Source organism: Schistocerca nitens, chromosome 2, assembly GCF_023898315.1.
Source record: "Schistocerca nitens isolate TAMUIC-IGC-003100 chromosome 2, iqSchNite1.1, whole genome shotgun sequence".
NCBI classification, from domain to species: domain Eukaryota; kingdom Metazoa; phylum Arthropoda; class Insecta; order Orthoptera; family Acrididae; genus Schistocerca; species Schistocerca nitens.
In genome coordinates, this window is record NC_064615.1 from 835,017,827 (window position 1) to 835,127,768 (window position 109,942).

At 37.0% G+C, this 109,942-nt stretch overlaps 1 protein-coding gene across 1 annotated transcript; it reads right to left on the bottom strand.

Moving 5' to 3' along the window:
• Positions 1-2,995: 2,995 nt before the first annotated feature.
• On the bottom strand, positions 2,996-96,267 carry LOC126235375 (peptidyl-prolyl cis-trans isomerase F, mitochondrial-like). The gene is made up of 6 exons (XM_049944098.1): positions 96,240-96,267; positions 90,990-91,130; positions 90,690-90,772; positions 90,299-90,446; positions 68,096-68,288; positions 2,996-3,317 (listed from the first exon to the last, which is right to left on the bottom strand). Exons 1-6 carry the CDS (start codon positions 96,265-96,267, stop codon positions 2,996-2,998), a joined length of 915 nt encoding a protein of 304 aa, XP_049800055.1.
• Between the last annotated feature and the right edge of the window lie 13,675 nt (positions 96,268-109,942).

The following is a 109,942-nucleotide window of genomic DNA, read 5'->3' on the forward strand; positions in this document are numbered from 1 at the left end:
TAGGAAAACTACAGTTTTATTAATGGCGGCTGTGACAAGATATCCTGTAAACTATATATCATTGCTAAATGCCTTCTCTGATAGCTACTTAGCCCAGATAGTACAGAACCACAGTCATGATGGAAATAAATTGGATCTACTGACAACAAACAGAGCCGAACTCTTTGAGGATGTCTACATTGAAACATGTATAAGTGAAAATGAGGCAGTTATAGCAACACCCTAGTACAAAGGGCATTTAAAACTAATAGAAACATTTATATATTCAGTAGACTAGAGAAAAAAGCAGTAGTGTCATATCTCAATGAGGGACTTGAAACTTTTAGCACAAGACAGAAACATGTAGAGAAACTACGGCTTAAGTTAAAAAGAATAGCTAACCATACAGAGGATGGCTATGAACCCAGTAGAACAGTTCCTGATGGGAGGGAACCTCCATGGTAAACAGTCACTGTAAAGAAACTTTAAAGAGACAGAGACTACTGCATAACAGATAGGGCATAACAGTGTAGGGCTATAAATGAGAGATACTGAATGAAACATGTTGGGCTGTCAAGAGAGCAATGCATGAAGCCCCTAATGAGTACCACAGCAGAATGTTGTCAAGTGATCTTTGACAAAATCCAAAGAAATTCAGGTCACTTGTAAAGGCATCAAAGTTAGTGTCATTTTCAAGACGTTCCTTTACAAGGGAAAAACCCAGGGGATTTGCCCCAATTTAATTATTGTACCACAAAAAAATAAGTGATGTAAGAATTGTGTCTAGAGCTAAAATAGTTACAACTCCAATTTCCAATGAAATCCCTATCAGATTCTGTAATGAATTTTCAGCCCTCTTTTAACTATAATCCATTGTAGATTCCTCAAACAAAAAAACCATGCCCAGTAATTGGAAGAAACCACAGGTCACACACATCTACAAGAAAGGTAGCAGGAGTGATCCCCGAAACTACCATCCAATGTTCTTGACCTCCATTTGTTGTAGAATCTTAGAACATTTACTGAGCTGAAACAGAATGACCTCCCTCATGCAAACCAGCATGGATTCCAAAAACATTGTTCATGTGAAAGTTTTGCTTCAAGGCAGTCAAGTAGATATAGTATTTCTGGATTTATGAAAAGCATTTGACTCAAGACCATATCTATGGGCCGTGCGGTTCTAGGCGCTACAGTCTGGAACCACATGACCGCTACGGTCGCAGGTTCGAATCCTGCATCAGGCATGGATGTGTGTGCTGTCTTTAGGTTAGTTAGGTTTAAGTAGTTCTAAGTTCTAGGGGACTGATGACCACAGATGTTAAGTCCCATAGTGCTCAGAGCCATTTGAACCACATCTATGCTTATTCTCAAAAGTATGGTCGTTTGGGGTATCAAGTGAAATTTTTGATTGGATTGAGGATTTTTTGACAGGGAGGTCACAACAAGTTATCTTACATGATGAATGATCAATGGATGCAGAGGTAACCACTGGTGTGCCTCATGAAGTGTGTTGAGACCCAAGCTGGCCAGGTTGCATATTAATGACCTTGAGGACATTATATTAATAGAAGCCTCAGACTTTTTTCAGATGATGCAATTATCTCTGATGAAGAACTGTTTGAAATGACCTGCATCAATATCCAGACAGATCTTTGTAAGATTTCAAAGTGATGCAAATATTGGCAAATTTCTTTAAATACTGAGAAATGTAAAATTGTGCTCTTCACAAAACGAAAAATGTAGTATCCTATGACAACAATATCAGTGAGTCACAGCAGGAATTGATCAACTCATACAAATACCAGGATGTAATGCTTTGTAGTGATATGAAATGGAATGATCACATAGGCTCAGTTTTGGGTAAAGCAGGTGACAGACAGGTTTATTGATAGAATACTGGGGAAATGCAATCAGTCTACAGAGGAGATAGCTTACAAGTCACTTGTGTTCCATCATGTGAGACCTGTACCAGATAGTGCTAACAGGGTACATTGAATGAATGCAGAGAAGGGCAGCATGGATGATCAAAGGTTTGTTTGATGCATTAGAGAGTATCTCAGAGATGCTGAAGAAACTGCATTTCTGTTTCTTAAAGATAGGTAGAATCTATCTTGAGAAAGCCTACTTACAAAGGTTCAAGAACCAGTGTTAAATAATAACTCTAGGAATATATTACAACCCCCTACATTCACTTCTGTAGGGGTTGTGAGGACAAGATTAGGTTAACTTCAGCACACATGGAAGCATTTAAAGTCTTCTTTCCAGTGCTCCATATGTGAATGGAATGGGAAAAACCCCAAGTAACTGGGATAATGGGATGTATCTTCTGCCATGCACTTCACAATGGTTTGCAGAGTATAGATTTAGTTGTATAAGAAGCAAAGGAATAATATGATGAACTATAAAACAGTCAGGGTGCAGTGTAACACTGGAGAAAGCATCTCTTACTCTACATGTTAGAGTACTCTATACTGGTGCCTTTATTAGACTCAGGTCCACTTCTTTTTCTGATTGTGAGACTGTTGTCAAATGCACACATTTAAACATCCTGAAAAACAGCATCAGAAAGGTTGTTGCATTCTTCAATAGCCAAAGAAAATGCAATAAAATATGTAATAATCCCAATTTACCCTGTATCATGATAGACTGTTTCTTAAATCCTGCACTGTGTGGTTTGAGTGGAACATAATATCTGAAAATTCACGTACCTACAAACCTGAAAACACTAAACAAGCATTCACAAATTCTCTTCCACAGAAATTAAGTTATATTTGGTTAGCCTAAAATTCAGTATGTTATTCAATGTTTCCTACTCTTCATCATCTTGTAAATGTGGATAATCCAGTTGAGATGATGTCTGTTGATAACCCACTTATGATGCCTTCATGCAGCAAACATGCACAACTTCAGACAATATAAGCTAATACAATTAAACAAAAATATGAACACCCCCTACCGTCCACTCACATACACACTCCAAAGAAGAGTCATATTTCCTTTGGTACACTGCATTTATTTAGCCTCGTCTTACAGCTATTTCTGTTGCATAAACTTTGAAACTCTTAGCTCCCCCAGCCTCTGCTGTTTCTTTCATGTCTTCCATAACTATAGAAGTTTCTTCTGTGCTTTCTTCCCTTCTAATGAGTGCTTCCTCAGGAGTCTCTGGCTTGTCTTGTACTTCTTCTATACATCTGTCAGGCTGTATTACTGTTTCTTCTTCCACTTCTGATACATCAAACACTCCACAGCCTGTGATCTCTATGTCTGCCAAAGGCCTTTCATATGCAGTGTTTACTGATTCTAGTACTTTTAGTGTGTTTTCACCTTCTACAACTTGTCTGTAAATAAATAATTAAACAACGTTTGAAAATATGCATGTTATGCTCACCTTTGTACTCAACTGAAGTAATATTAGTTTTAATAGCTATCACAGTATAACACACATTAAAAGTGTGTGAATCAGGAGAAAAATCTATGAGTTATCAATAGTCACATTATTATCCCTTATTCTGTATGGCCAAACAGAATATAATATTGAAAAAAATGACAAACTCAATGTAACATAATAGTTTCTGTAGTAACTGAGTTAGCACAACAAGATTTAGAAAAAACCCTTTCAAAGAGCACAAAGGCTTAGAAATAACAAACTAGCATTATCATTACACTTTCTTCACAAATTTTTTCATCCATTTCAACAAAGCTCTGTATTCTGCTGTGGAAATATCTCTTCTTTGCTAGCTTATTCCACCTCTTATTCTTGTATTACTAGTATGCTATTTTCATTTTCTCCCTGACTGCAATGACTGAAGCTACTGACTGTTGGAAGAGACAGAAAAATTTTTACTATGTTTCAAACAATGGAAAGTACATTGTGAATAGGATAGATTGTTATTCACCACAAAATTGACACACTGAGTTGCAGACACGCATAACAAAGGGCTCTTACACATCGACCTTTTGGCCAAACCCTTCTTCACAGAGAAAAACACACACACATTCACATAAGCAAACACACTTCACTCATATATGGCCACTATCTATGGACAGAGCAGCCAGAGGTAGTGGTCATGTGTGTGTCCGGTGTGCTTGCTTGTGTGAATTTGTGTGTCTGATTTCTTTTCTGAGGAAGGATTTGGTCAAAAGGTCAGTATATAACATCTTTTCGTTGTTCCTGCCTGCAACATGTTTTCTTCTTTATGAAAGGTAGCAATACATCCTATTCATAATATCACTGATTTTCACTACCTTTAAAATTGAAAATTTTATGTCTGAATTTGGAAACGGATATAGAATTTAGCCTTACTCATCATAATGAAAATAAAGAAAGGGAGGGCATAAATTCTTTGTACAGTCATCAATATTTATTTTCAAGAAACATAGAACTTACAAATTTGTGGTGTTTGACAAATGTATCAATAAATCATCAAGTTTGTTTGCATATCTTTGTTGCAGGTGGAAACTGAGTAGAGTGTACTACAATCACTGTATTACACGAGGAGATGAAGCAGTGTGTTCGGTGATACCATGAGAGAAAATCTCCAACTACTATGCAGCAAAATTTTCAAAGACAATATGGAAGAGAAACACCTGACAGAAGGTGTACTGTCGCATGTTACATGAAATTTAAACAGACTGGGAGCATGATGGATGTTCAATGAACAGGGGGACCTTTGGTCAGTGAATAAAATATCAGAGCTGTACAACATGCTTTCTTACTAAGTCCTTCCAAATTCTCATTGCACGTCTCATGAAACTGGGATTCCTAGAACAAAAGTGCTTTTTTCCTCAGTATTGATGATCTTGAAAGACAGCACTTCACAACACATGGTATGCATTTAAATAAATGGGGCAAATCGCTGCTCAGTCAAAAGATCAAAATGTTAGTGAATAGTGTTTCTCCTACATGTAAGAAAAGTGATCCTATTCCACTACCACTGGTAAAGGATGCCTGCAAAGTATCTTCCCTACCATGTACTCCAGTTGCAGCAGTAACACAACATTAGGTATCACTGATTACAAAAGAATGTGCTGGGAGAGAAGAAGCTGTAACTACAGTTACAACTGGTAGAACACCTCATTCAGGAACTAAGATAACAGAAACAGCAAAAGTGGCATCATATTCAGCAGCAAGTGTACCAACAGGTGATCCAGCTGTCCGTTCTGCAGCAACATTTGAACTACCTACAGTGGGAACCCAGCCACTTAGATCATGTCATGAACAAGAAGAAGAGAAGAGACCTCCAAGAGTAGAAGCAGTATCAAGTGTAGCGGGCAAATGGAAAACTGTACCTCCATTACGTCTAAATGATTTTTTAGTAGAAGGCAGCAAGGGGAAGAAGCCCATAAGATAAATAGTGCCAGAGATTTAATAGCCTCTCAGCAAAATTGTGCATCTGTAAAGAAAGACAGATTTGATTTTATAATCTGTTATCTTAACATTGAAGGAGTAAGGGATAAAGAATTTATTGTCAATGACTTTGGATTAGAAAATAAGTTTGATATCTTTTGTTTAAGTGAACACTGGGCTAGTGAGAGTGAACTTACATTTATTAAATTTGATAATTATAATCTAGCCAGTAGATGCTGCAGATAATTGCATTTAAGAGGTGGCAATATATGTTAACAAGTCACTTAGTGGTACAGTCAATAGATTAGATCTAGATTTTCTGTGTGATGAACAAAACTTTGAAGCTGCTGGTATAGTAATAGACAGTTTTAAGTTAGTTGTAATTTCCCTGTACAGGTCACCTAAGGGTATAACCAATGTATTTTTAGAAAAACTGGAACTGCTGTTACATGTACTTACAGATACTAGATGGATACATTATGATATTGTGATAGGTGGAGATGTGAATGCTGAATTTGATGTTACAACACAAAAACGTACTGGAAACAGGTCAACCAAGAGCAGAGGAAGACAGTATTACCATCAAATTGAATGAAAACTTTACGAACAAAAAGTCAGAAGTTGAAAATATTTTTAATAATCATTTTCTAAATGTTGTGGATATAGTAGGATCCAGATGCTAGGCTGTTAATGGAAGAGGCCATACCTATGCAATTTGATACAATTGAAGTCTCACCCACTTCTCCCTCTGAAATTAGGAAAATAATAAACTTGCTTAAAAGCAAAAATTCACATGGAATTTATGGCATTTCCAGCAAAATACTAAAAGCTTGTTCTCAACAGATAAGTAAGATTCTCAGCCACCTGTGTAATAGCTCTCTGGAACAGGGCATTTTCCCTGATAGACTGAAATATGCTATTGTTATACCTTTGCATAAAAAGGGGGATGGATCTGATGTCAACAATTACCGTCCAATCTCCCTTCTAACAGCTTTATCAAAAATTGTTGAGAAAGTAATGTATTCAAGAGTAGCTTCACATATCTGTAAAAATGAAGTCCTAACAAAATGTCAGTTTGGTTTCCAGAAAGGTTTTTCAACAGAAAATGCCATATATGCTTTCACCAGTCAAATTTTGAATGATCTGAATAACCGAACACCACCCATTGGGATTTTTTGTGATCTCTCAAAGGCTTTAGATTGTGTAAATCATGAAATGTTGCTAGACAAGCTCAAGTATTGTGGCATGAGTGGGACAGTGCACAAATGGTTTAATTCGTACCTAACTGGAAGAGTGCAGAAAGTTGAAATAAGTAGTTCTCATAACATTCAAAGATCAGCACATTCCTCAAACTCGGGAACTATCAAGAATGGGGTTCCACAAGGGTCAGTCTTGGGTCCTTTGTTGTTCTTATTATATATTAATGACTTGCCATTCTATATTCATGAAGAGGCAAAGTTAGTTCTCTTTGCTGATGATACAAGTATAGTAATCACACCTGACAAACAAGAATTAACTGATGAAATTGTCAATACTGTCTTTCAGAAAATTACTAAGTGGTTCCTTGTAAACGGACTCTCACTGAATTTTGATAAGACACAGTACATACAGTTCCGTACAGTGAATGGTATGATGCCATTAATAAATATAGACCTTAATCAGAAGCATATAGCTAAGGTAGAATATTCCAAATTTTTAGGTGTGTCCATTGATGAGAGATTAAATTGGAAGAAACACATTGATGATCTGCTGAAACATTTGAGTTCAGCTACTTATGCAATAAGGGTCATTGCAAATTTTGGTGATAAACATCTTAGTAAATTAGCTTACTACACCTATTTTCACTCATTGCTTTCATATGACATCATATTTTGAGGTAATTCATCACTGAGGAATAAAGTATTTATTTCACAAAAGCGTGTAATCAGAATAATAGCTGGAGTCCACCCAAGATCATCCTGCAGACATTTATTTAAGGATCTAAGGATATTCACAGTAGCTTCTCAGTATATATACTCTCTTATGAAATTTGTTATTAACAACCAAACCCAATTCAAAAGTAATAGCAGTGTGCATAACTACAATACTATGAGAAAGGATGATCTTCACTATTCAAGATTAAATCTAACTTTGGCACAGAAAGGGGTGAATTATACTGGCACTAAAGTCTTTGGTCACTTACCAAATAGTATCAAAAGTCTGACAGATAACCAACAAGTATTTAAGAAGAAATTAAAAGAATTTCTGAATGACAACTCCTTCTACTCCATAGAGGAATTAAAGTCTTTGGTCACTTACCAAATAGTATCAAAAGTCTGACAGATAACCAACAAGTATTTAAGAAGAAATTAAAAGAATTTCTGAATGACAACTCCTTCTACTCCATAGAGGAATTTTTAGATATAAATTAAGAAAAAAAAAGAAAGAAAAAAAACAAAAATATTAAAAAAAATAAAGAAAAACAAAAAAAACACACAAAAAAATAAAGTTGTTATATTAACTTAAGTATGTTGTTAAATTAACCTAATTATGTCATGTATTGGAAAATTCGACTCGTTCCACATCATTACAAAATATCGTATTCATGATCCATGGAACTAGTATTAATCTAATCTAATCTAATCTAATCTGAACTCCAAAACCTACTAAGACAGTGCAACTTACATTCAGTCAATAACAAGCCTACAAGAGAACATGCATGTCTTGACAATATTATTGTAAATTTTAAAACAAAAGAAGCATGTTTTGTGACAGTATTTCCATATTCTGATCATGATTCAGTATCTTTAAATTATACAAGTAGGTTCCCTCTTGATAAGAGTAATATAAATAAGCTTGTCCCAGAAGTTGTGGTCACTAGACCAGTCACAGATGAGAAAATTGACAGGTTTCGTACGTCTCTTTCTAACAGAGATTGGTTTGGCCTGTGTTATGATGAGACACATTATACTCTAAGCAATTATCTGTCAGCAAAGGTACTATTTGATAGGTTTCTCAAAGCATTTTTGGGACACTTTAATGACTGCATTCCAATAAAGAACCGAGCGAGGTGGCGCAATGGTTAGACACTGGACTCGCATTCGGGAGGACGACGGTTCAATCCCGCGTCCGGCCATCCTGATTTAGGTTTTCCGTGATTTCCCTAAATCGCTCCAGGCAAATGCCGGGATGGTTCCTTTCAAAGGGCACGGCCGACTTCCTTCCCCATCCTTCCCTAATCCGATGAGACCGATGACCTCGCTGTCTGGTCTCCTTTACTAAACCAACCAACCAACCAACCAATAAAGAAATGCAAAGTAACTGACAGGGTCCTAAAAGCAAAAGTTCCAAATAGACAAAATACATGGTATACAAAACAGCTGTCTACTATGAAAAATCAAGTTATGTTGTTGTACAATATTTATAAAAATCTTAAAACCAACCATGCTAAATTAGCCTATGTTAGATCTAGGAATGAGTACAAAAAAGCAATTGTGGAAGCCAAACAAGCACACAATCTCAGAAGTATGGAGAAATCCACCAATAAGTGCAAAGCAACATGGACGCTAATAAATAGTGTCGCCAAAGATAAAAGACGTGACAAAATTAGTATCTCTCCCCAGGAATTTAATGACTTTTTTATTAAATCAGTTGAGGAAGTAGGAAGTGCTATAATTAAACCTGAAATCAGCTCATCACAGTTATTGTCAAAAAATATTGCTAGGTCATCAACAAACACAAGTACCTTCAATTTTTCTGAGGTCTCACCTGGTTTTGTGTTAAGAATAGTGAAGCAGTTAAAATCATCAGACAGTGTAGACATATATGACCTGTCTTGTAACATGCTGAAGAAAGTAATAGACTGTATAGTGTACCCCCTAACATATTGTATAAACAAGTGTATACTGGAGGGTTTTTTTCCTGATGAGCTTAAACTGTCTAGGGTAGTTCCAGTACATAAAAAAGGAGATAAAAATTCTGTCTCAAGTTACAGGCCAATATCCATAGTCCCAGTTTTTTCAAAAGTTCTAGAATGCATAATTTGCCAAAAATTATCTGTTTACTTTGATATCATAGGATTAATAAGTGGATCACAGTATGACTTTAAGAAAAACCTGTCAACCCTTGATGCCATAGACAATGTTGTTAAATACATCCATCAAGTATTTGAAGATAAATACTTTGCTCAAGTGACTTTTTGTGACCTAACCAAAGCCTTTGACTGTGTAGAACATACACTACTACTAGAAAAAAATGGTCTTTTATGGTGTTAAAGGTAACAGCCTTAAGCTATTAAGATCATATTTACAAAACCGTAAGCAAGCCGTCTGTGTTGGGAAAGAAATGTCCAGTATAGAACAAGTTAAGGTAGGTGTTCCGCAGGGATCCGTGCTGGGCCCTTTCCTTTTCCTAATAATGATAAATGACCTGCCATCATTTATTAAATCCAGAACAGTACTCTATGCTGATGATACAATGTTTCTGAACAGCAGTAATGATCTTAATAGCCTTAAAACATGTGTTACAGAGACAATTGAGCAAGCTTCACTCTGGTTTAAAGCAAATGGGTTCTTGCTTAATGAAAGCAAAACCCAGCAGATAGTATTTAGTTTAAAAGACAAGTTTCCATCAGATGATCCTAGTTGTGTTAAATTTTTGGGGGTATATTTGGATGATAAACTTTCTTGGAATCCACATATTAAGTATATTAGTGGTAAATTGTCTAGGGTAAACTATTTGTTAAGGCAATTAATGCACCGTGTACCTAAAAATTATGTTACAGTATATTACTATTCATTTTTCCAAAGCATCATATCCTATGGTATTATTTTATGGGGAAACTCCACTTGTGTGCACGATATACTATTGCTGCAAAAGAAAGCTATTAGGATAATTACAGGCTCACCATACAAGGCTCATTGTAAACCTTTGTTTACTCAACAAAAAATCATGTCAGTAATAGACCTATATATTTATTATGTTTTAATCTACACAAAAAAGAACTTACCTAAAGTAAAATGCAGGGCAAATATACATTGTTACAGCACTAGGACAAATAGTTCTATCTATACACCCTACCACAGACTGTCAAAATCAGTTAACAGTTATGAACTTATGGGACACAAATTATTTAACAAACTTCCACAAGCTATACAAAATTTACCAGAGCAACAATACAAACAAACACTTTATCACCGATTTCATGACCTGTGATATTAAACTGTAACGTTCTTAACAATTCTGTTCTTTTATAGCATGTACTGTACTGTATTGTATTATGTGTATGATTTTGTCTATTGCTGTAATGGCTTAAAGACAATAAAATTATTATTATTATTATTATTATTATATTATTATTATTATTACAGTTAAAAGAATTCTGCACCACAGTTAGCACCCACTTAAATATAAGGCACAGGTAAGACATGTGTTACAACTAGATAATGGAACATGCCAAGTGGCTTCTGCAACCGAGACAATGGCACAAATTGACACTAGCAACGAGTACCTTCAAGGAATTTGTTTTCCAGATGAGGCTATTTTCCACATATCAGATAAAATTAACTAGCACAATATGAGGACATGAGATCTGGAAAGACCAGACATTGGCTTAGCTCACATTAGCGATTCCCCTAAAATGAATCTGTGGTGTGGTTTAATGAACAACAGCATCAATGGCCCTTTCTTTTTTGGTGAAAAGCAGTAACATCTAACATATACCTGGATATGCTAGATCAATTTGTGGAACTGTAACTGAGAGACTTGCAGCCTCAACAAGATGGTGCACCACCACATTGGGGATTGCATATTAGAAATTTTCATAATGAAACATATCCTGACAGGTGAACTGGGAATGAGGGTCCCATGGACTGGTCTGCAAGATTACCAAAGATAACACCTTTAGATTTCTTTTAGTGGGGCCATGTAAAGGACTAGGTTTATGCTATACAAGTACCTGATTTGGATACTTAAGAAGAAGGGTAACAGATGCTGTTGCTGGTGTTAAACAAATAATGTTGTCAAATGTAAGGCATTAATCAAATATCAAGTAGACATTCCTCATTCAACAAACAGTGTACATGTTGAAGTTTATTGATATCATAACAAAAACTTGGTGATTTATTCTTTCATTTGTCACAAACCACAAATTTGTAAGTTCTATAGTTTTGTAAAATAAATCTTGATAACTGTACTAAGATGTTGAGCCCAACATGTACATTTTCTGATGCATGCTTGTGTATTTCTCTCAGTTACTAAATTTATTCTGTCTCTTAAACTTTAAAATTCAGAGGTTGTGTTTTAAATTCTGATAACTTCATTTTATACTGCACTAACAGAAAATATTTGGCCTTGTATTTTCAAATGTTTCTTGTATACAACTTAATATGGACTTGAAAGCATATTAGTTGTCACTTCACTGTAAAGAAGGTATTTATGTGAAACTTTAATTATTAATTTTGGTAAGAGGCACAAATAGATTTTTTATGATACTACAACCCTATTTACTTAGATCTTACTTCACTTTTTGCAAAGCCTTGTAAGTACATCTGTTTCCGACCTATGAAAATGTACGTATATCCTGTGATTAAAAATGTAAAACTTCACTGCAGGCAAACTTTATTTCTTTTAGAACTTTTGCAAAATATACAATGCTTTTTATTTCTCTTAAATACCAAACTTGTAACTTCAGAAATTTCATTTTACACATAACTGTCAGAATATCGTAAACTGTTCTCCAATATTTGCATTAATATTCATTGAAACAATAATTTTCATTCTTGCATAGTTATGAAAACTAAAAATATCATGAGTAAAATTTGTAGTAATGTCACAGTTTCATTGGTCTGATACTGATATAAAATTAACTTGATATTGTCCACAAAGCCTCCAATTTTTACTACAGGATGTTGCAAAATAAAGTTTATATTTGATGTGTGAAAATAAAATAGAGATTGAAATATATTACAAAATTTTATTTATTGTTGAAATAATAAAGTTTAGGAATGTACTTCTTAAAAATAATGTCATTTAAATGCAATAATGCAGCATGCTTATGACACTCATCTGAATAATGGCTCAACATATAGACAATGGGATGGCTGCTGTTTCACTATGGATATTTTCTTCCAGTTGCTCCAGAGAAGTTGAATTTTTGACATGCACTTTAGATTTGACATATCCCCATAAGAAAAAACCCATGAGGTTCAGAGCTGGATTGCATGGGGGCCAATTTATGTCACCCTCCTGTAGATCAATTTGACAGGGAAAACTTCATGAACTCGTGGTATAGACACACTGGATGCATGTGCTGTTGCTCTGTCTTGCTGAAACCATGTTCGTTGCTTATAATCAGGAAAATTTTGCAATTCAGTCACCAAAATGACATTTTAATATCATCACACAATGTTCTGAATTTGCTGTTCAAGCACAACCACCCTTGTCCTTGAAAGAGTATGGACCAATTATTCCTCAAGCTGGCATCGCAGCTGATACAGTAACTTCTGATGAATGAAGGGGTTTCTCATGCTTCTATTTAGGATTTTTTCCACTTCAGTAGCTGCCATTTTTCTTACTTGATGTGACCATTCAGATGAAAATGGGCCTCATCAGAAAACAAGATGTTGTTATGTGAAAGGCTCTCAGTCACATCATTGAGCTGAATCCTATGTTTGGCATCCTGAGGCTTTAATTCTCACACCAATTGGATTTTGTAAGGGTTCAGTTTAACCCAGATAGTACTGAATTATTTGTTTTTCAAAACTGATTTATATCTTATCTACATTCATTCAAAAGGTTGTAAGGAAGAAAGTAAAAACAATTTTGAGTCTTTATTTGTAATTAGTATTTCCAAATATGAGTGTCCTTCCAGAAGGACATCAGGACAATAAGAGAACATGTTTTTAAAGTATATTACATTGCACAATTAACTTGTTTTGGTTTTTATACTTTCAAATAAACCTAAATAAATTTGAATTATGGGCTAAAACAGCTAATAAATACAAAAAAAAACAAAGATAATAACCTACACACCCATTTTATGCACTCATATGATAAGACAAAAAGCAACAAACATGAAGTGGTTCGTCACAGTTTACGCACATACTAGTAGTTTTTTTGTGGCAACTTCGACATTTCAGCTGCTTCTTCTTTTTTGTTATCTCGTCTGTTGGTAATTCAGCAACATAATGTTCTCTTCCATCAAATCTGGAATCTAGTTTTGCCCTCTTACTAGGATGTCCTGTGCTGGTAGTGACTCTTTTGTTACTTTCAAGAATTGCAGTGACAATTCGACAACGAAATGTCAGATGATCTATGGGTTCTTCATTGTGCTTGTAAAGATCCCAGGCATTTTGCTCTGCAATGTCTATAAAATGTGCAGTGATCAGGAAATACCCCTTTTTCCCTCTTATAGAGCATCTATATAGGCATACATTTTGGTCAACTCAATCTATGCCTCCCATATGAGTGTAATAAGTTAGGTTGAGGCACACTTATCCTTTTCTTTTGTTCCCTGGAAAATCTTGCTACAGAGTGTAGTGGTTGCACTCTGTCAAAGTTAGTGGCTACAGTAACAACATTGTTGTCAATCCAACGTACAATGGAAATCCCGGATGCTGAGTCAGAACAAACTTCATATGATCCTCTATTTTCTTTTATCATTTTATCTACAGATGTTAGAGTACAATTCTTAACTCTGTTTCCTCTTATTGTTCCTGTTGGTTCCACACTCCTCTCTCTTAGGTCATGTAGTAGTTCAATGCTGATAAAGAGGTTATCAGAGTATTTTTGATATGGAACATGTGGAAGTAACTGGTCAACATAAGTCATTACCACACCATACCCCATACCTTTCATTTCATAATCCTTACTACACGTGCCAGCTCCTTGATAGGGTTCGAGCCAAATAATATATCCACCACTTGTGCCTCCACACCAAAATTTGAATCCACATTGGATTGGTTTCCCTTTTATGAATTGTTTGCACCCGTGACTTCCAAAGTATGGGACCATCCATTCAGCGACAGAATGAAGCCGCACATGAGGTGCAAATTGTTTGAATCTATCATTCAGCATACACAGTAATGGGCGGATTTTTCCAAAATGGTCTGATTTATCTAAATTGTCATTGTTGCATGCATGCAAATTGGAAAAGATAAAGTCAAATCGATTTCTGGTCATGGCATTTGTTACGAGGTTGTTGTGACTCTCTTTATTTGATTGCCAGTACATCTTTCTGCGTGACACTGTTACATATCCACTTAGCAGAAGTATTGCAATAAACACCAACATCTCATCTTCTGAACAATCACCTAGTCTATTTCTCTTGGCTGCGTACTGATTTGTGTAAGTAATCATCATTTGAAGCACTTCATTATCAAAAAAACTGTTGGAAATATTCAAGTGGTGTTCGCCCTTCTTTCATTGAAACTGTGAACATTAGAGGCCATGCAGGTGTTCGATTAACTATTTCACCACTTTTCCGGTTATATTTCTTGAGGTTTCGAACTTTATTCTTTGATAGCCTTGCTGGTTTGTTTGGAAATGGCCAAATCATAAAGCGCAGTAGCACTGAGCTGCTGACTTACTGGTAATTTATCTACACTTGGATTTTCTTCAGCACCCGAATCTTCATCTGTTACATCATCAGTTGAATTTAGAGGAAGGTGTAATGTTACATTCACACCAGTATTAGGTATTTCCTCATCTTTTGATTCTAACATGACCAGAAGTTCCATCAGTGTACATCATTTTTTGTGAATACAAAATGACAACATATTACCCTGACATCCTTCTGGAAGGACGGTTGAAAACATTATTGAATTACAACTGATGAAAACTTTCAATCGTAATATGAACCCATAAATAATAAGGGTTAATTCTTTAAGGTATTATATGACAAGTTTCAGAATTATTGACGCAATATGAAAGAAAATATACATACCCATCGATGACAAGGTCAGTCAGTTCGTCCATGGAAAATCGGCCCTATTTTCAAGACACAGTTTCTCACTCACTATGAACGACAGCATCAAACTGACTGTCACAGCATGCAACTGACTCTGCCTACTTCATATAACAATGCATCACAGTCCGTTGCAACAATGCGTTATTCGTAAAAATAAATAATTTCAACAGTGAGTGACGTCGTCCTTCCAGAAGGACGTCAGGGTTATCTGGGTTAAGGTCACCTTGCAAAATACATTGATCTATGCATAATTAAAGAACTTGCATGCTTACGATTGGAGAGGTTAGGATCATCACAAGCACACTGTTTTACACTCTCCACAGATTTGCCCATTCTAGATGACCTTGATTGCCCGGATGTTGGTTTGTCAAGTGTTGAACCAGTCTCCACAAATGTTCTGATCCATTTCCAGATAAGGGGAATACTTGGAGCATCATTTACATTACACAGTCCACTACCAAAATTTCCTCTGTGCTACAGTTGCCAAATCACTGTTTTTGTAAAATTCCTGCAGACTGACTGTACAGTCTGCTTCCAAAAAGTGCTCCATCTTGGCTGAATTTCTACAAGCCCAGCAAGCGATACCCACCCACTCTCCTCCAATTTGTTACACATACGCAGAGAACTCTTCAAATATAAACTTTCTTTTGACAACCCTGTATGTTTATAACAGAACTTAGCCATTTCATTTGTTACAGAATAGAAATTCAAGTCTTTGAAGATGTTACACAAATCTTGCGAAACCATGTGGTGTATAAGGCCCCTATATTTTTTTACTATGTTTATTATAACTCTGTTTTATATTGTCCAAAAACATAAAGCTCAGTATAAATGATGTTTACCCAAACAGGGCTTAAGTTGGTATGATGTTCACTAATCCATAGCAAATATGCTATGTAGCAAGTAGTGCTATCCCAGCCAAGTGAATCCATCACTTGTTTACTAGGTCATCGTCTTCTTCTACTTTCTTGTCAGTAGGTTATAAGAAAATGTCGTGAATATCTACCACTATTTCTCAGTCAAGCTTTAATTGAAAATATAAAATGCTCTTGTGTTCAAATACATTTTTTAAATCTACACTCATATGGTTTTTTTTTTCCTGAACAACCCAATTGCAACAGAAAATTGCTGCATGTTAAAAACATTCAGTCTATGTACTACTGTGGCAAATATTCTTTGTCAAATGATGGGTTGTTTCAATCAATTGTTCAGTTTTAATTTCCAATCAAACTAGTGTACATGCATATATTTTGAAAAATTTCTTGTGTATGGCTTTATTATGAAAAGGAAAGTTTCTTCTCACCATATAGCAGAGGTACAACAAAAAGACTCACAAGTAAGGCTATCGGCCATTGGCCTTTATCAACAATAGACAAAACACACACACACACAAACGCAACTTGCATGCACAACTGCAGTCTCAAGCAACTGAAACCACACACACTGCGAGCAGCAGCACCAGTGCATGATGAGAGTGGCGACTGGTTTGGGGTAATGATGAAGCTGGGGCGGGAAGGAGGAGGGATAGTATGGTGGGCGATGGTGGACAACGAAGTCCTGCTGGTTCAATGGTGGGCCGGGGAGAGGTGGGGAGGAGAGGGGGAAGTATTGAAAAATGAGAGGAATAAAAAGACTGGGTGTGATGGTGGAATGATGGCTGTGTAGTGCTGGAATGGAAATAGGGGAGAGGCTGGATGGGTGAGGACAGTGAGTAATGAAGGTTGAGGCCAGGAGGGTTATGGGAACATAGGACGTATTGCAGGGAAGTTCCCACCTGTGCAATTCAGAAATGCTGGTGTTGGTGGGAAGGATCCATATGACACAGGCTGTGAAGCTGTCATTGAAATGAAACATATCATGTCTGGTAACGTGTTCAGCAACAGGGTGCTCCACTTATTTCTTGGCCACAGTTTTTTGGTGGCCATTCATGCAGACAGACAGCTGTCATGCCTACATGGAACGCAGCACAGTGGTTGCAACTTAGCTTGTAGATTACATCACTGGCTTCACAGGTAGCCCTCCCTTTGATGGGATAGGTGATGTTAGTGACAGGACTGGAGTAGGTGGTGGTGCAGGACTTGCATCTAGGTAAGGGATTGGGAGCAGGATTGTGTAAGGATGGATGGGTTTATTGTGTAGGTGTGTTTATTGGGTAGGTTTTCTGAACAGCGCAGGTGGGAACTGTCCCTGCAATACTTCCTACATTCCTGTAACCCTTCTGGCCTCAACCTTCGTTAGTCACTGTCCCCATCCATACAGCCCCTTCCCTGTTCCCATTACAGCACTGCAAAGCCGTCATTCCACCGTCATACCCAGTCTTTTTATTTCTCTTCCTTTCTGCTACTTCACCCCACCCCTCCCCACCTCTCCCCGCCCACCATCTAACCAGCAGCATTTCACTGTCTGCCACCCCAACCATACTATCCCTCCCCCTCCCCACCCCAGCCTCCTCAACTCAATACTCCCACCCAGTCGCCAAACCCATCATGCACTGGTGTTACTGCTCACAGTGTGGTTTCAGTTGCCTGAGACTGCATTCATGTGTGCAAGTTGTGTTTGCGTGTGTGTGTGTGTGTGTGTGTGTGTGTGTGTGTGTGTTGGCTATTGTTGATGAAGACCAATGGCTGAAAGATTTAATTGTGAGAGTCTTTTTGTTGTGCCTATCTGCAACTCAGTATCTCTGCTATATGGTGAGTAGCAAATTTCCTTTTCATAATATTGTTACATTCCATTCTGGATTTTCCATTGTTTGAGTTGTGTATGACTTTCTTTGATATGTGCAACTGGTACACAAAATGCATGTGAATTTAATGAGAAACTTCTTTTCATGATTCTGAAAGATGATGCAAACATACTTTCATCCTAAGAGCAGGAATACTGTTGGGATAGTCAGAAGTCTTAATGTTTTGTACTGCCATTTCTGAAGGTTTGTTGAGAACTATATCTATGCTGTTATAGTAAATAATGGTCGCTATTACAAGGATATACAAGAAAATATTTATTACAGTTTTTTTATAATTGGACATGCTTTCTAAGTTGGAGTACTAATTTCATGTAATGGTTATTGTGATTATTTCAGAAATTAGATGTCAAAAGTACTAACTGGGAAGTAACCAAGAATGGGGTGTTTGGAAAAGTAAAGCCTGTGAAAAAGCTTTTACCTATATTTTATGAAAACTTACAATTCTGATCTGTGTTACCATATCGTATGACAAAAAAGTGCTCCTCTGTGGCAATTTTACTATTGTCTCTGAAGAATGCAAAAGTTGGCTGTGTTAGTACTGATTTTGCCCAATGTGCTCAATTGTGAGATTTTATTAATATTTTAGAAAGGTATAAAAGTTAGCTGAATTGTTATCCCTAACTTTCAACATACATTCTCTGTAAAAAAACAGACAACAATAATAATAATAATTTAAAAATCCTTGATGGCCTCATATGATGAGAAAGAAACATCACTGTTAGGTTAAAAATATTATTGAAAGGTTTTGTGTAGTAGATAGACTATTTCGTCAAATTTTGATCTACATTGTTCTGATGATTTACAAGGAACTGACAACTTTTACTTTTCAGATTTAGTTCCCCGTGTTTCAGTAAGAAGAAATATTATTAGTTTGACCTTGCAGTTGTACTTTCAAATATGTATTTTGTTTCATTTAACTGTAATTCCAATTGTCATATAGCCCACAGACTATCATAATAACCTCCTGCCAGTTCACATTTTTGATCTGGAAATAGCACTTTTTCGGACACATGTAAAGATTCTGTGAACCGGATCATGAATAAAAACAGAAAAACCAAGCCAATTAAAATGTGACTTACAGAAAAGACTGTCATTTCATCAATGAGAAATGTGAAGAAAGCATTTAGTATAAAAATATGTCTGCTTGTGAGATGTCTGCTTGTGTCTGTAGATGTGTGAATGGATATGTGTGTGTGTGTGCGAGTGTATACCCATCCTTTTTTCCCCCTAAGGTAAGTCTTTTCGCTCCCGGGATTGGAATGACTCCTTACCCTCTCCCTTAAAACCCACATCCTTTCGTCTTTCCCTCTCCTTCCCTCTTTCGTGATGAGGCAACAGTTTGTTGCGAAAGCTTGAATTTTGTGTGTATGTTTGTGTTCATTCGTGTGTCTGTCGACCTGCCAGCACTTTCATTTGGTAAGTCACATCATCTTTGTTTTTAGATATATTTTTCCTACGTGGAATGTTTCCCTCTCTCTCTCTCTCTCTCTCTCTCTCTCTCTCTCTCTCTCTCTCTCTCTATATATATATATATATATATATATATATATATATATATATATATATATAAAAGAGGGAAACATTCCACATGGAAAAAATATATCTAAAAAGAAAGAAAGTGATGAGACTTACCAAACAAAAGCGCTGGCAGGTCGATAGACACACAAACAAACACAAACATACACACAAAATTCTAGCTTTCGCAACAAACGGTTGCTTCGTCAGGAAAGAGGGAAGGAGAGGGAAAGATGAAAGGAAGTGGGTTTTAAGGGAGAGGGTAAGGAGTCATTCCAATCCCGGGAGCGGAAAGACTTACCTTAGGGGGAAAAATGGACGGGTATACACTCGCACACACACACATATCCATCCGCATATATAAGGTTATAATAGAGGGAAACATTCCACGTAGGAAAAATATATCTAAAAACAAAGATGATGTGACTTACCAAATGAAAGTGCTGGCAGGTCGACAGACACACAAACAAACACAAACATACACACAAAATTCAGGCTTTCGCAACAAACTGTTGCCTCATCAGGAAAGAGGGAAGGAGTATACCTATTTACTAATGCTGCCACTACTTTCACTATTTCATGTTTTATTTACAAGAAAATTCATTTTTTCAAGTGTGGAATATACATTCTAGTCTGTTATTTAAAATAAGCCATATTCACAAAAACTACTGTAACAGTTTTAGAGTACCCACAGAGACTACTTTTGTATGAATAGCCTATGGTATTAGTGAGTTATTAATTTTTAAAGATAATTTTATATCCAAAACAAGACATTACATGACTTGAAAACTAAATCTCAAAGTGAGGGTGCAGTGCTTCGAGAATTTTGGGGTAAATTCTAGAAACACTTGGCTCTCCACCATCTCGAACACCCAATATTTTAATGATGAAGGTGAGAGAGCCTTTTTACTGTGCCACACATATCTGTATGTGCAGCACCTTGGAAATTTATCAAAAAGTCAAAGAGTGTTTGGATAATGTTCCGTGGTTTGTGGTGTCATGAGGATTGTTGCAGAAACAGACAAAGTGTGTATTGTATAGAGACCTTTATTTCATGTCTTGGCTCTGCATAAGGCAGAACATATGTAACTGTATGAGTGTTTAGTAGATTCTGACATTTATCATGGAACCAGTTGGCTTGCTGGTGTTTATACAGAATAATTGTTACTTTGGGTCGAGACTTGAAAATATATTGTTGTTGAACTGACAAGATCCTATGAGTACATAATTTATTTCAAAAACATAGAGCTGGTTAATAATATTCCCTTTAACCTGATACAGTCTTTGGAGATGAATTAAATGGTGAGAGCAACATAGCTGATAACCCAAATTAGAGGATCGGCTGCAAGCACAATGTGTAAGTCAATTGGCAGAGACGTGTGAGTCATGCAACCCACACCACACTCTCTTGTCATCCAAGAAAGTGTTAGAACATGGCGATCCAAGTGACAGGACCCAAAGAAAGTGGGAATTTTATAACAGAAATCAAAATAAGAAGATATTGAGTTGACATAGCAACTGAGAGTAACAAGACAAAGAAACTGTTATGCAGAAGTAGCTTCTGCCAAATATAAAAAAAAGGGTGAAAAAGTTAATAAGCACCGAACAAAGGAAGACACAGAGAATAGTTTGACTAAGAAGATTTGTTGTGTGGAAGTAAGCAGTCCTCACACATATGTCGACTCAGCCGATGCAGACACAGTAACCAGTCACTGATGTCGACGCAGTAACCAGCTGACACCGACACAGTAACCAGCCGACACCGACGCAGTAACCAGCCCCCGACGTCAACGCAGTGACCCGCCATTGTTGCTGACTGCAACGGCTGTCATTCACTGCTACTGACGTCGCATCTGACGCCAATGCCTTAACCAATATTAGATGCTGCTGGCACCTGTGTTACTCGCTGGTGCTGATTCTACACCTGCTCACTGACGCAACCTGAAACTTTACACTGGGTGAGCGAAAAACAATAATTTTTTGGTAAAGTTGAGGGGACTATTGCATGATAAACTGTTATTATAGTTATTGTATTCAGTGGTGAATTGTCTTTAGATGATCACTAGGTCCAGGATCCATAAAATTATGGATCAAGAACAGCAACAAACTTCAGAGCCAGCCATGGTAATGACTGTAGTAAAGGAAATGCCAGACTGGACTGAGGTAGCAAATTTAATTAAAGCACTAACCCTTAAATTAGATAATCAGAGACAAGAACAGAAGGCTAATACAGCCACTTTAAGTGAAAAGTTAGAAGCACAGGGTGAAGCTCTAAATTCTAAGTTTGATGTATTAAATGGTAAAGTGGAAAATTTACGATTAGATTTAAAGAATGAATTAAGTAATTCTTTAACTGTCCAATTGAATCAAATGTTTATGGATTTTAGCCAAAAGCAGGATGATCAGTTTCAGAAGTTGACCCAGAAATTGGAATTTGATATTGCAGACAAGTGTAACAATATAGAGTCCGAATTTAATGAAAAATTAGGATGAGTTCAGAATTTGTGCAATGTTACATGCAATGCAGTGAAACAGAGACTACATACCTTAAACAATAGCGCAGAAAGACAGAATAAGCTGATCCATATTGTCCAATCACAAACTGCAGGTGTCAACACTCAAGTTGATGATGTGGAGAGGAATTTTAAAGTAAAACTAGCAACCTCAGACACCATAAATATAAGCAGTCTGGAGGAACAGATAGAGGAAATAATCAATCGAAAGAGGGTAAACCCAGACAACATTCTGTCACGTTTAGCTTCAGAACTCAATGATACTAAGAGAGGCATGGATGATTTGTGGAAAGAGTTTAAACTTATCCAGGATAAGGTAGAGAAAAGGGTGGTTTCACCAAATGTAGTGTTGACTAGCGAGGTGGTGACAGATTTACAATGGGGAGCAAATTCTGGATTTTCCAGACAATTTCCCAAATTTAAAACCAGATGGAGACATACACCCAACTCATTTCTTGAAACAATTTAATCAAGCCTTGGAATTGGGAAGACGCAAAAAAGATAGAATTCACTGTAGGTAACCTTCTAGGGGAGACCTCTGAGTGGGGCACAGTGAATATAGAGAATTTCTCATCTTGGCCGGACTTTCAAAAAAGGTTTAAGGAGAAGTATTGGTCAACAAGTGCCCAAGAAAAGTTATTATCTGATTTGTGGGACCCAAAGTATTATAAGAATACATGGGGTACGATGAGAAAATATTTTGACTGGCATTTAACAAGGGCAAAATATTTAGATAAACCCATGGAGGAAGAGGGTTTGGTAAGAATTTTGATAAGGTAATTACCCACTTACACTAGGAAAGACATATTATGTAGTGGGTGGAAGACGGTAGAAGAACTGTTATCCTTTGTAGACGCACTTGATGCCATCAGTAAGGACAGAAATGAGAATGTGCATCAAAATGAGAATCATAACTACAAAAGGAATAATAATAATAATAGCAATAGTAATTTTAAAAGACGTGAAACTAATTTGGCTAGAGTACACAGGTATATTCAGAATAGTGGTAATGAAAATTATCAAAAAAGACATCCACCTTCAAATATAGGCCCAGTAACTACACAGGAATTTGTACTTAGTAATAATAGAGCTCAAAATGGAAATTTAATACCTCAATTTGGTAACCAGCCAGTAATTGCCAATAATGAGGAAAACGTTGTGTGATCTGGATCAAGGGCTGGGGGCCAGGTCATGGAAATACATTAGAAGGCCTACCTCATAATAAATATTCTTGCTTTACACATAAAGTACCAACAAAAGAATGGTTGCTACAGGAAGAACATACCAATAATAACATCAATCCATGACCAATTATAACTGGAAGAATAGAAGATCTCGAAGTTAACATCTTTATAGATTTGGGTAGTGAAGTGTAACTTATTTCTCGTTTTTTTTTTTTTTTTTTTTTTTTTTTTTTAACACATTTAGAACTAAGCATGACTTACCTATTTACCTATACTACCAGTAACAGGAGTATATATAGTCTGTGTAACTGGAACTAAAAGTAAGGTTGTCAAATATGAAACCCAAGTAACTTGTAACATCGGCAGTACTACGTTCCGTCAAACACTTCTCGTAGTAGAAAATATTAACAGGGACGTGTTATTTGGCCTAGATTGGCTGTCAGGATTTAAGGTCATATTGAATTTTGAAGAGAGTTGTCTTTATTTTGGATTAAATGAGGATAAATATTGTGTTAGGTTTATAACAGACAGTTATATTGATAAACAAACAAGTGAACACCAGCGTTTATGATTAACAGTGACAGCGCAATTGTCACCAGAGATGGAAAACGTAAGTCACACATCATGTCAAGCTAACATACAAAATAAAGTAAATGAATCCCCAATATTAACCAATGACCAAAAATCATATTTAACCAGAATTCTATTAGAATATGAAATGGTATTTTCTGATAGTCCAGGTAGTATTAGTGACTATGTATGTAAATTTAAGATCAAAGACGATACTCCATTTTTTTGTAAACCTTACCCAATACCGGTAAGCTTAAAGGAAGAGGTTAAGGAGGAGATATATTAAATGATAGAGAATAAAATAATAGAACAAAGTACAAGTGTTATAAATAATCCTTTGGTAGTAGTGAAAAAGGCTACGGGAGGTGTGTGGCTAGTACTGGACACGCGCACCCTAAATAAACATACAGAAAGTGAAAGAGATAGACCTATCAACATTGATGAGTTATTGTCCAAATTTGAGAAAGCACAGTATTTTAGCTCAATGGACCTAGCTACTGGATATTCCCAAATCTGGCTACATCCAGATTCAAGGAAATGTACAGCATTTCTATTTGATGGGAAATCCTATCATTTTAATGTGTTACCATTTGGACTAAATATCTCAGTATCAGGATTTATACATGTGCTGAAGAAGCGATAAGGAGAGAGTTATTAAAGAATTTAATCACATATGTAGATGATATATTGATAATATCACCCACCTGGTACGAGCATTGCCTGACATTGAGGAAAACCCTAAAAAGATTTAAAGAAGAAAGCATTACAATAAAATTGTCTAAATCACACTTTTCAAGGCAAGAGCTAAAGTTCTTGGGACATATCATAGGTGTTCAAGGAACTAAACCCAATCCAGAATGTATAAAGACCATTAAGGACTGTCCACCACCTAGAAACAGAAGACAATTGAAGGGATTTCTTGGACTGGCAGGGTATTACAGATGCTATATACAAAGTCAAGAGTTGAAAGACCCTTGACTTCTGTGTTTATTACAAAAAGGAATACCATGGAATTGAGACCAAGAGGCATATAATGGATTTGAAAGTGTATTGCACCATCCAGTGATAGGTGAACAATTTAAGGTTTTTAGAGATGCATCAGACTATGGTACAGCAGCAGAACTTTTCCAAGGTAAATGGGGTTTAGAAACTATAGACCACAGGTCCTTAGCTTTTGTTAGCCAGAGTCTCAACAAACATGAATTGAATTATACAGCAACAGAAAAAGAATTATTGGCCATAGTATGGGGTATACAAAAATTCCAAACACTGATATGGGGGTTCGAAATACATTTTTATATGGATCACCAAGCTCTGTCATTTCTAATGAATAGTCGATTACTACACAGCAGATTGATGTGGTGGATGTTGTTTCTTCAGGAATATGACATTAAAATCCAGTATATAAAAGGTTCGGAGAATATTGTACCCAATGCTTTGTCTCAGCTACCAGTAGGCATGAAACAACTAAAGCTTACAGAATGACCTGGCATAATGTTTGCAATTAATTTTTTAACATTAGAATATCCACTTAACAAGGTGCAAGAAATGGCTCAGAAAATAACAGATAACATCCAACATGATCCCTATTTTACAGATATATTTGCTATGTGTGTTAGAAAGTCATTAACGCCTAATCAAGATGGAAGGTGGAAGATTATAGAACATAATTTGTTGTGGAGAGACAGTAAGACAATGCAACATTGGCATTTATGTATACTGAATTTAGTAGAAGACGAGTTAGTGTGTTACATTCATAAGGGGTATGGGCATTTCGGTATAAATTCTTTGGACCAGTTCCAATAGGAAAGGGAGGAGTGGCTTACATTTTTGTTCTCATAGAACGTTGGTCGAAATATGTTAAGTTGTACCCTATTAAGAAAGCAAACACACTAACAGTAATACACTGTCTGCAACAATACATTCTCGAGATAGGAAAACTGAAGCGGTTCCTTTCTGACAATGGACCACAGTTCACTAGTAACGAGTTTAAAGAATTTCTAGCTTGGGAAAATATTCATCAAATATTAATCTCCATCTATAATCCATCATCTAACCCATGTGAAAGGGTTATGAAAGAAATCGGGAAGTTATGCTGCTCATACTGCTATAAAGAACACACATCATGGGCAACGAAAATTAGAGACTTTGAGATTATTTTAAATGAATTGCCACATTTATCAACTGGACTAAAACCTTTGGAAGTAATAGGTAAACCTGTTGTAGGTGAACCTCTTATTAAATGCTTTACTTGGCCAGAACAACCTACTACTGATTACCAACTGAATCAAACAATAGTTGCTAAGAACTTAGTTAAGAGGGCACAACAATGAGTAAATAAACATAATGAGAAGGCTATCAAGCCTCAGTATAAGGTCAATGACCTAGTTCTAGTAAAACAGCATCTTCAGAGCTCTGCCCTGAAGAAAGAAACACATAATTTTTTTCAAAAGTATGTGGGGCCTTACTGAGTACAATCGGTAATCCACCCAAAAACCTTATTTTTAGTGGATCCTGCAACAGGATAAGAAAAAGGGAAATATAATGTTAAGGATATAAAGTGGTATATTAACCATTAGTGTTAACAGGGGGAGTGACGACCGTTGGACCCCAAGTTGTTTTCGGTGCTACTTCCACATTAGTTTTCCTACACCAAATTCCCTTCAATTCTTCAACTATTCTATATTCTATTCTTGAATTCTTAAACTATCCTATAATATAAGTAATTAGAAAACCAGATATGATTACTAGATTGAGACCTGTTTAAGAGAATCACAAACAGTGATCTCTAAACATGGAATAAAACTAATAGAAAATAGTACTAGTATAAAGGTAATATCATGGTACTATTCAAGTAAAGTAATATCTAGACATCATAAACTGAATGGAGTACTTTATGTGCTGAAAAATAGTATAAACTGAATGACTAAACAATTATGTTATTTTAATGTATAATTTCTATTTTTATAGAACAATTTTATACCTTTTGTGAGATGTAAAGTAAATGGGTTTGTATCACTTTTGGAAAGGGTGGGTAATGTAGGCACAAACATGACTAGCACTACACACACACCACACCTTTCAAATGACCCTTGCAGACAAGTGCAACTGATTCTTCACCATTTGCCATTCCATAGGAGTTGCTAAGATCTTTCTTTGGGGATTTCAAAGGTGAAGGTGAGAATATCCATTCTGCAGGAGACGTTTAACATCATACCTCCTGCAGCTTCTCACTCAAGTACTGGCAAAGTAGGGATCCTGGGGAAGAGGGATGGGAAGGGTTTTCCTGTCTTTGGGGCTATCTTCTTTCAATTCTTCAGTCTTAGAAACCATTTCTACCTTTTCCTTTCTTAATTCTCTATTGAGTACCGGTCTATCTATCCCTCTTTCCATATGCATATACTTCTATCACTGAAGTCCTTCTCATTCTCCGTGGTTTCCTACAACCTTCACCTTATTTCAAATAAGTAGCCAAAGAATCAGACTGCATGAACACACATCGACATACACACAAAATTACCCTTAGACACAAACATGAAAATTACTGGTTAGAAACCTAATGTGATGTCAGAACCACCAAGGGATGTAGGGGAATAAAGACCTATGTACATATGGGTATATGCACATATTGATATATGACAGTTCTGCATTGCCCTTCCCTTTGTTTTCTTTTTTGCTTCTTATATATTTATACATAGGTATAAGAACAGAGACAGTTCCATATCACACAAGGAAGTGTGAGGAATGAAGAACTAATGAGCATGAGCCAGTAGGAACTAATGGTGGTAATTAGTTAGGAATATCAGTCAATATTTGTTCTGATGATTTGTAGGTTAGTGGGACAAGTTTATAACAAAGAAAGGTATGCTAGAGTGTATTATTTGTAAATATGAGGTTACTGAAAGTGTAGAAGTTGAAAAGTAGTGGAGGACTCTAGGGGATCAAGTAAGGTACCAAGAAGTAAGAGAGAAGTGTGAAGTAGAATTGAATTTTGCCAGGTAATATTTAGCGACAGTATACATAAAGATGTACATCAGGGCAATGAACCATGGTGCCTACTCACAAAGGATAAGGGGGTTGCACTCAGCTTTTATTGAATGAAGAAAAGGGCAGACAGGCAGACCGAAGAGTGGCTGACCTATACTGTGCGGGCAGGGGCACCAAGAAGTGGATTGACCTGTACCATAGAATATAGGAATAAGAAAGGGGCGTATCTACCAAAATGGAAGGAGGTAGTGCATCCATAGGAGCAACCCGGAGGTAAAGTATAGGTACTGTGCCTAAAGGGAAGGACAGCACTGTGACAGAAGTCACACAATTTATAAAGATTATTCTGGTAATTTTGTATTCTTTACATCGACAACATTATTAGGAGTTTTGAGTGTCGGAAAGAACACGTTCATTTTTTTCGGCAGAGTTTCCTCCAGACTACAAATTACTGTAGGAAATGAGACTGTTAAGTACTACAGAAAAAATATAGTTTAGAGAATTATACTAAAGAATGAGGCAATCAAAAGTCTATGCCAACTGGAGTTTGTGATTGGAAATCAAAAATGTTGTCCACACGATTCCTAGATGTAAAAGTACTAACTCCAACATCAGGTGAAATGCTCAGATAGTTATTGTCAAAATGAACAAAAACAAGAAAAGGAAAATCTAGGTATTAAGTGCACAAGGACTAAAAGAGGCATATTGTATATTGATTGAAATATTAGTGTTGTGACAGATATTAATGTACATGATGAATATGTGTAAAAAAATCTCATGTTCAAGCTAAAGGGAGGGATATGTGATACTTTGAGAATTTCGGGGTAAATTCTAGAAACACTTGGCTCTCTACCATCTTGAATACCCGATATTTTAATGACAAGGGTGAGAGAGCCTTTTTACTGTGCCACACATATCTGTGTGTGCAGGAGGGACAGCTGTCACGAGGAGCCAGGAGCTATGTCAGACGAGCAGCCCCGACAAGTGTTTACCATCAGCACTTTGGAAGTTATTTCAAAAAGTCAGAGAGTGTTTGGATAATGTTCTGTGGTTTGTGGTGTCATGAGGATTGTTACAGAGACAGATGAAACATGTATTGTATATAAACCTTTACTTTATATCTTGGCTCTGCATGAGGTAGAATATATGTAACTGTATGAGTGTTTAGTAGATTCTGACATTTATCTTGGAACCAGTTAGCTTGCTGGAGTTTGTACAAAATAATTGTTGCTTTGGGATGAGAATTGAAAATATATTGTTGTTGAACTGACAAGATCCTACAAGTACATAATTTAGTTCAAGAATATAGAGCTGGTTAATAATATTCCCTTTAACCTGATACAGTCTTTGGAGATGAATTAAACGGTGAGAGCAACATAGCGGAATACCCAAAGAAGAGGATCGGCTGCATGCACAATGTGTAAGTCAACTGGAAGAGACGTGTGAGTCATGCAACCCATTAGAAGGGAGCATCTTCACTCGTACACTAGCCTAAATTTTCTCTTTGAAAATGTGTTACTGGCTTACCTGTCACTGGTTGGGTTTAGTATTTGTTAGTGTTTCCCTTCTCTATTCAGTCAAGTTTGGCATGGCAGGTGGCCTTTGAAATTCACCTTAATGGCTGGGATTTTCCCACTGCTTTGTCAGAGCCTCCAGATAGCTGAACTGCACTCTACCTTTCTCATACTTTGAGCTGCCAGTCACTGTGTCTCAAAGGTGACACAACCTATTGATGATGGTGCAAAGCTTATCCAGCTCCAGCATGAGCCCCACAGCTGTCAAAACATCCCTCTTAGCACATCCAAGTACACACGCTGTTGTTAAAGTTTCTTGTAGCCATTTCTGAAATTTACATATCAATACCCTCTGCTTGTTACTCCACATACATAGCGAATGGTGTTACAAGTAGCACCAAACACTTCAATGTACCTACAAAATATTATACTCATCTCTTCAAACACAAGAATTCAAGGAGAACTTATGTAACAGCATCTCCTATCCTAAACATTATCTAAATATGTTCAAATATTTGTATCCCTGTGCACACCAAAAATTCAAAATAAAAATTTGTAAATGAAACAAATAACAAATGTATCCTAGTAAATTATTGATGTTTTGATGCTTGCATGAGTACAGTCTGTGTGGCAAACATAATAAATGAAATGAAAATCAAAATTAAGCTATTGTGGTCACAGCTCCTTCATCATAATTGCTTAAAGTCATCCACAGACATTCCTTCTATCTTTTTGTAATAGCTCATCAATTTGAACATTTGTATAGTCACATATACATGATGTTACTGAGTAACAAAAATCACCTAGTAAGTCACCTCCTATTTACATGCACCTGAAAACCAAGGACCAGTCAGATTTAAACCCACCTCCTCTGCTATCCAGATATTTGACACACTCAAAACTAAATGTTAGAGTGAAATCTTACATAAACAAAAGATCTTATTGCTCATGAAGAATGCATGCTAAGTGCAAATTTTTCTTGTCTGTAGCAACAACTTGTTCCTCCAAAGGCCAAAATAGCCCAAACCATTGCCATTGCCACTGTACTACACTGAGACAAAATTTCTCTAACCAAAATGAATTTAAGGTGTGGCATAAATAACACTCAGAATGTTCAACAGATGACTGGTGTCATGAGTATGTATCAGCACAAAAACTAATCCTTCCTTTAGACAAACTAAAATGATTTGTATATCTCATTATTAAATTGTCTGAATTAAAAACATATTAAACAAAACTACACACAACACTGTACTTGAAACTAATCAAAATTACAGTGAATATATAACTTAAAAAACCTTATGCAAAATTTAAGTAACACTGACATTTTTTTCTAACACTTTATACCATTTTTATTTCATTTTCTAATCATCAGCTGAGCTTCCCCAGTTACCAGCTGGACCCCCACAGACCAAAAGAAGTTTGTGTGTGGCCAAATTAAAATTTTCACTCCTGCAACAACAGTAGACAAAGTTACATTTCTCTTTCTTTAAATCATCCCCTTTGCATATTCAAACTAAACATTCTCAGTTACTATAAGCAGTGGCAGCTGTTGCATCTTATTGGACAACACTTTACTCTCCCTCTTGGTCTGTATCTTATAATTTCAGTTCTGACATTCAAACAGAAATACACATAACTAACCCATCCAAAACAATTCCATAATGAATATACTCCCAAAATATACACCCCACAGTAAAATTACCCCTCTAAAACCTTAAACTAAACATACTACATACAACAAATTGACTACTAAAACCATTAGCCTAACACACATGCAAGACTATACGACCTCCCAAAATTTTACTCAACACAAGAAAATTCTCCACTTCATCTACCTTCCATCCTAATTCATCACAACACTAGCTGCAAGTGTCTGTTGCTTGCGCAATGTAGCTCACTCTCACTGCTTCACCCATAATCTTATTTCTAAACACATATACATAATAATGTTAAAAAATAAAGTAAACTATAAACTAATCCTTAATCTGCTATATATGCTAGTGTACATTTCTGGTTTATCTTCACCTATTCTCTCTTTCATTGACTTCTCTTCACTCATCAAATCCACACATAAGCTGGTCACCAAGTCCTTTCTCATCAAAGTACCCTTAAGCTGAACTTTCTGCCATCTTCCAGCATTTATTTCAAGTACTTTTTCTTTACAGTATATATCTGCCTCATTTTTATTCAGAAAGTCTGTGCCCAGCACAACATTTATGCTCAGATTTGGTACCACAAGTAAAGCTTGATTAAACAATTCTCCAACAATGTTTACATCTAAAACTGCCTCCTTCCTTTCTGGTTTACTGTAATCCCAGTAGCATTTTTTATTCTTACTCCTGTAATTGGAAATTCAACTGTAACCTTATTCTTAATGTGTTCATAAAAAATCACTGCTATTCCACAAATAGAACTCCTAGTATCCACAAAAGCAGTCTCTCATATTTCTCCCACTTTAATATTTATTATAGGCTCCACTTTTTCAATAAAATTGTGTTTTAATTCAGTTTCAGCTAAATATCTTCCTGCACCTCACGTACACAATCTTTCATCATGGTATATATCTGATTCTCACTAAAAGGTACTATTTCATCATTTCCTACAAGTATTCAATTAAAGGCTTCTTTACATTCTAAATTTCCTGCACTTAATCCCCTAGCTTCCTGGCAAAGCTATCCTTTTCACTCCCCCATGTCACTGGTATCAACTGCTGGTGAAATTCTTCATAGCCTACCCAATGATTGGCATCATAATTATATTCACCTTTCACCATCCATTCAGTATTTAATTCACTCTCATCAACACCCATATACTGACCACAATTGTAAATCAAGGAACTTTTTATTTCTTTGTCACCTTTATCATTTTCACTAATTGGACTATTATCTGTTGAACTATAATTCCCCATGCCACTTTTCCCCATCATAAATACGTCATCACCCCCAAATAATTCAAAATCTTTGTCTCCATTATATATTTCTTTGAAAACATCTTTGTATTTATGATTCTCCTTGCTTAATTCCGTCATTTGCCTAATATAATAATGTTTACTGAGTTCCCGATCCTCAGTTGCTCACTTCTGAAACCACTTGGCCCTAGATATCAAATCACTAGAATCAAAATCTATCTCTTTTCTATTCTCCCAAAGATCAATAAATAAATGAGACTGCCACACTTCTTTATTCACACTATGTGTAATAGAATTTACATCATTAGGGTTTATAACATCACTCAGTATGAAACATCATTATCTGCAGCTACAGTATATCCTGCATATTCTCAAAATCACCATCAAAACCATATGATATAGAAACAACTGCTTGACTACAAATTCCTCCATATCGCTGGAGCCTGTACCCCCCCTCCCCCACCTCCCCCCTCCCCACCCCCCACCCTACCCCAATTCACACAAACACTAGATTCAGGCACTATTGCCTCCACATGATTAATACTGATTTCCACTAAAGTGGATTCCACTTCACTTAGTTCAGTTTTATTTCTGTTGCAAACTAGACTTTAATTTTCAACACCTCAACACACATTTACTTTCTTAGGCTGCACAGCTGATTCTGATTCATTACAGACCCCCAACTTTAATTTCTCTCCCCTGCTTTCTAGTTTCTCTGCAAAAAATTTCCCTATGAACATTTCTTCTATCATGCTGCTTAAACCAACCTCCAGATAAATTATTATTTCCCCTAACTGCCTCCATTCTACACATTCTGTCTTCCCTTACTTACTGTTCCTATTATAATAAAAGCCCCTGCTACTGTGCATATAATCATTATCCCATCTCATTTTCCTATATTTGACATTATTTCATGTGCCAAAGTGGACCCCAATTGGAACAAAATTCAGTTTCCTAAATTCTGCCCATTTTGTTCTCTATTATTCAGTTCCAGTATCCTAACTCTGTTGTCATGCATTGGCCTAGGTTCTTTCCCATTGAGCCCTCTGGTTCCTTTTCTCACCATTGAACTTTCCTCTGTTTTCTGTCCAATTCTCATCCTGAATCCTACTTCTAGCCTAATCCTGTGGATTGTTTCCCCAATTCCTGTTATTACCATTATCTTGGTAATTCCTCTGATGCTTCCCTGATTATTACACCCACAGCTTGGCTTATGGCACAATGCCTGATCCATCTTCTATACAAAATCCAAGAAATTTTCAGCAGAGTTTTTAGAGCAGTGTATTAACTACCACTGTAAATTCTCAAATAATCTCCTTCTTAATGTGGAAATTTCAGTTGGCACCCACAATAGTTTACCTAAATATACCAACTTTCTCAGTTACTCCTGACAGAACTCTCTCATAGTATATCTGTCACACTTGTACACTGGTCCATTCAGAAACTCATTTTGTAATCTACATTGCTTGGCCTGGCTCCAATACCAGTCTAAAAATAACTGCTCAAACACCTTATATGTAGTGAACTGATCAGCACACTGAGTTACCCATGTCTGAGCAGAATCTTCTAATAATCTGTCAAAAACTTAATTCTACTTATTTTATTTTCTGACCTGTCTATTTTTCCCTACCCCTCCACCTCTACACACACACACAATGCACTTAGCTTTCCACTCTTATTAACTCATGAATAATGTTGGTCAGAAATCTCTGTCTTGCACATTATCTTATCTTCCATCTTTAAGCTCTCAAGTTTTCAAATCTCATCCCGTACAGCCCCGACAATCAGTCTTTCCTTCTCATCCTATCCAATAAGTCTACCCAGACCCAAAGTTCTGAGTGACTTTTCCAAAGTCTCCCCATTTCCTAAAACTCACCAGTCCTTTTCCTTCATGCCTCTTCCTTCCCTTTCAACTGTTCTGCCAGAAAAAGGAGCCACTGGCTCCAAATTCTACCAAATTTTAATACATTTATATGAATTTTCCCCTGATATCATTTGGTGAGTACATTTTGTTGCTCTAGTTACGTTATATTAATTCTGCTTTGCACACTCATCCCTTCAATGAAACGGCCTTTGCATGCTGCATGGAAGTCCACAGCATGGTAGTTACCTTCACTTGAAAAAGTTTTGCCACTGGGTGCCTGCATTTATAGGCTACCCAGCATTTCCTGAAACACTGCACAACTCTGAAATACCTATCCTAATGTTCACTTTACTCATTTCACCATTATTCGTTACAGTATAAGCAACCAAATCTTCTATTTCCTTCCTTAAATTGCTAGCTGTGCGTGACAATTTGGCTATCAACAAAATTTCCATTCCATCACAGCTAGCCACAGTCTTCCTATCCATTTCAGTCAGGGCTTGTCTTCTCTCTTCTTCCCTTGTATTACACAACTGCTTGCCTCAATCTATATCAACCCTCATTCAGCCTCACCTATATCAATTCTGGCAAACATATTTCTTTTTGCCTGGCCAAAAGTTACTGTTAAATCTTCCAATTCATTGTTTACTACATTGATTTGACTTGCCAAATCACCTTTTAAATCTTCCATAGAACATTCAAATTCAATTTTTAATTCATATTTTTAAATCCCCATAGAATTACCTGTTTACTCCCTGCAGAACTATCTAAATTCCCCAGCTCAGTTTTTAAGGGACTTAGTTGAGTTGTAAATTCATTATCATTCAACTCATCACTGCTTTTACTTTGTCAACGTTCAATTGCTTTGAGCTCGCAGACTCAGTTCCACCTGCTATACATTTACAATCACTGTGCAGTGTTCCATTTTCTGGCTGCATCTCTGTGGCTAACAATAGAGCTGAAAATCACAAAACTAATGCACCTGCTGCAAACACTTAACTTACGTAGTACTATGACTCTGCTGGCCCTGGTGACTGTTGCTGTTATTGGCTGCTCTGACGTGGTGTGTTGCACTGTAATAGTATGGCATAGTGCGGTATGGCACAGAACAGTGTGAAGCTTGTTGGTGTCAGTGGCAGGTGCTGCAACTTCCAGATTTGCTGGTCGGCACTCAAACAGACATTGCTCATCGATACTGTTGGTCGATAGGCGACATGTTTCTTAGAGCTGGCTGATCTGGCTTCACATGCAATCCTACTCTGCCTAATGAGTCAATTCAATGTGAACTAATCCTGGACACTGGACCACATATGCAACATAGAGGTTTGAATATGAGATGAAACTAAATGAAGGTGTCTTCTTGCTAAACCATGATGAATTAACAAATTGACAAATGGTGAAGCTAACCACTCTTGCTTCCGCCAAATAATGACTCTTGAGCCCCCATATGCATCAGCATGAAAAAAGAAAGAAGAAGAAGAGGATAATCACTGTTCATAGGGTCTCCACAGTACATGGTTGGGTTTTTAAAATGTTGGCTATGTTTCTGTCCAGGTGCCAATCAGTGCATCTATCACATTAACCCTAAATAAATTCAGTCACAGGTTCAATATATGCAGGCAGGAGTTCGCATCAAAATAATGTCCACTTTTCACAGTGTTTTAATTTTTGACAAACTGAATTTAGCACAGAAGCCAATTCACAGTCATTTATTATTGAAATAATAATTGTCTGTGCAAGGATTTAAATAACATGACCAGTATTGTATGCTCACATAATCTTCCAAAAATCCATGAAAGTTAGTCAAAGCTGCCTTACCATAAGCCTAAAGTAGAAGTTCTGTAATCATGAACTAGTGAAATTCTAAGTGCTGATCACCCTCAAAGTTGACTGGCAGAGAAGTTTTTAAGGTTTAGACTAAGTCACCTAACCTGAAATATTCAGAGCCCACACCTTGAAAATAATTCAGAGTATCTTTGATCAACTCACTCAAAATATTACAAGTTTCCATTGCAATTACTTATTGTAATCTGGAGGAACTCAGGGTAGAATAGTGTTACCTTCTTCTGACACTTGTAAATCTAAAACATAAAAATGCTAGTGCTGCATATAATTCAAACTTGCCAGACGTATCCCTTTAAAAGTGTGACTTCTGTCATGATACTGCACTTTTTCCCTTTAGGAACAGTACCTATATCTTACCTGGGTTGATCCTAGGATTGCCCTTTCTCCTTCCGTTTTGCTACGTACGCCCCTTTCTTATTCCTATCCTCCTATGGTACAGGTCAATCCCATTCTTGGTGCCCCTGTCTGTGCAGTATAGGCCAGTCTTTCATAGGTCTGCCTATCCACCCTTTTTCTCATGCAATAAATGTCGAGTGCGCCCTCCGTATCCTTCCTGAGTAGGCTTCCTGGTTCATTGCCCTAGCATACATCTTTATGAATACTATTCTTAAATATTCTCTGGTAAAATTACAAATTTACTTTACACTTCTATTCCACTTTCTAATACTTCATCTAATACCTTAGAGTCCTCTTTCACTCCTCACTTTTATCATATAAACAGATATGCCCACACATAGCAGATGCTATGTCTACCTGTATTTACCAACTCCCAGTAGATACTATGCCTTTTCTCAAAGGACTAGTACGGCACATGTAAATATGGAAAGAGGGAAAGGTAGACCAGTGCTCAAATGAGAAGTAAGAAAGGAAAAAGTAGAACTGGTTGCTAAGATCGAAGAAGAGAAAGAAGATAGCCCCAAAGACAGGAAAACTCTTCCCACCCCCCTTCCCCACGACCCCTACTTCGCTGGTACTTGAGTGGGAAGCCGGAGGAGGTATGATGTTAAACATATCCTACAGAATGAACATTCTCACCTTCACCTTTGAAGGTGAGAACCTATGGAACGGCAAATGGTGAAGAATCAGTTACACTTGTCTGCAAGGTGGGGTGAGTGATTAGTGTTAGTCATGCTTGTACTTACACTACCCACCCCTTCCAAAAGTGATACAACACCCCCCCCCCCTCCCCTCCCATTTACATTTTATCTCACAAAGGGTAAAAATTATGTATCATGCTATCACTATTATGTAATGATTCATATTAACTTCCATTTTCTATTAATCTAATATTCCTTGATTACTCACAAAGAATAACTTAGGTAAAATTAAGATGTAACTATACTCTGATGCTGGGATTCAAGATGACTGCTGACTAGAGTGGAGCATGCAGATGACTTAAATACTTATCAGGCACTAAAAACCGAGTACTGAGAACACAGACGATTCTGGATGTAATTGCAGGTATATCAGATCGGAATTCAACTGCTTCTAAGGAGCATATTATGAAAACATTAATAGATGGTTCAGTCCTGACTCGATATAACAACAAAATTTATCAGATAGATTACATAGTGTGGACCAGAAGCCCACGTAACTCATTTGAGACCATGAATAGTGATAAAAATACTTATTGCTATTACTACATGAAGCAGTATGGCCTTAATATCAATGATTTTCAGCAGCCGTTGCTTGTCAGCCAAGTAAAGACAAGGATGCAGAAGCAACAGGATAGTATACGAATTCAAGATTAGATTACAGAATAGTTTAAGATTTGAAGGGAATTCGGTGCAGAAAAAATAGTACAGAAGAAACATGGAAAACAACTAGGGATCCGACGGTTGTCACTCCGCCCGTTAACACAGAACGTTAACGTCCCTGGGTGATATACAACTTTATGTCTTTTACATTGTATTTTCCTTTTACTGATCCTGTTAGAGGATCCATTAAAACTAAGGTTTTGGGGTGTACCACATTTGCACTTGGTAAGGTCCCTCATACTTTTGAAAAAATTTATGTGTTTCTATCGTCGGGGCAGAGCTGTGAAGATGCTGTTTTACTAAGACTAGGTAACTAATGCTATACTTAGGTTCAACAGCCTTCTTGTTATATTTACTCACTCTTTGTTGTGCTCTTTTCACTAAGTTTTTAGAAACTATTGTTTGATTAAGTTGGTAATCAACAGCAGGTTGTTCCGGCCAAGTAAAATATTTAATAAGGGGTCCTGCAAAAGGTTTACCTATTACTTCCAAAGGTGTTAACCCAGTTGATAAATGTGGTAATACATTTAAAATAAGCTCAAAGTCTTTAACTTTCATTGCCCATGATGTATGTTTTTCATGGCAGTATGTACGGCATAATTTCCCAACTTCTTTCATAACCCTTTCACATGGGTTTCTAGAAACATCCCCCAGGCTGTGGCTAAACCATGTCTCCATATTATCCTTTCTTTCAGGAGTGCTAGTTCTGCAAGGTTCACAGGAGACCTTCTGTAAAGTTTGGAAGGTAGGAGATGAGGTACTAGCAGAAGTAAAGCTGTGAGGATGGGGCGTGAGTCGTGCTTGGGTAGCTCAGTTGGTAGAGCACTTGCCCGTGAAAGGCAAAGGTCCCAAGTTCGAGTCTCAGTCTGGCACACAGTTTTAATCCACCAGGAAGTTTCATACCAGCACACACTCTGCTGTAGAGTGAAAATTTCATTATGATGGATATTGTCGGTTATTCTTTGAGCCATTTCTTGTACCCTATTGTGCAGAGATTCTATTGTCATAAAATTAATCACAAAAATTTTGGTGGGTCCTTCTGTACATTTGAGGTCTTTCATATCTACAGGTAATCTAGAGAAAGTGTCAGGTGCAATATTCTCAGGATCTTTTACATACTGTATTTTAATGTCATATTCCTGTAGGAACAACATCCACCACATTAATCTACTATGTAATAAGCATCTACTCATTAAAAAAGATAGAGCCTGATGATCCATATACACATGGATCTTTGACCCCCATACTAACATTTGGAATTTTTGGATACTCCACACTACCCCTAATAGTCCTTTCTCTGTAGCCATATAGTTTAATTCGTGTTTGTTAAGGCTTCAGCTAGCAAAAGCTATAGATCAGTGATTTGTACTTTCCAGACCCCATTCTCCTTGAAAATGTTCTGCTGCTATACCATAGTCGTATGCATCTGTTGAAATTTTAAATGGCTCACCCATAACTGGATGGTGTAGGATAGGTGATGGTGCTTTTTTCACATTTTCAAACACATTATTAGCCTCTTGGTTCCAACTCCAATTTTTCTTTAAAACGGAATTCTGATAATTTTTTGTAATCTTTTGTCATTGATGGGTACGAAGTGCATACATATCATTTTTCTTTCTTTTGGGTACATTTTGTTTACATTAGAAGACTTTTTTTATTCAAATAGTTCTGTTCGGATCACAATTTTGTAATTGCTCTTGTGCATATTGTCACACTTATTCGACAAATATATTTGCAACACTTTTTTTCAAATTCAAGTTGCATCTTGGCTCTTTCTTCTTCTTACTTTTCTTTTTTTACGAAATTTTGGAATGGCTTAGTGTTTGGGCACACTATGTTTCATACGATCACAAAATATTGTGCATAAGTTATGCATTATCTGTGAGACTGCTGTTGTAATTAACCAAGATTTAGGCTAATTAGACAAAATGAATTGCTTGATATCACATTCACTAGTGGAGTGCAATGCCAATCCCAGTCTTGAAATATGCAATACGTGATTCTTATGGAAGGTCATGATACCTGGCAGTATTTTCAGTTGTTATATTTACCTTATTTGTTGAGGAATGACAAGAATGGTTTTGCATGCTATATCTTGCAAACATGAAACCCCAGAAAGATAACCATCCTAACAATTTAACCTTAAAACAGAGAAAATCAACTGTAAATAATGAAATTTGCATTCATTTAAGTCAGTGAAGCAATGATATATGTCAGAATGAGCTTTTCACTCTGCAGAGGAGTGTGTGCTGATATGAAACTTCCTGGCAGATTAAAATTGTGTGCCAGACCGAGACTTGAATGCGAGTTCCAGTCTCGGTCCTACACACAGTTTTAATGTGACAGGAAGTTTCAATGATATATGTCATTTGCACTAACTCACTCTTCAAAATGTATGTAAGTTGTACCAGACTAATTTATTCTCATTAGGTAAATAACCCTGTATCTATTACAAAAAATAGTTAACTTCACTAAAACAATTTTTTTTGCTAACAAGACACAATATTTCATAGTGTAAACAGACTTTTTCACAGGTTATTCTGGAAACTTCAATTTTCAATTCATGGCCAGTTGACATATCTTTTAATTTATTTTGACCCTTAGTTTTTTGTATCCATAAAGCCATACAATTTTATCTAAATATTCTCAGTTGAGAAAACTGAATGTTAAAACAATAGTTAACCTGACAGTAGAGATTATCCAGAATATTCTGGTGCATACACTCATATTTAAATAACAGTCAAACACACACCAAGAGTTAGTTCATAATTTGTATTCCACAGTACATGTCATAATTTTCATATCTCTCTAGCATGTTGGAGGCTTTTTTCATTCTCTGCAAATACGTGTGAACTGCACTTCTTTGGACAAATACTCTCACTTTGTTTCAGATGTCTCATGGCATGACTTTCAGGTATGTCTACTGGAAAAATAAAGTGTTTCAATGTACCTGATTGTGAAATTATATCATTTTTGAAGTAAATGTGATGACAAGCAACTAACTGATAACAACCCGAAAGGCAAATAAATCAAAAAATGAATACATATCAACATGTGGTGTCCTTTCTCCAACAAAGACCCATCATACTAACTAAAAGATGAGCAACTTTTTGCCAAAGGTTTACAAACAGATGAGTATATTTTTACCTAAATAATTTGGTGATTTGATCCACTTCTTTTACCCATGAATACCAGAGGCACTAATTTAGCATGAAAATAGCTGGACAAGTGCATGGAGAATCATACACATTTTTCAACTTGCTCATTTCAAAAAAATATTATTTGGCATTCTTATGGTAATTGAGGAGAGAATGGTTACATGATACAGAATAATACTGGAAATTAGATAAGTAGATCAGATAGCTAATGAAGAGGTACTGAATCAAATCAAAGAGAGAAGAGCTTCATGGTACAAACTGACAGAAGGAAGGGATAGGTTGACAGAATAGTTCATTTGGTAATGGAGAGAAGTGTAGAGGATACATAGTGTACCAGGAGACCAAGGCTTGAATAAAATAAGCAGGTTCAAATGGATGCAAATGGCAGTAGTTACACAGAGATGAAGAGACTTACACAGGCTGGACTAGACTAAAGAGCTGTATCAAACCTGTCTTCAGAGTGAATGTTGTAACAATAACACGTGTATAATAAGCTGATGATTATTTTGCAAGTTGTTAATTTACCTTCAACTTTTCCCAGTTTCTGACAAGCCACTACAGTATGTGTAAATGGTTCTGTGTTTTACCATTGCTGCCAACTGAATCAGTTATGCATTGAGGGAACTTCATAATACCCACTCAACCCACAGTGAGACACTCCATATTATACTGAATGCGCATTTGTGATTAGTTCTGTCATCTACAATGGCCATTCAGTCTTCATTAATTTCCATTACCATCAACATTTTCCCCTCATTGCATCTGTGCAGTAATTGAATAAAGGAGTCCCACCAAAATCTTATTTCATGAAGAAACTTTGAAAAAGAGAATTTGTGATGTCTACTTTATTTTCGTTACTACTACCTGAAAAAAATAATGTAGATACATTAATACACAATTAAAATTTGTAGTTGTGTCTCAAAATTTACTGAATGTAGTTGACCTACTGAATTGGCTGGAATATTCATGCCTAGTCTTTCTTAAGACCATGTTAATTCCATCTTAAGTTAATCTAATTCAGAGCACTTGACTGTCCAAGAACATATGCCACTGAATTATAAAATCCTCTGGCAGCATTATAACTGTCTTATTATATTATTGTGTATTTTCAATGAAATTATTCATTTCCTGGTGGAGTATATGCTATGCTGATCAGTTTTGACCAGTTAATACTGTGTGTAGGGTTGGCACTCAAACTGACAAACCTTAACTTTCGGAAGCTGCATTCTTGAAATTGAGCCATGCAAGCACACCTCATGTACAGACTCAATGCTTAAATATGACAACTGTTCAACTTCATCCCTTCCAACATTCTAACATACTGCTCCAGGTGCTAAGAGACTAGTATACCCATGAGCACGGATGCAGCAAAGAATTTAACTTCACTGCCTCACAATTACTACTGAGATTTTTGAGACAGAATTTCTGTAGAATTGTTAAAATTTTTGTCTGTTTTTATACATTATAACAGATTGCTATTCACCACATAGAGGTGTTGAACAGTAAATAGGTCCATTTAAACACACACACACACACACACACACACACACACACAGAGAGAGAGAGAGAGAGAGAGAGAGAGAGATAATATATTCTCCTTTACTATTTACAACAGTCTGCCAATTCTGGGGAAACTTTCTGATTCTTCGACTGTAGAAATCACATGGCTTTGAGGTGAAGAACTTCTCGAGCCATGTTCAGAATGCATTTTCATCCAGAAAGGAAGCTCCATGAAGGTGATCAATAAAGAACAGAAAAGGTGAAAATCTGAGTGAATAAGATCAGACGAAGAAGGTGAATGCAGAATTACTCCCCACCCAATTTGTATATAATGTTTTTTGTCAGTCTAGTAGATGGGTATTATCATGGAGTAGCATCACTTCACACAGTCTTTCTGGTCACTGTTCATGAAGAAGATGAATGCAGAATTACTCCCCATCCAATTTGTATATAGTGTTTTTTGTCAGTCTAGTAGATGGGAATTATCATGGAGTAGCATCACTTCACACAGTCTTTCTGGTCATTGTTCTGGGACTGCATCTGAAAGATGTCTCAGTTGTTGACAAAAATTGTTAGCAGTAATGGCTACACCCCAGGGAAGCAATTTGTAGTACACCACACCATTGCTCTTCTACTGTGCAGATGCACACAGGTCTTTCTACGAGAAGTTACTGTTTTGTTTGGGCTCAATCATTCCTGTCTTTTCCTTGTGTTAGCTTTAAGTAAACATTTCTCATCACCAGTAATGATACAGGATAGGAATGACCAGTGTTGTTCATGAGCCAGTTGATAACAAATAAGCAGAGATGGACATATGGCCTCCCACTGACTTTTGTGATTTTAGCTTACAGCATGTGGTTCCCAACTCCTGATATTTGTACCCTCCAAATTGCATGCAAATGTCACATGATGATGTGATGTTCACCGTTCATCACTTTTGCCAGTTCTCAAGTACACTGACATGGATCATTGTGGATTAATGCGCTTATACAATCTCCATCTTAGGTCTTCTTGAACGTGGAGAGTCATTAATTTCAAAATCATCCTCATTGAAATGAGAAAACCATTTTCTTGCCATGCTCTGTCCAATGGCTTTATCCTCATACGAGGTGTAAATGTTTCTGGCTGCTTCCACTGCTATCACTCCTCTATTCAACTGAAATAGAATATGTCAGAAATGTTCTGATTTCTCCATTTAGCACTCCATTTTCTAGCATCCACAGCTTCACTCACTATCTCCAGATGATGAAATGACAATATGTAAACTCAAATAGCAACAGTGAACTACTAGTAAAAAATAACAATCAATAAATAAACCCACAGCAACTAGAATACCATCATGCAAAACAAAAATGCCGCTCAAAAGCTTTCATGTGCTATCATCGTAAGGTGGCTGTCTAGTAAGCTATTCCATATACCGGAGGTTGAAAATACTGCTGCTTCAGTTGAAAAATTCTTAGACTGAGAACTTTACAACTGAAGCAGTTACAGATGTTCCTCCAACAGGATTGTTTCTATTCCATGTAATTTCAGGTAATTTACTTTATTTCATGTTTATTTATTCATTTAGCTCACTGGCCACATGCAGTATAATGAACAAGATAATATCATAATTGACTTAAAGCTAGTATTTACAAAGAAAAATAATTACGATATTATGAAGTATAAATATTATTAAGTTCATGTATTCACTCATTGAATAGAAGCAGTGGCACTACAGATATTCCCTAGTGGAGCTTTTTTAAAAGATTTCATATCTAATATACATTTGAAAATCATCTGGGGACTTGTTGAGCAGTTTTAGTCCCATGCAGCATGTCCCCCTACCATGCTCAGAGATACCCGAACAACCTGAATTGTGTTCCATCTGATTTGCATGCAGCCCATATACCATAGTTTTCTAGCACATCCTCGATTCACTCTCTATTCCTCTATAGTTGTTTGATTATACAGAACTGTGGCCACAAGTTAAAACAGCTCTATATGACAGTAAATCCATATGTAAATTAATGGTACAACATTGCAAAAATCAGAAAAAAATGTTATTATATTATGTTATTATATTATTATGAAACAGCACTGAAAAATTGTAAACTAAATTTTATTACAATATTATTAAATAATGTTTAGTCAAAACTAAATTTTGTTGTGAATAACAGATTTTGGAAGACTGTCAGGACACCCAGGTTCTAAGATAACTACAAGTGTTCTTGATCTCTCCAGGACTCTATGTGCCTGCCACCCCTTTGCACGAATCTCCTTATCATTACTTCTACTTCTTTCTATTGTGCTCCCCAGGTGCTTGAAACTTTCCACTTTTTTTCGTAGTTGCCTTCAAATACTTATATCCATTGTTACTCTTGTCCTATTACCTGTTGTCACCAGTATTTAAAATTTCAAATCATAGTATTCCAATACTGTCTTCTGTACATTTAGATTTTCATGTATATCTCCTTCTCCATCTCTGAACACCATTAATCATCTGAAAACACCACTGCTTTCATATTTTCATCCACCAAATGCACTGCCACTCCTGCCATTATCTCATCCATAATGGTGGTGGAAATAGCAGGGATAGCACACTCCCTTACTTCAGTCCATTTTTCCATTCTAACCAGTCTGCCTTCTCTCCTCTTACACAACTCACACACCCGTAATTCATTTTCTTTAATCTTCTCATAGTCAGCCATCCAATTTGCTTTTCAGAAGTGTTTCCTAGACTTTGCTTCTTTTCACACTATCATACACTTTCTCAATGTTGAGGAACACCGTTACTAAATTCTTACCATACTCATAGTGTTCCTCTTGGAGCTGCCTTACCCAAAAACTTACTTGTTAGATCCACTGTTGACCTATATTGTTCCTATTCACTGCACCACCTATTATCTTCCACATTCTCTTTTCCAGGATCTTCTCAATACCCTGGCAGCATGACACATCAAAGAAACTCCCCTATAGTTTAGTTCAGTTTCCTGAAATCCTTCTTAAAAATTGGCATTGTGATTCCCTTTTGCCAGTATTCAGGTGGCCTTATTTGTTCCATACTGTTATAATATTCCATATAGAGTTACTACATTCCATCAGTGCCAGATGGTCTCACCATCTCCTCACTTATTTCATCCAGTGCAAGCACTTTTCCTCTTTTGATGGTATTTATCCCTTTCCCTTCTTCTGTCCAGGTGGTCCAACTTGACATCTTCTACATCTTGGGGATCCTCATTCTCCAGTTCCATATTTCCATTGGGGCATAGTAACTCTTCAAAATATTCCTTCCACTTCTCCTTGATTTCCCGTACATTCTCAACTTACTTCGCTTCTTTATTGATTATTCTGACACCTTCCACCATGTCTCTATTCATGGCCTTAAAGCATTTCATAGAGGACCTTCTTACTCCCATCACTGTCCTTTTCCATAGTTGTTGTCCCCTCTTACATCTATTTTTTCTTCTCTCTTGTTACCACTCTCCTTTCTTGCGTCCTCTGTTTTTTTTTTTCTTTGAAATTTCTTGTCTTAATCTACCAAGGAGTTTCTTTCCAACTTTTATTATCACTGGTTTTTCTGTGCACTTTTTCTGCTGCTTCCAACATAACTGTTTTTAGCTTTTGCCATTCCTCCTTGACTGACTGCATTTCATCCTGTGGTATGTTGCTCTTCACTATTTTCTGAAATTCTTCTTTGTATTTTTCTTCTTTCAACTTCCACCTTTTTTCCTGTTTTTCTGCCATCTTTTCCTCTTTAATTCCTATAATCATCACTACTAAAGGACAGTGATCTCAATCCATGATTTCAGAAGTGGCCTGTGACTGTTCTCTTTGTGTTCAGATCACATGTTAAGTAGTCTACTAAAGATTTATGCAATAAATCATGGCTGTACCATGTTATTTTATGACTTTCTTTCTTCTTAAACAGGTGGTTAGAAAACCATTCCTGTTACGTACTGCAGCCATTTTTGTCCTTCCTCATTCCACATCCTTCCATTCCCAATATTTCTCTTTAATTGCACATATGTGCATTCAGATCTCCCATTATCATGATCTTCAGTACAGTTAGCAGTCAGTTGCCTCTACATTTCCTCATCAAAGTCCTCCTCCTCTTCAGGAAAACATCCAAGTTGCGGTGCATATACCTACAGAATTTTGATATCGTTCCCTTACACTTTTACTCTGACTACTGTTCTGTCATTTATTCCCTTCACCCCTCTCTCGACCCTCTTCTCTTAATTATAGCCAACTCAATCTTCCTTCTTCATCATTCCCTCTCCAGTACAGCCTATATCCACTCCTTAGTTCTTCACTTTCTTTATCCTTCCAACTGGTTTCTGATGATCCTAGAATATCCAATCTCCTCCTTTCATTAAATCCACCATTCCCTCTACCTTTTGTGTCAGCATCTGTCTGTTTAACATATCAAATATCAGTCCTTGGAAATAGTTGGGTCATCCTCCATCATTCATTATGTCCTAGGCTTGCTCCATGTTTGAAATCATGTATTTTATCTGCTACTGGCTTACTGAGCTGTCATAGCTACATTTGCTAGCAGAACTTCTTCTCAGCCGTTTTTGATGTGCGAGGTATTTTATTTCCCTTTTAATCTCCAAGAGAGAAATTACATGACAGAGTTACTTTTATTTGTCTGAGAAGCATATCATGTAACTATTTCTGTGTTAACTAACCACAAAATATGTGAAATATGGTTTCCCACACAAGTAACAAAGTGACGAAGTGAGAGCATGTTTAAAGATGAAATGATGTAACAAAGCTTTGTGACTGATGGGAATTCAAACCCAGCATGTAATTAAATTGTTAAATAAGCACAATCAGATGATAAAAATTTAACTTCTTGACCATTAGTGAGATTTTTTTTTTAAAAAAAGGGTCTGACCAGGATTCGAATGCAGCATGTATTTTCATTTGTGTTCTAATTGCAAGTAGATGTTAAGATATAATTTTTTTCACCAATAGAGAGAGGTACCCATCTTTAACTAAAAATAACGTGACAAAAAGTTCTGTGGTGACTGGGACTTGAACCTCACACAAAGAGATATTAACTATCAAATACTTTTTTGCCAGCAGCTATGAGTGACATGATATGAAGAGCCACTAAAAATCAAAATTCTCTTTTACCAGCAGTTAGGTGTACACATGCTATAGCTTGAATTGACGAGAATAAACAAGTTTCTTGTGATGACCATTTTTGGCAGCAGCTATTTGTAAATTGTGATATTTAGCAAGATAATGCCTTTTTGCATGCTGCACATGAGTTTCTATTTATACAGGCAGATGTGTTTTGCCTTTTTAACAATGTGTCTTTAGTGAATGTCCTTGAATATTGCATGATTTTTTTTCACATATTGATTTTTAAGATTTAAAAGAGCTCACATAAATATTTTATGATAAAATGAGAAGATACTTATGGTAAAACATTTAATTCATCACTTGAAGTACATGCTCTTTTCTCTCATGTGGAAAACATGTTCAAAGTAGCACTTTTTCATATAGAGTCACACTATGTTATGAAATTACAATGATGACACTATGTTACGAAACTACAGTGATGCTATAGAAAAATGTGAGACTGTGGACCGATATTCCACATAAGGGAAAACTGATTGATCTTCAAGTAATGAATTAGACATTTTACTGCAAATACATTTTCATATTATTATAAATTATTTATCTGAAGTGATTTAAATAAAAAACAGTATGCCAAAATGAAATTGTGTAATATTCCAGGACACCCATAGAGGTTGTCTTGTTATAAAGGTGAAAGGTGTCTAAGTATATAAATAAAAATTCATGTGTCGCACACAAAAAGGTGTTGTCCTGCTAACTACTAAAAATTTACATGAAGAAAAAGTTTGTGCCAGACTAGAAATCAAATCCAGATATGCATCTATCATGGAGACCTTGAGGAGTTTGGGATAATGCAGAAATCACTGAAATGTTGTATCTTCCAGAGAGGATCAAATACTATAAAAGTTTGGATCTGAATTTGAATTTCAGTCCACCTCCAAAATGTTTGACTTTTAAAGTTTGACTAAAATAAAATAAAACAATAGAAAATGACTAAAATAAGAACCATTTGACTTTACATGACAATAGTTTAATTAAGATAATAAAATTCCTAGTGTAAGGAAGCTTACTGGTGTTTCCCTTCTGCCACACCTAACCTAAGAAGATTCTGCTCCAGTCATCATGAGAGGGATATACTGTTTCATGTGGGTTCTAAACCACAGTGCAACTCAACATTCTTTATTTTGTGTTACCAGAAGCAAAGTAATTTCATTTGTGTCTGCTAAAAGTGGTTGCCTTAACTGGGAACCAGATACAGATCATGGGCACACCAAGCTAGCCACAATCCATCAGACAAATGATGCCCACATGTGGATGGGTTGTGATTCTTTTGTATCTGGTTCCAGGTGAATCTATTACTGTGCAACACCTTTCCCCATGCAGCAAGAACTCTGGGTAAATTCAGAGAACCTAATTATTTGATGGAAAAGTCTTAAAGAGAATGTTTTGATGCATATTATGTGCATATACACTTTCAGAAAGTATGACGTATTTGGACATAAGCAGCCAGTATTTGTGACAACAAAATCACTCCTGAGAGAGAGTGCTCTTCTATGTAAATAACATAGAATATTGTGGAACACACTTTTGTTAAACTAATACGGAAGTCCAAGAACCTTTCACAAAAGCAAAGTTTGTGTATGTGTGTGTGTGTGTGTGGGGGGGGGGGGGGGGGCATACATGGTCAGGATTTGCACCTGCTTCTACATCTACATCTACATCTACATGACTACTCTGCAATTCACATTTAAGTGCTTGGCAGAGGGTTCGTCGAACCACAATCATACTATCTCTCTACCATTCCACTCACGAACAGCGCGCGGGAAAAACAAACACCTAAACCTTTCTGTTCGAGCTCTGAATTCTCTTATTTTATTTTGATGATCATTCCTACCTATGTAGGTTGGGCTCAACAAAATATTTTCGCATTCGGAAGAGAAAGTTGGTGACTGAAATTTCGTAAATAGATCTCGCCGCGACGAAAAATGTCTTTGCTGTAATGACTTCCATCCCAATTCGCGTATCATATCTGCCACACTCTCTCCCCTACTACGTGATAATACAAAACAAGCTGCCCTTTTTTGCACCCTTTCGATGTCCTCCGTCAATCCCACCTGGTAAGGATCCCACACCGCGCAGCAATATTCTAACAGAGGACGAACAAGTGTAGTGTAAGCTGTCTCTTTAGTGGACTTGTTGCATCTTCTAAGTGTCCTGCCAATGAAACGCAACCTTTGGCTCGCCTTCCCCACAATATTATCTGTGTGGTCTTTCCAACTGAAGTTGTTCGTAATTTTAACACCCAGGTACTTAGATGAATTGACAGCCTTGAGAATTGTACTATTTATCGAGTAATCGAATTCCAACGGATTTCTTTTGGGACTCATGTGGATCACCACACACTTTTCGTTATTTAGCGTCAACTGCCACCTGCCACACCATACAGCAATCTTTTCTAAATCGCTTTGCAACTGATACTGGTCTTCGGATGACCTTACTAGACGGTAAATTACAGCATCATCTGTGAACAACCTAAGAGAACCACTCAGATTGTCACCCAGGTCATTTATATAGATCAGGAACAGCAGAGGTCCCAGGATGCTTCCCTGGGGAACACCTGATATCACTTCAGTTTTACTCGATGGTTTGCCGTCTATTACTATGAACTGCGACCTTCCTGACAGGAAATCACAAATCCAGTCGCACAACTGAGACAATACCCCATAGGCCCTCAGCTTGATTAGAAGTCACTTGTGAGCAACGGTGTCAAAAGCTTCCTTCTGCTTTTGAACTGCCTTGCTCTTCTCACTATGCCATGCTGTGGTAACACAAAATTAGACTAATTTTTATCTTAACAATCATCGGAAGGCTTTGTAATGCTGGTATGTCATTAACTGACATTTAATTATAACAAATTGTAAAAATGAGTGATGTGTTTGTGATAAATCTCCAACACACCATTTCCAGGAATTAGCTTCTCCTGAGCTAAGCACCAGAAACGGGCACTGGACCTCACAGTAGCGTGACCGTAAAGACATTTATCAGCTTACTTAGTAGTTGAGTGTCCCCATTTCTGTTGGTCCTGTATGTATGATGGTGAAGTTTTAGCCAGGCTCTTTGTGAAATGAATATGTTCAGCTTGTGAGCATTATTATAGTCAATTTCTGAACTCCTGCATCTTAAATAAATGTTCAGATAAAACCACATATATTGTGTAAATTTGGACTCCTTCACCATTGCAGGTGTGTGCTGAAATCTGTAAGCTTTGATAAATATTCAACTCTCTCCTAAATTACAATCATTATATACAAAGCAACACTGCATACACAATTAGTGTCCATATATTCAGTAAGATATTACATGACTTATGTTGGACAAAATCTGCTAGATAACTAAGTGTCATTTGTCTTATATGACATCAGCACCACTGTCATGGGATGCCCTTTTAGTTGATGGTATGCTGTGCTACTCCAAATCGCAACACCACAGCACTGAATAACTGTGAAGTCTGCAGCTACTGCGAAGCACAGTAAAACTGCCATCTTCCAATACTGAAGATGCAAAGGGTCCATACATACTAGTTTACATGCATGAACAATAACAAAACTTTTGATAAGTTTGTTATTCTAAACTACTTAACTAATTAAAATACTTTTAACTGTCACGATCAACACGTACTGTTTCAGAAAAACTCTTAAACTGTATTTTCAGGAACACTGTTTTTACACAGTAAGTGAATATCTAAATGTTTGAATGTAATTTAAGTGACATAATGACATTGTATTGTATATTCTGTAAATGTATAACAAGCTGCACAGGACATCAAAGAAATTAACAACATGTACTGTTACAGAAAACCCTTAAACTATATTTTCAGGAACACTGTTTCTAAACAATAAGTGAATATTTAATTGTTTGAATGTAATTTAAGTGATAAATGTCATTGTATTCGTATACTCTGTAAATGCATATAAAAGTGTCAATGTATCTGCAAAAATCACTGTATCCAAACTGACAACATCCATACATTGCAAAATGTCTACGGATGGCTAATCAAATAAATAAATAAATAAATAAACACCCATTGATTAGGAAGATGTTGGAAAACACATCACTTTACTAAAGCATTATGTTATGCAAAAGTGGACAGATTTGTTAAGTCATATAATGGCCATTAGAAACTCATCCGTCTCATTTTTCACAGTGAAAAAATATTGTTTTGTTTACTCGTTAAACTTTTATCCTATGCATCTTCAAAGAATGCAGACTGTTAAAAACTGACCTTTCATTTCAAATTACCTTTTACAACTTTATTCATTGTCAGTTTTAGGCTCTCTACAAAGTAAACCATATAAACAAATCAGCTTAAAAATTTGTCAACATAAAACCCAAAAACACATTTTTAGCCTCAAATGTGATATTAATTTGGGCTCAAGCAGTCCATAAAACACATTCACTTGTAAAATTACACTGGTCTTTGTAAAATAGTTTATCAAAGGATTCTCTAGTTATTATAACAAAGTAGTCTCAGAATGTATCTGCAGCTCACCAACAAAGCCTGGAAATGGCCAACATTGAAAGATATTTTGTTCTGAAATTGGGAAGACATTGTTGAAAAAAGAATATCTCCGTAATTCATGAAAAGAGACCTTTATATACTCAGTTTGATCCACAACATATAAATTCTTAAAATTATTCCCAGTTCTCAACATTTTGTTCAATGTTTCTATGTCAATATTTCTTAGGTATGGTATCTTAAGGTTTCAAGATAAAAATATGTGTAATGATGCTTTCTAAAATATTTTCTCAGTCATTTCACACAAATATATGTGTTATCCTCTTGTTGCTTTTTATCCTGTTTAATATTTTTGAAGCAAGTATCCTTGTAATTTTTTTATTTTTTAACTGTAAGACACTTCTCTGACACGAAATTTCTGCCCTAATTGTTCAAAACAGATCAAATGGTTACTGAATCATAGGGAAAGAAATATTGAGCCCAAGTTATCAAAGTGTAAGAGGGACATAGATCCAAAGTCAATTAACTTTACAGAAAATTAATAAAAAATCAGTAATAACAGTTGTTTCCATGCAAATATTCTGTAGTTTTGGAAAAAAGCTTATCTGATGTGAGAAAACTTTATTTATGCCTAACATTTTAAATAAAATACGAAAAAATTAAAATTGTGGGCTCAAATAATTGTGGTTTATGGTTCTTTCTTTATCATGGGAATACTTTTGAATAACAGAAAAGAAATATTATCTGGATATTTAAGGCTGCACCCAGTTCACACCCTCTTCTACAACTGCATTTACCTGTGAGGGAATCAAGACATGTTCCAGATGAATCTATTACTCCACAATATCTCTCACATGCAGCAAGAACTGTTTCTGACAACACTGCCCTGGACTGGACTGCAAATTTCCTATTCCAAATAATTTTCTCATCTCTGTCCATACATGTTCTACAGGACTGATGTCAATACCTTTTGGAGACCTGTTTAACATATCAACATCTCATTTCATGTGAAGGAACTGCTGGAAATGATTCACTGTGTGGACTGGGAAAAAACCTTGCTGGAAGATTATTCTGCCTCCTAAAAATCTCTGATGAATAGAAGGCAGTAATGTGTTCTCAAGTATTTGGTGATAATAATCACTTGAAAGTGGGTAATTAAGTTTCCACCCCACAACCATTTGCTGGTATCCTCATCAAAACTATGATAGATGTTCAGCCATACCTTTGCTTCTGCTGATAATATTTTTTGTCATATCTCATTCCACTTGGACAGTATAGATGGGAAGAGCTACTTGGTGTATGTGACCCATTTTACTGGTTAAATGGTAAATAAACTGACTTTTCAGGAGGAGGAGAGGGACTCCCAGAACAAAAGGAGGAATAAAATGAAACCTCTCATGTTGAGAAGTCATGTGATTTTATTTCAGTGGTCACAGAATCAAATGAAACGGACAAACAATGAAGAAAGCAGTACAAGCACACTGCTGATCACTTGCCAGTACGATGCTGTACTACTTCAGGGATGGATGGATGTAGGGTCTAGTTTATGGCAGGCATACACAAAACAAATTACTATTATAGTGTAGTTATGGAGCCCAGTAAGCAAACTGCGTGTTTTCTGGTGGGAAAAGCACTGAAAAACTGTCTTCAATAAATCAGATTACTGGAGCTGGCATTCCACAGAGTTAGAATTCATGGCTGGTGACTAAGTTTAAGGTCGCTGAGTCAGACGTGAGGCTTCCATTTGTATAATATTTTTAGACATTGTTGAAGTGGACACTAAATTTAAACTAATTCAGTGAAAGTGACATAGCCACTCCACTAACATGAGTGATCTGGCAGATCTCTGGAATAGCTAAGGCAGTTACGAATCTTTTTTCTCCTCTGGTTATCTGAACTTGCGCCATGTCAAAAGATAAATTATGGGTTAACTGCAATGAAAACAGCTAAACTTCAGCAACATTTTCATTTCTATGCTACTTGAACACATGGTAAAGTAATCTGAAAAGAATTGCTTTAACTAAAGAAATTAATACCATGTCTTCTGGCTTAACACTTACCACCTGTTTTAGCTTTATCCAAATGTCTCTGTTAAGCACAAATAAATGAAGTATGTAATGTGATCTGGTTGTCAAGTAATGTCTTCACCAATAAGTTTATTTTTAATCTAATCAATGAATAATTGGAGCTGGCGCATATTAACTTCAATAGTATTCCACAAACAAGGAAAGAACTGAATAATTATCTGTTTTTGGGCAACTGCATCCAAAAATGAGCAAAAAGTTCTAAATGCTTCTTGCAAGTACATTAGTGGTAGCAGCCAAACAAAAAAATAACAGTAATAGTAATAATCAAATAATCTGGTAACTTCATACTCTGCAGTGACATTTTTCAAACTAATAAATTTGCTGAAATGGTGAAATTTTCGGTAACAGCTTTGCATTGGATCTGTGATATCAAGAAGGGTCTTTACAACCTACTGACAAGAGACTAGGATAATTTCCATGTCAGAAGCAGGAACTGGACATCAAATGCTTGCTGACTGCTAAGGGGTTCCTAGAGAGCCAGATCACCATGGCTTATTTGCAAGAGGTTTTTAATGCTACTGTCAGCACTTAACCATAACTTCTTTTGGTGGTCATTTCAGTATAACAGAAAATATCATTTAACTATGAGATATGTGGAGGAAGGGCTATATCAATAGTACTTGTTGAGTAGCTGAAGAAGCAGGTGAATGGCGATGTTATTGAACAAGATTGCAAGAGCACCAGGACATGAATTTATTGAACAGGCTAGTCTCCATCTTCATGGAGATAGGGTGTAATAATTCTCATCTAATGTGGTACTACTTCTGTTGTGACAAAACCATGACCTAGCCAAATGTGGGCTTCAGTGTTGTGGTGGATTGATGCCAATTTGATATGCCCAAGATCTGGGCCAGTTCCCAGCTCAGGCATGTACAGACATCCCTCATCCTTTGTAATGCCAAATGAAGAATGTCAGGTTGCACTGTGGTTCAGAATCCACTTTAACTCTAGAGGGTGTACTAGTATATTTTATACATCAGACACACCTTTCACCCTCTGCTAGAAACAGGCCAGGCCTTATCGTCGTATAATTGTCGATACCTTTCTGGTCATTGTTTAGCTTAGCTGGTCTGTTGGGTATTTGCACTTGACGAGTTACACCACCTCCAGACATATACAGTGTTTATAACTGTAATACTTGTCTTACAGTGTTGAACCTTTCACAAGAGATTATATCTCATAATGGGTAGATTATGTCAACTTTTTAAATTTTTAAAATGTGGTCACTATTTATACAAAATATTGGAAAATGAATTTTTTGTTGCCACTGGAAGCCATAAGATAAGCAACCTGCAACTGGGCTTGGGTTTTGTGTCCCAGGACAAGTGCTTAGTAACACAGATGGCTATAGGGTTTGGGTTTGTATTCAGATTCAGGACAAAATAGGTTGTCATGTCATTTAAAGTTAAAACATCTGCAATGTGAACTGTGCCTGAATACCTTAGATATTTAATGTCACTTTGTATTGTAAATAACAAGAGCAATATGTGACTTTCAAACTAAACATAGATACAGGTGGTCAGTATGATTACACTGAAATTAAAACTCCTATGCTGTTGTTCAGGTGTCCACAAAGTGCTTGACACTGTTAATTGTGGCTTATCTAACTAGTTATTTCATTAATCATATTTTGTAAAACCACTCGTCAAGTGAACTACAGACTGGAAAATTTTCAAGAGCTTGTGATGAAGTGGGTGGACACCTCCCATCTGTTATGTTTTTTTACTCCCAAAAATAACCAATTTTTTCACAGTTTTCTCATTTTTGTTACATTTATCTGTTGACTTTTAGTAATTACCAAAAAATCCCAAAAGCCTATTTAGACTTTATTTCACTTACATTTCTTATTGAGTTTATTATTTCAAGTGTTTTGATTCAATTTTTGTAATTAGTTTTCATTAGGGCACTGGCATTTAAAATCTAGAGTTAATTAAGTTAGCACAATGGTTTGTTACATGCTAAAGCCTATAAAGTAATTGGCATAATTCCATAGAGCAACCCATACCAATTGAAAGTAAATCATTCCCACTTCTCTGTAAAATATTTTAAATTACATAAAACTAATTATCTTGTGCAATAATTAACATAAAAGTTTCTGACTATTGCGTTTCCATTGCAGATTTCATCACAACCACTGTTAGATTCCAGGCTTTGATTGCTTACATTTGTTCCCTTAATTTGTCCATAACATCTGACATACAGCTTTAATTAATTAACTCACTAGTTAATAATTTCATGTAATTATAATCTGTGGTGACTTCAATATTGACTTCCTCACGAATAGTGGAAATAGGGAGACCATTTTGAACCTTGCAACATCCTACAATTTAAATGCTGAAGTAAAAGCAGCTACCCGAGTATCAGAAACTTGCCAAACAGCTCTTGATCAGTTTCTAGTCAAGAAGAGTTTACACAACACCTCACTAAAAATTTTCAATGCAGGTTTTAGTGATCATTTTGCTCAAATATTAAGCATAAAAGTACAAGGCAGTATTATTAACAACATGTCTTTCAGAACAGCGTATCGAAGTTATAATCAGCATAATGTGAACTACTTCAACAACTTATTACAGAAAGAAAAATGGCTAGGAGTGTACAAAATGAACGATATAAATGAAAAATTCAACACTTTCATTGATACATTAACCCATTTCTTTGAACTTGCATTCCCACTGAAAACATTAACCATACGGGGAAACTCTAGAACAAACAGCTGGATCACAAAGGGAATAAGGGTTTCATGCCAGAAGAAAAGACTACTTCATGAAATATGTAACTCCGAAAATTCCTCACCTGTAGTACGCGCATACTATAAAAAATACTCCAAAATATTAAGAAAAGTAATAAGAGCAGCAAAAATAATGCATAATGATGAAATCATTTATAATTCAGCTAATAAATCAAAGGCTATGTGGAGTGTTATAAAAAAAGAATGTGGAGAATACAGACAACCTTCCAAAAATATAACACTATCACATAAAAATAAAAAAGTAACAAACCCCTTAGAAGTAGCCAACACACTTAACAACTTTTTCACAGGTGTTGCTGAAAACATGTTACAATCATACTTTCAGAGCACCCAGGCAAATGAATATAAAATAAGTGCATGTAGAGGATCAATGTACATGAGTTCTGTTTCACAAGATGAAGTAGCTAAAGCAATAAAAGGACTAAAAAATTCGAAATCGGCAGGTATTGATGGTATACCTGCAACAATGTTAAAGAAGGGCGCATCAAACCTAATTGAAGTACTCACACATTTATGCGACTGCTCACTTCAGGCAGGCACTTTCCCTGAGTGTTGAAAACATCAAAAGTTATTCCTGTATACAAAAAAGGGGATAAAGACAATGTAAATAACTACAGACCCGTCACAATTTCCTCCTGCATCCCTAAAGTACTGGAAAAAGTTATGTATGCGAAACTTATGAAATTTATAAATAAAAACAGCATCCTATGTAATGAACAACATGGATTCAGAAATAAGAGGTCAACGACAACTGCAGTCTATGAGTGCATCAGTTCCATCCTAAACCTGATGGACAAACAACAGGAAACAATAGGAGTCTTTATTGACTCGTCAAAAGCTTTTGACATGGTGGACCATAAAATTCTGCTATCAAAGCTAGAAAGATATGGTATTCGAGGTCTGTCCAACAAGTGGATTAGTTCCTTCCTGACTAATTGTATGCAGGCAGTGTGCGTCAAGCACACAAATATTGAATTAAAAACTGTATCTAATCACTTATCTGACTATAAACAAATAAAATGTGGTGTACCCCAAGGATCAGTATTGGGGCCCCTTCTGTTTCTTCTGTACATAAATGATCTAAGCTTAAATACTGATGCAGACAAAACAATCATATTTGCAGATGACACCATGATTCTACTAAAAGGAGACGATGATGAACAGTTACAGCAGACAGTAAACACGGTCACGAAACAACTTAGCAGCTGGGCATGGAGTAATCAGCTTGTAATAAACAGTAAGAAAACCGTTGCTCTAAAATTCCACAATGTTCCTAACAAGGACATGTTTATCCCATCAGTCTCTATGAATGACGAACCAGTTGGTAACAGTACTGAAACCAAATTCTTAGGACTTTGGCTGCAGAGTAACATCAGGTGGAATAAGCATATTGAATATCTCAATGCAGAACTGAGCAAAACATGTTACCTTCTTTGTTCATTAAAATCATGCTGTAGTGAGAAAACAGTATTGAATGCATATCATGCGTACTTTCATTCTTGTCTTAGATATGGGGTCACCTTCTGGGGAAACTCTAAAACAACTAATAGCACTTTTAAACTACAAAAAAGGGCCATTAGAATCTTGTTTGGGTGCAAGCCTAGAGACTCTTGTAAACCCCTGTTTAAGAAATCTGGTATTCCTTCATTACCATGTGTATACATTATGGAAACCCTTTTGTTCTTTAAATTAAATGTAATAGGCAAGGACCTGAGACTGCAAAAAAACTGTGATATACATGAGCACTTTACCAGACAAAACATAAACTTACATATGACTCAAATCAGCACAGCACTGTGCCAAAAAGGTATTTTTCACACGGGAGTTAAGCTTTATAACAAACTTCCTGAAAACATAAAAGCTATCACTGAGGTCAATACATTTGGAAAATCTCTATAGTCATATTTACAGCATCACTGCTTTTACTCCATTGAAGAATATTTAAATTTATGAAATGTGTTATATAAATACTTATGTGTAAAGTGTATTATTGTAAGCTTAAATATGTATGCCTTGAAATGGCTTTCAGCCTGTATATTTATAACTTGACTTGTCCAATGTCTTGTGCATAAGCTGCTATGTAGACAACAGGGCCAATAAAATACAATCTACAATCTACAACCAAACTGAAATCGTCTTTATCAGGATCTGGGCTAAATGAAAACTGTAGTATTTACAAGTAAATATGAACTGTTCACTTTATGCCCATTTGAAAACCTCACTACTGTTATTGTGTGCACTGGCCTGAAGAATAGTAGTAATTTTTTTTTAAATGAAACACTGGTCCTGATAATTAATAACTGAACTTCATGCGAATAAAATGTATGTGTTAATATCATCAAAAATATGGTGTCATGTACATCAATGAGCAAACACTATCCAGAAAATAATTATATTTTTAGCTTTCCAGTGCTACCAAGGAGAGGCTGTGAAATACAGGTCAGCTCTGTCACAACGTCAAGAATACTTATAATTATCACAGACCTTGGGTGTCTAGAAAGCATCCCAAAATTTCTTATTCACAAGAATATTTATTTTTGACTTACGATTTCTGAGTGATTTATGTTATAGAGTTATAGGTGCTATTTGTCTAAGATACTAAGAAGACTAGTAAAATTTTTCAAATGTCAATTATACCAATAAATTTGAGTTTAGATTTGTTAATGACCATTTCATCTGTAATAACATGTTTCCTGATAGTTGAAATACTATAGTACTAATTTACATCTGTTGAATGGAATGGATAGTGTCTTGAAAGGGGGATATAAAATGAACATCAACAACAGAAAAACAAGGATAATGGAATATATCAACTCAAATCAGATGATTCTGAGGGAATTATATTAGGAAATGAGAACTTAAGGTAGTAGATGAGTTTTGCTATCTGGGAAGCAAAATAACTGATGATGGTTGAAGTAGAGAGGATATAAAATGTAGATTGGCTATGGCAAGGAAAGCATTTCTGAAGAAGAGAAATTTGTTAACATCAAGCATAGATTTAAGTGTCAGGAAGTATTTTCTAAAAGTATTTGTACAGAGTGTAGCCATGTATGGAAGTGAAACATGGATGATAGACAGTTTAGACAAGAACAGAATAGAAACTTTCAAAATACGGTGCTACAGAAGAAAGATAAAGATTAGATGGGGAGATCATGTAATTAATGAGGAGGTACTGAATAGAACTGGGGAGAAGAGGAATTTGGGGCACAACTTGACGAGAAGAAGGGATTGGTTGGTAGGACATGTTCTGAGCCATCAAGGAATCACCAATTTAGTACTGGAGGGAAGAGTGGAGGGTAAAAATCGTAGGGGGGAGATGACTACGCTAAGCAGATTCAGAAGGATGTAGGTGGCACTAATTATTCAGAGTTGAAGAGGCTTGCACAGGATAGAGTTGCATGTAGAGCTGCATCAAACCACATTTACATCTGGAGTGATTGCTTAATAGAGCACTTTTCTACTGTGGTAAGCTAATGATTATGTACAGTCAAACAACTGTACCAAAAATGATTAGACAACTTTCTAGAAGTTACATTATGTGAGCTACATGCAAATCAGTAGGAATGTACATCTATACTCTGCAAACCATTGTGACATGCATGGCATTGGGTATGTCCAAAGCTACCACTTATTTGGGTTGTGTCCCACTCCATTCACATGTCGAGCATGTGGAGAATGTTTGAATGCCTCTGTGCATGCAGTAATTATTCTAATCTTATCCTCACAATCCTCATGTAAGTGATACCTATGGAGTTGTAGTATGTTCCTAGAGTCATCATTCAAAGCTGGTTCTTGAAACTTTGTTAACAGACATTCTTGGTATAGTTTACGTTTATCTTCAAGAGTCTTCCTTCAGTATTTCTGTGACACTCTCCAATGGATCAAACAAACCTGTGACCATCCATGCTGTCCTTCTCTGTATATGCTTGATATCACCTGTGAGTACTACTTGGTATGGGTCCCACATATTTGAGCAATATTCTAAAACTAGTTGCATGAGTGATTTGCAAGCAGTCTCCTTTGTAGACTGAATGTGCCTCCCCAGCATTATACTAATAAACCAAAGTCTACCACTTGCTTTACTCACAACTGAGCCTATGTGATCATTACATTTCATGTCCCTACAAAGTGTTACAAAGTATTTGTACGAGTTGGTCAACTCCAACACAATACTCATTGATAATATAGTTATAGGATTCAGGTTATTTGGAAATTTCTGAACATTACAGTGATAATGGTAGCATTTTCAGTGTTTCAAACAATGATTTACATGATTGACTAGCTCTGTTCCCAACAATAAGTCTAATGGCTCTCTTTTGGATTCTGAGGGTCCTCTGAGCTGCTGATGAGTTTTCCCAGTATATGGGGACATATGGCAGACATTCTTTAAATATACATAGTAAGCTCTCTTTAGTTTCTGTTCATTTATGCATCTCTTTGGGGCTATTAAAAGATAATAGTCTGCAATCAGCTGTAATTTATGCATTCAGTATGTTTGTCGTATTTTAGGTCATATTGTATCCAAATACCAAGAAATTTTGTTGCTTGTTTATTTACAATTTAGATGTATTTCTAGTAGTGATTAGCACTGATTTGGGTCCAGTCCAAATTATGTAAAATGTGCGCGTGGAAATGCAGAGATGAATGGTCAGGCCTGCATGGTCAGTTTGCTATTTAGTGATCATACACAGACAAACTTCACAAAGATATAACAATAACTACATCGAACCCTGAGAGGTTGCTTGAGAAGGAGAAACTTCACATTGTGGAGCATGAACTAAAGAAGCATAAAATTGCTGTCTGTGGCTTATCAGAAACTCACTGGAAAGACTGTGGGCATTTTGAAACTGATAATCATGTTGGCAGAATGATATCACACTTTTTGACAGCAAGCATACAGCGCAATATGTTGAGGCTTACAACTCATCAATGAGAGCATATTGGTGCCCACCCTCAATACCAAATCACATAAATTACATATTAACCAGGTGTGTCAACCCACCAATGTTGCATATAAGCAAAAATCTGAAGACTTCTATGCAAATGTAGAAGATACCATTACAGCCCTAAACCAAAGCGGAGTATACCTGTATTGGGAGATTTCATTGCAAAAGTTGGAACCACTTTGGTGGACAACTGCTTGTGAGACTGTGGGACAATATGGCCTTGGAATATGCAGTAAGCAAGACAATCAATTGCTACATTTGTAACTGATAACAACTTTTCCATAATGAGTACCATGTTTAAATATCAGAAATACTGACTCTTTACATGGACATCGCCAAATGGATATTACAAGAACCAACTGACTACATCTTTATTGATAAGAGATGAAGAACCTCTTTCTGCAATGTGAAAACAAAATCAAGCGGTGAATGTGGATAAGATTGCCATCTGCTTTGGGCCTTAAAATTAAGCTGAATAACAGAATGACTAAAATAAAGTCGAAACAGCTGATAGCACCTGACTCAATTATTTTCCAAGAAGTACTTCAAAGCACTGGAACACCTGACCTAGAGGTAAACAACAACATAGCTTGGATGAGTATAGGAAAATGGATCACAGATGCCATAAGCAAGCTGCCAAAGATGAACACCACAGTGAAGTGGCAACAGTGATGTCTAACAAAACTTTGACTTTGATTGAAAAATGACTTAACATCTGACTCACAGTCACAGATCCAGAAAAATGAAAACAACCCATGAAAGAAAAAAGTGAATAATGAAATTAAACACTCTCACAGGAAAGACAAGAATGGACATATTAAGAAAATTTCTGGAGCTAGAGGCACATGTATTGGGGAACCACAGCGCATATCTGTACAAGGTGAAATGCTTGGTAAGGGAGTTTTCACACAGGACTCAGATTATTAAAGACAACCAAGGGAATATCATCACAGATGAAAAAGGCATCACCAAAGTATGGAGTGAATGATGTATGAAACTGTACGTTGATGACTCATAACCAATGTCAAGGTAACAGAACACAATGGACACTGAAGCAGTGATCCTCAGAGAAGAAGAGGGAACGTGCACTGAAAAAGTTGCAGAATCAGAGGGCACCAGGGAAGGATGGAATTCCTGCTGGAGCCCTAAACACTGGGGTAACTTGGGTGTGGATATCCTGCAGAGGCTATGACAAAAGATTTGGGTGTCTGGAAACTGGCCAGACCAATGGCGCCACTCCATTTTCATACCACTGTTCAAGAAATGCTCTCCATTTGACTGTGCAAACTATTGAATGATAGCCCTTCTTTCCCATGCCATTAAAATCATGTTCACTTTACTGAATGAGAAACTGAAGACCTACTAACTTCCACAAAAATCAGAAGAGCAAACTGGGTTTGTCCCAGGCAGGAGAACATGTTAGGAGATCCTAAATATCCAGTAGCTCAAAGGGAATTCAAGGGAATATTATATCAATATATTAATGTGCTTTGTGGATTACAAGAAAGATCTTGACAATGTAAAATGGTCAAAGCTAGAGACTATTCTCATTGAGATGAGTACACCAAGACATCTTGATACCTCATCCAGCAACTGTACTTTTCGAACACAGTGACAGTAAGAATCAATAACACCTTCTCAGACATCTTTTCTACTAATTTCAGTATGAGACAAGCTTTCACTCTCTCTCCACTATTGTTCAGTGCACATAGTGAGGACATTATGAGGGATGTTCATGAAACTGGCTTGATAGCATCATTGTAGAAGCAGAAAAATTAACAATCTCAGGTATGCAGCCAAAACTCTGATAACTGTATCAGATGAGCATCAACTGTAAACCATTGTGTGAAGGTTGGCCAAATGAAGTAGAGAATATTGTCTTGAAACCACAATACAAGGACCAAAGTAATGATTATAGATCATCCTAATGAAAGTAGACCTGACATCACAAGCATCGCTGGCTACAAAGTCATTAATCACTTCAAGTATATAGGATCTGTTGTCGCTGATATTGCAAGTTGTGAGCCTGAGCTCCATAGGTACATTCTGATTGCAAGAAATTTTATAGCAAAAGTTGCTAGGAGGAGGAGGATGGGGGAGATTAGTTCTTAACATCCCATTGATGGCAAGGTTATTAGAGATGGACCACAACTTTAGATTAGGAAAGGATGGAGAAGGAAAGTGGTTGTGCTCTTTCAAAGGAACCATCCTGACATTTGTCTTATATGATTTAGGGAAATCACAAGAAGCCTAAATAAGGATGGCTGGAAGTGGGTTTGAACTGTTGTCCTCCTGAATGCAAGTGTGCTAACCTCATTTGACAAACCTTATTACATCTGAAGAACACCTTCATCATTGCTAAGACAAAGCTCACCCTCATCCAAACTCTAATCTTCCCTAATGCGACCTATGCAGCAGAAGCTTGGATAATGAAGAAGACAGTGGATCATCACAGGATTGATAATATAGTATGAGGTGTTATAGACTATTACGAGGGTTATCTCAAAAGTAAGATCTCGTATTTTTTTATAATTACAGAGACCTGTTTATTTCTACAATTTTTTACATCAGTTTACAGCTTGAACATTTAGCTATTTTTTGACATAATGACCATTTCTGTCAATGCATTTTTGTAGACGTGGTGGCAGTTTTTCTATGCCCATGTCATACCAGCTTGACGCCATGCTGTTCAGAAAGTTATGAACCTTTTCTTTCGCCTCATTGTCAGAGTGGAATCGCTTTCTGGCCAAATGTTCTTTTAACCTAGGGAACAGGTGATAGTCACTGGGCACCAAGTCAGGACTATAGGGTGGGTGGGTGATTATGTTCCACTGAAACTGTTGCAGGAGAGCAACGGTTTGCCGAGCAACATACGGGCAAGCATTGTCATGGAGAATGTGTTCGCCCTTGCTCAACATTCCTCTTCTCTGGTTCTGAATTGCCCGTTTGAATTTTTTCAGAGTCTCACAGTACCTGTCAGCGTTAATTGTGATCCCAGTGATTCAGCTCCGATGAAAAGGTGAAAGAAGAGGTTCATAACTTTCTGAATAGTCTGGCAGTGAGCTGGTATGTCATGGGTGTACAAAGACTGCCACAGCGTCTACAAAAATGCATCAGTGGAAATGGTGATTATGTTGAAAAGTAACTAAATGGTCAAGCTGTAAACTGATGAAAACCATTGTAGAAATAAACAGGTCTATGTACTTATAAAAAAATAGGAGACCTTACTTTTGGGATTACCCTCATACTTACAATATCATGGACAGCACATCAAACTAATGAACTGATCTGGAGTCAGCTCAGCATCAGTACATGACTGTCAACACTTGTCAATCAAAATCAGTTGAAATATCTTGGTCACATTGCTAGAAGACAACAGGCAAGGGAAAGAACAATGATAGTGGGAAAAGTCAATGGTTGAAGACCTAGATGACACACGTAATTATGATGGATAAACCAGATTAAGAGCTTGACCATGATGGGCTTGCAGCAAGCAAGACAGAGCTTTGTGAAGACAGATCATCAAGGGTCTTACCACATGATGCCTTTATACAAGTTTTAGACCAAAGGGTGAGAGAGAGAAAACTCTATACAGATTTCTTGATTTCTTGCAGTTAGCTTTATCATTAATTTGACTAGAACTGTTTGATTTTCCTTGAACATGTTGCATTACCTATGTAATACTCTGGCAGCATTATAACTGCTATACTAAACAACAGAATATTCAAGTTGGGATTATCTTACACTTGGTATGGTATATGCCATGTTGACCATTCTTCACAAGTTGGATTTGCAAGTGGACCCAAAAATTTGTCTTTTGGAAGTTGTGTACTTATAACTGAGCCAGCCAAGCAAACCTTATGAACTGACTCAAAGTTCCATTGTGACAGCTGTTTATGTCCATTCCTTCCAAACTTCACAGAGACTGTTCCACATGCTAAGAGGCTGAGACATCTACAAAAATGTCACAGTCAAGAGTTGAACTTTACTGTCTCAGCACTGTAATTGAGATTAATATTTCTCTTTCAGTCATAGTGGAATATATGCCACATTAACTGGAAGACATTTAGGCTTCCTCTGTATCTCACATAATGGGAGATTCTTTGAATTTAGCTTACAAATGCTTTACCTTTCTATGTAGCAGCAATATGAAACAAACTAATGAGAATGTTTGTATCAAGGGGTTTGTCTGCTCCCATTGACTAGACAGATTTACTGTCTTCGATGGTCTTGTCCATCTGGTTCCTAAACTTTAATCTTCCTTCCTACGTTTTGTGCAGGTTTTCAGTAAATCCATTCAGTTATTGTTTTAATGAAACACAGACTGGAAGGGAATAAAAATATTTAAATATTAATGGCATGATTGTTATTGTTCATCTTGTTATATATTCACACTCTAACCTCTAATCCTTCTTATCTTTATTTTTTATTTTTTTATTTAAGTGTGAAACAATTCACAGAATGTGTTGCTTGCGACTTTCCCGACTAGTTGCAGAAATGGTACTTGGATGGGCCGTAAGATATCATAAAATTCCCTATTATGTTTCATAGGCACATCTGACTGACTTCTTTAGGTACAGCAGTTACACTGCTCAGTTTTGATCCAAGAAAAAAACACAGCTATGAACACACCAAATTCCATCACTAATAGCAAACATTTCCTGATTGGTAGCAGGTGAAATAGCTACACCACCTGTCAGATAATGAACCAAGGGTTTCGGCACATGTGCAAAGGCTGCCAATCATACTGTGTGCTGCCATCAGCTACACCAGTGTCGTCTGTCAGGAGATGAATGCCAATAGATGTGCCCACACTGGTGTGTGCCCATCATCACCATCATTATCCTAATACCTGTGTTGTCATCCAAATATTTATGGTGCAACTGGACTGTCAACCCTTTCATGATCAGTAGTTCACCTTTCTGGCTACTGTAATTTTAACATGGCAGGTGCTAGATCCCATGCTAACAAGTATCATTGTCTCTGTTCAGCAGATTTCTAGAGCTGCAAATTTCCATTGCTTCTTTAATAATGCTAATCCAGTAATGAAGACATTGATTTGAGAAGTTTTGTAATGCATATTATGCCCCCTACTGAAAAGTTGAACACCTCTGGCTTCCATGGTGTGACAATGTATGACATCCCGCAGCTATAGAGAATCTTGTAGATATCAGGACCCTTTTTCATTGTATCTGAATTCTGAGTGTGAGTGGTGCACAGAAGACACATTTATCTTTATGTTCCTTCAGTGATCTTCCTATTTTAAAAGAAAAACCAGTGATGTATGACAAGATGGCCGCACCTCTTTGTTCTTGACTTTCTTCCAACTCATCACTTTGACTAACACACGCTGGGTGTAAGACACAGCATATCTCCCATTCAGAATATCCATATGGTAGAGAGACAGCATAGTTCATTGGACAAGCACCCTGAATCACATACAGCTCATAGTCTATGAACCGACATCCTAAGCATACCACTTCGTTGCACAGGGCAGGTGACAGCTGTTGCCCTTAAGTGTACGTCCATATGTGTAGATTCATGATATATGGCATAACACAAGGTGTCATCCTTTTCCCTCTGCACCAACAAACTCAGGAATGGTAGTTTGCAATTTTTCTAAATCTCCATTATAAATTAGATTTTTGATTAAAGGCAATATAGATCTTGTAAAAATGCAACCAGTGATGCAGTGCTGTCGAGCCAGCTTATAAAGGTGACAATTACATATCACAAAAAGCACACAGTTTGAGTGACAGCCTTTGTGCATGTGCTGAAGCCTTTGGTTCAACATCCAATATGTGGCTTAGCTGTCTCTGCCACTACCGGTCAAGAAATCTTAACTGTTGGTCACTGAATTTGGCGCATTCATGTGTGTGCATTTTCTTCTTCGACTGATGTGAACAGGGGACTTTGGCCACAGCTCAGCAATGTGTTTACTGGAGCTGAAGATGTCACTCAATTGCACTGACAAAATATTGTGGGAATTTCACAGTCACATCCAACTTCTTGCCTGAGAACAATTCATAAATTTCAGAGCTTCTCCATTCAGCAATCTTCTCTGCAAAATGGGTCTCATTCTGTACATCCCTCACACAAAAAAGTTATTTTAAAGCTTCTGCAACAACTACAAATGCTCCTGTAATGTAAACACAATGAAAACATTACAGAGCATGTTTTGCTCTCCATAGGACGAGATATGGGTACAAATGATTGATAATTCTTCTGGACTAAGAAATATTACACATATCCACAATGATGTTATTTCCTTCACACTGGACTTTCAGTTAACAATCTTTGTTCTTTCAAAACTATGATTTATAAAGTTACTTGAGCTGGGATCTTTCAATATAAGAGAATGGAATGTGTGCATTTCATGATGATACTTAACCCAAATGCAACATAGTAGTAATCCATCCAGAGTGCAGGCTGCAGTGTGATGATGAACTGAGATCCATTGCTGTGCCGTCCATCATTAGCCATAGAGAGCACTCCACGGCGATTATGGGAGATGCAGTAACTCTCATCAGGAAAGGTATGCCCATAGATGGATGCACCACCTCCTCCAATGCGGTTTTCAATATCTTTATGGAAATAACAGAAAGTTACTTCATTGCAAATATACAAATCATCACATTACTAATACATCACTCCTCTGTCAGGACCAATGTCTAATACTTATATAAGTGAAAGAGATGTTGTCATAAGAGACTATGTTTGAGTACTTGCAACTATTATAAATAAAACACACTTGTTAATCATACAATGAAGGCTTTCACGACCGGATGGTACCGTTGTTGATAATTCTTCTGGGTTATATGGCCATGGTCCATGGAATTCTTCTATTCCTAACGTTTCGTCCAATACTACGTTGGGCATCTTCAGAGGTATGGCTGGTCCTGCTGGGTCCTGCCGACTGACGAGTCGGGTGTCGGAGAGCGGCCGAAATACCGAGGAAAGTGGGTGTGGTCTAGCTTGCACATAGTAGCAGAGAGAAAACTAGTCAAAGATAAAATGTAACTATCGATAATAGCCCGTCATAGATAAAAATCACTTATCGATTCTGTAACGCCACTGTCCGTATCTTGCTCAGTTTCAAGGCCTCTTCTTTTCTATTAAAATTATCTTCATCTTTATAAATTTCAACAGCCTCCCTATACCGTCGTGGATAATAGTTTGTGGTAGCACTTAAAACAGAGGAAAACTAATAAGTTGATAAAATCTTCTACTTCCATTCCACAGAATGATAAAAAAGTTTTGCTAAGGAGTGAAGCTAAGTGTCCCAAACTTTATGGTTTACCTAAAGTTCACAAAATAAATCTCCCTCTGAGACCCATTGTTAGTGCGATTGATTCCCCTACTTATCAAATATCTAGGTATCTAGCTACTCTTCTACAACCATACATTGGTAAGACTGATTCTTATGTGAGGGATTCACATCATTTTATTGAGAAAATTGGAGGTCTAACCTTGGCTCCTGAAGACATTTTGGTCAGTTTTGATATTGTACCTCTGTTTATTATGATTCCGGTTAATGAAGTTATGGTTTACATAACGGAAGTTTTCCCTGAAGATTTGACCGCTCTGTTTAGACACTGTCTCACATCTAGCCAGTTTCAGTGGGATGAGGAGTTTTATGAGCAAGTGGATGGTGTTGCCATGGGTAACCCGTTGAGTCCTGCGATTGACAATTTTTACATGGAGAAATTTGAACAATTAGCGTTGAATAAAGCAAATATGAAACCCTGTTGTTGATATCGTTATGTAGATGACACATTCATGATTTGAACACACGGTAAAAAGTCTTAGACAAATTTTTTGATTATCTTAATAGCATAAACCCGAAAATTCAGTTTACCATTGAAGTGGAAAAAGACCAGGCTATTTCGTTTCTCAATGTGTTAGTCATGAGACAGACCAATGGCAGTCTAAAACATAAAGTGTTTTAGAAGAGCACACATAGTGATAAATACTTACATAAGAACTCCAATCATCACCCACAACAAAAAAGAGGTGTAATCAAAAGTTTAGTGGACAGGGCAAAACAGATTTGTATGCTGGAACTTCTGGATACGGAACTGAATCATCTGAAACAGGCCTTCGAAAAGAATGGGTACTCAAACAAAGAAATTAATAGAGTTTTAAGACCTAATTACAGCAGGCCAAAGGACAAGGATGGTACACAGCAATGGAAGAACACGGTGTCTTTACCTTTCATTAATAAGGTTACAGATCGAATCGGCAAAATCTTGCTGAAACATAAAGTGAAACCGGTATTCAAACCTACCAGAAAAATAGGACAAGTACTTCATTCTGTTAAAGATAGAAGGCCACCATTATCATCTAGCGGTGTGTATAAAATTCCGTGTACTTGTGGCAAGGTCTATATTGGAACTACAAAAAGAAGTGTGAATATGAGGGTAAAGGAGCATAAAAGTCTTTGCCGACTGGGAAAAATAGATAAATCGGCCGTTGCGGAACATGCACTTCAGTCAGGTGACCATGTAGTTAAGTTTTCTGAAACTACAGTTTTAAGTGCTACCACAAACTATTATCCACAACTGTATAGGGAGGCTATTGAAATTTATAAAGATGAAGATAATTTTGATAGAAAACAAGAGGCCTTGAAATTAAGCAAGATATGGACAGTGGCGTTACAGAATCGATAAGTGATTTTTATCTATGACGGACTACTATCGATAGTTACATTTTATCTTTGGCTAGTTTTCTCTCTGCTACTATATACAAGCTAGACCACGCCCACTTTCCTCGGTATTTAGGCCACTCTCCGACGCCCGACTCGTCAGTCGGCAGGACTCAGCAGGACCAGCCATACCTCTGAAGATGTCCAACATAGTATTGGACGAAACGTTAGGAATCGAAGAATTCCATGGACCACGGCCATATAACCCGGAAGAATTATCAATAACAAACACACTTATTAACACTGAGTGAATAATGGTAAAGGTATTTTATGAATATATTTGGGAAGTACATTAAAAGATGTTGGGTTGAAGTAATAAATTTCATGTGATTTCTACCAAATATTGCATAGGATCTTCTTGAGTTCATAGGATACATCATCTTACTGTGGCATACATCCAAGCACCATTTGGAGTTCCATAGAAGGTGTTCTCGACTATGGAGTTTTAGCATGCAACCAGAACTATGTTGTTCTCGTTCGTGGATTTTGAGTTTGAATAATGTATTATTTAGCTGTATCATGCAGATGACATTTTGGATTCATTTGAATCATAGACCCTGCCGACATTGTGGGTGGGTGGGTGGGGGGAGGGACGGGTCTGCGTATTTGTTGAGAGGCCAGACACATATATGGTTCCTGAAAAGGTCAGCAGCCTTTTCAGTAGTTGCAGGTGATGATTGACTGATTTGGCCTTGTAACATCAACCAAAACAGCCTTGCTGTGCTGGTACTGTGAATGGCTAAAAGCAAGGGGAAACTACTAGTGTAATTTTGCACAAGGGCACAAAGTTCTACTGTATGGTTAAATGATGGTGGCAATCCTCTTGGGTAAAATATTCTGGAGGTAAAATAGTGCACCATTTGTATCTCTGGTTGGGAACTAGTCAGGAAGATGTCATCAGGAGAAACAAAATTGACAGTCTATGGACCAGAGCATGGAATGTTAGATCCCTTAATTGTGCAGATAGTTTAGAAAATTAAAAAAGGAAAATAGATAAATTGAAATCAGATATAGCAGGAACTACAGAAATTTGGTGGCAGGAAGAACAGGACTTCTGGTGAGGAGAATACAGGGTTATACATATCAAATCAGACAGAGGTAATAAAGAAGCAGGTTTAATAATGAATAAGAAAACAGGAATATGAGTTTTATTTATTTAATGTAATCGTATGGCTAGAGCCTCCTGTCAGGCTGACCATTCGCTGGGTGCTGGTCTTTCAATTTGATGCCACTTCGGCAACCTGCACTTGGTGACGATGATAGGATGATGACGAGGACAGCACAACATGCAGTCCCTGGGTGGAGAAAATTTCCCAACCCAGTTGGGAATTGAACCTGGGCCCAGAGGATTGACAAAAATGTTCAAATGTGTGTGAGTTCTTAAGGGACCAAACTGCAGAGGCTTACACACTACTTAAACTAACTTAAACTAACCTATGGTAACAACAACACACACACCCACACCCAAGGGAGGACTCAAACCTCCGGCGGGAGGGTCCACACAGTCAGTGACATGGTGCCTCTAACCACGCAGCCACTCCGCATCACAGGGGAGTGACAATCTGTCACGCTGACCATTCAGCTACCGGGGGCAGACAGGAATGTGAGTAAGCTACTATGAAGAGCATAGTGAATGCATTATTGTAACCATGATAGACACGAAGCCGACTTCACGACAGTAGTACAAGTTTATGCCAACTAGCTCTGCAGATGATGTAAAGGTTGAAGAAATGTATGAGGAGATAAAAGAAATTATTCAGATGGTTACGGAAGACAAAAATTTAATTTTGATGGGTGACTGAGATTCAATAGTGGGAAAAAGAAGAAGAGGAGAAATAGTATGAGAATATGAACTGGGGGAAATGATTGAAAGAGGAAGCCACCTGGCAGAATTTTGCACAGATTATAATTTAATCATCACAAACACTTGGTTTCAGAATCATAAAGAAGACTGTATACATGGAAGAGACCTGGAGACACTGGAATGTTTCAGATTGATTATACAACAGTAAGATAGAGATTTTGGAAGAAGATTTTAAATAGTAGACATTTTCTGGGGCAGATGTGAACTCTGACCGAAATGTGTCAGTTATGAACTGCAGATTAAAGCTGAAAAAACTGCAAAAAGGTAGGAAATTAAGGAGATGGGACCTGGATAAGTTGAAAGAACTGGAGGTTGTTGAAAGTTCCAGAGGGAGCTTTAAGCAATGGATGACTAGAAAAGGGGAGAGGAACATGGTAGAAAAAGAATGGAAAAGAAATGAAATAGTAAAAGCAGCAGAGGATCATATAGGTAAAAAGACCAAGCCTAGTAGAAATCCTTGGATAACAAAGGAGATATTGAATTTAACTGACGAAAGGAGAAAATTTAAAAATGCAGCAAATGAAACAGGTGACAGAGAAAACTAGTCCTAAACAAAGAAGGGAAAACTGAAAGGAGTATATAGAAGGTTTATACGAGATAAACTTGAAAGCAATGTTATATAAAGGGAAGAGGACGTAGATGAAAATGAGATTGGAGATACGATACTTTGAGAAGAATTTTACAGAGCACTGAAAAACCTAAGTTGAAACAAGGCCCCGGGAGTAGATGACATTCCATCATAATTATTGATAGCCTTGGGAGAGACAGCCCTGACAAAATTATTCCATCTGGCATGCAAGATGTATGACATGGGTGAAATGCCCTCAGACTTCGAGAAAAAAGTAATAATTGCAATTCCAAAGAAAGCAAGTGCTAATAGCTGTGAAAATTACCTAACTATCAGTTCACAAAATAATAACACAAATTCTTTACAGAAGAGTGGAAAAATTGGTAGGGGTCAACCACGGGAAAGACCAGTTTGGATTTTGAAGATATATAGGAACACAATACTGACCCTACAACTTACTTTAGAGGATAGGTTACACAAAGTTGAACCTACATTTATCGCATTTGCAGCCTTAGAGAAAGCTTTTGAAAATGTTGACTGGAATACTCTTTTAGAAATTCTGAAGGTAGCGGTGGCTAAACGGAACCAGAAGGCAGTTATAATGATCAAGGGGCATGGAAGGGAAACAGTGGTTGAGAAGGGAGTGAGACAGGATTGTAGCCTATCCCCGATGTTACTGAATCTGTACATGTGACAAGCAGTAAATGAAACCAAAGAAAAATTTTGGGTAAGAATTAAAATCCCTGGAGAAGAAATACAAACTTTGCGGTTTTGTGATGACATTGTGATTCCATCAAGGACAGCAAAGGACTTGGAAGAGCAGCTGAATGGAATGGACAATGTCTTGAAAGGAGGATATAAGATGAACATCGACAAAAGCAAAATATGGATATTGGAATGTTATCAAATTAAATCAAGTGATGCTGAGGGAATTAGATTAGGAAATGAGACACTTAAAGTAGCAGAGTAGTTTTGCTATTTGGGCAGCAAAATAACTAACGATGATCTAAGTAGAGAGGATATAAAATGTTGACTGGCAATGGTAAAAAGCGTTTCTTAAGAAGAGAAATTTTTTAACATCCAATATAGATTTAAGTGTCAGTAAGTTTTTTCTGAAAGTATCTGTATGGAGTGTACTCATGTATGGAAGTGAAACATGGATGATAAACAGCTTATACAAGAAGAGAATAGAAGCTTTTGAAATGTGGTGCTACAGAAGAGTGCTGAAGATTAGATGGTTAGATCACATAACTAATGAGGAGATTCTGAATAGAGTTGGATAGAAAAGAAATTTGGGGCACAACCTGAGTAGAAGAAGGGGTCAGTTGATAGAACACCTTCTGAGACATCAAGGGGTCACAAATTTCGTACTCGAGGCAAGTGTTTGGGATAAAACTTGTAGCGGGACACCACAAGATGAATATAATAAGCAGATTAAGAAGTATGTAGTTATTTGGAGATGAAGAGGCTTGCACATGATAGAGTAGCATGAAGAGCTGCATCAAACCAGTCTTTGGACTGAAAAACACAACAAAAACAACATTTGAGGAACTAAATGGCAATATTATTCACTAACATTATTAAGAATTCACTACATGATCCATTTTAGGCTTGTCCCACAGTGCACCTACACTATGAACAACCCATGTCAGTAGGGTACATAAAAGGACAGAGATAAGAGTATATGAATCCTTTAAATGATTGTTGATAATGAAGTGTGAAACTTAAAGCATTTTGGCATACCCTGAGTAATATTAGAAGTGATCCCAGTAGCAATATTAAGTATTGCCATAATAACAGATTCTTCTGCTGGAAGGGGAACCACTATATGCAACCACATTGATTCTTTTCAAAGAGTTCTGGTACCATTCTCTATTAAAACCAAAGAGATATCACACACAATAAAAATTTTACAGTCTGACATCTGTATCTTTTATACTCATTCAGGAGACACATGGAAGTGTAGATGAAGACCCTATATAAATGATATATATCTTATCATTGAAAGAACACATATGCAGTATTCAACAAAGAATGACTTAACATTCTAAGCCAGTGATTGTCAAACTGTGGCCCATAGGTCATATGTGGCCCAAATCAACTATTTGTGCAGCCACCAGTTCTCAGTTGCATTTTACAAGGGTTGCCCAGAAAATAATGCACCACATTTTTTTTCTCGGCTGAAAACAATGCTATGAATGTGAAACGTTATGTATGTATCGTTTGAGGTCTCCTGAGTGAGCATGCCAAGTTTCTGTCACTTCCAACGGATGGTGTAGCTGCAGGTCACTTTCAAAATGGCATCTGTAAGTGATGTACGTCACAAGCAACATGCCGTCATTGAATTTCTCACTGCACAGAAAGAAACTGTGGGGAATATTCACAAACGCTTTTGCAAAGTCTGTGGAGCATCTGCTGTCAACAGAAGTACAGTTAGTCGCTGGGCACAGTGGGTGAGTTCATCAGAATGCGGTTCAGCAGAGCTACACAGTTCGCAGCGGTCTAGGAGACCGTCCACAGCTGTCACATCTGACACACCTGACCTAGCCTCCTCAGTCTTACACTTTTTTGGGCCATTAAATGATGCCATTCGTGGAAAACATTTTGAGGATGATGAGGAGGTGATTCTCACAGTGAAGCACTGGCTCCGCCACCAGGACAAGGACTGGTACCAACAGGGCATACACATTCTTGTTTTGCGCTGGAGGAAGGCCATAGAACGGGATGGAAATTACATGGAAAAATATGGTGTGTAGATGAAACACCATTCTTTCATGTGTGTAATTCTCATTATGTTCAATAAAGAACTGTTGAAGAAACAAAATGAGGTGAATTACTTAATAGGCAACTCTCACGTAACAATAAGCATCTTTCAACTAACGGAAGAATCCAAAAACATCTACATTATTAAGAGCTTTTTAAGTGTGTCGTTTTCCTGCCCGGCTAAAGAGAGAGAGAGAGAGAAGAATATGATGACTTACAGAGACAAGATTTTAACTGTCATTGCTGGATTTGGCCGTGAGCTAAGTGAACTTGTACCAGGGGCAGAGGAGTAAGTAGAGCAGCCATAATTGCATGGTTAGAGGTTGCGTGAGGCAACTTATGGGCATGAGCAACTTGTACCAATCAGCTACTAGGGTATAAATTTTGACACAGAAGTAACATGAATCTGTGAATGCGCATTACAGTCATCTATAATGCAGTACTTATTTGTAGCAAGGAACATTAAATTAATTAGAGTGTTCTAATACAACACAGTGGGGTTACAAAACTATACAACAGGATTTTGGAATGGCTTACACTCTAAGATTAGAATATTCTGGAATAAAAAATACTGAATATTCTGAATATGAACAACTTTTGAAATATTAAGTTTTGGAAAAAGTAAAATGTTTGTTTGAAACAGGAAAATGAGGGCCTCCAAATCTATGTGCATCTATACTCTAAAAACCACTTTGAAGTGCCTGACAGAGGGTATATCTTATTGTATCAGTCATCAGGGTTTCTTTCAGTTGCATTCATGTATGGAGAGTGGCTTTCAAAGTTTGGTGCTACAGAAGAATGCTGAAGATTAGATGAGTCAATCACATAATTAATGAGGAGGTATGGAATAGAATTGGGGAGACAAGGAATTTGTCACAAAACTTGACCAAAAGAAAGGATTGGTTGATAGGAAACATTCTAATACATCAAGAAATCACCAATTTAGTATGGGAGGGAAGTCAGGTGGTAAAAATCATAGAGGCAGATCAAGAGAAGAATACAGTAAGCAGATTCAGAAAGACGTAGGTTGCAGTAGTTATTTAAAAATGAAGAGGCTTGAACAAGGTAGAATAGCATGGAGAGCTGCATCAAACCAGTCTTTGAAATGAAGACCACAACAACAAAAACATGAAGCATGGGAAAAATGATTGTTTGAATGCCTCTGTGCATGCTGTAATTATTCTAAGCTTTTCCTCACAGTCCATATGTGAGTGATGCATAGGAGGTTATAGTAAATTCCTAGATTCATCATCAGGCTATGAGTACATATTGAAGATACATAGTATGGCTGACATTGTGCATAATGAAAAATCATTAACACACATTATGGCATATTTAATAGTTGATACATTCTTGTGACCTGTATTTGTCACATCTGTTCACCAGCGGACATAACCTTTGTCAAAACATTTCCAGACATTATTACACAGTGTGAGCCACATAATCTTTACATTACCAGAGGTATTACCAGGAAAGGGAAGGTGGCTATTTACTTAGTTAAAGGCTTAACATGTCCTTGTAATACACGTTCATAACAGCCTCTTACAGGTATACATTGTAATGCTTCATACTCAGAGTGTAAATATAATTTTAGATGCACAATAAGATTCTGTTCTCAAAACAGTCACATACATACCATATTATAAAATCATAATTCACTGATTCTTGGAGACTTACATAAAAGACATCAAATCTGTGCAACAAGTTGCACAATCAATGTGAAATGGTGGGATGGCCACAAAACTCAGGAACTGAAAGATATTGAGCCAGAACTGCTCAATGACATTCTCTACACATTCCTAAAACACAAAAGACCCCACAATACAGAATGACTGCTCAGTAGAGGGAGAATAAAGGCGAAGAGGGCAGGGAGATGGGTGGCAGGGGTAGGGGCAGATGGCGGAGTGTTGGGGTTGTGGGGAGGGGAGAAAGAAGAAGAGGGCAGTTGGTAAAGTGAGAGGTGTTGGGGTGATGTGGGGTGAAATCAAGACATACTGCCCCTACTTTACTGCCTTGATCCAAAGTTTTCAGGATGTCATGTGAGAAAAGTGTGAATTGTGTTTCATAAGATTGATGTTTTTGGAATTCATGCTGGATAGCATGGAGGAGGTCATTTTGTTCAACATACCTCATTATGTTTGAGCTCAGAACATATTTGTTGCTTTCTACAAGAAATTGATGTCAAGGCTATTGAAAGGTAGTTCTGTGAATCACTTCTACTACCTTCTTGTAGACTGGTGTGACCTGTGCTTTCTTCCAACTACTGGGCACAAATTTTGTTCAAGGGAGCTGCAGTATATTATAGTTACAAGAGGGGCTAATTCTCTGAAAATTCACCTAGAATCTGATAGGGATTCCATCAGGACTTGGAGCTTTTCTCAATTTTAAAATATTGGCTTTTCTCAACACCAATGACACTAACACTTATTTCACTCACCTTATCAGTTGTACAAGGATTAAACTGGCTCAGTTTTTCTTTCTTCCTATCTTCTTTTTTTAAAGGGTTGTTTGAAAAACGATTAAGAACTTCACCTTTCACTTTGCGACCCACAGTTTCAGTTCCTGTCTCATTCATTAGGGACTGGACACTAACTTTGGTGCCACTGACAGCATTTACATATGACTAGAATTTCTTTAGGTTTTGTGAAAGAGCATTTGACCTTCTCTCCCATTCACTTCACCTGGTCCTCCTCAACCCAGTGTGCCACCTTCCTGGACATTGACCACCTCCTCTCTGATGGCTCCATCCACATAAACTCACCAACCACCAACAGTACCTGCATTTTGACACCTGCCATTCCTTCTACACCAAAAAATCACTCCTTTACATCCTGACCACCCAGGAACAACATGGCTGCAGTGACAAGAAGTCGCCTTCCTATTATGCTGAAAGTCTCACCTAGGCCTTCAAAGACAGGCGCTAACCTCCAACATTTAGTCCATAACCGAAGACTTAGTCCACAAATAGATTTCCTGTGCTGTTTCCCCATACACCCCAAATCCTCCCGCCATCTCCAAAAGCCTCCTACAAAATGAATGCCTGCTTTATCACCAAATACCATCCTGGAATCAAACAACTGAACCACAATCTTTTTCAGGGCTTTGATTATCAATCAGCATGTCCTGAAATTAAGGATATCTGACCCAAAATCCTTCACACCCCTTATAAAGTATTGGTCCACCACCCATCCAACCTTAAAAAAAAAATGCCACTTCACTATGACCATATCCCTTCAGAAGATCCAGGTACAAGGCCACTCAGTACTTCCTATTTGAGTCCAATGAAAAGCTTATCTTATCCCACAAAGACCACACCACCTGTGAATGCAGCCATTGTCATATACCAGCTCTGCTGCAATCACTGAACAGCTTTATATATTGGTATGACTACCAAGCAGCTAACCGCCATGATGAATGGCCACCACCAGACTGTGGCCAGGAGCAAAGTACCGCCCTGTGGCACAACATGCAGCTGAACACAACATGCTTGATTTCAATGGCTGCTTCACAAAATGGGCCATCTGGATCCTCTCCTCCACCACCAGCTTTTCTGAACTACAGATGGGAATTATCCTTACAACACATTCTCCACACTCAAAATTATCAATGTTTGTGTATAAGTGTATTCTCGTGTGTTCATGTAGTCTGATTCTTCTGCCTTCTTATCTAAAGATAAGATGTGGGTTATTAGAAACCTTGGAAACCAGGAAGGACTTGATCGATAGAAGTTAGTGAATATGGAAAGAGGGAAAAAATAGATAGGTCCTCAAATGAGAAGTAACAAAAGGAAAAAAATAGATGTGTTTGTTAAGATCAAAGAAGAGAAAGAAGATATCCCCAAAGACAGGAAAACCTTCCCACTGCCCTTCCCCAGGATTCCTACCTCTCAGGTACTTGAGTGAGGCAGCGGAGGAAGTTTGATGTTAAATTGTCTCCTACAGAACGGACATTCCCAACTTCGCCCTTGAGGTCCCCAAAGGAAATCTTGTAAGGTGTTATGTATGTTTTGTGATAGCCATGATTTTTTGTTCTCATAAACGATGGTTTTATCTACAATACCTACCCCTTTCAAAATGGATACAAACCCTCCCATCTACATCACATCTCATAAAAGGTATAAATTATTCTGTACAAAATAGAAAATTATACACTACAGTATCACAGTTGTTTAATTAGTTACACAATATTACATTTTCTACTAACGTAATATTCCCTTCAGTTCACTAAAAAATATGTGTCCAGGTTTATAAATTGGAACTTTGGTCCAGTTATATCACATCCAGCATGAGAATAGTATTCTCATGAATTCACAAATTAATTTCAAAGTTATGCACCAGGACATGGTTCTCCATATTTACACAGAAATATGTGACAAAGAAAGGTATTACCGGGCAGCTTTCAAGAAAACCATAGTTGGAGTCATCGTAATGACACCTTATATCAATAGAACATACAAAATTGATGGTGTTGATTTCACCAAGACCTCTACACATAGGTTTGCAAAGAAAACTGGTGAAGGGATTACATATAAAGACTATTTCAAGCAAAGATATGGCCTAAATAAACATGGAGACCAATAGCCTCTGTTGGTGTCAAGATCAAAACCGTGAGATACAAGAGCTGGACTTAATATATCTTGTCCCAGAGTTGTGACACATGTCATTGCAGAGCACACAAGAATAGCACCAGAAGCATATATACAGAAGCTTCTGTAGTTCAACAAGAGATTATGTAGAAAGGCAGAGGTTGTTAGCAGTCTAACTGAATGGAAAATGAAACTAGGAAGAAGTTTAGTTGATGTATGAGGTAGAATTCTACTTCAGGAATACACAATACAGGCAGCTAATATCAAGTATGATGCAGGTCATGATGCAGATTGGATGAGGTAACTACTGTCAAATTCAATGTTTGTGTGTTGCACTTTAAAGAACTGGGCTGTCGTAAGTCCCAGATGTATAAAGGATGCAGGATCATTTGTGCAAACACTTCAGCGAGTTGCCGGTGGTATGCGGTGCAATAAAAAAAAAAAGTTGCATTGACCAAGCCGTTCCTACACAGGTCATACTGGCCAAAAATTGGCATCAAAAGGTGTGATGTCCATCGCAACCAAAGTTGCAATTCAGATAAATTGTAAACTTGGCTGCATATCCTGGACTGTAGAGATACCTCTCAGTGGTAAGTTGATAATTGGATTTGATGTTTGTCATGACACAACAAACAGATCGTGTTCATATGGAGCTCTAGTGGCTTCCTTGGACATATAAATGTCTAAATACTTCAGTGCAGTTGCATCACATGCTTCAGATGAAGAGCTGTTGAATGAAATAACAATCAAATCATAAAAGCTTTGTAAAAATAACAGCAAATGAACCAGGGTTCTCTCCAATGGCGAATATTCCTGTATCGTGATGGTGTGGCAGACAGACAATTGCATTAAGTTTTTGAACATGAGGTGGCCTTGTTGAAGCAGAGTCTGTAGTAAGTATATGGTTCTGCAGTTTTCAATCTATATGTAATCATAATGACAGAAAGAATAAATACAATGTTGTTCCTGAAACAAGGAAATCCCCCACCGAGAACAATTGTGGATGATGTAATCACAAATCCTAGCTGGTACTTTTTTTTTTTCAGAGTGTAGGATGATAGAATAGTTTAAGATTTTGAAGGAATTCAGTGCAGGAAAACTATTTTGGAAGAAACACTGAAAACAACTCAGGATCCGGAGGTCGTCACTCCGCCCTTTAACCCGGAACATTAACTGGGAGATAGATGACTCTGCCCAGGTCCCATGAATCTGATATCAACTTTTCTTGAGCACTGGCAGACCAGTATTTCTCTTTAAATTTCTTTTGAAAGTCTCCCCAAGATGAAAAGTTCTCAAATTTCACAGTATCCTATTCTGATGCCTCCACTAGTAGGTAACCTACAGCGAATTCAATCTTTTTAGAATCTTACCAATTCTTTGGCAAAGCTCAGTTGAATCTTTTAAAAAAATAGGTCATATGTAATTCTCTATTGGGCTTGAATTTAGGGAATTGCCTGGATAATCCTGAATTAGCCCCCCATTGTAGATCAGTCATTACTTCACTAGTTAATACCACATTAGGTGAAGTTACCCTTTTGTCTACTTTATCCTGGATAAGTTTTAATTCTTTCCACAGGTCAACTATATCCTTCTTAGTATCACTAAGGTCTCAAGATAGAATAGGAGATGCGTTCCTGGATGTTACTCTCGCGGCAACTTTTCGATCTATCATTTCCTCCATCTGTTCCTCCAAACCACTTACATTTATAATGTTGGAGTTCGCTAATTTCTCTTTGAATTTCCTTTACACATTGTCTACTCATGTATTAACACCTGTAATTTGTGATTGGGTTATTGGCATTAACTTATCTTGCGTATCGACACCCCATTCTCAAATGATCCTAACTTTTCATTGATCTCTGATTATACACTATTACATTTATCCTCAATATTCAATTCTAACCTTTTTGTCAAATACTGAAAATCATCATTCTGTTTCTGATTGAAGTCAGTAAACATTTGATTTACATGAATGGTCAAGGAATTAGTCAATTCATTCCTTAAATCTAATTTCAGATTCTCTACTTTACTATTTAAGGTGTTAAATTCAGTCTTTAAAGCATCCATGCCTTCGCATAGATTACTAAATTCTTTGCTCTGTGAGTCTACTTTAGCATTTAACAACCCTAGATTTGTCGCCTGGACATTTAATTGGGAATTTAATTGGGAATGTACTGAGTCTAGTTTTTCACTTAAAGTTGTATTTAGCTCGTTATTTAGAGCAGCATTTTGAGCATTTGAAGCTTCACTCTGGGCATCTAATTAAGAATTTACTGAGCCTATTTCTTCACTTAGAGTCGCATTTAAAGCTGCACTCTGGGCATTTAATTGAGCACTTAATTCTTTTCTTAAAGCCTCATTCTGAGCATCTGATAGCAGACTTTGAGCTTTGATTAGATTTACTAACCCAGAGCAGTCGGCGTTTCTGCGGTAACTTTCATAGCCATGGCTGGTTCTGAAGTTTCCCCAACTTGCTGTACATTATCCACACTTTTATAAACTTTAGACCTCGTGAGCATTTAAAGATTAACTTTAAGTATAATAACTACACTATTAAAGTTCACTCAACAGTTTGTACCACTTTGTACTAAAACAATAAAGTTCTGTTATATGCTCACCCAGTGTAGAATTTGTGATGCGTCAATGAGCGGATGTGGAGGCAGGTCAGCACCGGTGATCAGCAACCGGCACTGGTGACGTCGGATGTTGATTTCCACATCTCCATCCCCAAGATGTGTGTGAGAACTATCCACTCCCTGCACCAGATCTTCCTAGTCAAAATGATCTAGGCATATTTCTTCTTAGAGAAATGGGATCTTCTCTATTTCTCAATTCAAATTTTTGTTTTTTGAATACTCTAGCATGTTCCGATGTATCAGAGTAAATTCTTTGTCGTGTTTCATTTAGTTGCTATGGCAACTTACTACATCTTCTTTTCTCATTTTTTGGTCTTAAAATTCCTGTTTTTCCAGTCCTGTTTCACTGATCACTACATTTTAATGGTTAAGATGACTTAAAGTGTTGAAGTATATAAGCAGTATATCAGCAAAGTTCCACTTCCTTTCTGAGGTGACTTACTTGAGATGCTCGGCTGACCTTCCTCACTGGTTAGCCTGCTGCTGCAAACTCTCTTTCCCTTCTTCTCTGAAGTAGGCTGCTGGGTACAGGAATTTCTTAAGACTCTTTCTACTTATAAAAATAAGCAGACATACCAAGTTTCATTTGCTTCAATTAACAACATATATTTTAACTTCAGACATTTTACAAATTCCACACTCCACATAAATAAATACTGTTTCAATACTGCTTCATAGCCTCTTGTGTCTCCAAGCATTAGAAACAAAATAAGTTACATATGAGAGAAAGTTGGCTTAAAAACCATGGCCATTCTCAATATGAGATCAGAATACACGTCTTCCCCTCACCAAAGCTAAGACAAAAGTTTTTAATGGTTCTTTTTCAACTGTTCACACTACTATGACAATGGTCAAAACACAATTAGAACAGAGTACCATAAACACTCCATGGTTCTTCTGTCCACTTTCACTAAACTTCCATGGATCGACCGACAAGTACTTATTGCTGCAGTTCGACTGTCGCGTCTATATTCTGCTCGTGACTCATTTCCAACCTGCACACACAAACATGTGACGTGCTATAGGTAGGATTCCACTCTCTCACACTCTTATCTAAAATATCATGTGTTCGAGTTGGTAGAAGGCCGAGTGGTTCTAGAATTTATGCAGAAATTCTCGAATCACTACATATCCCTAACCCCCCTCAGGTCGAACACACAATATTTCATACATAATCATTATGTACATAATATCACACATGACAACATTTTACATTTTTACATTTTAGCAGTATACAGTTCTTATATAGGTTTATATATACATGTTACACTTCAATAACGACCCTGTGTTTTCTCTAGAACAATCTTAAGCTGAGTGTTTCTTTATTTTATTCTCACTTTACTTTGATATCAAGACATGAGTATTCATTCGTGATTTAGTAAGCTTGACTAGTATTCTCATTCCAATTGTAAACTTCAGGTGTTCATGACACTTGAATATTCTATTTTCTGTTCTCATTCTTTGTATTAGTTTGTAACTTGTAGTTTGGAGAAACTCTGGGTGAAATGAAAGTGTTCTTTTGACATTTATTTATTTATATAAAACATAATAATGCTAGTTGTACATAGAATTCAAACTTTCCAGAATATTCCCTATAAAATTTTGTAACTTTTGTCATGATACTGCCCCTTCTCCTAGGATCAGTACCTATACCTTGCTTGTGGGTTGACCTTATGAAAGCACTTCTTCTTTCCATTTTGGTAGGTACGCCCCTTTATAAAACATTCCTATTTTTTGGGCCACAGGTCATCCTATCTCCATGTAGGTATGCCTGTCTATTTAGTAAATTTTAGTAAAAGCCGGATATGCCCCCCTTATCCTTTCTGAGTAGGCCTCATGGTTCAATATCCCAGTATACGTTCCTATGTATACTATAATTAAGTATTCCCTGGTAAAGCTACAAATCTATTCTACACACGGATTCACTTTTTAATACACCTTTTACTCCCTAGAGCCCACCTCTACTTCTCAAATTCTATACTTTCCATAGATAATATGTCTATATAACTATTAAGTCCCAGTTCCTCAGAGTATTAATTACACTCATTTTTTTTAAATGACTATCACGATTAATCCCACTCTAGCTTATGTTCTCTTTCTTTGCTCATGCCTCTTCCTTGTCTATCCCCTGCTCACTACTGCTTTATAGTTATTCCACTAACTCACATGCTTTTGTCTCTCTTTGTGCATGAGCTGATTGCCTCTATTCTCTCTTTATATAAACCCCTTCATATATACAGGGTAAGGTGGGGTAACTCCGACCTAGTAATTTCTTGTGGCTATAAACGCTTATCCGAGGTCAGATCTTAACGTTATATACATTAAATTATAGGTAATATACAGGAGGAACTTTTTGCAATATATTTTTGTTATATTATCAATATTTTTTGAGACATTCATATTTTAAGAAATGGCCACTTTTGCCATTTGCAAAAATGGTGGGGTAAATCCTATCCCTATTTGTTTGGCTGATTTTGCACAGAAATATTTCTAAATGAACGTTTTTTTGGGGAAATAATTATAAGCAATTATGTTTCTTACATAAATGAACAAAATTTATTCAAAAAAATAACAATGTTTAGAGTACTAAATGTACTGAAAGTTAAATGAATGTAAATTTTTCCTGAAAAAAAGATGATTTCATTAAAAGAGAAGAATTAATTAATTAATCCGAGTCTGATTGGCTATCAGAATAACTTATTTGTAAACATTTGGTTCAATTTGAATGTCTGGTTGGCTCTGGCATTGATGGTTGTTCGGTGTTTGTTCGATTATTGGACTTTTTTTTCGGTAACCTTTTTTGCCTTATTGGCTTTATTGCTGGCCTTCTTTGTTTGCTTCATTAACCAGTTTCGCTCAGCTTCTGCCACTTCAGAAATGGTTACATCTGAGGTAAGGATGGATGTTCAACCAGGCTTATGGCCATATTTTGTTCCTTGGTGAGGTGGTGCGCACAGGAACAGACGAATCGATTGTAACATCTCGTTCAAACTGGATGTCGATGTTGCTGGTGTTGAAGCGGCGAGTGGTGGCTTCAATGGAATGTCATCCTCTTGTTCATTACCATCGCCATCATCAACATCCATAGTGACTTTTTCCAGCGGCCGATCAATTGTTTCACTCGGCACAACATCGATGTCCTGGAAAATTTGTGGGTCGATCGGCCAAATGCCACTTGCACAGAATCCAGCTTTAATGTTAGTTTCTGTGGCACCAATTTCCAGTGCTCCAAAATTTGGATCGTCTGGCCAGGATGCATCTGAAGAAAGTTGAGACATTGCTGGTTCATCGCAGTTTTGAATGGACCTAATACTGCAACACCGAGCTGTTGCAATTGATGCAAGCGATGAGGCGGAAACAACACTGCATGAATCCCATTTGTTTGGCAGTATTGCAATGTTGCTAATGACCTGTGGCTTTCATGGTTATCCATGAATAGCAAGACTACCTGGTCTGGCGAGCAATGCATGAAGCCACGGAAATGCCTTAAAAAGTCCAGAAATAATTCATTCATGATCCATCCTGATGGATGTGTCCTGCCAATGCAACCTGTTGGGCCACCATTCAAGAAATGTGGTTGGAAGTGGGCTCAGGGAAACACAAAATATGGTGGCATCCACATTCTGATGGCTGAGACAGGCAAAAGCACTGTCACCAGTTTCCCCTTCTCAAATGAAGTGATTTGCCCACGTGTCGGTTGTTGCCACGATGAGTAATCACACAGACAGACCAATGCGCCATTCTGATGCCAGTTTCATTGACATTCCAAATATTGTGTGGATCAAATGGCTGTGTGTTCATCACACATCCATAGTTTTTAAAAAAAATTGGCCACATTATGTTGATTGAACACATTTGCTCTTGCCAAATTGGTTGCTTCTGGCTTTCGCAACAAAAGTGCCATTGCATAAATCCGCAGAACCAATCTTGTCCCGCTTTTGATTCCATTTTCCATGAATCAGGGACATTGGCTTTTACATGTATGGCGAATTTGAATGCTAATGATCTGGGCTGGTTGCTCATCAAACCAAGGTAAACATCAGAAGCATGCTTCAAATAGTCTTCTAAAGCATTTTCTTGTCCTGCGGTGAGCACCTATGAAAAAAGAATTCGAAAAAGTAAAGAGAAATGCAACAAAATAGGTAAAAAATTTGCTTTGTATAATAAAACCAACAAGATGAAACTCAAAAACATTTGCAATCTTACTGTGCTACAGCCTGCAGAAGCAACAACAATATCATTCAAATTGACTTCAGTACATTGCATATTAACTTCATTAGCACAGCGGTGCAACAGCAATGTCTATCACAGAATGTTAAAATCATGAGCAACAGCTCAAAAAGACATTCCTATTTGCACTGCAGCAATTGCTTCGCGAATATCGTTTTGATTGCCTTTTGTTGTTTTTCGTTTGTAATTTCGTACCATTTTCCTAAAAATAAACAAAAATTCACTTTGTTTACATAAATAAATAATTCCATACACATAAACAACAAAAAAATATGCTGTCGGATTTACCCCACCATTTAGCGGTCGGATTTACCTCACAATGCCATTTTTCATTTAACACACATAGAAACAATTTACATGAAATTTCCAACAAAAATTATACACGCTGAATAGGTCACTAAATGCGCTACACAAATAACTTATTGTTTATTTTGTGATCATTTTATTTAATAAGGTAAATCTAGCGATGCAATTTGCACTAAATTGAAACAATCGAAAACACACTTGTTGTCTTTTGATTGGATAAATGTCAAATGCGGCAAAGCTGTCAATGTGACATTTTTGTTATTTTGAATGGTCTATATGGTAACACTAATGTGAAATTGCTCCGCTTTGCCGTTTCTCACAAACCACAAATAGGGGGCGGTCGGTTTTACCCACCTGGTCGGATTTACTCCACCTTACCATACCTACAAAAAATAAAAAAGTAATGTAGAACCGACATAGTGTGTGTGTATGTATATACCAACCCAACGCTTTCTCGTTTGGTAAGTTACAGCATCTTTGTTTTTATATATATTTTTCCCACGTGGAATGTTTCCCTCTATGGACAGGTATAAACTCGCACACACACACACACACACACACACACACACACACACACACACACACACACACACACACACCTGTCCATTTTTCCCCCTAAGGTAAGTCTTTCCGCTCCCAGGATTGGAATGACTCCTTACCCTCTCTCCCTTAAAAACCACATCCTTTCGTCTTTCCCTCTCCTTCCCTCTTTCCTAATGAAGCAACCTTGGGTTGTTTGTGTGTGGCCGTGCGATTCTAGGCGCTACAGTCTCGAACCGAGTGAGCGCTACGGTCGCAGGTTCGAATCCTGCCTCAGGCATGGATGTGTGTGATGTCCTTAGGTTAGTTAGGTTTAATTAGTTCTAAGTTCTAGGTGACTGATGACCTCAGAAGTTAAGTCGCATAGTGCTCAGAGCCTTTTTTTTTTTTTTTTTTTTTTTTTTTTTTTTTTTGTCAACATACCAACGCTTTCGTTTGGTAAGTTACAGAAATCTTTGTTTTTATATATATTTTTCCCACGTGGAATGTTTCCCACTATATATTCCCTGTATACACACATTCTTTCCCCAACAACACCTGGTGGTTCTCACATCGCAACAGGTTTCTAGTCTGTAATTTCAATGTTTGTGTATAAGGGTATTCTTGTGTGTATGTGGATGTGTGTTAGTGTAGTCTGATTCTTCAGCCTTCTTATCTAAAGATAATATGTAGGTTATTAGAAACCACGGAAACCAGTAAGGACTTGAGCAACAGAATTTAGTGAATATGGAAAGAGGGAAAAAAAATAGACAAGTCCTCAAATGAGAAGTAAGAAAGGAAAAAAATTGACGTGGTTGCTAAGATCAAAGAGACTGGGTGGGAGCTTACAAGCCACTCTACAGACTTTAGCTTCTTTCCAAGGACACTTGGGGCAGTATTTTGCAGTTAATAGCTGACTTTGTGCTGAGTTCGTACCAATACAGGTCCACAGTTATGCACCAGTCACTAGTTTGTGTAATGTTTATTTAAACAAACTTTCAGTTTGGTCACAAATAGTGCGTCTCTGTTGTAGTGATTTGTAGTAGCTCACCACATCATCTTTACATTTAGTTATTCTGCACTTAGGGAACTGGGTGCTGACATATAGGAATGCAACCATGCTCAAAACAATTGAGATCTAAGATCAGTAATTGTGATAACATTTTTAATTCAAATAACAATGGTAGGATCTTACTCCACATAAGTTTAAATTCTTTAACCTTTGAACTATTCTTTTGATAATTCAGACGTGAGCATTTTGGAAATTTATAAAATTTGCTGCAGTAATTGTCAAATGCAACCTAAGAAAGTGCATGTTTTTCCAGGAAATTATAAATATTTAGCTAATATCCCTTGTGGAAAGCCCTTACAACGCATCATGGTGCCACAGAAAAACTACCAAAATTCAAAAATTTGAAAGAAGTCCTATGAGAGACAAAGTATATTATTATTCCAAATTCATAGTCCATGCCACAGACACTAGTTATCTAGTTAATGGCCTGCAAAAACAGGCATTATTATAATAGGATAAGGGATTATGAAGGGATTGTATCCAGGTAAAGGATAAACTATGGCCACTTCCAGGCTTGGTAACTTGCAGCAGATGTAAACAGTAAAATTATCAATAAATATGAGTTGTGACCCAAGGGAAATGGTTCACTGGGAAATTGAGATTCTCTGCTTGGCAAGCTGCACATTTCCCCCCCTCCCGTTACTGAGCCATCTTTACAGAAAATAGGGATGTTGCTTATGCTACAGCTTGTGGCAGTACCTGTTGTTATTCAAGGTAGCAACATGTCCCACATCCTTTCTACTGGGCCAATGAAAGATGGTCATGTAGAAACCTTAATTTATGGTAGTAATGACAGAGGAAAGACCACATAGTGTGTGAGCATTTTTTATTTATGTGCAGATACAAAACACAAATGTAAGCATAGTAGAGCCACAAGGTGCAACAAAAACACATTTGCTTAAAATGTGACATGACCTCATGCCTCATCAGAGGAGTCAGTGTATGTATGAGGAAATCACAATGCAACACATAATGCCATGCATCCTTGAATTTTGCTGAATTCACCAGCTCAATGGAATTAACTTGTAGATGCCCAACAACTGACCAGAATAACACTCATGTCTCTAGCTTTTATACATAGAGGAGTAAGCCCTAGATGAGCAAAATTGATTTCTCTGCTGATAACATGCAATAGATAGCTTGAAAGTCATATGTGTGAACTCTTCTAATCAAGTACAGACTTATGTCAGACTAAAAGTTTTAAGTGTCTTAGAACACCCAATGCCTAGACATTAAATAATTTATATCTCTATTATGAGTAGGAAGCTATTGCAAAGTAACTTTTTCAGTTACATTATTCAGTTATTAGACAAAAATCAATACACAATAACACTATGTACAGCTTACCACCTCCTTGAAGCCAACCCATCTTGACAACTCTGTGAATGAGTGTATTCTTATAGTGTAAAAGTATACCTTCATCATTTCCACCCTTCTCACCAGTGCACAAGCACTTGAAATTCTCGCAAGTCACTGGTAGCAGATCAGAATACAACTGAAATTAATATTTGAATTAAGAATTTTTAAGAACAAAAAGTCATCATTTAATTCTAGTTACACAGTAAATTACATAACACACAGTGTAATTCCATAATCAAGATTGCTAATAACAATTGCATTAAATGTTGTAATGGTTAGTATAGTGTGATGGAAAGAATCATCAGCACCAGGTTCCAGATGGAAAGATAAGGAAAGGTGGTGTCTTTCATTCCAGTCAACAGATTATGAAACAGTTTGCTGCATTAATATCCTGATCTCCCCATAGAATGGGGTTGTAAAATGATACTGATTCTCGTCTTAAATTGGGTGTGATGTTATAAGCTTAAGGAGAAAAATTTCTCAAACTAATGTAAGGCTGCATTATGTAGGACCTAAATTCAGTTCTTTTTCATTATTAGACAGGCAAAATGTAGTCTTTCTTTTAGTTTAACAAAAATGGGTCAGCAGCACTTAATGTTACTTTCTATACTTGCAAACATGATGGCAGACATTTTGTGAAATTCTGTCAGTCATGAATCCCATCATTGACCCATTCTACCATAACGATTTTTCCAGTCAGTGCAAACAGTCAACTTTTGTGAATACATTGGTACAATATAATTGTTATCAAAATGGAGCATGGCAACACTCAACTCCTGTGAATACATTCTCAAAATTAAACTGATATCAAACCAGTGTCCTGGAATTTAAAATTCTTATTCATTATATTGTAAGGTTTTAATATCAAAAATATGGCTGATCATGGTATCAACTGCTCAACAATTTTATTTGATGAAGGAGTTGTTGATAGTCATCTGTTGTGAATAGTAAATATTATTTACGGGTTTTGAATATGTATTTCCATTTGTAAATGGTGTTATTGTCTAAGAAGATAACTGAAGAAGGATAACTACCCATAATTGTACCTGACTCAGTTGTTGACTCAAAAATATTCTGGAGGAATTACAGTAGGTGAGCAAAACGTTTGCCGGTCACATCTAGGACAATACTGGGTGCATGGGCACATAGATTTGTCACTGTGGAGTGAGGGGAAATGATAGGGGGAATATTTTCTTGTCTGTCTTCTGGTACTAATAACTGTGAAATGTGTTTTATTCACCTCATAACATAAAGAATTTCAGATCATAAGTCTGATGTACAGGAGACATGCAAAGGTTATAATTTACTTATTTAAAATTTTGTCAAACTTACAATGTTATGTGCTAAATATTTTATACAAAGTTCTTTCAATCACAATTTCAGAATTTTGCATCCATTATAATTAGCATTTGTTTTTATTTCTTTTTCAGGATCCAGCTCAAAGTATCACTTCATCCTTCATTAAATCTTCCACTGAATAGTAGCATCTTTCAATTACAAAATTGCATAAGTTGCTTTTTAAAATATTTAGAGCTATGTTATTGTGTTAAACCCTCTTATTTTGTTGTGAATTTTCATGGCTATATATTGAGGAGTCTGAGTATACAATTTTAAGTGACGTGAAATGAGCATAAAGTTTTTTTATGTTGTTTGAGTCTCATACCATTAAGCCGCTGTGGTATAAATTTCAAACAGAAGCAACAAGGAGCAAGGAACACGACATTAAACTAATGCTGTTGTAATACAATGCAGCGAGTACAAGAAAAATGACATTCACAACATTTAGTAACCATTTATGACTGTGTCTCATACAGCATAATGCATTTCAATATATGTACAATTACTGTTATTAATCATCCACTTGCAGAGACAATACAACAGCACTTCATCAAGCAATAACAGTGTCATAACTATGGGGGCTGAGGGAAGTAGAATGGTGCTGACTTTCAATGATCAGTACTTAGAAGCCAGTGGCCAAGTTGTCATGTCCTCACTATAGCTGGTCTACTGGCTGCTCATAAGATACTAATTTAAAAAGGTTACCAGTTGATGATAAGATCAGTATATTTTTCTGGCTGAGGTGTCATCCTGCAGTCTCATTATTCGCTCCCGAGCAAAAAAGTGGTTCATGGTGTGGGTTCCTGGTATCATGTCCTAGTTCATGAACCACGGGCAATGTATGAGTGGCCAAGTAAGTGCTCCTGACAGTCGGGATATCAGTTACTTTGGAATAAGGCTGGGCATCTCGGACACATTCCGAGTTGTGGCCACCATTATGCTCAGACGGCAAAGACTACCAAATCCACCGGTTAGTCCCTCAACCGTTAGCGGTAAAACTCAATGGGACCCGGGGCAAGTAAGGATAGCAACCTGCTTCCCTGGTACTATAAATATGATGCTGGCAACAATCAGAGCAAAATGCCTCGGACCTTTGGAGGTGACGGAGTCCCACCTCTAATTGACAAACCAGGGACTCCTAAGATACGACTCGGCAAACAAATGGTAACAAGATGGGGAGCTATTAATATCAATGGGGGCTACTCTGGGAAGAAGGTAGAGCTGGCAGAGGCTGCAAGTAAGATGGGGTTGGACGTTTTAGCTGTTAGTGACATTCGGGTAAGGGGTGAGAAGGAAGAGGAAGTGGGAGAATACAAGGTCTACCTGTCAGAAGTCAAAGCAGGAATAGCACAATGGGGCGTAGGGCTTTTCATCAGGAAAGAAATGGAACCCAGCGTAGTTGCAATAAGGTATGTAAACGAACGACTGATTTGGATAGATTTGACAGTGTCTAGCAAGAAAATTAGGATTGTGTCAGTATATTTGCATTGTGAAGGGACAGATCAAGATAAGATGGATAGTTTTTATGACGCACTCAGTGATGTAGTTGTTTGAGTAAAGGACAAGGACAGTGTTCTGCTCATGGGTGATTTTAATACCAGGATTGGTAATCGAACAGAAGGGTATGAATAGGTCATGGGTAAATTTGGAGAGGATATAGAGGCCAACAGGAACGGGAAACAACTCTTGGATTTCTGTGCCAGTATGGGCTTAGTAATCACAAACTCCTTTTTTAAACATAAGAACATTCACCGGTATACTTGGGAAGGCAGGGGAACCAGATCTGTCATTGACTATATAATAACAGATCAGGAATTCAGGAAGGCTGTGAGGGACACACGTGTATTCAGGAGATTCTTTGATGACACTGATCACTATTTAATCTGCAGTGAAATTGGTATTGTGAGGCCGAAAGTGCAGGAAGTCAGGTCCATGTGTAGGAGGATAAGAGTGGAGAAACTTCAGGATAAGGAAATCAGACACAAGTACATAACAGTGATCTCAGAAAGGTACCGTTAGTTGAATGTAGTCAATTGCAGTCACTGGAAAAGGAATGGACAATGTACAGGGACACAGTACTAGAAGTGGCCAAAGAATGTCTTGGAACAGTAGTGTGTAAAGGTAGGATGAAACAAACAGCTTGGTGGAATGACACAGTCAAGACAGCTTGTAAAAGGAAAAAGAAGGCATATCAAAAATGGCTACATACTAGAACTCAGGTAGACATAGAAAGTTATGTTGAATAAAGAAACAAAGCCAAACAGATAATTACAGCATCCAAGAAGAAATCTTGGGAAGACTTTGGAAACAGGTTGGAGACCTTGGGTCAAGCTGCTGGAAAACCATTCTGGAGTGTTATTAGCAGTCTTCGAAAGGGAGGCAAGAAGGAAATGACAAGTATTTTGGACAGGTCAGGAAAACTGCTGGTGAATCCTGTTGATGCCTTGGGCAGATGGAGGGAATATTTTGAAGAGTTACTCAATGTAGGTGAAAATACAATCAGTAATGTTTCAGATTTTGATGTACAATGGTACAGGAATGATGATGGAAATAGGATCACATTGGAGGAAGTGGAGAAAATGGTCAATAGATTTCAGTGCAATAAAGCAGCTGGGGTGGATGAAATTAAGTCGGAACTCATCAAATACAGTGGAATGTCAGGTCTTAAATGGTTACACAGGATAATTGAAATGGCGTGGGAGTCGGGACAGGTTCCATCAGACTGGACGAAAGCAGTAATCACACCAGTCATTAAACATGGAAACAGGAAAGATTGTAACAACTACAGAGGTATCTCTTTGATCAGCGTTGTGGGTAAAATCTTCTCAGGTATTGTTGAAAGGAAAGTGCGAGTATTAGTTGAGGACAAATTGGATGAAAATCAGTGTGGGTTTAGGCCTCTTAGAGGTTGTCAGGACCAGATCTTTAGCATACGGCAAATAATGGAGAAGTGTTACGAGTGGAATAGGGAATTGTATCTATGTTTTATAGATCTAGAAAAGGCATATGACCAGATTCCTAGGAGGAAGTTATTATCTGTTCTACGTGATTATGGAATAGGAGGCCAACTTTTGCAAGCAATTAAAGGTCTTTACATAGATAGTCAGGCAGCAGTTAGAGTTGACGGTAAATTGAGTCCATGGTTCAGAGTAGTTTCAGGGGTAAGACAAGGCTGCAACCTGTCTCCACTGTTGTTCATATTATTTATGGATCACATGTTGAAAACAATAGACTGGCTGGGTGAGATTAAGATAGGTGAACACAAAATAAGCAGTCTCGCATATGCCGATGACTTAGTTGTGATGGCAGATTCTATTGAAAGTTTGCAAAGTAATATTTCAGAGCTAGATCAGAAATGTAAGGACTATGGTAAACGGATTGAATGCCAAATAGGAGGAACAAAGTTAGAACAGGTGGACATTTCCAAGTACTTAGGATGCATATTCTCACAGGATGGCAACATAGTGAAAGAACTGGAAGCGAGGTGTAGCAAAGCTAATGCAGTGAGCGCTCAGCTACAATCTACTCTCTTCTGCAAGAAGGAAGTCAGTACCGAGACTAAGTTATCTGTGCACCATTCAATCTTTCGACCAACTTTGTTGTATGGGAGCGAAAGCTGTGTGGATTCAGGTTACCTTATCCATAAGGTTGAGGTTACGGATATGAAAGTAGCTAGGATGATTGCAGGTACTAGTAGATGGGAACAATAGCAGGAGGGTGTGCACAATGAGGAAATCAAAGAAAAACTGGGAATGAACTCTATAGATGTAGCAGTCAGGGCGAACAGGCTTAGATGGTGGGGTCATGTTACACGCATGGGAGAAGCAAGGTTACCCAAGAGACTCATGGATTCAGCAGTAGAGGGTAGGAGGAGTCAGGGTAGACCAAGGAGAAGGTACCTGGATTCGGTTAAGAATGATTTTGAAGTAATAGGCTTAACATCAGAAGAGGCACCAATGTTAGCACTGAATAGAGGGTCATGGAGGAATTTTATAAGGGGGGACTATGCTCCAGACTGAACGCTGAAAGGCATAATCAGTCTTAAATGATGATGATGATGAGTAAAAAAGTTTGTGGCCTCTGTCAAATAATACGTTTTTACACAAAGTAATTATAGCATACCATTTCCCTCAGTCACCTGAAAATCATACACTTTTAGATTACATGTACATACTGCATACTGATAATTTAAGTGACAGAAAGAGCAAGTTCAGTTATTCCACCTTGTGATGTTTCATGGTGTATGCATATTAGGATTGATTATAACAACAGTGTCAATAGTTTGAGAGATTGGTTCAATTTGTTGTATATTCAATGAAACACCATTCCCCTATATTGGGATGCATGAACATCGTTTCACCAAAAAGATTTTATACTATGACAGTGTTTGGCAGTTACTAACCCAGATATCGTACTACAGGTTGAAAAGAAATCATATACACAGGTGATAGTACTCTCTAACTGTCATCACTATACAACCATTTGCAGAGGAATTTGATTGAATAATTTAACAGTCATAACTACATCTGTCCAGTCAATTTTAAATATACTGATATGCAATTCATAATTGTCAGTGGGTGGATGTAATTACTTTCATGAAGGCCTTGCAATACATCCATTGTTACTGTTTCCAAATGTCATCAGTTAATCTAAAAAAGAAACTGTAGTGACTTGTACATAAGAAATAAACTACACTCTCATGAAACACAAATGGAAAAAGGAGGAAGTAAATGGATAGTATGAAAGTTATTAAAAAGCTTACCTGGAATATTATGGTTCCAGCAGGATGTTTGCCAATTGTAAAGTCCATGTAAACATGTGTCCTCTGGAAAAAAAAATACAGAAACTGATGGAATGTATAACATGTCTGCAGATATCAATAACTTATGCCAAACATAGCAAATTTGTCAAAAAATATTGGAACAATGACTGCATCATGATTTCAGATGCCACATGAAATTTTATTAACAGAGGATATAACAGTGTCAGTTAAACAAAACCACAAAAACAGGAAATTCTGCATGAAACTTGCCTTTGTTTTAGTCAAAGTGTCCACATAGTCAAGCAACATGGGCCTGTAGTAATCTGCAGTTTCAACCAAGAGTTGGATACCACAAAATGTGGCTATTTCATTTAAGAACTTGTCACATCCCCGGATGTAGCCTCTGTCAGTCGTGATTATCACTGGTTCCTTTATTGCCCATAGTTCATGACCATACTCCTGAAATAAAGTATCCATTTCGAAATATTTTGAACTCTGTTTTGAAAATAACGATATTTTAAAATTAACAATAAAACATCTATCAAACAATGGAATATTCAGGACAGAACGTAACAATATTATGAAAAGGAAAGTTGCCACTCACCATATAGTGGAGATGCTGGGTCACAGATAGGCACAACAAAAAGACTGTCGCAAATTAGCTTTTGGCCAGTATGGCCTTCATCAAAAATAGACAACAGACTCACATACACACTCACACAACCGCAACTCTCTCTCTCACGCACACACACACACAACTGGCAGTCAGGTATGTGTGAGTTGAATTTACTTGAATGTGTGTGTGTGAGTGAGAGAGTATGTGATCTATTTTTTATGAAGGCCAAACTAGCTGAAAGCTAATTTGTGACAGTCTTTTTGTTGTGCCTATCTGTGACTCAGCATCTCTGCAATATGGCAATATAAGAATGAAGCATCTAGTAGAAAATTACTAACATTGTTCCACTGGCCCCAATGAAACTTAGCTAGAAGTAAGACTTCCTGTTCTGATGTGGCTATGGATTTCTTATTTGATGTTTGTTTATTTTTAAAGAATAATGAGTATCATGTGCCTGATGGATTCTCATACTTTCTGTATGGAACTAAGGTAGCAAATTCTAACTTCTCAGTGGTGCTTTTGAAGTAAACATGAATTCAGCACGTGTCTGCTTACTCTTTGCTGTGGTCTTATCTGGCAAAGCAATGTTAAACCCCCGTGACACCTACCTTGGTCATTGGCTCCCAGTACTGGACAAATAGAGTCCAACATCTCTTCTGCATCCAAATTTACAGCCAGGAAAGCACCATGTAGTGTACCACCTCAACGCAAAAGAAACACAACTGCTCACATTATGAAGAAACTATTTGATATGATGTGTTACTGAATTAGTGCATGACAAGTTTTTTTCCATCAACCTTGAAGTGCGTCACTACACTGTAACAAGATTCGTCAAAACCATTCAGTGCTGAGACAGTGGAAGAGCAGTTTATCATAGACATGTTCATGCCCATCACCATAAAATGTTGTACATACAAAATATGTTCAGTTATTGATGGTTGACATCAGAGTAGGATCCATTTGAATCCACAAACATCTGCAATTATGCATTCCACTGCTCAAAACATATCTGTAAATATATTCTGTGATGTGTCAAAACAATGAAAAAAAGCACTCTAATATACTACCATAGATAATTCTTTTACAACACAAGCAGCCTTGTTTCTTTGGCATCAAATGGTACATTTTAGAGAATGAAAATATGATATGTTCTTCGGTTTCATTTTTAAATGAAACTTCAGCAAGCATAGTTAATTGACCTCAACAAATTTTATGTAAACACTATGACAGTAAAATATTTTCAAATTCTCTCTGGAACCTTGTTATGAGAACTGCATAAGCGTCTATTCTCAACAATGGCAACCCCTGCCTTCTTTGTAGTTTCTGTTGACATAAAATTGGTTTTTGTAACTATGCTGAAATATGGTTCTACATGGCTGGTTTTTAATTAAACGGAAACTTAGTCTACATACAAAAATAAATACTCTCCCTTATTAATATTCCACTTCTCTTCCCAACCATTCAAATGTCAAAATGGGTAGACTGATGGTGATATAATATTCTACATATACATACATACTTCACAAGCCATTGTACAGTTTGTGGCTGATGGTACCTTGTACCTTGTACCTTCTAGTGATTTCCTTTCCTGTTCCACTCACAGACAGAATGAGGGTAAAATTACTCTCTATATGCCTCCATATGAGCCTTAATTTCTCTTACCTTATCTTCATGGTCCTTACGAAAAATGTATGTTGGTGGCAGTAGGATTGTTCTGCAGTCAGTTCAAATACTAGTTCTCTAAATTTTCTCAACAGTGTTCCTCAAAAAGAATGTCACCTTCCCTCCAAGGATTCCAATTTGAGTTTCCAAAGCATTCCCGTAACACATATTGCTCGAAACTACTAATAACAAATCTAGCAGCCTGGCTCTGAATTGCTTCAATGTCTTGCCTTAATTCGACCGGGTCACACTAGTGTCCTTCTCCTATATGTGGTCTCCTTTACAGATGAACCACACTTTCCTAAAATTCTACCAATAAACCAAAGTTGACCATTCACCTTTTCTACCACAATCCTCACATGCTCATTCCATCTCATATCACTTTGCAACATTACACTCAGGTATTTAAATGACATGAGTCCAAAAGGAAAGCCAAAAGAAAAAGAGTTTAAAATACATTTTTTGAATATTTTAAATTTTAAGTATTAGTATGAAGCACGTGGTGATGCTACACTGTGTGGGGTGAAGTTATTGATGATGTGACAGTTCTCAGTGGGTGGTGGGTGTGGTGTTGTAATAGTCATACCATTCTATATTTGAAGAAAGTGTGATAAAGCATTTGAACTAGGACCAGGATAAAGTAAGACAACAAACACAGGGACAAGGGACATGGTATGTTGATTTAAGATGTGAGATTGCAGAATGTAAGGCATTAAGCTACAGATGGGAGGGAACTGTATGAGTGTAGTTGCATGGTGAGGAAACAAGGAATCAAGAATTAGTTACAAAATGGAGCTGGAAGAAGTTTCTAGAAAACAAAAATGTTATTCAGCACTCATCTGAGGAAGGGGAAGAGTGACTGTTTACAAGTGGTAATACATGTAGATTAGAACAAGAGCTTAGAGACAGGAAAATCACTGCATAAAGGCAAAATGAAGCAAACTGACAAGAACAAGTAAATGTCTTTTTCATCTTATCAGACATTGCCAGAAGAACCATTGCATAACACATCAGTGTGTCTACAGTATGTACAATAGGAATGACATATCATTACCAAACTATATCAAATTAAATAACCATTTGTAAAGCTGATGTTTTTTACTCTCAAAAGCAGACTGTTGCTGTTCGAGTGCCCACACAGGGTGCAGCCAGGTGACTGTAATCAGACGTGAGAAGGGGTAGGCAAACAGCTCTTGCACAAGCAGTTAAGCATCCAGGCTGTATGCTACTCAGTCACATGCCTCAGCCAGATGACTGCAGGCAGGGGTTGACAATAGGCTTGAGAATGTAACAAAACAAGCTGTAAATGTGGCGCAGTAGGGCCACCTGGCCATGAGGCATTAGAACAACCGGCTCTAAACTGTTTGTTGCAATCAGTTGTAAGCTTGCTCCACTACTCTCTTGTTCATATTTTGTACACATGTATTTTCCCCTTTATCAGTACTGGTATATTTTTTACATCTACAAACATCACAATTTTTTTGACTAGATCTAGACCGTCTTTTATATACCATTTATATGAGTAAAGAACAGGAGTTGTCCAAGTGCTGAACATTGCAGGATACTACATTTAATGTTTCTCTGCGCTTGGTTTAATTTTATTCTCGTAGTATTATTTGTTAATGTGACCCTCTGTTTTCTACTCTTAAGCTATGGGAAGGTGAAAAATGGTATACGCTAAACTAGATATATCAACAAGACATACAACTGGTAATCTGATGCAAGTATTTGGTTTTATATAATTAAAGACTGTAAAAAACTTAGCAACATGATTTAACAGAATCTTAGCTTGTGTTTTCTGTGTTTTCTTTGTTAGAAAGATACATGAGACCTGGTGACATCGCATAACAACTGCCAACATACTCTCTCTAAATCTCAGTAGTCTGGCACACAGTGATTAAAATCACTTCATACATATCACGATATCCTTTTCACATTTCATATAGATGCTACAGAAGATTATCAGAAGAAAAGCCACAAGTATTCAGTCAATTAGATCATATGAAGGAACAGTGCCGACAGAAGAATAAGAGGCAAGGATTCCCACCAAGAGGATTTCACATGTCCATACCACATAGTACATGACCAGGCATAACAATTAATTGGACTATGTTATTATACCTTACATATTACTGACATGTAGCCTACATAACGCCATCACTGAGTAAGTAAAGTAAATTTTATCTCTTTTTGAAAAACACCATCAACCAGAACATGAGCCCACCTACAACCACTAACATTGCTTGGGGGACTTACATTGAAAAAACATACCATCCATTCTGTCCACTGCAGAAGCTCAAACAAAGTGTCCAACTTCAATTTTTTTAAAATAAGATGTGTTTTGCACAGATATTCATTGAGTCCTGCAAAAAAAGTCTTGATTGAATAGTTCTCACCATGGAAGTGCATCACAGAACGTAGGAGGGTTTTTGTGATTGCTAAAGATTGAAGATGGGTCTTATGCTCCTCATCATTGCACAAAAAATACTGCGAAGCCAACAGATGCAACATCTCAGTGCACCACCACAATAATGTATTATCACTGGATTCCATGAAGTACAACAAGTGTTTGTTAGTGAAGAAGAACTCTGTTTAAACACTGTGATATACTTTTGCTTTTTACCATAGTAATGACCCTGAAATCGAATGAAACAAGTTTACTGAGTGTGCTCAGTTTAGACCTAGCAAATTTCTTTATAAATCTGTAACTCTTTCAACCCTCGTGATTATTATTCATCAAGCAATATTGATCTCTAACTTAAATATTTCAAACGTCAGCCATTGGCATCCATAAAAAATTTGTGTTTCACTTTGAACTACAAATTATTTTTCATCTCTTTCTTCAGTTTGATAAATTTCCTCCTTATTAAACAAAGTAAAGTAATTTAGACAGTCATCTGCAACAAAATCTGAAATAGCATTTTTTAATGTTAAATGCATTTACATTTTCCAAACCTAAGACTGAATTTTTGTTTATGCATAGGATTTTTTAATCTTGTAAATTTGAACTTGTTGCTACCATTTACCAATCAAAGTTTGTTGAAATATAGTGCAATTTTTTGTTGTTTTTCCTGTTTACTGTAAAATGTAATTTATCCAAGTCTGAAGTTCTTATTTTGTGCTTTTAATGTATTAAACATTGTAATGTCTTTTGCCCCCTCCCCTGTGAACCACAGACCTCGCCATTGGTGAGGAAGTTTGCACGCCTCAGCAATACAGATAGCCACACCTTCAGTAGTTGTAGGGGCAACAGTCTGGATGATTGACTGATCTGGCCTTGTAACATTAACCTGTGCTGGTACTGCGAACGGCTGAAAGCAAGGGGAAACTACAGCCATAATTTTTCCAGAGGGCATGCAGCTTTACTATATGGTTAAATGATGATGGCGTCCTCTTGGGTAAAATATTCCAGAGGTAAAATAGTCCCCCATTCAGATCTCCAGGTGGGGACTTCTCAGGTGGATGTCATTATCAGGAGAAAGAAAACTGGCATTCTACGTATCGGAGCGTGGAATGTCAGATGCCTTAGTCGGGCAGGTAGGTTTGAAAATTTAAAAAGGGAAATGGATAGGCTAAAGTTAGACATAGTGGAAATTAGTGAAGTTCAGTGGCAGGAGAAACAAGACTTCTGGTCAGGTGAATAGAGTATTATAAACAAAAAATCAAATAGGGGTTCTGCAGGAGTAGGTATAATAATGAATAAAAAAAAGGAGAGCGGGCAAGCTACTAAAAACAGTATAGTGAATGCATTATTGTAGAAAAGATAGACATGAAGCCAATGCCTACCACAGTAGTTTAAGTTTATATGCCAACCAGCTCTGCAGATGACGAAGAGATTGATGAAATGTTCGATGATATAAAAGAAATTATTCAGATAGTGAAGGGAGACAAAAATTTATTGGTCATGGGTGACTGGAATTTGATAGTAGGAAAAAGAAGAGAAGGAAACATAGTAGGTGAATATGAAATGGGGGTAAGGAATGAAAGAGGAAGCCACCTGGTAGAATTTTGCATAGAGCATAATTTAATCATAGCTAACACTTGGTTCAAGAATCATGAAAGAAGCTTGTATACATGGAAAAGGCCTGGAGATACTAGAAGGTTTAGAAGGTTTCAGATAGATTATATAATGGCAAGACAGAGATTTAGGAACCAGCTTTAAATCATAAGACATTTCCAGGAGCAGATGTGAACTCTGACCACGATCTATTGGTTATGAACTGTAGATTAAAACTGAAGAAACTGCAAAAAGGTGGGAATTTCACGTGATGGGACCCAGACAAAGTGAAAGAACCAGAGGTTGTAGAGAGTTTGAGAGAGAGCATTAGGGAACATTTGACAAGAATGGGGGAAAGAAATACAGTAGAAGAAGAATGGGTAGCTTTGAGAGATGAAATAGTGAATGCAGCAGAGGATCAAGTAGGTAAAAAGACGAGGGCTAATAGAAATCCTTGGGTAACAGAAGAGATATTGAATTTAATTGATGAGAGGAGAAAATATAAAAACGCAGTAAATGAAGCAGGCAAAAAGGAATACAAACGTCTCAAAAATGAGATCAGCAGGAAGTGCAAAATGGCTAAGCAGGGACGGCTAGAGAAGAGATGTAAGGATGTAGAGGTGCATATCACTAGGGGTAAGATAGACATTACCTACAGGAAAATTAAAGAGACCTTTGGAGAAAAGAGAACCACTTGCGTAAATATCAAGAGCTCAGATGGAAACCCTTTTCCAAGCAAAGAAGGGAAAGCAGAAAGGTGGAAGGAGTATATAGTGTGTCTATACAAGGGCGATATTCTTGAGGACAATATTATAGAAATGGATGAGAATGTAGATGAAGATAAAATAGGAGATATGATAATGTGTGAAGAGTTTGACAGAGCACTGAAAGACCTAAGTCGAAACAAGGCCCCGAGAGTAGACAACATTCCATTAGAACTACTGACAGCCTTGGGAGAGCCAAGCCTAACAAAACTTTACCATCTAGTGAGCAAGATGTACCAAACAGTCGAAATACCCTGAGACTTAAAGAAGAATATAATAATTTAAATTCCAAAGAAATCAGGTGTTGACAGATGTGAAAATTACTGAACTATCAGTTTAATAAGTCATAGCTGCAAAATACTAACACGAATTCTTTACAGACGAATGGAAATACTGGTAGAAGCTGACCTCGGGGAAGAACACATGAGGCAATACTGACCCTATAACTTATCTTAGAAGATAGCTTAAGGAAAGGTAAAACTACGTATCTAGCGTTTGTAGACTTAGAGAAAGCTTTTGACAATGTTGACTGGAATGCTCCCTTTCAAATTCTGAAGGTGGCAGTGGTAAAATACAGAGAGCAAAAGGCTATTTACAATTTGTACAGAAGCCAGATGACAGTTATAAGATTTGAGGGGCATGAAAGGGAAGCTGTGGTTGGGAAGGGAGTGAGACAGGGTTGTAGCCTATCCCCGATGTTATTCAATCTGTATATTGAGCAAGCAGTAAAGGAAACAAAAGAAAAATTTGGAGTAGGAATTAAAATCCATGGAGAAGAAATAAAAACTTTGAGGTTTGGCCATTGTACTGTAACTCTGTCAGAGACAGAAAAGCACCTGGAAGAACAGTTGAATGGAATGAACATTGTCTTGAAAGGAGGATATAAGATGAACATCAACAAAATCAAAACGAGGATAATGGGATGTAGTCAAATTAAATCGGGTGATGCTGAGGGAATTAGATTAGGAAATGAGACACTTAAAGTAATAGATGTGTTTTGCTACTTGGACAGCAAAATAACTGATGATGGTCAGAGTAGATAGGATATAAAATGTAGACTGGCAATGACAAGGAAAGCGTTTCTGAAGAAAATGAATTTGTTAACATCGAGTATAAATTTAAGGGTCAGGAAGTCGTTTCTGAAAGTATTTGTATGGAGTGTAGCCATGTATGGAAGTGAAACATGGACAATAAATAGTTTAGACAAGAAGAGAATAGAAGCTTTCAAAATGCGGTGCTACAGAAGAATGCTGAAGATCAGATGGGTAGATCACACAAGTAATGAGGAGGTACTGAATAGAATTGGGGAGAAGAGAAATTTGGGGCACAACTTGACTAGTAGAAGGGATTGGTTCGTAGGACATATTGTGAGGCATCAACGGATCACCAATTTAGTACTGGAGGGCAGCGTGGAGAGTAAAACTCATTGAGGGAGACCAAGAGATGAATACACTAAGCAGGTTCAGAAGGATGTAGGTTGTAGTAGGTACTGGGAAATGAAGAAGCTAACACAGGTAGCATGCAGAGCTGCATCAAACCAGTCTCTGGACTGAAGACCACAACAATAACAACAACAATGTCTTTTGCATTCTGCTCTAAGTCTCAACTGTTTCATCTCTCATGTCAGAATACTCACTCTACCTGTCATGCCTTTAATCACACATTGTTTGTGTATTATCACCCAAATTCTTCATAGGTACATCCACTATGTCCTCCAAGGACTTTCGAGTACAAACAGAAAAGCTTATTAACACATCAAATATAAAAAGATTAGTTATTCCCAGACACTACAGATGAAATGGAAGAAACTACTTACAGTGTGAAGTGTTTCAATATTTCTGTTTGAGGAGGCACGTTTTACACCATTTATGATTTCACTGGAAAAGAATATCATGTTGATTTTTTTAGTCCTTACTTAAGTGTAAGTGGTTCTATTTATAAGGCCATTGTTTTTTGTTCAAGTGTACATTGACACAATTAAGCAGGAAGGAAGCAAATTGGTGTCCAGTAACCAATCACTGATTATGTCCAACCCCAAGTTCACAGAAAATTTGTGTTGATGCTTCTCCACAGTAGTGGCTTGAATATTCTCAACGGTCCATACTTATTGATTTACTCAAGTGACTATTAGTTCAAGATATGAGAAGTGAAGTGAGTTCTGTAGAGGGGTGCAGTTGCTATAATCATATTATTTTCCCACAGTACTGTGCATAACACCCATTTTATGTGCCACTGCTTGAATGTTGATTCTACAGAGTGAGTCACATAAGATGTAACAACCCTTTCAATCCATGAATGGTTACACATATCAAAATGTGCTTTTTGGCAAATGTTAGAGTTCAAGGGGTACATATGGCTTTGTTTGGTTAAAGTTTTTAGTGCTGGTATCAACGGAGACATTGAAACAAGAACATTTTTTAAAGGGAACGATTTACTTTATAGTTCTTGAGGAGACATTACAGTGATATAGTGTTTGTCAATGTTGACACTGAAATCTGTCTTAAAAAATTTCAAGAAATGTTCTTGAATGTGACAGCATGGTGGCTGGTAATGGCATTTGCAATGCATACACTACCAAGCAGGCATCTCAGACCAGGCTGCATAGTTTTATACCATAAGGTAGGCCTGCACTATGAGAATAAAACTTTATTACCCCTTGAACCATCTTACAATCTAGACGCAGGTACACCTGGAAATATGACACAGGCCAGAATCCAATGTATCACAGTGGGCTTCAGAAAACTATTTCACATTTCTCTTTCCACCCAAATTTATGTGAGCTGAAAACAAGAAACCAACTGTTCATTCTTCAAAAATAAAGAGATCTTATACACCTCAAAAAGCAGCTACCGTATTACATATCTAAATGTTAGAAGGAAGATTTGACCTATCTTTTCCTGTTATAATAATAATAATAATAATTTTATTGTCATTTGGCTGATTACAGCAATAGACAAAGTCAAGAACATATATTTCTACATTAACTAATATATCGATGTAAATTGGTTTACATAAAATAGGTACATGTTAGAATACAGTATTTTCATCTTCAAAAATTCATCAATGGTGTCAAATGGATTGTTCACTAGAAGCTTGTATAATTAAGCTTTAAAAATATTTACAGACAGTTCTTTAAAGTCAGCACTTAGTCTATTAAACATCCTTAGTCCAAAAACTAGGTAGGAGTTCTGCGATTTTGATAATCTATGATATGGCACGTCTACAGATGTTCTGTTTCTAGTCTTATGGCTATGAATATCACTTCTCAACACAAAATTAGAGACGCTGTTTCTAATGTACAATAAAACATTGTAGATGAATAAGTTTAATACTGTAAGACACTGTAATTTAATAAACAGAGGTTTACAATGTTCTGTTTTATCAGAATCTGTTATTATTCTTATAACTTTCTTCTGTAAATGTAAAATGTCATTTACATGACAGCTACTACCCCACAGTAAGATAAGAGACGATGCTTTGGAAGAAGGCAAAATATGCTGATCTTGTCATTGGGAACATGTCTTTTTAAATTTCTAATTAGATAAATAACTCTTGAAAGCCTAGCCAATATATTTTTAATGTGTGGTTCCCATGCCAATTTATTGTCAATAGTAACACCTTAAAAATTTACAGTTTCTAATTCTTGGAGGTTAGGAATCTCTTTGAGGCTAAAGAAAGTGTCTGGGTTTTGTTTTCAGTACATGGCTGTGTGCTTCTTAGAGGTAAAATACTTGCTGTCAGACAACTATCTCTACCTATACTGATCTAAATTATATCATATGGGGTACATTTGTTGAACTAAATAATTTATTAAAAATAATTTGGTGACCACCTGGACATCACAAAATAAATATTCTTCTTAACAAAATGTCATCTGATGCTGAATGTAAGCACTTAAAACAGTGTTACCAACTATGCACAATACACGCTTTCAACTTATTTCACATCGCAATGCAATTTCATACTGATGTAAATGAAATAAACAATTTACTAACAATGATTTGGTAACCACCCAAACCGCATAACATAAATTTTGTCTTCCAAAACAATAACTTTATCCTTTATTTAATCATGTGTTCAAACTGTTGACCATGGACTGAAAGACACATTGCAACTGCCATTCAAAAGAATGATGAACAGATATAATTACAGTGGATGACACAGTAGAGCACACACTGGAAATATATCGTCTTGTGTAGTTGGGGCTTCATCATAGACTGCATATTTGAGCGTTCCCCAAATAAAGAAATCAAGAGGAGTCAAATCACGGGAACTTCCAGGCCATTTGACAACAGAATTTCATCCTATGAAACACCCAGGAAAGTTCTCATTGAGTTTTTGCATTGCTACATGGGACGAGTGAGCTGGACAATCATTCTGTCACAGCCACATACACGGTCGAATATCCTGGGGGATGTCTTCTAGAAGAAGCAGCAGAATATTCATCAGAAAGTGTGTGTATGATTTAGAAAGCCTGAGATGAAGTAAGGTTCCACAATGATAGCACACCATACATTTACACTCCATGGCCATTGACGTTGCACCTGCCAAAGCCAGTGTGGATTTTTAGCTGCTCAGTAGTGCATGTCATGAAAATTTACATTAGCATGGTTAATAAACATTACTCGATCAGTAAAGAGCAACCATTGGAGAAACATAGCGCCATCTCTCAGTTGCTGAAGGGGAAACCAACAAAGTTTTGTACAACATTCAAAATGATGGTTGTCGAGTGTCTGATGTGTTGACAAATGACAGGGATGGAAATACTGTCGATGGAGGATACATATGACACTCGTCTGGCTGATTCCACATTCCTTGGCAATATGTCTCAGACCACAATGCTGATTCATTAGCATCATAGCCATAACAGCTTCTTCTTGTTCTCTGTCAGTTGCAGTCTTCTTTCTTGTCCTATTTCTGATGTTCAAGCAGCCTGTCTGCACTAGCACCTTAATAATTTGTGCAGTTGCCTAGCATGTCAGACACTGGTGATCTGGACAGATAGCTCTATATCACTGTACTGTTTTTATGGCATTTCTTGTACATTCACCATATAAAATTAGTATACCCAACTTCTCATTGGTGTACATGTCTGAGAGTAACAAATGTTGAGGCAAAAATGAGTAGCCTGCAGTGTAGACAAACAGTCAAACGAGATGACAATCTGACACAGGGTAGTAAAAGAGCTCTGCTTGGCTAATTGTTACTCCATTCACCATGCTCTCAAATTTTAAGATGATTTCTTGAATCTTTTTACATGTTTCAATGTCAACACCAACAAATGCTATATCACTGTAATTGTTTTCTCAAGAGCTTTTAAATCTAGTTATAAGTATATGGTTTGATTTTAAAAAACATACTTACTTCAATGTCTCCTTGACACCACGGCTAAAAATATTAACCGGACAAAAAAATATGTGCTCCTCGATGCCCTAATATTTGCCGAAAACTGCATTTCAATATGTGTTACGTTCATGGAATAAAAGGGATGTTATGCATTATGTGGGTCACCCCATATGTTCCTGCAAGCAAGAATGCATTTTCCAGGCCAGGAGCCTGTGCAGTTTATTGTTCTCCTTGATCATTGTACTGTGGAAACATTTGTAATGTTTCCCCTGAAAGCTTTCTATTTACTTTTATAAATACAAAAGACATGTCAGATTATTCAGTAATCATGTAAAATTTAATAGGCACAAACAGACTGCTTTCTTACAGTTATTTACCCCACAACTGACCAAGTCAACGCACACTTTATGTCATTAACAATCCGTTGATCTACATCTACATCTACAGCCATACTCTGCAAGCCACGTGACGGTGTGTGGCGGAGGGTACTTTAGTACCTCTATCAGTTCTCCCTTCTATTCTAGTCTCCTATTGTTCGCGGAAAGGAAGATTGTCGGTATCCCTCTGTGTGGGCTCTAATCTCTATGATTTTATCCTCATGGTCTTTTTGCGAGACATACCTAGGAGGGAACAATATACTGCTTGACTTCTCAGTGAAGGTATGTTCTCAAAACTGCAACAAAAGCCCATACCGAGCTACGGAGTGTCTCTCATGCAGAGTCTTCCACTGGAGTTTATCTATCATCTCCGTAACGCTTTCGCATTTACTAAATGATCCTGTAATGATGCGCGCCGCTCACTGTTGGATCTTCTGTATCTCTTCTATCAACCCTGTCTGGTATGGATCCCACACCAGTGAGCAGTATTCAATCAGTGGGCGAACAAGTGTACTGTAACCTATTTCCTTTGTTTTCAGACTGCATTTGATTCAGATTCAGATTCTTTATTAGTCATTCAGCATTGTTACATGCAATAGACTTTGTCAGTTCACTTAACCTATTAATTTTACAAAATAATTTTTTACATATTTAAGTTGATATTGGGCATTTCTAAAAACTCTTTAATGAATAGAATGGATTAGTTATCAAGAAGTTATGAACATTGTCTTTAAATAATTTGTCAGGCTTGATTGACCCATTTTTAGACA

Coding starts and splice junctions, on each gene's coding strand:
- LOC126235375 (XM_049944098.1), bottom strand. CDS start 96,267: ATGGATGTATTGCAAGGCCTTCATGAAA. Junction 90,773..90,989: donor TGACTGGAAAAATCGTTATG/GTAGAATGGGTC, acceptor TTTCTCCTTAAG/CTTATAACATCACACCCAAT. Junction 3,318..68,095: donor TACTACTATGTTGCATTTGG/GTTAAGTATCAT, acceptor ATTTATTTACAG/ACAAGTTGTAGAAGGTGAAA.